Below are 144,179 nucleotides of genomic sequence, written 5' to 3'. Positions count from 1 at the left end.
TACAAGTCGGTCTGTTGGAACTGGAGTGGTGGTGCTTAGACAATGTTGGTTCATCTCTCAGAACTGGAGGTCTGATATTGTGTGTGATGTCTTATGGATGATAAAAGTATATGATAAAAGGCTTAAGTACTGATAAATAGTTCTCACACTTTGTTTATGTCAGAGTTAATTGAACAAAGCTGCTGCCAATTCACTTCTCAAAGATAGTAATGAAACTTGTAAGGAAACTCATCAGTTGAGATCTGCAGCACTGTTGTCAATTTTTGCTATGGGTTTGCTATCTTGAAATACTTCACGTGTATTCTGAGCTCTGAAAAAGGACTTCTCTGCATTTTTTTGTGGAAATGGAAGAAAGGAGTAGATTGTTATTACAAAAATGCAGTCTTTTGTCTGAATGTTACACACATTTTGGATATACATACCTTTATAGTTTTTTTATCCCAGATTTAGCTGTCTGAAGCACTTTCCTCCTGTTCAGTGGTACATCACCTACACAAGAAAGAAGAGGGTGTGGAGAGGAGATGGGAGAATATCAAGCATCTGATACTTGTGTTCTTCCTTTGCACATCAGTCACTTCTTAAAGTACACCACAATTTCTGTATAATTTAGCAGTGGTTTGCTCGTTCTCATATGAATTTTGAAAATATCCTTTGCATTGGTTATTTAACTTACAGACACAGTGAAGTTTTGTTGTTTGAATTTCTGCCTGCCTAATAGCAATGAAAGGAGAAGTACTAGCTATGCAAACAGATTTTATTGAAGTATAAAGTCAGAGCCAGCAATTTACACAATGTACAGAAATGACATGTCATTACCACAGACTAGCTACTACGGGAAGTTACTGTTGAACTGCTTGCCAAATTATATATTAAGACTATTCATACCCCAGTCCATAAAACTAATCAGGGGCAAAATATTCCATGCACCTCAGAGTCCTGTAAACATTTGGGCTGGGGAAAAAAAATGTAATAGACAGCTACAAGCTATTGTATTGGACAGGTATTGAGGTAAAAGCTTCTCAAATTTTCTCAAAGTCTGAAATATAGTGTAAGTTAGGTGTCAGTTTTCATGGGCTCACTTCTTAGTTATGAATGTCTATGAATACAGTATCCATATCTCTTCTTAACCAATATGGTTCTTGTGGAGTACTCTAGTTTAAGGAACAACTGCAATCTTAGGCAAATGATTGGGTATGATGAGGGTAAATAATTTGCTTGATGGCATCACTAATACAAAACAGTAGTTGACTTGCCAAGTTAGTTGCTCGTGGATTGGTAGCAGTCTGACAATGTGATTTCTGAACAGCAATAATAGCTTTTTATAGTTACACTCTAAATACTCAAACTCATTTCTTCATATGTGAAGTTGTGGCACCACTGCTAGATGTTAGGTAATAGTGAATTTTTCAACAATTTGTTGAATTACTGGTTAAATTACTGCTGCTTCTGAAAAGGAGGAAATAATTGACCCTCATCCTCTTCCTTCTTCCTGGCACTGACATTCTTGCAGCCATACTGTAGCCCAGATGAAGATTAATTCAGCTGAAAATGTACAGGATGTAAAAGTTACCTTTTAAAGGTGTACCTAAGAAGATTCTGTTCAAGAGAAGGTGGAAGTAATCAGCTTGGGGAAGGCAAGGCTCTTTCTTCCCGTTGCGTCTTCAGAGGCTCCAGTATCTTCATCATTCAGGTAGGATATCAGGACCAAGCACTGTTCCTCTTGTTCACGCCAATTAAGAAGTGCAAGGAGCCTGAAATCAAGGCAGTTTGGTACTGATACTACTTCCCTGTTGCTGCTTAAAAGGATGATGAAGAGAGTTGGTGGGTCTTCTGATAAATATTTCCTCTAATTTGTAGCTGCGTTGCCACAAATGTTTTGAAAGAAGTGCACCTGGCTGAATAGTCAATTGTGCTTCTATTTCTTTTCTCAGAGCAGGTGGGGCACAACTGTCATTTTGTGGTATTTACAAGGAAGCAGTAATAGAAGACTACTTTCATTATGCATGCAGCATGTCCTTGATGGAATGGAAGTAGATAATACAGAAATTAGTTAGAAAAAAAAGCGTTTTTACTTATCAACACCTTATATTTTCTTTATGTTGTCTGCTTTGGGGCCTTTATGCTGCAGAACATTGTACTGCATCCCAAGACCTAAAATTTGGAGCCTGTTGTCCTTGACACTGGCAGGAAGTGGAGCCTGAATATCCATAAAGAACTATATTTGTTGCTTATTTTAAGGACTGGGAATTGGAAGTAAGTATCACAATTCTTCATGAATGGAAGAATTGTGGAAGAATGGATAGAAACTTTTGAACAGTACAACATCTATATTTAAGTTCTTTATACATATATATGTTTATGTTGTTATATACGTTTTCTATATTTTGCTTTGCATAATATATGTATATATATATACATATGAAATAAATTCCATGCCTAAGGTGGTGCAAATATGGGATATTGCTGGAATGGCTGTGCTTCCCATACATCTTCATGCAGATTTTAATTTCTGTCAAGTCTTGATTGTTTTATCGTTCTTTCCAGCTTCTGCTTTCTATTCCTCCTTTCTGCAACACTTTTTGGTACTGGAGCTGCAGCTCATCAGTCTGGATTCATGAACTCTCCATAAATACAGAAGGAAGAATTAAATGATTCCCAAGTTAGAATTTAATGGTATCTACAGTACAGTTATGATAGTGAAAAGAAAATATTGACTTTAACTATTTGTTTTCAGTTAGGAAAATTCCCTTTTCCCTATCAGTCATACCAAACCTGGGTTGTGTTTTAGAAAAACAAGGGGAGAGGCAGCTCGTTTAATACCTCACAGTGCAAGTATGACTGTTCTCAAGATGGAAGAGGCTTGGGCTGGAGCCCAGGATGATCATAGAATAGAATCATAGAATCATAGAATCACCAAGGTTGGAAAAGACCTAAAAGATCATCCAATCCAACCGTTCACCTATTACCAATAGCTCCCAATAGAATCATAGAATCACCAAGGTTGGAAAAGACCTAAAAGATCATCCAGATGATGCGGCAACATCAGCCTCACCACCTCCACTCTTTTACTTCAGCAGCAGGGGCCCTGGCTTCAGAAGAACAGCACAACTGCTCATAATGTGTTACAGTTCCAGCACAGGTATAGCCTTGAATGGCTTGGAAGCCTTGGGAAGCTCCAAAATGATGAGTCAAATGCCTCAGCATGTGTAGTTAGAAGAGATGCAGATTAGACCTTGGGATAGGTTCAGAGTTCTCCATGTTATCTAAATTCATGTTCTTCTATAACCTTTTTGTCGCAATAGGAAATTACAATTATGTATATGAGCTAGAGCAGAGGATATGGAAAGTTGAGAATTAAAGAGACAGACTAACTTGCTTTTCTCTGTTTTTAAAAACAGTTAATTCAGATTTTAGCTACAAGGTCCATACTCTTCCAGCCCAGCTGTAGTACTTCTGACACGTTAGAGAAACACTGTATAAATAATTTAGTGTTATAAAAGGATTTCTCTTTCACATAACTTCAATTTTCTCTTGAAACAGCTACCAGTCCAACACTCCATGTGAAATCAAGGGTGCCAGGTGCTTCAGAATTGTTGTGACTGAACTGGAAGGGCAGCATCATGTTTTTTTTTTCTCTTAAACATCATTGATGCTTCACACACAAGATTTTTATTTCACTAAATGCTGTAAATCCCTAACTTACCTTTTTTTCCAAATATGTTCTTAGTCTCTATATGCTAGGAAAAAAACCATCAGAAACAGCTAATTATTAAATGTAAAGACACTGCTATATTAAACATGATTGTTTAACCAATACCAAACTCTATTTTCACATATATTTTCCTATCTTAGTGAACCTTCCTATAATATGAAAATGTGTATTAGCTTTATAGCTGTGAAACCTCTATTAACGTTATGAGATCATTCGTGTGTGAATTTCTGCACGAAGATAAACTGAAGAAAAGTACCATAAAAATACAAACAGATTCTCCTGGAGACAATTTGTTATCTGCTGGACATAGAATTCTGATTAAAATATGACGTATTAATGGGGGAATCTGAATGCTACCACAGGAAGTTTCTATTTATTTGTTTGTTTTAACTTATAGTCAAGGTTAGCCATAAAATGAAGTTTTAAGTAAGTTATTGCAACTGGACTTAAATTGGCCAACAAATGTTAAGAGAAAAATTGGAACTGTTATATGGCCCTTCTCATCAGCCTGGCTGTGAGTAGGAATGACCCATACAGACTATATTCCCACTTCTGCAGAACCCAAGTTTGATATCCTTTAACATTCATGATATGGTATTTATTGAAGAGAACAAAGGTTCTATTCAGCACTTGAAGAGCAACCCAGCTTCCTAAGAAATGAGATTTCTAATCTGAAGGAAAATCTGAGTCTTGATGAAGAAATGAACATCAGAACTGCATAGTATCTAACTTGTAGGTGAAGAACTTTAAGCATAGTATCCTGCCCCAAATATTCCTGGAGCTTGGCTATAATACTTGAAAAAGCTTTCTAGTAGTCAGTCAGCAGGAGAATCTGCAGTTTCAAATTAAATGTCAAACCCACCTTGTTAGAAGGACAGAATAATTGCCTTGGAATAGGAACTGCAGGACTCGAGTGAGAGGGGCAGCTTACCCTAGTGAAAGCATCTTGCGCAAAAGAGGATCTTGGAGGTTTTTAAAGCTAGGGCACTTGGTATTGCTGTCAGCAGGTAACCGTTTTACTTGAGATTTATAACCTTGAGTGCTGTCCTGATTAGTGTTTATGTTCTTTCATTTAAAATATGATTCCTCAGGAGGAAGAGTTGTTTTCCTGCTTCTAGAAGTTACAGCCTTCATCAGAGAAAAGCCAGGTTTTATTTTAAGTGATAAAACACATCTGTATTCACCTTTTAGGATATTTGCATGCCCTGCTTCTCAGGATCAGATAATTTTTCCCCATTCTTATAGTCTGTGATGCTGGCAGTGCCCCAGACTGGTTACTCTCAATGGCACTGATGAGATGGAGAATCTTGCTGCAGTGAATTTCTGACAAGTAGTAAGTTGCTTTCTTTTTATTAGATATAAGATGTGTGTGTGTGCCTCTGCAAGTCTTCTCTAAAGACGACTTTTCAGTCAGCATGACTTAGAAAGACTGGCTTCTATCCTCTCCTGTGCAAACATAGAGCCTTAACTGCCTTAGAAAATGATGCATTCCTGATAAATGCTCAATCCATCATTATTTTAGAACAAAAAGAGATCAGAAGCTTGTCAGAAGCTTGTGAAGACATCGTTAAATTCAAAAGTCTGTGGCCACAGTAAATAAGCAGGAGCTGTGCACTGGCAAAAGCCTTAGTCACTGCACCCATTTGAATCCTTTCTTTGAAAAAGTCATACTGTGAAGAAGTTCCTTTAACCCTCACTGTAACAAGACTTCTTGAGCACGTGAGATTACCAAGGAAACTCATTGGAAAATGAAATAGGGCAGAAGGACGTCACCTCCAGCACTGTTTCACCTGATTATTTCTTGCATGGAGAGATTTCAAACATGCTGCCTTTCTCATCTGGTACTCTTCAGCCTTGGAGTACTACGTGTTCCTTGGACACTGATGAGTGGGTAAGATTCAACATAGGACTGTTCTGCTCACTTCCATAACTAGCACCAACAACCTGAGGAGTTCTCCTTAGTCTCCCTTTCTGTTTCCTAACTTTATCAAAGGTGATGAAGATAATACCAAGGCCTGCTGTGGCAGGTGCTACAAATTTCTGCCTTTCTCTAAGTCACAGATTTTGAACCTGAATATAAGATCTGTCTCACCCAGAACCTTGTTGCAAACAAAGGATAACCAAAGACACTTACGTGGCACTGAGAGATGTGGTTTAGTGGGCACTGTGATGATGGGTTGACAGTTGCACCTGATGATGTTGGAGGTCTTTTCCAACCTTTATGACTCTATATCACGTTTCTCCTTGAAGTATGGGTTAAGTGCAAAAAAATCCAATGACAGTTTATTGACAGAAATGGTTGGTGAGCCACCTAGGGGAAGTGCTCTGCTGGACCTTTTACTTGTGAACAAACTGGGGATGTGAAGACTGAGGGAAGCTTTGGCTGTGTTGTATAGTTTAAAATTCTCACAGAAACGAGCACAGCAAACAGTATAATTGGAAGCCTGGAATTCTCGGGAGCAAATTTCAGCTTGTTCAGAGATCTGCTTGGTAGGGAGACTGCCCTGGAGTCAAGCAGTCATGGGACAACTAATTGATCTTTAAGAGCGGTCTCCTCAGAATACAGAAATGATCATTCCAAATCATAAAAAGTTTAAGAAATGTGGTACAAGGCTTATATGAATGAACATGACATTTGAATGACTTCAAACACAAAGGAGGACTATACAGAAGGAAGAAGCAGAACAAAGACTACCCATATAAAATATACAGATATTGCCCCAGTCTGCAAGGTGGGAATTAGGAAAGCCAAAACTCAGCTGGTGTTGCAATAGCAGAGGATGTGAAAGGCAACAGAAGGGGCTTAAGTGGTAGCAAAAAGTAAGCCTAAGGAAAATGTACTCTGTCGGGACTCAGAAACAAAAGGTATTGAGATGGGTAAGATGTTCAATGCCTTTTCTGCCTACTGTTTCATTTTGTTTCACTGGAAAGAATTAAGCATAATTCTGAGGCTAATAGTAGAATCTGTGGGATTGAAGCCATAACCACAGCAGAGAAGGGGTGAGCAATTAAGTCAACTGGACATAAACAAGTCATGTGAACAAATGGGATGCGTCCAAGGGTGCTAAAGAAGCCAGCCCATGCTGCTGTGAGTCTGCTAACCATCGTTTTTGGCAGTTACAGTGACTGAGGTGGTCCCTGATAGACAGAAGAAAGAAGGCCAACATCATACTCATCTTCAAGACAGTTGAGAGAGAAAATCCAAGAAACTGTAGTCTAAGCAGTTTAACCTCAATCTCCTGGAAGATTTCCTCCTGAAAACCATTTCTGAGCTTGTGAAAGCCAAGAACATGATTAGATACAGGCAGCATGGATTTGCAAAAAGGGAGACTGTTCCTGATCAACCTGATTGACTTTCAAGGTAAGGTGAACAAGGGAAGATTATGAATATTGTTTATCTTGACTATAGCAAAGCTTTTCCTATGGACTTTGATAGTATTCTAATAGTCAAAATGATGAGATATGGACAGGAGAAAGGAATTATAAGTTGGATGGAAAACTGTCTGAACTGCCAGGCTAAGTGGTTGTGATCAGCAGTACAAATTCCAGCTGACAGCTGGTTGCTAGTGGCAATCCCCCTCAGGAACTGATTCTAGGCTAATACTGTTTGATGCCTTCACTGTTAATAATCTGGATTACGGAAGAGAGTACACTGTCAGCAAATGTATGGATGATACCATCTCGTAGGGGAGCATTTGATGTGCTGGAGGGTATGGCTATTGTTTGTAGGGATGAAGACAAGCTAGAAGAATGGGTTTCCAGAAGCCTCACCAAGCTTAGCAAAGGCAAAAGTCTCATGTTGGGCATGGAATAACCCCTTGCAGCTGTACTAGCTGGAGGTTAACTGACTTGAGCAGAAAAGGACCTTGTGGACACGGTGAACACAAGTCAGCAGTTGGAGTAAACAAGGTGAAGCATACCCTGCGCAGTGCTAGCAAGATGGATAACAGCAGGTCAGCAGAAGTAATGACTCCCTTACATTTGGTACTTGTGAAACAACTTCAGGATAAATGGTTTGGCTACTCAGTAAAGAGAAGATGTTGACACCCTTGTGTGAATGCTGCACAATGTCACCACGGTCACACAGGCTGGAGCACAAGTATATGAGGAGAGGTGTTAGGGGGGTGATAGAGAAGAGACCCAGACTTTTCTAGGAGTTGTAGGATATTAGGAAAAGAGTCAATGGAGACAAGCTGCAACACCGGAAATTCTGCAGGAAATATATTTTCACCATAAAGACAGTGACATGGTGGTACAGGTTTTCAGTAGATGCAGAGCCTACATCCTTGGAATTATGCAAAACCTAACTGAGCAACTTGTTTTAGTTGGAGGTGCTTTGAATGAGAAACTGGATTGGATGACGTCTTGAGATCACTTCAAACCTGTCCATCAGAGGGACAAGTCAGAGAGCAGATGGCAACTGTTTGCCATTGCAGATCTGCTAGGATCTCTGTGCCATCAGAGAGATTGAGTGTCAAAAGTGAAGCACCTCTGCATTTCAGTGCCAAAAGGTGAAAGCTGAAATTCGATTTTGAAAACTGCGTGTTTCAGTGTAGAACCATAAAACCAGCTGAATCTATTTTTGAATCTGGCTCATAATAATGGAATTTGAAAAACATGGCTCTACATTCAAAGAGTTCATGTTTCTCAACTGAAGACAAAACAACCTAAGAGGATGGTTAATTGGGATTAGTTTGAGGGAAGTTCTTCCTATTGCCTTCAGATGAGATTGAAGATAGTAGAAAGTGGCAGATGGTTTGGAGTAGCCCTGTTGTCTGCAAATTGCTGTTTTCCTTCGTGGATTTCTTATCTATGTAATAGTTAACACATGATTGTTAATAGCTAGTGTGTATGCAACTGCAGGTGACACCTATTTAGAATTAGATCAATTAACTGGTGTTAATTCCTGTGTTCCTAACACTCTACTTAACTTCAGTATTAGCAAAACTATATGAGAATGTGATATTGCTGCACAGAAAATGTTCTGCCGAGGTGTATGGAGCTGTACATTACAAAAATCGCTTAAAGTGAAAAGCTGGCATGTAGCAGTCAGCTTATTATTAACTTGCTGTTAAAAAGTGTGCACATCCTAAACAATGGTTGGAAAAAAATGCCAGCTATCTCCTTATGATTGTGATCAAATAAATTTTATAAGAAACAGTATTAATCTATTTCATTTCCCACTAAAAATTTAATGTAGATGATACATGTTTGAATGGACTATCTGACTTTCCTTTATCCTAGTGTAATCATGGGCAGTTTAGCAAAATAGATACAGATCTCTAATGTGGCAGCAGTTTCCACAGCTATAGATAACAGGATAAATATAAGGGAGCGGATAATTACAACCCTTTCCGTAAAGAAAAATGTCCAGCATATTTTTAACCTTTGATATCTAGAAAGCATAACTTGGATTTTGTCTTAAATTTAGCATTGCATCGTTAGTTTGATTAAAAATAGTTTTGTTTGTGACAACAGAGTATAAACTCTCTCCTCCTTTCCTCAGTAGTATGTTTAACAAATCCACACACTAGCTTATATTTGATTAGAAATATTGGGAAGGGGAAAATGGGATTTTCCAAGTGGGCAAAGAAGAAAATATTTATCAGCTTTCAACACTTGGATTAAATTATATTATGCTTGGTAAGAAAAAATCTGTGGCTGCTCAGTTTTGCTTTGGAAGAGTGTCTATGATCTAAAAAAACCATAACAGTTTCAATGCATCTAGTAAAAGCGTCACTCATATGCTGATTGCAAGAATATGCTTGTGCAAAAGATGTAACTAATGAGTTTCTTTTCTCATAGTTAAGAAAAATAATTTTTGTTTAAATATCTTTGAAAATTCAACATCTGCATGTTTTTTAAGCTATAATTTAAAGCCTGTGATACAATCTGAAAACGTTCAAACAGATGATCTTTCTCATGTGCCAAGACTTTGACTGCATAAAAATACATTGTTGGTTCGTGGTGAATATTCATAAAGGCCAAGTGTAAAAACATCATTGTAAAAAAAAATAGCGATATGCTTACTGGAGATTTAAAAAACCCTAATCTTTCATTTCCAACTTTCCTTCTCTTTTTACTTAATGCCTGTTTTGAGCACACTATCTCCCTATAATTTCTGCCCTAGTGATGTCTCTGTAGGTTCATCAATAGTTCCTCTACAATGAGAACTGGAAGATAGTCTGTGTTTGCTACTAGTTTACTTGATCATGTCCTGGAATATCCCTAGCCTTCAGTCAAACCCATTGAATTTCTCTCCTGTTTTGGAGTGAGTAAAGGCAGCTGATAGGCCTGGAGTCATAGTCAATCAGGATCTATACTGTCCAGAAAATGAGTCAACTAATTTTAAAGCAGGCATCTGCTTTTAGTCAAATGAATCACTCTCTAGACTCCATTGATCCAGATATGTCAAGCTGGATGAGATGGATTCTACCATTACATTCCCTAGATGTTTTTGCTCATTTGTTTCAGAGTGATTTGAAGCAATAAGAATAGGTTGGTGTTACAGTTTGCATTGCAGTTGCAATTGTAATTGTGACCAGTGCAGTCTGGGCCTCATGGAGATAGCTGTAAATTACTGGCTTAGCATTGCCAGCTGCCTGCATGAACTCTTCCTACACAGGAACTCTTCATACTCCATATATGAGCATCTGGTGCTTTCATCATTTAAACGCAACACATTCCTTTGGTGTTATTTTTTCTGAAAAACTGACTTTAATAAAAAGCATATTTACACTTTAGAAGGCTTACTTTCTAAATAGCTCCAGAACTTTTAAATTGTATTGAATGTCTGTTTCTAAAACAAAGAAGCAAACAAACAAACAAACAAACAAAAAAACAATTAGACTGGATATACTTCCAGCTACTTAGGTCTGAATCATTCCATGTCTGATATGACTCTGTAACTAGCATCCGGCTACGCTATTTTAGTTCCATAGGGTTTGGGTACTTTTTGAAGCTTTCCAGAATGCAGTGCTTCTAAATGTTCTAAGAAGTGTGCCATGTATGTATCAGGTAGAAGTTTGGATTCAACATAATTATATAATGCGTGCTAAATTCTGTCTAGGACATGAACTTGTTTGCTGGTAAATGAAAGGAGAGACATCTTACTGTTCTGGACCTCCTACCTCCATGCTTCTCAAGAAGAAAGAGAAACGTCTAACAGTTAGGTTGATGCTGTGAATGTGCTTTAGATAGAGAGAGGAATTTTAAGTCTGATGGATCAACATTAATAGGAAAGGGTGAAGCAATCCTGATCTTTTAAGACCTGTGGCTTATACTCTGTCATTTCTTCCAAACACTGCCCTTTTTATATGCTTGTCCTTCATCTCAATTGGGTTAGTTTTTAATGCCCAATTCCACATCTTCCCTAATGGGCTGCTGGCAGCTGGGGGTAACTGATGAAAGAATAGATGCCCCAGAGCATTGGCTGGTAGTTTGTAGATCTTTATAAGCAACCACCAGTACCACTTTTCATCACAGATGGAGTAATCCTTAAAGGCTTTATTTTCAGATTGACAGAGTGCCATGAGTATGCAGAGGCAGTATGAGCTGATATCCTTTACTGACTATTGTTTACTTTACATAAGTAGAGGAAGAAATTAGCAACAGCATGAAATTTAGGGAATTGGTATTCTGTAGTTTTTTGTTAATCAACTCTGGAGCATGGCATCTGGATGGGAACTTGTATTTCCTTTTTAAGATGTCTCAGGTATCGTGTGGTGAGAGGAATGCTGCTTCTCCCACTTACTCCAAGGATCCTCAAAACCCCAGTTGTTTCTTCCCTTGATCCACATTCCTCTGCGTAATTCTGGGTGCCCTCTGCCTGAAGGAAGATGTGGTCCCACATGAGCTGCTGAGGTTTCCTTAGCGGTGTGGGAAGAGAAGTGGGAGTGAATTTCACAGAAACCTCTGATCAGGAAGCTCCTTGAGCAAGCTGGTGGGGAATGGCTGCATTCCAGGGGAGTTTCCTAATTGCTGTGCCACTGGGGTGTGCGGGGGAGCGTATCCTGGCTAATGCCAAACGCTCCAGCTCCCTTTGCCAAAGCGCTGGCTGAGTGGTTGTTCTTGAGGAATGATTCGCCCCCGCAGATGAGGCGGGGAGGGAACGTCCTGTTGTGGGAATCTCATTCATGCTTAAAGGGTGAGCTATAAGATTTCAAAGCTGTGTCAAAATCATACGGCTAGGATTCCTTGCCTTGTGGCAAAGTTTTAGGTTCACAGAGACACAAGGAATCTAGTGCCAGTAGTTCTCTCAACTGGTGAGCTTATGCAGTGCCTTTGAATGTCCAGGAGCTGATGCCAAATAACAAAAATGTGTGGTATCTCAGCATTGTGCCCAGAATAACAGCCTAAAACAGTTTTTACACTTGCAAGGATTTTTTTTTCCACTGTGTGAATTCTATAATCTGGCTTTGCACCTGTGATGAGACTCTTCCCTGGCTATTAGCTAACTACAATTTGAAAAATGTTGTTCAGTGCCCTTAAGTTGGGTTCCATAATAAGTAAACAATCCATATTGTTTATGCTGCGTCATTCAGTAAAACACAAATATTGATGATTTGTCCCATATTTTCTTGAGCTGTACTGTATATGCACAGTATATTAAGGATTATTTCAGTAAAACAATTTTTTCCCATGATTTAAGCAAAACTGCAGAGATTCTTTGTCCACAATTTTGTCTACATTAGGAATTAGTTCAATTTCCAGAAATAAATATGAAATTTAGATAAAAATGTCGTGGAAGAGAAGATGCATCTTCTTTGCTGACTACTTGTCTATATCCTTAAGGAATTAATTTTATGAAGACAGCAGCTTGCTTACACCAAGTGAATAATGTTATGGGGAAAACTATTATAGAGGAAAAAAAGGCATTGCAAGTGCCAGTGTATAAAAACTGAAGTAAAATTCAAGCAGGAGAGCTGTAATCAATTTTAATTGTGACTACCAATAGCGCATCCATTATCAAATCAAGATGTCAAACAGAAATTATCACAGGTATTACTGAAAAAGATCCTCTAACTCCAGAAGCTTTGACTGCACATTTGAAAAAGAGCTACTGAAAAGAGAGAAATTCTCACAACAAACTAGCTTTTCCTTGCTGTGCTGTCTGTGGCTGCACCACAATCCAGCTAGCTGGACCTAATGGGATAAATAATAACAGCAGGATATTATCTTCACCTGGTGAGCTTCAGTTTTGGTGAGACATGCATTTGCTGACAATGCATAAGTCTTGGGGCTGAGATACCATGTATATACGCTTTTCCACCAACTGTACGTTAACCCGTCCCATCTTTCCCAACTTTTTCCAGTCTATTCTAATAGCTGTCCATGATTCTCTGAGTCACATCCTCCTCAATTAGCCAATCCTATTTTTTTTTTCCCCAGGATATTCATATGGACTCTAATCTCTCTCTTCCTCTCTTTCTGTTTCTCTTTTTTTTTCTCTCTCTTTCTTTCCCTCTTTCTCTCTTTCCATAGTAAATCCTTGTCCTATGAGCTGAAGGCTCCAGTCCTCTTTACAGTCACTTCCATTTCCACCAGTATCATCCCAGTCTTTATCTCTAATCTTCTCTAGCCAAACCAAGCTGACTTCCTCTTTTCTCCTTTACTTATGTCCTTATACCTGCCCCAATTTCCTGCCCTAGCAGCCTTGTTTCAGGTCTTCAGTTAGCAGCCAACTTGTCAGATCAGTCACCACTTGCTCCATAGAAAATCTCTTCATGATATTTTGTCTCCTTTCCTCTATCCTTCACGGATGGAAATATGTACTGTACTTTTAGTATCTAATTCAGCAGTGTGAGAAGGAAGGGGAAGCCGTGTTAGGCACTCTGTGTTGGAGAGTTGTTGGTAGGAATAGCCTCTGAAGTTTCTGTATGATCACTTAAAAAAAGCAGAGTTCTTTGAAGAGGTATACATAATAATGAAGACAAATGCTTGAAGTAGACCACATCAACACCCTTCATATCAAAGCTGTCAGAGGAACTATAAGCAAATAAGACATTTCCTCAATAAACTGAGGCAGATTCTTAAGGCTCTTGTGCTGCTGAACTTATTTGGTATTGTTTCTGAGATCTTCAGTATTCAGCTTAACCTGAATACCAGAGGAATGCATCTACTCGTCATGATTGTATAAAATGGTGTCTGCTAGAGAAGTTTTTCAATGTTAGGCAAATGAAAATACCAGTACCCTCTTATTTATTCATGACTGAAATCTTAGAGTCACATCATAACTCTTTGCAGTGAAATTGGTATCGTCACTAGTGACACAAGCAGTACTCCTCTAGGAATTAATGAACAGAGCAGCCTTGTGTCATGAATATGCTAAGTAGTTCTTGAGTGACTCCACCTAAGTATGATGGAATTTTGTTATTGAATCACTGTAAGAACTAAATAAATGACAATGTGTTGAATGTCAGGATCCAGCTCTCAAAAGCATGTTTTCTCTTGGGAAAAGAATAGAGTAGTTAAATAAAGGAGTACAGAAAAAAAGAAAGAGCGTAGACATGTTTTCACCTGCACATTTCATTTAAAGCTTTAATATGCTTTAATTAAGCGGGAGATCTAAAATCAATATAGTAGTATATAAAAAGATGTTGTTTACACAGCTCATAAGTAGTGAAGAAACTATTTAGTCTGTTCTCTTAAAGAAGTAAAGGCTTGTGAAATCATGCTGTTCATACACCTGTATGTGTCCCACTCTGCCACTCCCCCAAAATAGCATGTGACCAGTTTCAACCATGCACCGCAAGTAAAGCTCTCACAGATGCTAAGTTTCTAGAGACTGTGTAGAGTAGCTGACATGGTGGGCTTATGCTGGGAGCTATTTTCTCAGTTGCAGCAGAACCACCCATAAAATCACAGCGCAACACTGAACCTGCTGTTAAAACCGCACCAGCCTGACTTGGCCCAACCTCTGTCTCCTCCTCTTCCTCCTTAGCTGTCTACTGCAGCTGTCATCCAGAGGCTCTTACACAGGAAGCTTCCCTGCTCTTGTTTTAATGTGTTTGTGTATATACTCTTAGGCACGTAAACCCCACCGAGGGAAAGCCTTTGTATGGTTTTCTCTCTTATTGGACACCAGAAAATCCATGTAAATACTGTGTCCAAATGAAACCTGATTCAGTGTGTGCTTCCTATGATGTTAAATCAGTAAGTCTTAAGACACAATTCCAAAGGAAATCAAATTTCTTTAGATTGATATTCACTGAACTGTGTTTTAATTAATCTAACTCACAACTTTTGTTTCCAGCAGGACAATTAGTATGTGCTGGAATGACAGCTTTTGTATCCTTCTCCTGGGAGATAATCAGCTTCGTTATTCGAATAATCAGATGAAATGTGGGATAAGCAAATCTTAATTTTGTAGTGAATTAGAATACCATGCAGTAAGAAGGAAGTGAATCAGCTGGAGACAGTCCAGAGGACAGTGACAAGTGTAGAAACTATCACCTAAAAGAAAGAAAGAAAAAAAAAAATTATGCTAGTTTAGTTTGACAGAGAGAAGAGAGAGTGAAGACATTATAACACAAGAGGTTGCTGCAAGGAGGAAGAGAACAATCTATTTCTTTTGCCTGTGTTTGATAGAACAAGAAGTAATAGGCTTAAATTACAGCCAGAAAGATTTATTTTAGAAATTTCAAAAAACTTTAATGGCAAGGATAGGGAATAGATAGCTTGGCAAGCTTTTGGAGTTTCTGTCTCCATTGGAGATCTGTAAGATCAGAGTACTTAATAACTGCTTTCTGCAGGAAAAAGGATGGATTAGGTGTCTTACAAGATTCTTCCTCGCTCTACTATATATTCTAGTAGTAGAATTGTAGTTTAAAAGATAGGCTTCCTGTATTCTCTTTATGCTCTTATCGTCTTCAAGCACTGATAAAATCCTTCTGTGGAAAAGAGAGTAAACAATGCTATTAGTTCTGTGATCTTGTAATGAAAAATGGAAATACATCTTGGAATAAAGTACTTTTTGATATACCTTCATTTAGATAATTGTGCAGAAGCACTTGGAAAGTTGGCTATAATAGAGGAAAAAACATATAATGTGATAAAATTCATTTGTTTAAAATTACTTTTTCAGCACCTGTTACTGTTGTACTGAATGATATCACTGTAGATCACTCATGTGGGAACTTCAGAAATCAATTGAATAAAATTGCCCTAATTGTATTCAGAATACTAAATATAGTTTTAGATTTTATATGATCATTTCTTCTGTTTCAAATATTTCACTTAACTGGAAGTATTAGAAGTAGCATTTTAGTTCTCAAAAAAATTGTATGTACCATGTGAAATCCATTAAAAAAAAACGAAAGAGATAAAATCTAGACTTTCAGAGATATTGCTATTACAGCCTTTGTGTCTGAATCATCCAGAATCAAATGGTTGGGCTGCAAAGGTTGGCTCCAGACTTGTAAAAAACTGTTTTCCAACAGGTACTCCTGACACAGAGCTTTGAATCCATTTGTTTAGTTCTGCAACCTTAATTTTTTGCATCTTGCGTTATAATTTGATTGCAATTTGCGTACATTTCTGTAATATGACTGGGGCAGAGCACTTTTACTGCAGGATATCACAGAATTTTGACTCAATTGTTCTAAGGTTGCTCCAAAAGTAATGCCTTGTATTTATTTGCATGGAAACCACAATGGATACAAAGAGCACAATAAGACTATTTGGTAGAGCAAATTGTCATCTATGAAACACTTTTTCTCAATACAGTCATGACAATTAGCTATGCATTTTCACTGGCAGCGTACAAGAGCCTGCATGCTATGCTTGTCAAAATCTGCACTGGTGGAGGTGACCCACTGTTTCTGGGCTGCTATGATGACGTCATTGCTAGGAAAATATTGCCTATTCACTCCATCTTCCACTGGCTTGACAGATGAAAGTCCAAAGGCACCAAATCTGGACTAAACAGTGGGTGTGCTACAACAGTCCAGACAAGATTGGCAGTATACATGACAGTCTTCAAACTGGTATGGGGTCTGGAATTTTAGTGTTGCAAGAAAAGGGCTGTGTTTTTCTCTGACCTGACTCTGGAAACTTGAGCCTCCATCTTAATTGGCTTTGCAGTGTAGAGGTCAGAGTTGATGGTTTGTCCGGGTTCCAGGAAATCCAGAAAGATCACTCTTTTTCCAAACACAGTACACATCACTTTACCAGCTGAGGGCTGCAACCTGTTGGACTTGGAAACCTATGCTTCTGCAGGCATGCATGTCCCATAGACTTCAGTACAGTATAGTTGTCTGAAGTTAATTGTAAATAAGGGTGGTCAGCTTTTGGAAGGATTCTGGCCCCTGTAATAGGGAGCTGTGTTCATTAAATTTATCAGTAAGATGCTCTGGTTTCTCAAAATCGTGCAGCTTCTGCTGTGTGAAACCGATTGCTTAAAGCAAGCTCAATAGCACCTTGTCACTGATATTTTTCAATCTGTGACCTGCAGATTTCTTGGAACATGTTTAAATACTGAGACTTTAACAAGAGAAGAGTTCCTAGATGTCCATAAAAAAGGGTGAACTGTGGCCCTGCGTACTGAGAATATGCACCATTTAGCAACTTGTTGATATAGTTAAATTCATTGCGGATTTAATTCTTAACAACACTCGTTTGTATGAAGAACACTTGAAAATTACAAGTTTAATAAACAGTCAACTTTTTAATTGAGAAGCACAAAATTAAGTAGTTGTAAGAAGCAAGAATCCTGACAGATTTTTGCAGCATTTTTTAAAACTAGCACCTCTATTCTGGGCATTTGTGTTCTCTAATGGAGATCAGGCACATATTCAAAGTGGTTTTATAGGTACATTTCCTTACATTGAATAGGCACAATGGATTTTAAACAGTTTCATAGCAACGGATGGTTCATGATGGCCATTAACCTAGATAAGTGAATTTCAGTTTGTTGCATCCTTACTGGTCTGTGGGTAAAAAAAATCTTTCTCTTCATCAGTTTCTAAGAATTTTATTGTAATTTTTCTTTCACAATTGTATTTTACAGAGCAGGTTCATGTGAATTTTTGCAATCAGGAGAAAAAAAAAAAAGCATTCAAGAAAAGGTAAGAAGAACATTTACAACCAAAGAAATGTATGTTTCTCTGGAATTCAGTAGTGATAGCATAGCCTAACAGGTAATCAAAACTTTTGAAAAGTTGAGTACGCACCTTGACATCAGCTTAAAATGCATTCCTAAATAATAAAGATTTTCAGAAGACTGTTCCTATAGCTGTTGAAACAGAGCCTGCTGGACTTCAGAAATGCGGCCTGATGTTTGGTTTCTGGTACACCATTCCTTCGTGCTGTGGGGACATACCATATCTATCGCTTCTGGAAAAGAACGCCCTGCCCACAACACACTGCTACTGCCGGGGCAGGGGAGGAAAGCCCTGTGACATGTGACGGAGCTACTGCCAAGCCTTGGGAAGGGCAAGGGCCAGGACCTGGGATTTTGGGATTAAGGCCAGGTGCCAGGTAACCTGGCTGTGCGGTGCCAGTGCAGCTGTGCTGGCAGAGCCCTCTAGCAGAGCTGCAGCACTGGCTGCGGGAGGACAGCTGTAAATCTCAGAGAAAGTTGCGCCATCTCTCCTCGTGACAGAGGCTTGGCAGAAGTGCCTCACCCACCCTGCTCACAGAGGCAGAACAGGCAGAGCCGTTGTGTCAACACAGCTTGTGCATGGGGGGCTGTGACTTCCCTGCCCTGCACACAGGTCTGGCACGGTGCAGGCATTTGGGAAGAACCCAGCAGCACATGCGTAGGCCGAGGGACATCCTCAGATTCTCCTAGATTACTAAATGGCAGCATAGAGCTGTGTTTTGAAAGTACTTCAGTATAGTGGGATGCTAAATTCTTCACAGAGAGAGTGGTGAGGTGCTGGAACAGGCTGCCCAGAGAGGCTGTGGATGCCCCATTTCTGGAGGTGTTCAAAGCCAGATTGGATGGGGTCCTGGGCAGCCCGGTCTAGTATTAAATTTGGAGGTTGGTAGACCTGCATGTGGCAGGGGGTTGGAGATTCATGATCCTTGAGGTCCCTTCCAACCCTGGCTATTCTGTGATTCTGTGATTCTGTGATGTTCTACATGGTATCTTGGTCTGTCTGCACATGGTGCATATTTGCATGAACCTTAATGAGACTGACAAAGTAAGAAGCAAGTTTAAAGAAAATTGGATTAAATGACTTAATTCTCCACAGTTGAAGACTTTAAATTTTAATCAAGTCTTGAGTCTAAGACTAATAACTTAGAGTGAATGTTTAAGGTGACTAAAATCTAAAACTAAATATGTATATCTAATGTGCATTAGCACTGATGTGTTTGCATAGCAGCAGTTCCCAAAATGTGCAGTTCCATGCACATTGGAATGACAGATTTCAAAGGGCAGCATAGGCTTTGTCCAAAGCTCTGAATTGGGGTTCACTGTGTTTTGGCTCAACTGTGCCTCAGTCGTTACCCTGTGCTCATGCAAACCCTGAGGCCTGTGTGCTGTGGAGCACCTTAGTGAAACACTTTGGTCATTATGTTCACAAAGACGGGGCACTGCAGTGCCAACTCTAGCCATGCTTAATGTGCAGGACAGACGAAAGGCTGTTAAATTCTCTGCTGTCCACCTGAAATACAATCTTTACAGAAGGAAAAAAAAACAAAAAAAAAAACATGGGACAGATGGTTTAGATTCCAGTCTGTTAGGCCTCTTGCCACAAGGCCCTCTGACCTCTTGAGTATTTGGGACTTGATAGTAACGTAAAGTCTCTGGATTTCAAAGCTTTTTTCATTTGGGGTTTCCTTTCCACGTGGCTCCTATAGGTTGGAGGGACTTTGCATCAGTCCAAAATAAATTGTTGATGGACAGTGGAACTTCTGAACCCCAGATCCCTGCAGCTAGCTCATGCCATACTTAAGATCTTTCTCACACAGGGTTCTTCTCACAGGTATTTCACATGAAATATCTTCTCATACATCCAGTTATCTGCGTGTCTGGGAAAGAATTCATCTTTGAGGGCAGGTGTTAGGCGCTGGTTTTCCAGCTGCCTCCAGAATGAGTGAAAAGCTGAATCACAGATAATTCCCCACATGTGCAGTGGTGTGTGTCTGGGGTTAATTCATTCTCCTGGTCGCTATTCATACCTGTTAACCACACAGCAGGTGCTGGCACCAGCAGCATGTACATGAAAGCGAGCAGGGCTGTTGGGAACTGCCTGTGCTGGACATTTTGTTCGTTGTCGTGAGATAATGAGGGATTGCCTTGGCCCAGCGAAAGGTATTTGCATTTGTTAATTGGAGAAATGGCAATAAAACCTTGTAAACATTATTTTCTTGGATTTGCATATCTAAAAAAGGATCAGGAGAATGCTTTCGTGATAAACAATAAGAAACTTCCAATAGCACATTTTTGAATGCATGCAATTTTGACTGCAACTTTAATAATTTTAGTGAAGTCATCATAATTCTATAAGGATGTTATAGTGCATTTGCAAGTTCATTGTGACCTTCTGACATGACTAATGTAGAACTATGTAAATATAAATTAATAGATGTTTGACTAATAGAATAAAATATTCTAGAAGAGCTGTGAAGTACACAAATATAAAAGCTAAACAGTTTGAATTTTGGTATGCTTAAGAAATCATCTGATATGCTAAAAGAAATAATCACCTTTCCCAAGATGATGCCTTTACTTCGTGTGGGATAACTTGTCCTGTCAGAGCAAAGATGCTGTGTCTTTAACAGGGATGATAAACTTCTAGCAATGTCTTGCTTTCAGTCTACTTTTGGAATTATTTTGGGAATGATCAGTCTGATGTGAGGCTAGCAAAAGTAGCGAATATCCATTAAATTTCATCTACTCTCATCTGAATCTGATGGTCAAAAGTCTTCACTAGCTCCATTTTATCCCTGTGCTATCATCTCCACTGTTCTAAATTTGGTTGAAATTGTCCAACAGGTTGAAAAATCACCAGGGAAAGCGGAGTAATAGCGAGTTGATGTGTTTGCATAAGCCTTATTTCTTTAGGACATTATACAACGAAGTTAAGAGCCTGCTGGATGTTGGCATCTGCAATATTCAACAATACAGATATTTTGTTTCACTGCTAATGTTACTGCCAGTTTGTGTAGAAAAAAAAAAAAGCAGTTTGCTTAACAGCACAATTCTAATTAGTCTTCATCATGTGTGGAATTTTGTTTAGAAAACATGTAAAAGTTAAAACAAATGTAGTCTACCTCATGTTGTCTGTAGTTAGCATTTCGATCAGAACATCCAGTTCTTTCTTCTCTCTTTCCTTTTAAAATTATGTTTTTATTTCAACGGTACTTTCTACCAGCAGGCAAAGCTGCTGTTACACTCTACCCAGCTGTGAAATCAATATGATTTTCATTACAAAGATAACAGAAACTCTCTTAGAAAGACTGTGAATTGCCAAAGGTCAAATAACAGTCAGTGGCAGAGCTTAGAATTTAGATGTCCTAATTAAAAAATCTTGTGGTATAAATATATTAATGAAATGCACCCTGAGAAATGTTTGCATTTAAGATGGCAACACTTTTGCACTATTACATTGTTCCTTTAATTACTGTATGCATGTGAGTCCTATTAAAACGCTATAATTCTTTCTCCACAATATGACCATTTCTTATAAAATAGGTGCTCAGTTCTAGTTTCTTTTTTTAATTCACAGTTATTTCAGCATGATTGGATTAGAAAGTGTAGCAGTTATAGAACAGAGAACGTATCTAGTAAGATTTCTGTTGTATTGGACTCTAAAAATTACACATAAAACAAATGAATGAGTACATCAGTTATTTCTGATAGATTACTTCATTAAAAATGAGAGGAAGTGCACAGTAAAACTGAAAGCAGCACTTGAATCTTTCAGCCAGAGCAGCCACTTCTCTATAAATTAAAATCAGCATTTTAAAACAAACGTTACTAGTCTTCTGAAGACTTCTGTGATCTTTTTCTTATTAAACCTTAGTTCTTCCATCTGAAAATTATATCTCCGTTATTATCAATGAAAATTCCAGGAAAGCAATTATTTTATTGCTTCTGTTTGATATCCTTCCCTCCTATTCTCTCTCTCTTTTTATTTTTTATTTTTCAATTTAAATTCTATCTTTCTACTCTGTATGTTGAATCAGTAAAATCGGATTGCTAAATATTGTGGATTTTAATAGGAAAAGTTCTCCACCTTACAGCTGAAGGGTTTTTATGTTATTGTGCTCCCTCTGCTGGATAGTACCTATTAATTTTTTATTCCCTGAGCTGTACTAATATGTGTTGCATAAACAAAGCAATCATACTGTCTTAATGAAAGAGGTATAAAAAGTGGGAATGCCTCACTTAGGTCTCAGATGACATGGAAAGTGACAGTAGTAGGGTAGGAAAAATCCTGTTTTCTGGCAGCTGGAATAGTCAAGACCCCTACACGGTTATCTGAGGAACAGTTATTTGCTATCTCTTGAACAAAACCAGATGGACACTTCTCTCATTTGTTTAACTTAGAGAGGATGATGTTGATTCTCATGCTCTGCTAAGTACAACAGTGTCCTGAGATGTCCGCGTGATGTTATTAGAATCTCAGTCTTAGTGGGGTGGTTCTCATAACTTGTTTCATCCTTTGTTGAATCTTACAAAGTCACTGCTGTGCCAGCATTTGTTCAGTGGATAAAGCAAGCATGCTCAGACTCAGTGTAAGGCAGGCAGCAGATTGCTGCTTTCCCATCACCACTGCAGTGACCCAAAGAAGAGGAAGAGGAACAGTCCAATTTTGTTCAGAGAAGCGGTGTTGGTCTTTGCTGCCTTTGACCTCACAGGCTGTTTTGGCCTTGTACTCCTGCTTGATTCTTTCCTGCTGCTTTCACACAGTGAGCCTGTCTTCCTTCTGCTGTCCTGCGGTGATCTGGTGGGGCACAGCCCCAGCCCCAGATCCCACCCCATAGCACTCCCTGCAGAGTCACCCGGCTCCACTCCCATGGGCATGACCACCCTGGTCCTGCAGCCACCCTGCTCTCTCCCATCAGATGTATGAAAAGGGGATGGAAACAGAACACACACTTCAGATTTGCCAATCTGAGCTTCTGCCATGGTTTTGCCAGGAAAGTTGGACACTGTGTTCGTTATCTTTGTAGTTTCCTCAAAATTTAATGTGATACAGTAAATGCCACTGCATATTACTGACACTGAACTGGAAGTTGTTTTCAGCTTAGCTTGGCTGACTTACAGATATAACTCCAGTATTTCCATATAGATTGGACTGATAGCGTATTTATTTTATATTTTTATTTCTATATATATATATAAAACAGTATTCAAAGTTTTTCATGATCCCAAACAATCCAACAGTGAAATAATCTGCATAGTTATCTTCTCTATGAATAACTCTTGTAAATACAACCCTTAACATGCATGAATATTTTCATTTTCAAACAAATTGCTTTTAAAAATCTACTTCTTAAAACCCAAACCATTCAAAAGAGTAAATATCCAGTTCCTGAAACTTTCAGTTCCTCTTATTTGAATGAAAAGATAGATGTTCAATGTATTTTACATTCAGTATAATAATAAAAGCGTATTGTGCCATTGCACAAATATCCTACCTTAAACTAGAAGGGCCTAAACAGGACTGGTGTCAATCATGGCAGAGCACACTGGTCTGGGATGCATCCTCCTCAAGGAGGAAAATCGGGGCACCAAAGAATTCTGCAGGAGTAGCCATCTGTGGAGGGGCCTCGTGGTTCAGGTTGAAAACCATTTGCCTCAGTTTTGGGGCCCTGCTGAGTTACAGCCTCTAAAACACTTAGCAGTTCTTGTCTCAGCAACAGCACACACCATATGCTTTGGGAGCATTCTCAAGCGGAATATTATCCTCACTGCACTCCAGCATGCTCGTTAATGCTCCCATTATTTCATTCAGTGGGACTAATCCAAAGGCCCCTGAAGTTGTCAGAGCTGTCTTTAAGGTACTCTGGATAAAACCTTGGATTGCATGATTTAAGTCACACTGATTCTCAAATCATAAGTGATAGTTGGTTTCTTTATTCTGAGTTCTGTTCTCCTCCATCTTTTGAAAAATATTAATGTGAGATGGAAAAAGGAACAGAAGGGTTTGAAATGCTGCTATTTCTCTCTTTTTTTTTTTTTTTTCCAGAGAAGGAATGGATTGAATGTACATTGCATTCTATACAATGCTTGTTCAAATTCAAGTGTATGTATTGATCAAGACCTTTCCCCAAATGTATGATCAGTTCGTGGGAAAGTCCAGAGATTTTGCAGTTGACGTGGATAAAGGAAGTGCTGGATTAAGTTATTGCAGTTCTCAGTCAATCCTGGTCACTCCTTGTTGCTATCCGGTCACAAAACATGTTGAGTAGAAAAAAATATATTTTGCAAAATAACCAATTATATTGAAGAGGAGAAAAATTAGACTTTGCCAGGAAGAAACCCTCCTCAGACTCAGATCCCAACGTTTTATCAGATGATAGTATTTCTTTAAATGCTGGAAATTTTTCTTTTCATTCCCATTCATTTTAACAGCAGATTTTAATTTTTCTTTTGGGAAGAAAAAAAAAAAAAAGAAAAAAGATGGGATGTGTGGGGACTGAGGAAGAATGAAACAACAAACTAAGCTGACAGAAGATACTATTTCAAATGAGTGTGTTTCTGGTAGTGGGAGGGAGACTAAAACCAAATAAGAAAGAATGGCTGGGGAGGATCTACTCGGAATTCCACTGATGTGCTAACAGCTGTTATTACAGTATCTGGCTTTTTGGATTAAATATTGATAGAAATAAATGAAAAAAGAGATTGAGTAAACTGAAATATGTGTTCTGCCTTCCTAAGAGTACCAGAATCAACACCCTTTTATACAATTAATAGTATTAAACACCGACATCAGCTGACAGGAAATAAGAAAGTTCCTATGGCAACTAAAAATAAGCACAGGAGGAAGAATGCATCAAATGCTGTCAGCAGACAGCATAAAAGGCAAATATATGGAGATAACAGCACAAAAGAATATACAGAGACCTGTCTCATAAACAACATACATGCTTGGATGGCTTGTTTTTGTTGTTTTCTTCCAAACTAGAAACACTGCACCTTTCTTACAGAATCTACTTATCAACAGTTAAATCACCTTGCAGAGTGAGGCTCCTGGTTTATGTGCTGTGCAACGTGGGGGCAGGACCCACGAGTTTGAAAGCAGAAGCAAGGTGAGTGCACAGCTGTACCACGTGTAAGCTGTCATCTCAGTTTGGTTTTTTTTTTAAGACCTTTTAACTCCTGAACTTCTTGGATTACCTTTTTCCTTTCTTTTCCTATCTATCTGTTTTTTCCTATCTCCACTTCTCTCACAAGAAGCAAAGCTGAGCCTGCCCCCAGACCTGTGTGGTGTGGAGAAAGCTGCGTTATTTTCCCTTCACTCTCCATGCTCTCAAGTTTCAATTGCTCCTGCAGACCCTTCCAGGCTCTCTCTTCTGGTACATCTTTGCTGTAAAGTACCTCTACAGACATAAAATCATTTTCCTGTGTGAAGATGTTGCTATTTTCACAATAAAATACTCCTGCTGTGCAGTGCTGCACCTCCACACAGGACCTTTGTCACAGTGTCTGTGCCCTTGTGGCTCTGCTTGCCTGACACATCGAAGACAAACCTGCAACTCCCCACATCCTGGCCAGCTCAGGAAACTTGGCTGCTGAGCAGAAGACAGCCCCACATATAACAAAGGTAGGTATCATTTGTCCCCTGTAGCTCTGTCCTGATAAGTGATAAACAGTTCATTAGCATGAACTATGGCATTGTGAGGTGATTGAGAACACCAATGCAGGACCAAAAGCAAGGGCTAGGAGAAATGTGGTCATACCGCTCCAGAGCTGGTAGAGACCCTTATCTTTACTCAGGACTTTTGGTGTGTCTATGCTGAGTGATGCCCTAGCTTTGAATTCACTGCTCGTGTTGGAAAAGATGATTCTATCATTACAGGGAAAACCTCGTTGTCAGTCTTAGGGCTGTATAAAAGCTCCTCCTGTAACCCACTCCTCTGTTCTGGTGGACACGCGTATTATCATTGCTTCCCTATAACTCATCTGGACATGTGTCTGTATTTTTACCCTTCCCATTCCTGTTGTGCCATGCTTATGGTATGGTATCACAGATGCAACCCATCATTATGTGACTCACGCTGCAAGTCAATGCATGTAACCACAGGCATGCAGAGTGTGAATAGATATCAAGCACTGATACTATTATACCTTACTCTGCTGGCTGTTGGGAGCAGTAAATGCCCTATCTCAGTGTGGAATATATTTGCACTGTCTGAAGGGAACCATGTGCACAACTCCGGGTAAGTTTAGGACCTGATCATGAGTTGTCCATAGCAAAGCATCGGAAACCAGGTGATTTCATCAGCCAAAGGGATCCGCTTTCTCAAACTGGCTGACAAGAACAAACAGACACATGTTATGTTTTCCTCTGATATAATAAGCACTGTGAAGATATTAGCTGTTTTCTGATTGAGTAAAGGTGTGTACTACACATAATACTCCAGCAAACAAAATTGTTCTGAAATTATCTAACTAGGATGTCACTGCAAAGGGAAATGACATATTCCATATATTCCAATATATTCCAATATTCCATTCAGAGGATGGCAGTTGAGCTTTTAATCCAATAATGTTCTTATTTGTGCCTTCACTACCTGGAAGCAGAGGGCAGCACACATCTGTGCTTGAGATAGGTCTGGTGCTGTGGGACATTTGGAGTCATACAGATACAGCTGGCACAGCTGGCTCTATCCTTCCAACCTGCCAGCGAGCTCACTGCTCTCTTCATGAGATGAAGGAACTTGTTGACCACTTCCCCAGTGCTGATGCAGAGCTGGATAATTGCAGTGGTTACTGTGGTTAGACTGTAGTGTATTTTTTCATACTTTTCTAGTGAAATGTTGTAGCTCAACCCACCTTTTACTCCTGGCAGATGATAGATGTGCAGGCTGTACAAATGGGTGCAGCAGGAGTCAACTGATGTTTTTTTTCTTCCACAACTAGGTTGTATTCTTCACCTTGTGTGAACCAGCAGGGCAGCAAAATAGGCAGTGGGTCCGATAGAATCCAGTCAGATTTAGCATTTATTTTATCCTCTCATATTCAATAACATTCTCTGATTACTGAGTTGAAATAAACATGAATCAGTGACAAGCAAACAAAGGATCAGTGATCTTGTAATTTTTGTTTTATTTGTTTTGTATTTTGCATTTGATTTGATATTTTTTTTTTGCAATTTGTATTTGATATTTTTATTTGATATGAATCTTAAGGCAAATATTAAGAAAGAAACAGAAGGAACAAAATATATGCTTTGAATGTTGCTACTAAACAACCTTAGGTTTTTTTTTTTAATAACTTTCTTAAAGTAGGCAATTTCAATGTCTCTCTTGGTTAGTTATAGCACAAAATGAACTAAGGCACTATATGTAACATTTAAGTTCTGTCCCAAAGCCTGCTATTAGTGGTTCAGAACATGACTGCTGAAATGCAAACTGTCCAATATGCCGAACTTCAGGGAGATTTAGATTAAAAGAAACAAATCTACAAAGACAGAAATCATTTTTCATTTGAAAAGTGTGCTTTGAACAATGCCAACAATCAAAAGAATTTCAAAAGTCTTGTTTGTAGAAGGGATAAATACATCCCTCTTCTCTCCTTTGTCACCTTTTGCTCTAACAAAGTCCAGTTCCACTGAACCTGGAAAACTTTTTGACAAAATTATTTGGCTTACCTGCTCCAATGCAAAATTTCACTGTAGCATCAGTACCAACTGTTGCTGCAAGTGCCGCTCGCTCAGCATGGTTGATCCAGCCAGTAGTTAGATCCAGAAGCTGTGTCGATTAGCACAATTTCAGCAAGCTCAGCTGTTGGAATTTTCTTTTGTATAGGGCAGAGAAAGTGATGGCACTCACACACTGGGTCTGAAGCTCAGGTAAGTCCTGCTGATGAGGTACTTGAACAAACTCCTAAAAAAAAACACATTTCAGCTGGCATTTGAAAGGGAAACCAGAAGAATGAGAAAACAGGAATGCCTTTGCAATATTGGTATGTAGTGCAATGCTTTTTTTCCTTTATAAGGTGATCAGCATTCTACTAAGGTCTTTATTATAACAGAATCATGGAATTACAGAATCATAGGGGTTGGAAGGGACCCCTATGATTCTGTAATTCCATGATTCTGGACCTATGGGCACCATCTAGCCCAAGGCCCCTGACAGAGCAAGTTCCCTAGAGTAGATTGCACAGATTTCTTTTTCAGCAGATGACTTCGGGATTATGACTAACAATTCTCTGCCTCACGGATAAATCTTTCAACGAATGCTGAGGTTATATTACCAAAGTAAGGTTACATTTGTTGTTTATGGGTAGTGTACTTGGAATGAAGTACTTTACAGTGATTTTGCAAGCACTCAGAACACTTCTGGAATTGTTATTAAGAAATGTGTAAGAAACTTGAGAAACAAAGCAAAACTGGGCAGTGTACAAGCCAGTCTTTCTCTGTATGGGAGATTTCTCCCGTGGAAAAAAATTCTGAAGGCAGTGGGTCGAATGTTCTGTTGTCATTGCTGCACTATTCTGTTGGAAATAACTTTCCTCATTAGAAACAAATGCAAAATTTTGCGTGAAGCTTTTTCTCAGCTAATTTAGAGCAGGCTCTTTCATGTGTTTATTCCTAAGGGATGGAATTTCTACTGCAATGAAAGATGGAGTTGATGAGTACCTTGCAGGACTGGGCCACCACTACTTCAAGGATGATCCCACATTCTGGGGACCTCAGGAAGTGCACCAATGCAGTCTACTCAGTGACTTGCTAAATAAATAAGGTTTAAATAATCTTTATAAATGTAGTCTCACTTGGGAGCTCCTTGCCCATGATTAATCTGAAAATAACCAGAAATATTTCATTGGATTAATAAATCAAAAATTTCAGTTCATTACAACTTCAAAATTGAGGGCACAAAAATTTCTTTTTGTATTGAGAACACAGTTTTGTTCCTTGTTCCGCACGTTTCTATTTCTTCAGTAAGTGTAATCTGAAAGAGGAAGAGAAATATATGACTGATGCATTAAGATCAACCATGATAGGTGATTTAATAGCAAAAGGTTCTTCAGATATTCCGGGGAAGAAAATGTAAGTGAAAAATGCAGTATTATGGCTAGTACTCATTTGCTGTGTTACAGTCAGAAGTACACAGTATCTTAATTTTCCTCATGATTAGAAATGGCTTTTAACTTTACTGGCAAGTCCAAGCTATACCACGGCATTAGTGATAACCAGGTTATCTTGCATGTGCAGCCTAGGAGCACATGGCAGCAGGGTGTGTGATGCACGTAAGTCACTGTCCAGAGCCCAGAACAGTGCATAAATATTGTCTACAGAGCACAAAGCATATTTTTGATTTTATGCTAACATATGACAAGGAAATTTTCAAAATGTCTGGCAAGACAGTATGAAATCTTCCTATTGTAAGTCACAGGATTTGTGGCCTCCAAATCCCTCTTCCACATTAATGTTCTTCAAGCACAGGCAAGCAGAGCTGTGTCATGCCCAGGAACTTCCTGGTTACAAAGGACACAGGATGGAGGGGAAGCTGCCGGAAACTTCCTTTTTGTTGAAGGCTGTGGTGGTAAGGAGGATGAAATCCTTCCAGGTTTGCATCTATAACCCAGCTGTTGATGGTTTGAGCTTCAAGGGTGTTGGTTTGCCAGGTGAGAGGCATGGAGCAGAGGAGAGGAGCCAGGAAGCATTCAGCGGGGCAGGCTGCTCTCTCAGATGGGACCTGCACTTTGGGCTACCTGTCCACGGCTCACAAAGAGGGACCAAAGGGGCTACCCGTGTCCACTTGGTTCACCCTCTTGGTATCCCTGCCTGTTTGCAGTGGCTTTCTAATTCACCAGGCTAGAGAAAACAAAGTGACTGCATAAAGTAAAAGGTTAGCCTGGCTTTTTCTCAATTGTCAGCCTATGTGCACGCAAAAGATGCTGTGAAAGGAGGCTGCTTTGTGAAGATGCATCAAAGAAGGATTTTTACTGTTTGTCATTGGATTTCATTTCAGTGCTAAATCACATCAACCTCTGCAAGAAGTCAGGAAAAAATGGAAAATGTGTCGCTGCTGTCATCCCAAGTTTTGTTTGCATTTATTTACATTAAAGCTCTTGTTTCTGTAGGACATTTGAGGCTGATCTTGTTCTTGTCTCTTCTGGGTTTCAAGAATATATTGTTAGATACTACGTCAAGTCTCAGTGTTGCTTGTATTACATCTACATAATGCAAAATCATGTGGTCTGAATTATGCTCCTAGGAAAGCATATTAGCATCTAAAGCCATAAGTTTATAATTTTCAGTTTAGCCATGATGCATTTTAAAAATTTATATTATTATTATTATTATTATTATTTGCATGTGTTAACATTATCCACTAGAATAAATATTAAAAGGATGCAAAGCTTTGAAAGTCAATCAGTAAAACCCAATTCTAGTATTTTCTGGATAGAATTTGTGCAATTTTTGCTTCCTTTGGGTTTGTGCATTGCAATCAGTCTTTAATTAAGAAAACACATACTTTGTTTTTGTACTTGCTGATAGATCTATTCTCTTGAAATTCTTTAAAGTCAGACACCTGGCATGGAAACATAGTTCATATAGATGGCACATTAATGAGCCCAGTATTTGATTTTATCTTTCTGTTCATTGAGTGTCCAATACCTTCTTAATTTCACATTATGCAAAGTTGGTTTAATTCAGAATTATTTGTTTCCTTATGACCATTTCTTTTATGGTTATCATTAGAGTATCCAGCTGTTTCACAAGCAGTATGAACTTCTGTCATACTACTTTGCTGCAATGAAGAGTATTATTAGTCCAATTTTTTCAGATAATAAACTGAAGCAGAGGAATATAAATAATGACTACAGATATAAATAAATAACTACAGATTTTGGATACTGAGTAGGAAAAAAAAAAACACTATCATCAGATTGTGGTACAGTCTTTTGTTCTCGGTACAGTCCTCACTGATGTAATGTGTGAGGACTCAGTGCTCCTTCACGACAAAGGTAGGGTCAGGTAGATTCAAATGAAGAGAGCAAAAGTGAAGCAAATGAAGTTTTAAGTACCTTGCCTCTCACAGCAACTCTATCAGTCAGTGGCAGATTTCAGGCCTCCAGGGCAGCGTTCAGCTATCTTAACTATGAAATCAATTTTTATTTTACTGCAGTTTGTTCTCTTGAGTGGTACATGCATTCCACCTAGAGTTAGGGTGGAAATTGCTTTCCAGTTCCTTGCACGTTTTCAGGGCTTTGGTATCAACCCAGCTTCACTATGGGATGCTAGTTGAAACCCTTGAAGGACATCCTGGGAGAACCAGAGCCGCTCAGCAGAGCCTGGGGAGGAATCACAGGGTTGCTGGCCTTCTGGAGCTTGACCTCTTCCATTCTGCTGCCTCAGCCAGCCTGCTTGCACTCTGTCTGGCCTAATAGAGCACCCCTGTTTTATGTGAAGAAGAAAGAACTCGTCCAGCTGTGTCAGATCTGTCTCATGTCCCTGCTGTGGGGCGATGAGAAGTGCTCATCAAAGGGGTGCTGCCCTCTGGGTGTCCCCAGTAAAAGGAGGCTGATGCCTTCCTCTCTGCTTTTCTGTTGCAGCCAGGGGTCAGATCCACACAGCCTCAGCCTTGGTTTCATGTCCAGCTCTGGAGTCAGAGCACCTGGGACTAGCAATTGCAGGGAAAGCATTGTTTTAGCCTCCTTTATCCTGGGGTCAGGAAGAATGTTGGCTTGGCATGAACAGAAAATGCTGTTGATCAACTGCTACTAAGCATATGCAATCAGAATTTTTCTCAATTATTAACAACTTGGCTACATTTGAACATTATACCCCTCCACACACATAGACGCACAACACAAGGCTTATCCATCACACAAAGGCTATTTAGTGCAAAATTTTACTTCCTTGCCTCAAGTTGTCGTACTGCCAGAAATTATTGACAGAACCATAGTAAATTTGTAATAAATAGTATGACTGGCAAATAATATATTTTCTGCTGACTTTATTATTGGAAAAAACTGGACAACATGCTGACACCCTTTTGGAAACCGGGCATGAAAAATTCCAGTCTCAACACTTCAATTCTGGAAGAGTTATGACTGAAATGAAGGGTTTGTGTTGGGAAGAGTTTGGCAGCATTAACAACATAGAGCCTTGACCACTTGATTCATAATTGCTTCTCTCAAATTTTGAGCTGTGAATCACCTGTGCCCCTAACTTTCCAAGAGTCAGCGTCCCTGGCAAGTCACCAGGTAGTCTATGGTACTGGTATGAAGACAGCATTGCTGAAAATATGTGGAAGTATATAATGATAAAATGAAAAATAGAAATGCATTTTCTGTGCAATTTCCACAATACCTGTAGTGAAATCTTTCGGTTTGCTCATATCTCTGGAAAGAGCAGTAACAGTGAATCAGATGTGATTTTTCTTAATGAACATATGATGGGGTCACTATATGTTATTTGCAGTTGATAACTTTCAGTTGTAGAATCAATGTATTTACAGATTTGTTTCATTTTAATGATGTTAATTTGAGGTGAGAACCACACAGACTAAAACATCATTAACACTGGTCCTGTCCTCATTTGAGAAAAATCAGTATGTATTTCTTCAGTCAAATAATTTGTGGAGAGAGAATAGAGGGAATATTGTGTTAGTGTGGTACAAGTGCTGTTTCTTTGACTTTGCTCAAAGAAACATCAAGTGAAATGACACTCTAACTTATCTCGCAAGCTTATTATTATGGTAGAATTTGCTTTAAATAGCCAAAGATCCCAGTGATTAGAGGTGGTTCTTCAGCTTCAGGTAAAGACAATAATTGGTAGAATCAGTGCAGGATTATTTTAACAGCATGGGGTTAAAATGTGTGTATTTTTACATCTTTGGGAATTGTCAATCATTTTGTACCTGTTTATTTCACAGTCAGATTCCAATTACAGCCTACTGCTAGGAAACCTGGCAATAAAATTTGGAAAATACAGCTTGAAAGAGGTTATTATGTACTGAGGTATCATCAGAATAGTTGGTGTGTCTTTGGGAGGGGACAGGAGAGACCAACACAAGTAGGTTGTTTTTCATTTCACTTTCTAGGCATGAACCAATGGACTTCTCACAACTGGGAAGATTACACCAATGAATTGCAGAAAGCAGATTTGCACTCTGAGCACATTCATGCCTTGACTGCGGGTGTCGTGGTGAAATAAAAAAAGAAGCCAGATTGTTATGATAATACCAAATTGACAGGACAAGAGGTAACTAGAAGGGCCAACACCCTGAGGCACGTTTCATCAACTTGGAACTCAAAAATTTGATCATAGTAAGGTTCATGTTTCTCTCTTCTTGTTTACAAGCAGAACCCCAAATAGACAAGAAAAAGCATCAGCTGAATCTGAAAGTTAATGAATACCTGGATGTCTTTACGGAGATAGTTTTGAACACAGTGCTGCAGACAAGTGCTTTTCAGAAGTGCCTCGCATCATACGCCTACCAATTTTAGTGGAGACATGGCAGCTGGTCTACTGCAACATCTCTAAAATTCCATACGAATGAACTGTTTTATTAGGCACCAAATACTTTTGGAAATCAGGCCCATGATGACCAGAAGCAATCTGTCAGTTCATTGACAAGAGTTAGTATTTCTTTTGTGTAATATATTAGTTTTAAATACAAAGTATAGTTTAAAAACTTGTGTTGTTTTTTTTTTTTTTTATCTGTAAACAACAGATAAAGGGTCATTGATGTTACCTGCAGAAACTATTTTAACGAGCTCTTCTTGTGCATTCCTAAACTTTTAGTCCTGTCACCTGAGCACTGCTCATAGAAAAATTCAAGATAAAAATTATAACCCAAAAACATGTCTGTTGATGGTGAATGGAGTTAAATCCAGCTGGCAACCAATCACGAGTGGTGTTCTCCATGGGTCGGTAAGTCTGGACTCTGTCCTGTTCATTGTCTTTATTGATGACCTGGACAAGGGAATTAAGTGCAACCTCAGTAGGTTTGCAGATAATACCAAGTTAGCAGGAAGAGTCAGTCTGCCAGGGGGTAGGAAGGCCCTACAGAGGGATCTGGACAGGCTAGATTGCTGGGGTAAGGCAAGTGGGATGAAGTTCAACAAGATCAAGTGCTGGGTCCTGCACTTTGGTCACAGCATCCCCAGGCAATGCAATAGGCTTGGGGCAGAGCGACTGGAAGACTGTGTGGAAGAAATGTACCTGGAGGCATTGGTCAGCGCTCAGCTAAACATGAGCCAGCAGTATGTCCAGGTAGCCAAGAAGGCCAATGGCATCCTGGCTTGTATCAGAAATAGTGCTGCCTTTAGGAGCAGCGAAGCAGTCATCTCTGTGTACTCAGCTCTACTGAGCCTGAACCTTGAGTACTGTGCTCAGTTTTGAGCTTCCTCGCTTGTAGCTCTGAAGCACATTCAGAGAAGAGCAATGGAGCTGCTAAAGGGTCTGGCTGAGGGATCTGGAATTGTTTAGTCTGGAGAAGAGGAGGCTCAAGGGAGACCTTATTGTTCTCTACAACTGCCTGAAAGGAGGTTGTGGTGAGGTAGAGATTGACCTCTTCTGCCACATGAGTAGTGATAGAAAGAGAAGAAATTGCCTCAAGCTGCACCAGGGAAGATTCAGGCTGGATATTAGGAAAAATTTCTTCTCTGAAAGGGTGGGCAGATGCTGGAATGGGAACCTGCCCAGGGAAGTGGTTGAGTCACTGCTCCTGGAGGTGTTCAAGAAACATTTAGATGGTGCACTAAGGGTCATGGTTTAGTGGGAAAATATTGGTGGTGGGTAGATGGTTGGACCAGGTAATCTTAGAGGTCTTTTCCAACCTTGGTGATTCTGTGATTCTTTTACCTCCCATAGCTAAGTCTGCTATTTTATCACTCTCACACCTGGGGCGCCTGCTGATGTGGGTCCAGGAACATTGGAACATACTGGTGGAGCAGACCAAAACCCTGCAGAGCAAACAGAGTGAAACAATTGTGAGGTGGGGAGAAGTGTAGTGAGGTGGGCCCCGAGACGGGAAGGAGCTAATTCCATGACACCGCTGCAGGACTCACAGCCACTGTACACAATGACTTCAAACTTCAAGAGCCTTTTATTTCCCAAATGCTATCTCCAATTTCATCTGTTATCCAGCACCATTTTTTTAAATGAACAGAGTGAAACGGACTGCGTAAAAACCCAAAATGCTGTGAAGCATTGTTCTATGCACCAGGTCATGCCCTGCTTTCACTCAGTAATTTTAAACCAGCCTTTCTCACAATTCTCCTTTATCAATGCTGCTATATCTTGGGGAAAAAGAAAAAAAAGAAAAAAAGAAAAAAAAGATGACTGGATGACTGGTTTCCCTAGCAGAGAAGAGACTTTTCCTACAACACAAATATATTTCCATGAATACAGCATGGTTTGTACATGCACGTCTGTAGTATATATAGACATATTGAATTTCTGGGCAGTGATCACTTTCTATCTTCAAAAGGGGTTTTCTGGGAGGGTTAAATCTCAAGTAATGTCAGTAATTTATTCCTAGATATATCTCTGGGTGGCACAGAAATGCAAATCAGTTTGGTAAAAATCAAGAGACGTTTACTATTTGTACAAATGCTCCCTCTTTATTGCTCATAAGGAGCAATTTCAATGACAAATCACCATTCCATAACTCGGTTATAGACAGACAGCTTACTGGACTCCTTCCAAGATACACTGAGACATGCAACAAAATACCAGAGTGTAATTACTTTCATTATGTATTCCAATTAATCTGGAAACAACTGAGATGGTAAAGATCTCATCCTGCTAATTTTTATGGACATAAAACCCAATATTATTTATAGAGTCGGTGCCCTCTGTTTACCTGATTAAACTATGCACTAATCAGGCACAGCTTTTCTGGAAAAAGAGCTGGAGCATGGTAATTTGCCATCTTCTATAATTTTCTTTACTCAGTCAAAACACAAGTGTATATTTTAAATCATGGCAATATTTTAAACTCGTGTATGTTTTGGAATGAATGACTTTAAAAAAATCCTAAATTAGAAGACCAAATTTAATGTCTGTTTCAGAGGCACAGTCTCAAATCTGGGTTCCACTTCTGATAGGTTTCAGCTGTGTCATTGTTTGACCAGGGCCCTTTTCCAATAAGTATAATCAAATATTTTAAGTTGAGAAGCGTTTTTAAAATGAATTATCTTTAGTTAAGACATCACTTCAGTGGAAGAAAGGGTATCTTTGCACTTGTGGGCATGTGGCCATTTCTGACTGTTGTCCACTAACTTGGACACTTTGTCTCAGAAGGCACTGAGTTCTCTGTCTTCATTATTTCTTCCCAGTGCTTCCTTCTTTCTTTAAAAATCAGATTAATTTTTACCTATCTGGAGTTCCCTGTACAGGGAAAGGAACTAGAATGAATCTAAAAGTGTAATGAGATGTTAATAACAGAGGGCAACTAGTTTTAATGCAGTTAACTAAATACTATTATGTAGCACATCTTAAAAGCCTTTAGTGCTCACAAAGGATGAGCACCAAAGTTAAAGGGAAAATCTCAATTGCAGCCTCCTGTAAGGGCAACCGATGCTGTGAACAGATGGAAGAGAAACCTGTAGCAAAACCTCAGTATGTGAAGCACCCTGGGTGCCTGCCCAGCCTCAGGGCTCTGAGAGCAGTAGGAAGCCTTTGCTGCCTGGGGCCATGAGATACATCTGTGGTGTTAGAAGAGAGACAGCAAGCTGTCCATGAGACATATGGCACGCCGTGCATCCACAGCCTAGGCCTTCCTCCCAGTCCTGCTGCTTTATTGCTCCGGAGGTCCTCCAGCCGTGGTGACAGCTTAGAGAAGACTTGGGGCTCCTGATGTCTTCCTGGGGCAAATCAGATGCCTGGAGAGACTGTGGACTCTGCCTGTCCCTCCAGCAGCTCGGTGGATGCAGGCTTGTGTGGGAGCTGTGCACAGGGCCTGTACAATTCCTGCCAGCCCTCATCTTGCCTCTGTGTTCCTCCCAAACAGCAGCTTATGCACAGAGAGGACCGCTGGAGTTGAGGGCTGCAGTGGGCAACTGCAGCCGACCCCAGATCTCTTTTGTGCAGAGAGGAAGAATATTGCAGTGCCTACTGCTAATCCCTCCGTATTCCAAAACCTACATTAATTATGCCTGTAGTCCCTTCTCACCTCTTTTTTTCACTCCTGGCTCTTTCCTCACTGGCACCATACTCTGTTTACAGAACAATTACTCCACTGCACTTTGTGTTCCTAGTTTGAAAGCACTACTTTTTGTTTTGTCATTTTCTGGTTGTGTGAATTATCTTCTTCCTTTGAAGATATTTATATTTGTGTCTTTTATCCCATGAGCTCTCTCCTTGGCAGTACATGGAAATTGAGTTTGTTCTGTTCAATCTAACTCAATGGATACCTTTTAATGTTGTTTTCTATGTGTGTAATTCTGTGCCTTCACAACACTTCACAGCTGTGCGGAGCTGTGAATCCATACTGAGGTCCCGGTGCACTTCCTCACATAGCATACCCTATGGCCTATATCACCTTTATGAAATAACAACACAGTTGGTCATCCCTCCTGAGCATTTTCTTCAACTCTTAACATGAAGGAAAGTATCAAGAAAATAGGATATCTATTAATGTATCAACAATATGTCATTGTAAAATCAGTGTTCCATCTAAAATCAGTAAGGCTATGATGCAACACCATCCTGAGACCTGATTACTGAGTTGTTTGGGCTCAGCCTTATCTAACCTGCACAGGCTGAAGACATTAATTCTAATCAAGTTATTCATGGCTCACATTGACTGATTTAAAGCTTTTGTCCATCCCGTTGGAAGTGGCTGGGAAGTCTCATGATTGCATGCTATTTGTAGGAGGAAACACCCAGAAGCCCTGCAGACCCCTGATGCCCTGGATCCTACTCTGCAAGGGACTGTGTAATAGAATCGCAGAAACACCAAGGTTGGAAAAGACCTTCAAGATCATCCAGTCCAACCACCCACCTATCCCTCCAATAGTTCTCACTAAACCATATCCCTCAACACAAAATCCAAACGTTCCTTGAACACCTCCAGGGTTGGTGACTCCACCAGTGCCCTGGGCAGCCCATTCCAGTTCCTGACCACTCTTTCAGAGAAGCAGTATTTCCTAATGTCCAGCCTGAGTCTCCCCTGGCGCAGCTTGAAGCCATTCCCTCTAGTCCTATCACCAGTTTTACACAAGAGAAGAGGCTGACCCCCAGCTCACTACAACTGCCCTTCAGGTAGTTATAGAGATCAGTAAGGTCTCCCCTGAGCCTCTTCCAGACAATAATAATAATAATAATTATTATTATTATTATTATCATTATTATTATTCACAGTATGGCTTTATTGAAGATGAGAGGTGATCAGAAAGTGGTGATCAGAAGTTTACAGCAGTTTCAAGCAGCACTAATGCCTCAGCTGGTTTTCCTTTGCCATCTCATTTGTGTTATTTATTTTCACACCCTGGTGATTTCATCAGTGTTAATGTGGGCTGAAGGCTCAGTGGTCGCAGAGCTCAGGTAGGGCTGCAGCTACAGGCTAAGAGCCTGCTGTCAGTGACTGCCTCTCTGCCCTGTGCAGCACTGAGTCTTGGCTGGCTTGGGTAGAAGTTATCTACTACAGGCAAGCATGCCTAAACACTTAATGTTTTAAATCCTTCTTGATTTGGCATGTCTAATATTCACTGGTCATACCTCCAAAATAAATAGATCGATAGATGGATAGATAGGTTGATAGATAGACAGATTGACAGAGAAGGCTGTTGGCATTAGAACAAGCTGCCCAGGGAAGTGGTGAAGTTTCCATCCCTGGAGGTGTTCCAGAACTGTGGGGTTGTGGCTCTTGGGGACATGGTTAGAGGGCATGGTGGGGATGGGTTGGGGTTGGACTTGGGAATCTTGGAGATCTCCTTGAACCTTAATGACTCTATGAATGGGTATGGTGTGATGGTGTGACAGTTGGACTAGATGATCTGAGTAGAGGTCTTTTCCAACCTTAATGATTTTATGACTCTATGGAGGGATGGAGGAATGGATGGATGTGACCTATGCAGAAAAAATGCCTTACGTTATTTAGTATGTACCCTCTGGAAAAAATAAAATTAAAGCAATGTTTATTTCTAAAATCATTGTTTTTCTCAGAGTACAACACCTTCTCTGCTTGAATACAGTAAGTTGTAATTGCACCCCTTGGGTGCTGTTGCCTAAAACACATCTAAAGCTGTTTTCTTCTTATTATGAAAAACTACTTGAAATGAGAGGATACGAGCACTTTCATACCAATGCAAAAAACAAGCCATCAGTCTACCTCCTCTATCATTTTAAAAAGTTAAGTGGTGCTGAGATTATTAAATGTTGCCTATAATTGGATTTTGGTGTCCAAGATGCTGTAGTCCCATTCTTTTGCATTAAAAACAAAGGAGAAAATACAAAAATGATGGGTTTCATACATTCAGAAATCTCATATAGCACAAGTCATAACTCTGGTCTTGACTTAGCAGTACACAGTAGGTGTGCTCTGTGACACAGAAAAAAAAATCCTTATGGAGTTTCCTAGAAAGTTGCTGGTACAAATAATGCTTAAGGGCTTCAGTGGAACTAGAAGTTCTCCCTAAGAAAGTTATTATCTCCTGACATAAGAGTAGTCCAAACCTAATAATAAAATTAAGATTATGTTGTGCTTTCTAGCAAAAATGATTCTATATTTCGTAGACTTCTTGCAAGGCAAGCAGCATAGATCTTGCCTAGTATTAAGATGAGAGAAGCCAGGGATTCCCACCAGGTACAACAAGAGGCCATGGCAAACCACTGGACAAACAGGAAGCCTCAGGAGACAAAAAGGGAAGCACCAACTGGTTGTAGCACAGGGTTTTAGGGGACAAGTGGGGAAAAGGTGCAGGGAATGCATCAGTAAAACCAAAGTGATCATTCTATGGGTCTGGATTTCATTTCAAAAAGCCACATTGCTGCTCAGACTGTCCACAAGCAGAAATATGTTCGGTGTGAGGAAGTTGCGTTAAAGTATAGACAGCAATCATCATCCTCAGTCCTGCCCTTCTGAAATTACAGACATTTCTAATAGAACAGGCTGACAATATTCTTTATACGCTTGTCATAATAAATTCAGATTTACTGTGGAAAAATGTACAGTAGCTTTTCCCTATGTACAAGATCCCCTTGGGTTCCAAGACAATGGCATCAGATTCCACAGCAGTGATCATTTAATTTCAAGACAGCGTTAATTTATTTAAACATCTTGCAATGATCTTCCTTCCCATCCTTCTGGCTCAAGAAGAATCGCACACAACCGAAGTTTGCAGTTAAATATATTTGTTGGCATGACATTTGTTAATGATTTTTCCACTATCCTTCACATTGAAAACAGCTTTCTGTTACACTCTCTGTGCTGCCTGGCTGTGCTCCCTAATGCTCAGCTTTCTGGTGTTCAGAATACTGCCTCACCTGGCACCATGAGAAGGGCAGAGCTGTGGGGTCACAGGGCTGTGGTGGGGGGAGCCTTCTGAGATATGGAGAAATGTTAAGTGACAATATGATTTTGTATCCTTTGAATTCCAGTTCTTAAAAGCAGCCTGAGCAAAATATCTACTGTTAGCTGCCCTATAAAGAAGAATAGGAAATTGGCAGCTGAAACAAATGAAAGGAACAACAGTCAAAAAGCTAATTACTCTTATTTCCATATAATTCAAAAAGATAAAATTGCCTGAGCAAATATGAGAGAAGTAATTAACTTCATGAATAACCTAAGACTTACGTGTTTCTTTACTTGAGAAAGACTTGTGTAGAGAAGTTGAAGCACTGAGCTCATGGATGTGTTCCTCTCCACACTCTTAAAGGTGGCTGCAGCTCTCCAGCCTGAGCAGGGATGGACCTCATCCAGAGAAGCATCCTTCCCTGCTGTCCCAAGCCCTCCTAGAAGGGTGTCTTGGTGCACAGTGCCTGACCATGGAGAAGCCATGCAGGGGACATGGGGTGTCTGAGTGCAGAGGGTTTGTGATGCTCAGCACTGATCCTGCAGCCCGAATTGCAGTGTCTCTGGGCAGTGACCTGCCTTGGCAACAGGCTTCAACAACAGGGAGCTCTGCTGTATCTGGAGAGAGCAGGTAAACATGTTACGGGCCGTGCTACACAGTATGGCTTCACATTTAACAGCTCAAAAGCCAGGGCAGGTAAAGTAATCATTGTTCAGACAAAAGTATGCAACAAAAGATATTTCTTAAAAAAAAAAACCTAAATCAATTAATCTCAAATGACCAGGATAGAAAAAAGTAGTGACATCTGAGTGAAAGAAAGTAGTCTCTCTATTATCACAGTATCATAGGCCCATAGGGTAATTTGGACTGGAAGGAACCTTGTGATCTGAGTACAGGAAAGAAGGCTGTGTAGTGATGGAAGGCTACTTTTGGAAGAAACATCCTCTGGTGCCAAAGGACACCACTTCAGCAGTTTTGGTTTTAGATTGCCAGGGCCGGCAGATTGCACCTAAACTATCCTGGTAATGACTTGATAACCTCATGTTGTATACACCCATCTAATTTCCTAAAGAGTTCGTTTATAACTTTGGCAATGATAAATTACGCAAATAAATTATGCAGTATGTGGGAAAAACACTTCCTTTTGTTGGCCTTAAGCACAGAGTCTAAGCTGTCCCCTAGCTCCTGTGCAACACTGGAAAAAATGGAAGCAATGGAAACAGCACATAGTAATTTCCTATCACCTTCTTTCTACCTTATGCAGTTTTCATAGATATCCATCATAGCAGCTCTCAGGCTTTTCTTTCCCGAATGAACTTTCCTTGAGATGCATTTCATATGTTCATCTGTCTCTTATCCCCTTCCCATGTGTCTCTTCCACAAACACCAGCCTGAGAACTGTTTACAAAATAGTCCACAGATCTCCTGGCAGACTCCGAAGCAAAACACAGCCCCCAGCCAAAGTCTGTGTTTTGGAAACTGTTTCTTTGGTAAGTGGAACTTCATTTTTATTTGATTATCTCCATTTGCTAAATGTGGTTAGCTAGCAATTTACAACAGCTATATTTCATCAGCTGCAAACAGAGGGATTCTAATGCTGCATTTGAAAATGGGAGCAGTAGAAAGATGTCAGGAACAGCCTTCACTGTCATCTTTTGAGTTTTGTATTTTTGTTTTCAGAGGGCTCCCTGCATCCCACGTTAAGGCAACTGCTCTGTGGCTGTCATCCCCACTTTGGGAATGGCTCTCCTGGTCATTCAGTTCAGAACCACGAGTTGTCCTTATGAAACAAACTCCTGCCTCTCAACCTCCAAACAAAGACACGATTCTGTGAATAGCTGGGATAGGACAGTGTCTTTTATAGTGGCCAGTAATGGTGATCGAGATTTAGAGGGAAAGCATAGAATCGTAGAATCATAGAATGGCCTGGGTTGAAAAGGACCTCACAGATCATCTAGTTCAACCCCCCTGCCACAGACAGGGTGACCAATCTCTAGACCAGGCTGGCCAGAGCCACATCCAGCCTGGGTTTATCCATTATTTACTTGTGAAAGTTGGTTTTAGTCTAGGCTTTAGAAGATCTAGGAGGGCTTCCTCATGTCTGTTGTATTTGATGCCTAATTACCTATCTTTGCAGTTTTGAACTTCAGCAGAAACCCATATATGAATATTTTGTGGATGGATGGAACTGATGGGGAGCTGCTTCAGATGCAGCCTCTGAATTCTCAGATTGTTTGTTTTTTTTCTTTTTAAAAATGTCATGCCTCGTTTAATCTTTTTTTCTTAGGAATTTAGTAAAGTAAATCAGCGTTCGCGTTTTCTCTCCCAAGCCTTTAGTTCTCCATCAGCTCTGCCACTAGCACACACCACATGAACAGACCGTTCTTTTTCTATGTTCACACCCAGTAAAAGGACAGCCTGGAGATACTTATTAAAGCTGACGAGCCCTTCATCCAACCATAGTGTTACTATTCTGAAGATTGTTCAATCTCCTTGGTTTAAGTACCCAGCACACTTGCTATAGTGTTATTTAGTACCATACTGCAGTATTTTATCTGCCCAGACTTCTTTGCTAATAGCTGCAAGCCTTAATCGTATAAAATTAGAAGGAGAAAAACATAAAGCATGTTTTGCTGGTGCAGATAACATAGAGGAGATAATAACAGCATTCACCTACAACTTTCTTCAGCACAATCTCTTACAGAGCGTGCTGAAAATATGCAGACAGTCAATCTGTTCATGGCTTGGGTGAGTGCTCTGGACAATATTTTTGACTTGATCTTCAGCTGATCTAAGTTGGCATTAGTGAGCAGCCTACACTTTTAAAGAGTTTCAGCTACGTGCACTGAACTCGTGTTTATCTCAAATTTAAACAAAGTATAAAGATGGCCAAAGATCACAACTCTTCTAACCAAGAGTCCATTTAGACCTGCCTGAGTGACAGAAATGTTAAACCTGCTTATAGTAGTTATGCAGCAGATTGTCTTCACTGGGCAAACCGAATTTCTGGCCCAGGCAATTTTCCAGCATACCTGAAGTTGGTCGATGGCTTTTTTTTTCATGGTACAGAAAAGTTCCAAAGTTCCCAGGACAAGAATCATAGAATGGCTTGGATTGGAAGAGAGCCCAAGAGTATTTTTTCTGTATCTATTCAATGGAACTCATATGGGGGAAAAAAAAAGAAAAAAAAAAAAAAAAAAAAAACAGAAGAAGAAAGAAGCAGAATTTGATTTAAAACAATTTATTTTGTGAAAGAGTAAATTACAAACTTAGCAGATAAAGAAATTTTTAAAATGAGGTTTCTGTATTTCAGATGATGCTACCTCGTTTCAGAACTTATCAGTACAGGTACAGTTCCTACATGTCATCAGCAAGATGCACTGTTACTCCTTAGTACAATTCTGTAGTATAATGAACACTAATAGAATACACCATGTATTCTTGAAATAAAAGTCTTTATAGTGTCTTTTTTTTTCTATGTTTTAGAAAATTAGATCTTCAGTTAAATACTGCTTTAGAACCCTACAGATATTCTTTAGTTTTCATTTATTATTTAAAAATTTAATGGTTTCTGTTTTCAAAATTTTTGTTTCAGGGATAAACCAAGTCTCTGTACCTCAGCTTGTAGTACATCCTCATCTCTAATACTAATTTTATTAATCATTAATGAGATGTAAATAATGTACATTTCTTACATACACTATTTAACTGCAGTTTACATTATCCAAATTGCAAATACTTCTTGTTTGAGATATACAAACCTTTTCATTTTCACTTTGTTTAGTTTTGGTTGGCAATAAGCTATTACAGATATTGATGCTTTGCCCCATGCTTTACTCCAGTGCTGTTCGTGAGGGCGTTTTCCTCTCAAAATTACACTCATGCATTTTTCATGCACAGCTGATGGTGGACCTCTACCTCTGGAGAAATCAGAAAAGCTCCTTCATCAGCCGACTTGGTGCACATACTGTATAGGGCTTGCAGGAGATGTGAGCAAAACTGAATAGGAAACGTTAAGTTTAGGATTCAGATTTCAGTTAAGACCTTGGAAAGAATTTAAGGAAACTAAAGTACTTCATCAAAGTGCTTGAAGGTCTTATTTCCTAAAGCACGAGGAACAAAAACCCAATATTTTATTAAATAAGCTGTTAATCACAAAGGTTGACATCATCCAGCATGAGCTTTTGAAGAAGGGAGAGCCCAGCTAAAAGGGTGCAGTGCTTTGTGCCGCATGTCCCCATGGAGGGCCTGGGCGGGTTCCTGAAAGTGTGCTGAAGGTTTCAGTGCCAGCAGTGGTACTGCAGGACTGGGGGGGCACAAGGGAAGACACATCCACACTCCTTCGTGCATGGAGCTGTGGTATATCCTCTGTGAAGGACGTGAAAGATTTCTAGTTCTTTTTCATTTCTCTTCTGCCATTTTTCATAGTATTATCTCTGCGTTTTGGAAGTTCTCCAAGGCAGAAACTGCTAATTCTCAATTTCTGTGGCACATTAGTGGATCTGCAGTTTTGGCAGTTTTTAAGAATCAATCTTCAAGCAGCAGCTTAGACCTGCATGCAGACTTCAAAAAAATATTATGTAAAGTGTGTTATATATCAAATATAAAGATATATGGATTGGTTTTGTAGGGTTCCACTGAGGTCCCTTGCTGTGGTCCCTAGTCAATCTGCTAGATCCACTTGGGTTTCCACATGTCCTATCCTCTGCCATAGTTCTGCTTCACTGTGCCTTATTGGGACCCTTTTAAACTTTGCTCATTAAAGGAAGCCCTGGCAGATCATTAACTGGCCTTTTGCTAGACATAGGCAACTCTGAATAATCTATCTAAACAAAGGGAACATCTTGTCCCTGATTCATATCAGTCAGTGCAGCAAATATGCAATTTTTCTACTTAGACACTATGCTGCTAGAGGATTAAAAAAGATTTAAGAAGCTACAGGTTTATTTGACTTATCTTCCACTATGCAGAGGGTGCCTCCTGGCTTTCTATTCCTCTGAATTCTTCGCCCTCGCAGCCCCTCAGCAGTCCCCTGACTCCCCGGCTGTGCAGTGTGTGGTGTATGATGTCCTTTCATTTTGCTGTTTGTTCACTCTTCCATCTATGGTTTCCTTTTGTGATTGCCCTTGTAGATCTTGCTTTTGATCTTCCCATCCTACATGGGAGCTTGCTGCAGAAGAATATCATGTCTCAATGTCTGCTTTGCCTTGGGTTCAGACTGATGGCGTTGTCAATATGTCAGTGGCAAATCAGTTCCAAGACTAAATTTTTCCTCCTCCTGTTTATGTCTGTAGAATTACAACAATGCTCTGTTTTTCTTCACACAGCACATGATTTTATTGACCCTATGTGAATCATAGAATCACAGAATCAATTGGGTTGGAAGGGAATCCAGCCTCCGAAATGTCTGTTTCCACTGATTACTAATGAGCTTCAGGTGCCTCAACATCTCTAAAAACTATGTTGAAGATGTCCATGGTTAGGTGTGATTAATTCTGTGTGTAGACTGAAAGCTGTTTCTGTGACACTCTGCAGTCAGCTTTAGTCTATATTGTCCTAAACGATTTGACAATATCAGTAACCTTTGCTATGCTGTTTGTAGATGATGGTGGGACTCCCTTGGAAATCACTCTTTCTGGAAAAATATATATATATATCATTTATTCCTACTCTTTCTTCTTGACTCGCTATGAGATCTTTATTTATCTACCCTTTTGATCTTGTCAAAACCTTTTTGCAAACACAGGCATCCTGTAGCACTAACACCACCACAATTTGTGATCACACTGACTCTTTCAAAGGAGCTCAGTAGACTTATGAAGCAAGATTTTCTCTCCACAGAAGCCACAGTATTTTCTTCCATTTGTATCATGTTCATCCTGTGTCTTTTAATGATACGCTTCATCATAAATTTCCCAGGTAAGTGTTCCCAAATCATCATGGATCTGTTAATCTCTGAACCTCTCCTAATTTTCCTCTCCAAGCTGGGATCACCTTTGCCACCTTTTATTCCCTGAATACCTGTTAAGTGGTAGATTGTGCACTGCAGTTAGCGGGTCTTTTACAGCCCTGGGGAAATACAATACAGTCCTGCTGATTAATTACTGCTTATTTTATTGATCGGTCCTAAATCTTTCTCTACTAAATTTGAGTTACTCCCATTTTCTTCTCACCAGGAAAGCCCATGCTATGGGAATCTCCCTGAAATGCTCTTCAGTATTTAGAGTCCACTTAGCTTTTCCCTTTCTGAAAGCCCCTTGGGCCTTATCAATTATCTATCAGGCCGTTGGGTTCCAGTGTGTTTGGGAAAGGTTTGAGGATTTTTTTTTATTCCTTTCACTAGTCTCTCAAACAGTTTTCTGACCTATCTCCTCATGATTTCACTGTTTCCTCACTAAAACATACTCTTTACAGACCTCCTGGGGCATGAACGTGTTCAACCTTTTGACTTACCTGGGCTGCACAGAGGAAAGAAAAATTGTCTTGGGCGTATATATGTAGGTTGTTCTGAAAGTAATGCCTCCTATTCATTTCTGTGGAAACTACAATAGATACAAAAAGCACAGTAACACTACTTGATAGAGCCAGTTCTCAGCTACAAAACTATTCTTCAACATAGTCACCACCATTAGCTCTGCATTTTTATTAGTGATGAATATTCTCCTGCGTGCCATGCTTGTAAGAATCTGCACTGGTGGAGGTGGCCCACTGTCGCTGTTACCGCTGCTTATATGCACCACTCACTGCCTCACTGGGCTCACATCCCCTGGTTGGTCTCCAGAAACATTCACAAGTGTCGATGAATGTTAATGTGTGCAATTTTTTTCCACATGGAAGAATTCAGTGACACACCTTTGCTTCATATGCACGGCAGGCACCGTTCAGTCAGATTGCCCCTCTGCTGCCATCTGTCACACGGCAACAAAATATAATGGAATACCAGTGGGAAGGTTCAGCCTCTACTGTCAGACCACCAACATCCTCCTCTGACATTGTGGGCCGACATAATAAAGCAGCACAAATAAAATAGAGGAAAAACTACTTTTGGAGCAGCCCTCATAAATCTACTAGGATAGTTAATGTATACATAAGTAACAAAACATTTTATTTTTTTAACATTTTTTATTAAAACATAAAAAGGAGAGCAGCAAAACCGTAAAACTAGCGGGATATTGGATCTTTTTCCTGTGAAACTAATGCATCAGATTGGCAGTAGTTCAGTGGCAGTGGTTGCCATTCTCACTGAGTTCTCAAGGACTCAGGTCAGAGATTTTTGATGAAATTTTATTCTTCCTGTGATTCATCTTTGAAAACAGTTGTTCACAAATGTACGTACTGCCAACAGTGATGACATGAATAAAGAGTGACTGTGAAGTGAGGGATATTTCTCTCTGATAAAAGAGGGCTTATGAAAGTCCAGTAGAGATACATGATAAAGTTTTTCAGTTGAATATATGATTGCAACTCTGGGCATTTCATTTGAAAATCATGTATTTATGTCAACTAAAAAAAGAGTCACAAATAAACCAAAAAATCTGAGATTTTTTTTGCAATCTTGAAACTTGTTCTCAAATTCCTGTATCAAAATGGAAAGCAGGGCTGCATATTTTTTGCTGTTCACAGGACTGTGTTTAGCAAATGTATCAAAATCCATAAACTAAATTGCCATAACTTGAGCTGGCACTGCACTGTGCTCACTTTGTGCCCCAGTTTCAGCCCAGATGGGGTTAATAACACACTGATGTTTGGTCATTGCTGAGTGAGGGGTGTGCGTGGGGCAGGAGGTGGCCACACTGTGAGATGTGCTGGGCCGCATGCGGCCCATGGGCTGCAGGTTGGACATGCCTGTACAGTGATTTGTTTGGTGTGTTGTTTATAACAATCACTTATTTTTCTTTTCTTATGTCATAAAAGTAGAACAATATACTGTTCGCAGTGGATTAGAGGAAGTGAACCAATGGCATAAGTTCAGCATAGAGAGAGTAATTTCCATGAGTCCCAAATGGCTGAGTACAGGCAGTTCAGGCAGCCTTTCTTTCTTTCTATGCCATTTTTAGACTGTTTTCTGCTCCGCTATAAAAAAAAGGAAAAAAGAAAAAGTAAGAAACACCTTTCATTTTTAAATTAATTGAGTTAATTCTGTTCTCTCAAGAGAGGAACTTCCTCGGAGGAAGGTCAATAACATAATTAGCAAAACATAATTAAGAAAGTGCTGCTGAAGAATCAAGTTAGTGGCCACATGCTTCCCCTGCTAGAGGGGTGGGAGCTATGGATGAGGTGGGAGCATCACCGATCCTGTATGCCGAACCTGCTTCTAGTGAGCACAGTGCTGGGGAGTAGCAGGCAGTGTTTGTCCATTGATTTGGCTTGCGGAAAAGCCAGAACTTGGCCAAAAAAGATCTTTAGGCCATATATCTCTGGCATTTGAAATTCAGTGCTTACTATATTTGGGTTTTAACCATTAGATCTTTTGCAGCTTTGTGTGACAAGTGTGCATAAAATCATCGAATATCCCGGGTTGGAAGGGACCCATAAGGGTCATTGAGTCCAGCTGCACAAGACCACTCAAAAAACTGACCATATGTCTGAAAGCGTTGTCCAGAGGCTCTTTGAACTCCGGCAGCTTGGGCTGTGACCTCTGCCCTGGGCAGCCTTCACCTTCTGGTGAAGAATCTTTTCCTCAACCTGATTCTTCCCTGATGCAGCTCCATGCCATCCCTTGGGCCCAGGGTCTGCTGTCACCAGAAAGAGGAGCTTAGCACTGCCCCTTTGTTCCCCTTGTGAGGAGCTGCAGCCACCATGAGGCCTCTCCTCAGCCTCCTCTGCTCTGGCCTGAACAAACCAAGGGACCTCAGCCGCTCCTCATACATCTCGCCCTTCACCATCTGTGTAGCATACATTATGCTCCTTGTTTTAAAAATCCGTTTTTCATTACATATTAATTTGTAATACTCAATGTTTTCAATTTGTACTTTGATATTTATTTGTAGCTATGAGCTCGTCTGAAGTCTGAAACAACATAAAGCCTACTAATTCAGTGCACACTTTCCATTTATTTTATCTTAACAAACCCTCTAATCTCTGGGAGGGTTTTATAGAGGGAATCACAACTAATTTGGAATAATAGCCATATTTGAAAGTTTGGAGCTCTGTGTGTGACAGCTCACAAATACAAAAATCAACAGTTATCTAATCAATTAGTGGTGAATTATTGTGGTTTTTTCTCTATTAAGTACCACAGGAACAGAAGAATTGCCATATTTTAGCAGACCACTAGACAGACAGGCCCATTACTGTTTCTTGCACAGTGGCCAGTACCACATTTCAAAGAAAGGTTCAACAGAATGATGTAGTAACCCACCCACAGGAATAGCTCTTCTAAACTTCCAGCAACTGATACCTGATTTATGCCTTCAGTGGGGGCAATGAAAACCACCAATGGCTTCATACATCTCTTCCCACAACGACTTTTGAGTATTTGACAGCCTGCAGACCAGCTTTGGGATGAACTTGCATCTTGCGGTTTTGGTTTTGATTTTATTGTTTAAAGAAAAGTTAGTGGCATTTCAGGTATTTACTTGGTTGCTTCAGAAGCAGGGCACCTGTATTTATCTCCGTAACAGATACTGGAAGGGTATTTTCCTCACACTAGAGGAAAAATGGAGTTTACCTGAAGGGAAGAGAGATTTTCCTCACATTGTTCTATACGGATAATTTAACCACAGTATTGACAGAGGGAATTAAATTACGTCCATCTCATCTTCTCATTTTGGCTTCTTAAACTCCAGTCCTTATTCAATGAGCCCAGAGCACAACAGGGTTTAATGATACAGCTACATTCTCACTTTTAGTAAATGGGTTAAGACTAATAGCTGATTTTACATGTAGGAATGACATCTGCCAATTGCTAAGCACAATTATCTTTCAGTCACTACTATGCAGAATTGTCTTCATTAGTAAGTAAAAATCTTATGGGATTTTTAATTGCCCATGAATTTTTTTCCTCCTATGATTCAATTTTCACTTGGGTATTTAATACCGGTAAGACTCTAAACTCTATTAATTTGGTCATGAAGAGCATATCTTGAGATGTTTGAGTGCTCTCAGTGAGGTTTTCCTGGTGTTCATTTACACTATTCCAGATTTTATTTAGTGGACCATGATTTTTTTCTATACATTTTTTTAGTATGGATTGAATTCATTTGGCAACACTACTTAAGAATGGATGGCTGATGGACCATTTCAAGTCACTGATTACAGAGAAGGTTGATCAGAGAAATGTTCTCATTTACCTGAATCTGATTCTCCTCTTCATTACTAAAAGCTAGATCATTTTCACTATGAAGGTAAGGAATGAGTTACCTTATTATAATATTTATATATTTAATGTGTATGTTTGTGGTTTCTATGAAAGCTTTATAAAATAAAAAATATATTGTGCAAAAACATTTCATATTGCCCTGGGAACAAAAAACACACTACATATATAGAAAGTTGCTTGTTTCCAGTGCATAAATGCATGAGAACAACTCTCAGAAGTTTCTTTTGTTAGTTGGTGACCTTGATGGCTCTTCTTTTCTACAGTTTTTCTGTTTTCTGTGTTTTTGTGTGGGTTTCCTCTTTTCATTTTTATTTTTTCTTAATTTATTTAATAATTGAATATTTTATGTTGATATTTGATTTTCCTTGAACCAATTCCTTGCTTAAAGCACCTGATTTTCCATTCTCTTCGGTGAAGATCCTCATATTATTTTGTCTACTCAGTTTTTCACAAAACCTCAGTAGACTCATGAATGGTACACTACTGTCTCTTAACAACGTGTTTACGTTTTAAAACAGATCTTCTCATTTTGAACTTTATTTCTCAGACTATCAGAAAAAAAACCTACTTATTTATTTATTTTGGCAAACACATAATGCCAATATTTCATGGTGAGTACTATGTAGATAACGGATCAACTTGCTTCTTGAGTCATTCAAAAATGACATAGTTATTCACCTATTTTTCCAACTATTCATGAAAACGGACTTCACACATGCCTCCATTTATGTGTGTGGGAGAGATCAAGTCTAAAGGAGCCCAGGGTGTCCTCTATTTGCAGCCACTGGACTTTCCTGCAAGATTCGTGCTGTAGAGAGAGCTGAAAGCAGTACTAAGAATTTATCTGGAGAAACCAAGAGCACCACCCAGTTACAGGCAGTTGGCCACATGAAGACCTAGGTTAAAATTACCTTGGCTGGAGAAGCAAGTGGAAGCAAGACTACCACAGCCCCAGATGTGTCCTTCTTGATCCTAGAAAGGAAGGAGAGCAAGAAGGCATCTGCAGCCTCTTGGGGCTGGGAAGGGACTTTCATCTCCAGCCCTTTCGTGTCTGTGAGGTAAGAGGACTCATCTGGTGGCTTTCCTAGATCCCCATCCAGATCATGTGTTCAACAGGAAGCCCAGGTACACAATCCAGGGCTGGGCATTTCAGCAGCTGCCAAGATCGTGGCTTCATCCCATGTGACAGTCAGCTTGACTTGTTCTCCAGAGATCTCCCGTGACTTCAGAGAAGCATAGCGAGGTTATGCTCCTGGTTCCCAAAGTCAGTGGGATGTAGCTGGATAAAAGTGCTAAAAGTTCAAAACTGCAACATTCGCTATTGCAGCATCTAAAGCTTTTTGTGGACTGATCTGCTGGGGAAATTCTAGTTAGGTAAACGCAGTGGTGTTTTACAATTGACTCTAACAGCCCTAGAAGTCATTTAAAGAATTCTGTACAAAAGCTAATGCTGCTACTCTAGGTATTAACTGGCTTTGGTCCGATAATATTGAGAGATCAAAGCCACCCCTAAGTCTTGCTGTAATGAAAGATAGGTTTCAACTGTTCCTTGAAAGCAGTGAATCTTTTCAGTTCTTTTTCTCCAAAAATCGCTATTAGATGTATTTTGATAGAGGTGTATTTCTATTAGATGTATTTCAAAAATAGGAAATGTCCCTATTTTTATTTTATTTTATTTTATTTTTTTACTAAATGCTTCTATCTATATGTTAAAAAATCCTAGCAGGCTTGCAGGTACTGAAGAAAAGAGCCCTCAAGGGGACAGCATTTTGAAATGGAACAGGATTTAAAGTGAGAATTCATGAATATCTCTTTTGCTGGACATGACTGCAAATCTTGCAAAGATCTGTGGTGCACAGGTCAGCACAGCCCAGCTGGGAGCCAGCCATGACTGCACAGCCCTATGCACTCTACCATGGTGGAGAAGGAGGGCAGCATTCAGAGAGGTGACTGCAAGCCCAGCCCAGCTCCAAGGTGAGGAAGATGAGGGTACTCCAGTACAGGTGGTGCAGGTAAAGGTGCAGGGGGCTGGGGCTGGAGAGCAAGCTGTCCACAATGGTTCCTAAACCATGGTCCTGCTCCATGAAACTGGGCCACTCTCAGCTTTTTGGCTTGGTCCTTGATGAAGAAATTCAGGATTGTGGGAATGTCTCTGAGCTCAGCACTAACACACGTATCACTCGCCATCTGTTTTGCCTTTTGCTAGTTAGTTCTTTATTAACGTTGACTCTGCAGTTGTCTTCTGAATACAAATCACTGTACTGCACTGTGTATCCCTAAGACAAAAAGCAATTACAGTCACTGCCAAGTTGAAAACATCTATCCTAAAGAAGGTCTTGCAGGTCCAGGGCATGAAGTGTAGCTGTGAGACAGACCAGTGAAGAGTTATTCCAGTGCTCCCTTGTTATGTAGGTTGGCTCAGTTCACTTTGTCTGACTGTGCTTTCATCTCACTCTTTCTACACAGCATCCTTAAGCCAATGATGACAAAAGTCCCAGGAACTGAGAACTGTCAGCTGCCCTAGGTCCATAGTCCAGCACAGCAAGGACTACAGGATGGTAGGAAGTATGGCATCGCTCAAGATACTGGTCTAAATTTGTCTCTCTGATTGAAAGTCACTAAGGCCCCAGAACATACAAAGAGATAATTGAATGTTCTACTTAGCAAACTTTGGTTGTATTGTAATTGGGTTCCTTTCTGCCACTGAGCAGCTGGACAAAGCAGAGTCCTGCCACACAAACATGGAAATACTTCTGTGTTAAGGTGGAGGGAACACAGCTGCTTGATACAGAAAGCAGATGAAAAAGTAAGCGTATGAATAGAGTTTATATGGAGCGGAGGAGGCACAAAATAATGACTGTCATAGAAAATCAAGGTCTCCTATTTGTTCCTCTGCATAATTCCAAAACAAGACAATTTTAAATTGAAGAGGAAAGCAGCACATCCTGAGTGGTGCGTTATTAATTTACAGTGTTAACTGATGCATCAAAATGAAGGATTTAATAAAAATAAAAGTAAAGAAATGTCGTTGTATGGAGAACAAGAAAAACCTAAACCTTGTTGACAGTACCACGTGACAAAAAAAAAAAAGACCCTAATTAACTGCTAGTGGGTCTCTTGCCTCTTCATTTTAGCAATGATCTGAACAAGAGCTTTAGATGGCCAGATCAATTCTCTAGTCAGGTGTTATAGTTCTGTGCAGATGGCTTTAGGCATTAATTTCCTAAAATGCTCCACGTTTACAGCACAATGACACTGTTTGATAGAGCACAGCACTATTCTTCGTCATAGTCACCACCATTAGATGTGCATTTTTGCCAGCAGTGAACAAGCGCCTGCATGCCGCCCTTGTAAAAAATCTGCACCAGCAGAAGTGCCCCACTGTCTCTGTCACCACTGTCGCTCCACCCACTGCCTCACTGTGCTCACATCTGCTGGCTGGTCTCCATCAAAATTCATCAAGTGTCAACGAATGTCAGTGGGTGCCATTCTTTCCACATGGAGGAATTCAGTGACACACCTTTGCTTCATACACGCTTCCATGTCAGACACCAATGTGTCAGACTGCCCCTCTGCTGCCATCTGTCACACGGCAACAACATGGAATGGAATATTGCTGGGAAGGTTCAGCCTTTCCTGCTGTACCACCAACATCCTCCTCTGACGTCACGGGCCATAATAATAAAATAGGAGGCGTTACTTCTGTAGCAGCCATTGTATGTTTCAGAAGACTTCAGCTGCATGCACTACTGTTGTCAATAACATGCTTTTTTCTGTAGCCTGAGCAACAGCAAGGAAACTGAATTTGGCTAGAAACCAAACTGAAGAGGAGTACATTCATTCCTGGGGTGACTCCACTGACCTCCCTAGAGCTCAGAGAGTTCAGGCCAGCCTTGACCTGTTTTTCTGCAAATTGTGTGGCTGGGGAAATGCTGTTCCATCCATCTTTGTTCAAAGTAATAACAAGAGAATTCAGAAGGGTTCAGGGAGGGGTGACAAACATGACTAGAGCAGAAGAAAGCTTTCATATCAAGGGAGATTGATAAGGCTGAAATTGTTTCTCTTAGAAATGAGACAAATAAAAAGGAGACATAAAAAAAGGAAACAAAATAATAAACAGTCTAGGAGGACTCATCCACACACCCTTTGTGATCTGCTAAAGGGCCTCTAAAGGTCTATGGCAATGTAATCAAATTAAGGCCTTGCTACCTGTCTCCTCTCTCCTCTCTGGCTGGCTGCACTCCTGGGCTCTCTGCTTGAGTCTCTTTTAACTGTTGGGGTACAAAGACTGAAAACCAGTACAGTACTATAGGGAAGGTGAGGCAGCCATTGTTCACATTTCCCACTCATGAAAGGGGTAGTCATAGAAAGTGGAGGCTCACATATTCCAAGCTAGAAGAAAGGCAGATGCTTTTCTGCATGATATCCAAATGCTAATGAGGTCAGACAACAAATAACATTTGAAGAGATCGTGCTTTGCAGCAAGACTTTCACCAGGTTATAAGAGCTGCAGGGGTCTGCTAGCACATTTACAGCAACAGGGACTTAATGTGACACACTAATTATGCCACTCCTGCTTAATGCAGGGGATCTCATGGTACCTAATGGGCTAGGATGGGCAGGATGGGAAGGAGCATGGCCACATCTCTGTCTAGCACTGGTGCCTTGTTGCCATCTTGATCTCTACCCAGTAATTTCTTCTTCATTAGAGCAATAGCTCCTACCTTGAGTTCAAAACCAGCAATGCACTCTCTAGAAGAGAAACTTGTGCAAATAATTTCATTTCAGAGAGTGGACTATGTTTTTAAAAGGAGTCTTCCTGTGCTCTTCTGAACCCCTGTCTTAGTTACATCTCTGCACAAGCAATTCCTATGACTGAGAAGGCCACATGCATTTTATTTTTGCTTTTATTATTTATGGACTAATGTAACACTGAAGACATCAAAGCTTGAAAGACAAAGATAAGTAGGCTATAATACATTACGTCTCGAGCTGTTCTAGCAGTTTGTTGCTCCCACTGAATGAAAAAGCACTTTGCACCCTGCCATTCCTACCACTGGTATTCGCCTTGGGCTCAGCTGAGCTGATGTGGTCACACTGCGGTCAGAAACACAACATGACAGAAAAACAGGAACAGTCAGCTGCTTGGATGGTGACCTGAGCCAACTGACTGTTACTGCAGCAAGCGACAATTGGGTTCCACTTTTAGATACAAGACACTCAGCTCAGGTTCCTTTTCTTTCTTCTTCTTCTTCCTTCCCCCCACCTCTCCGCCCCCAATTTGATGTAATTAAAAATATCATTCATATATCTGTCTTCAACAATAGCTTTGCTAAGCAGGCAGGTAAGAAGACAATGTGAGATGCAGCTTTCCCAACTGAAACAGTCCCATTTCTCTTTTTTGAATATGCATTGGTCCCAAAGGAGTATCAGCAGCCTGGTGCAGGTTGGCTGTACCAGCTGGCTGAGGCACTGGCTACAGTTCCTGTGCCTATGTTTTAGTATTATGCAGGCCACTTCTATTTGGCTAGGAGATTTGATCATAGCTTCACTGATATAGAAGGGAGACAACAGAACAAGGAGAGAGAGCAAGAGTGCATCCCTGGGAAAGGCCAGGATCGGGTACCGTGCTTCAGCCACAGCCAGAGCCAGCTGCACGAGCAGAGCCCTCAGCACGCACCACCTGAACCGAGCACCATGTGTTCCTACCCAGTGGTCAGCGTGAGAAACAGCATCTTGCGAAGTAATGAAAGTGAGTCAGAGCAAACACATTTAATCACGCATTTACTGAAGGTTGGCAACGCACATGCACTATGTGTTACTGCAGTTCAGTTGGTGTTTGGTCACTTTGTGCACGATAGTGAGATATTGTAGTCCCTGCTGGTGGGGACTGAGCCCTGCAGATGAGCATGTGTGCTGGAGGGAGGGGAGTCTTATCTGTGCTTTTCCTTTTTTTTCTTCTTATGAACGCCTTTGAATTTTAGAAGTTTGTTCTTGTCTTTGTATGAAGGGATTTGCCCTGATAAGTCCTGATAAGCTGCTAATGGGAATTTTATTTTTAAATCTCCTGTGTTTTGAAGTACCATTTAGTTTTCAAAGCAAACTTAAACTTGTAAGAAATCAAGGAAGAAAAACTACCAGAGTAGCCTCCACACTGCCTGGCTGATGCAGTATTACTTTCTCTGATGAGCTTTGTAAAATTATTTTTAGCTTACATGTGTAGCATAGCATGGAAACCCAGACACAGAGCTTTCAGTGCTTATCACTTCAAACAAGAAATCAACAACCTCCCCCCAAAAAGAACAGGCTGGAGGTGCGCGATGCACACCCTTCCCTCCTCTTGCAGAGCCTTCAGTTTTCATATCAAAGGGTCTGGCTACAGCCATCCCCTGACTGCTTCCCTGGCCCCAGCGATGCGAGGCTCCCGCAGAAACTGGGACACCCCAAGTTCAAAGGGAAGCAGCTGGATGGGATGCGCTCTGCAAACACGGCTCCTTTCATTGGGTTTTCAATTCCCCTCGCCATACTTTTTGCTATCTTTTTATTCTATTTTTAGTTCTCATGCTTCTCACCCAGTTAATGTCATTTCACTTGAAATGGTTTGTACAGCAGTTGGAGGAGATCTGGAGAGAGAAACCAACTGCAAAGTAGATGCTGGAGTGGTTTTATGGGACGGCCTTCTGCTCCTCATGTTCTCAGAGGTCTGCAGGTACAAACTCACTCAGGTGAGTTCATCTGAGGAGCAGAGGCAGTCGCATACATCTCAGTTTATGGGAGGTTGAGAGCATTTTGGAATGCTCACATGAAAACTGACTATTGTATGCGGACAAAACAGTGAAATAGTAGACATAGTAAAGATGTGTCCAGATCTGGAGTTCTCAGTACAGGGGAGACATAGAGCTGTTGAAGCACGTCCAGAGAAGGGCCACAAAACGACTCATGGAATGGAACACCTCCCATACGAGGCTAAGCTGAAAGAGCTGGGGGTGTTCAGCCTGGAGAAGAGAAGGCTGCGAGGTGACCTGAGAGCGGCCTTTCAATATCTAAAGGGGAGCTATAGGCAAAAAGGGGACAGACTCTTTAACAAGGTCTGTTGTGACAGAATAAGGGGAAAGGGTTTCAAACTCAGGGAGGGTAGATTTAAATTGGATATAAGGAAAAAATCTTTTACAGTGAGAGTGGTGAGGCACTGGAACATGTTGCCCAGTGATGTGGTTGATGCCCCGTCCCTGGAGACTTTCAAGGTGAGGCTGGATAGGCCCTGGGCAACCTGATCTAGCTGTGGATATTGCTATTCATTGCAGGGGAGTTGGACAAAGTGGCCTTCAGAGGTCCCTTCCAACTTTAAGGATTCTATGATTCTAAAGAAATCACCTTTCTAATACATCTATCGATGTCTTCCATATTGTTCTTTCCCATAATAAAAGTAATCTGCTTTTAGACTGTGAAAAATTGTCTCAAGTCAGCTTGAAGGAAGAAGACAGAAACCACCATCTTTCTATCTTAAGAGATTTTCACAACTGGAGACTCATAATCAGCACTTGAGCATATGGATGCAAAAGTTAACCTACAAAGATACCCACACTGCTAAGAGCAAGGAGGGTCAGCCATGCTCCACTCCTGCAGTATCAGCCCACCTCTGGAAATGAGCCTGGCCCAAACAAAGGAAGGAAGACAAGTGTAACAGTATGCATTCATATTCTATTAATATTCATAGAAGTTTGCCTTTTCATGCTAATAGTCTTTTAATGATTTTGCTTAGGAGAATACCCTGTTTAAGGAAAGAGGGGACAACTAAAAAAATATAGGTAAAATAATTTAATGTAACTGTGTAGCATGCCACTGAAATTTATAATGTAACTTGCACTGCCTCAGTTATGAAATGCTCTTATCCTTATTCTGTTCAGTACAGTTTAGCACTCAACTGAAAGACTGCTAATAACTGCTGCTCTTTAACATGCTCACTAACAGCACTGTTTTGCAGCCCATTTTCAGCGCACACCTCAATTTAGAAATGGACTCTGCTGCTGGCTGCCAGCTGATTTCCCTTCAACATACAGGCAGCACTAAGCTCCATTAAGGCTGGCTTTACATGGAGCTGTAGGGATGAAGAGATGTGTATGTGTGTGTCTTGGCTTCACTACAACAGCAGCAAACACGAAACATCAAAAATCAGGAGTGCAACAGATAAATAAATGAATATAGAAGAAAACTATCCAGCTTCTGCTTTGTTCCTGTTTGCCCTGTCTTATGAAAGAACAACGAAACTCTATATTGCACCTTTATGGGGAGAGCAGAGCTATGGGACTTATAAGCTTCACATTACACGAGGAGGAAATGCTCTCCATCAGACAGGTAAATTGTATTGCATTTTACCAGCACAAGTGGGATACTGGAGGAAACAACCCATTAAATTACCATTTACTAGTCCAAGAGAGGTATACCCAGATCACAAAAGTGTGAGGGAACACATTTAACTTTGGAAGGACGACAGCATCACCTGGTTCTGAGTGAGTCACAAAGCTTAGAAAAGTCCCTTTAAAATCTCCTCATTCGTTACTGCACAAGCCGTATGCTGCATTCCAATGGTACTGTGGATGTTGTGGGGAACTTGAAAATGAAGCCTCAAAAACATCTCTTGGCAGGTGTGGTTAGACCCAAAGGGATAGGTTTAGACCCTCCATCCATCCGCTATCTCAGGGCTACCTTCATGGGAAGAACAACCTCAGCCCCAGTGCTGCCAGCTCTGCAAGGGTATCTCATGGTGGCTGTGACCTCCTTGTGTTTCCAGATGGCCATCACAGGGAGTGTTTGTGGGCTGGTGGCACCCATTTTATGAGAAATGCTATTGATGGTATGATTTTTAAGCTGTACCACCAAAAAATTCTTGAAAAGCTACCATTGAAATTGAGCTCTTGCAAACAGCCAGCTTTCCCCAGCATAATTGCAACCGACATAGTAATATATGAGAAAATATGGAACAAAGACAGATCTTGCTGCAATGGTTCTTTCAACACAGGAATGCAGGTGTGACTGGGGAAACCGCAGCATTGAGATTGATGGTGGACCATTGTAGCAGCATTGCCTTCTTATCTAGCTGTAGAAATAACAGATCTAATTTGGATTCTGTGTGTTGGGGTCTCAACCCCAGGCTGTTTCTGCCAGATGAGCTGCACAGATGTGGAGGTAATGGCTATTGCAGGTAAGGATGCTGTTCTGTGAGACTGGGGCTTTCAGTCTCTCTGGACTAGAGCAGAAATTCCACTTTCTCAAAGGAAAATAATCTTTTTTTCTTTGTCTCTCTCATTTTGCTCTCAACAGATTTCTGTTCAAAGTTCTCTTTTTGACAAACTGGCTTTTTTTTTTTTTTTTTTTTTTCCTGAAAAGAATATGCACTGTTGAAAACTTTCAAGTTAGCAGTACCTGGGATAATTTAAAAACTTCCGAAAGAAACAGCTCTGCTGGCAGCACAGCATGGGGTTAGAAAAACCTCAATGACTGGAAGATGCCTTCAGAGGCCGTGTGGTGCTGCAGGGCTCCCACAGTGCCAGGAGCGGGCAGCAATTCCTGCAGTGGGAGCACAGCTCACCTCAGGGTATCCTGAGGCACTGCACAGTTGTGCTAGAGTGATTAAAACTGGTCTGGTTTTACAATCAGGAAAGGAGCTTTGAGAAGAAATTCAAAGCAGTGTGAGTTAGTGCTTTGCTTCATGCAGCACCTTCTGCTCATATCTGTAGTCTAAAATCACCAGTAACAAACATAAAATGTGTATCAGAAAATTTTGCAGACCTTGCAAGTGAGATAAGTATCCAAAGTAAGTATCCAAGTGTAGTCTGTTTGTTTGTGTTTAAGGCAAGATCATTACATATTGTGCTTTTCTCCAATTTACAGTCTTGAAAATCTGTTAGGTCACATTTGATACATACTTAGGAATTAGATCCAAAAGCACATCTATGCTGATCTAAAAATCCCTCTAACCTCAGGTTTTCCTCAAAGCTCCAGAGCAGCAAGGATAAAAACCAAACCCACATTCTTGGCAGATATAAACACCAAAAACCAGCTAAAAGGAACCGAAAATCTTAAAATCAACTCTCTTTGACAGTTAACATTTTTAATGTTCCTGGCTAAACTATTGCATTTCTGCTCCAAGCTGGGAGGAAACAGGAGAAGAAGGGAAAAGACTATTAGATAGGATGACTCTCCTCTTCCTCTTGCAGTGGGTGAATGTCCATTACCCATCCTGGGATGCTGAAGATCTTGATTCAAACCAGACCTTCCTACCTTCAAACTCAGAAAGAGTGCATCCAACTACTGGACAATGGCTGAGAAGGACTCCCCAAATTTCCTCTAATGAAATCATTTTATGTTGTCATTTTAGATAATTATACATTGACATCAGAATCTTACTTTGCTTTTTCTGAGTTTCAGGTGAAAACGTTTTCCTCCAGCTTTTCTCAGGCTTTTAAATCTGCTTGTGGGAAACTTCCCAAGGTCTTGTGTTTCCCTGGTTGTGCAATATCAAACATCTTGGACTCCTAAATTTGGAGAGAGAAAATATTTTCCATTCAGCCTTAGAAATTATTATTATTATTATTATTATTTTGCTCAATTTTAAGGGTAGCTAAGAGAGAGATAATTCATTTCTGAAGGTTGTCTTCTCATGAAGTAATTGTTGCACAAATGTTAGCACATTAAACAAACTGCTGCAGACAGTAGGCCTGTAAATAGACTGGAAAGAAAAAAAAAATGCTGAGAAATGCCTGCCATGAAATTAATTATGTGTTTAAATAAGAGGAACTGATTTCTGTAAAACCATGAGCGCTTTTTAATCTTCCACAGTAGATCAGAGATTCAGTCCTCAAGTGGAAGAAATCCTAGAGGGCAGCTCTAATGAGTCAGTAAGTAAAGCACATAGGCTAGTGAGTAAGAAGGCAGTGTGTGTTTTACAAACATGTAGAGGCAGCTGTATGTCTGTAATACATTCATCATGTGGCAGTATGGCACTCACACAGCAGCACTTTGGCCCCCTGTCTTGAAGAATATTCAAATTTCACTGTTATCGCAGCGTATTGCATGTCCTGCTTTGTATTACTGCACACTCAAAATATCACCCAGGCTTGTAATTGGTGCGTGTCAGGGTATTTCTTTACACTTAAAACAAGCACGGGTCAAATTTTCAAAGTGTGTCAATATGTCAGGCTGGCTGCATATGAGTCAATGGGACCAAGTTCCTTTATACCAGCTAAGGATTGGGTCCTGTGTATTTAAAAATAGACTAATGAAGGAAGGACCCATCCACTTACTGAAAGGTTCTGTGACCTACTTCTGCAGCTCTCCTCTTCCTTGTTCAGGAAAGCTCTGCTGGGTTTTTGCTTCTTAATCTCCTTGGCCTCCCCTAAATCGCACACAAAAGCAAATTCCTCTGGAGAGAGAGACAGCTGTTTCTGCATATATTAATAATACGCAGCTCTATAAATTATTAATAAAAGTTACCAATGACTTTGAGTTATGGTGCAGTAATTCACACTTAGCTGTTTAGATGGCTCTCAGCCTTCATCCTGGTGTTCCATTAAGCACCTGGTATGAATGATTATGTTGGAATTCAAATTGTTGTTTCTAGTTGCTGAAATTTAGCACTGTGCATATTGGACTGGATCACAGAGATGATTATGGCATGCCAGAAAAGCTCTGCACACCACATGGATGGGTGCAATCAAAACAATTGATTTTTCAGATTGGTCTCTGGGAATGTTGGTGGTCGTGTACTGAATGAGCTTAGTCCTCTGCCATGATAGGCACCTAGAGATGGTCCAGAAAGATGTTTAAATTTATTTAAACACATGTACAGACATTCTGGTGGATCCTATGAAGTGTTCAGCACAGTTACACCTGGCAGCTCCTTCTGTGATGGATGTGGTCATTTTATCATTTTCCATGTGCTTGCTCCACTGGGAAGTCACCTTCTTTCTTATGTGTCTCTCCAGTGTTTTGGTGACATTTGTGTTACTGTGAGCTCTATCCATGAAATGTACTTGTGAAAGATGAAGGAAGGAAGGAAGGAAGGAAGGAAGGAAGGAAGGAAGGAAGGAAGGAAGGAAGGAAGGAAGGAAGGAAGGAAGGAAGGAAGAAAGGAAGGAAGGAAGGAAGGAATCACCGAATGGCCAGGGTTGGAAGGGACCTCAAGGATCATGAATCTCCAACCCCCCTGCCACATGCAGGGACACCAACCTCCACATTTAATACTAGACTGGGGCTGCCCAGGGCCCCATCCAATCTGGCCTTGAACCTCCAGAGATGGGGCAGCCTGTTCCAGCACCTCACCACTCTCTCTGTAAACAATTTCCCCCTGACATCCAACCTAAATCTTCCCTCCCTCAATTTAAAACCATTTCCCCTTGTCCTGCAGTTATCAACCCTTTCAAAGAGTTGATTCCCCTCTTGTTTGTAGGCTCCTGCAGCCGCCTTTTCTTCAGGCTGAACAAGCCCAGCTCCCTCAACCTGTCTTCGAGGGGAGGTGCTCCAGTCCCCTGATCATCTTCGTAGTTCTCCTCTGGATCCTCTCCAACAGCTCCCTGCCTTTCTTGTATTGGGAAGAGAGGAAGAGAGGAAGGAAGAATAAGAAAGAAAGAGAGAAAGAAAACTGAGAAGCTGGGGGTTTAGTAAATTGCCCATGTGATAGAGAACTGAAGCAGAAATGCAACCTTGCTTGGTCACCTACAGACAACAGAGTATGTGTTTGTTTACCCCCAGGTGATTCACTGCATACCAACATCAGTCAAAATGGATCAGAAGGATCAGACCTGAAAGATGCCTATTTGTTGATTAGAAAGGGATCCTAGGGTGACTTTCTCATATATTGCTGTTCGTGCTCTAAAGCTCAGGGAGGTGAGGCCTAGCCTTTGACTCCCTCGTTTCTCTGTCCTCTAACACGTGGTGTTGGGGCGACCGTACATAGGAAACATTTTATGTGCTCTATCTTTGAGGCATATGAAAGCCATCGCTAACTTCCACTTCATCTACAAATACTGAGTGTTAAATGCGATCGTCAAAAAGCGGCTCTGCGGTGCTGAGATGTGCGGAGGTGTAAAACCCTCAGAGCAGCCTTGCCCCTGGCGCCAAGGGAAGTGGAGAGCGTTTGGGTTGTCCCAGGTGGAAGCATACGCTCCGATATTAAGATCTGCGCTGCTTCTCTTCGGAGGAGAAAATGAGGCCTCAAGAAGGGCTTGGTGCCTTTGTGCTCGTTTCTGAAAGCCGGAGTGAAACAAACCTTTCAGGGGAAACAATGCTAATAGAGTCATCGCTTTGGCACATGAGTCCGGCTGGAAAGAAAGTCTGCTAATCTCCTCTATAGTCCCTCTATTTATACCCTTAGGCAGCACACAAACTGGCCAAGTACAAGAACAAAAGCTGACTAGAAATATCTCCTGTGACCGTTGTTCTCACGATCTATTATCCCCTTTATTAAGGATCAGGCTAAGAACAACCTCTGTTAAGGACAATGTTCTGCAAAGCAATGTGATTATCATGCTGATTTAGGTGAAACCCAGCCCTGTGGCTCTCCCTCTGCCCCCGCTGCGCCTTCCTCCCGGGGACGAGAAGGCTGCGGGGAGAGCTGAGGGGGGCCTGTCGGTGTCTGAAGGGGCTGTGAGAAAGGAGGGGACTGACTCTTCAGCGGGGTCTATGGTGATAGGACAAGGGGAAATGGTGTCAGACTTAAAGAGGGGAGATTTAGGTTGGATATAAAGAAAAAGTTTTTTTGTGGTAATGATAATGAAGCACTGGAACAGGTTGTCCAGAGATGTGGTGGATGTCCCATCCCTGGAGGCATTCAAGGTCAGGCTGGACCTGATCTAGCAACCTGAGCAACCTGATCTAGCTGTGGTGTCCCTGCTCGTTGCAGAGGAGCTGGACTAGATGACCTTTAAAGGTCCCTTTCAACTCTAAGGATTCTATGATTCTCTGATCTTCCCTATTTCCTCATTGGAAAGATACTTGTCTGCATTGAGAATAGAAGTGAAATACTTCAGGCTCCTGCAGTTAGAACTGGTGAAAGTAATTGATTAGATTTAATTGTAACGGTTTTACAAACTGACCAAGTGTAATGTTTCCATTTTCATATTAGAAGTGTGCTTGCAGATAAATAATAAGGTAGCCTGAATTTAAGATATCTGTGAACTGAATGCTGGAGATTCTTGGCAAATAAATTGCTTTTTCAGATTATATGGTTTCAACTTTCCTGGTGTTTCTGGTATTGGACATTCAAGAAAGTTATCTCCGTGGCACCACTGGGAAGGTGATGGAACAGCTTGTGCTGGATACCATCTCCAGACAACTTGGAGAAAAGGAGGTTATCAGGAGTAGTCAGCATGGGTTCAGCAAGGGGAGGTCGTGCTCGACCAACTTGGTGGCCTTCTATGATGCTGTCACATGCTGGGTGGATGGGGGAAGAGCGGTAGATGTAGTCTAGCTTGATTTTAGAAAGGCATTTGATACTGTCTCCCACGACATCCTTATAACAAAGCTGAGGAAGTGTGGGATAGACGAGTGGACAGTGAGGTGGGTTGAGAACTGGCTGACTGGCAGAGTGCAGAGGGTCGTCGTTGGTGGTGCAGAGTCTGGCTGGAGACCTGTAACCAGTGGTGTCCTCCAGGGGTCTGTGCTGGGTCCGGTCTTGTTCAACATCTTCATCAATGACCTTGATGAGGGGATAGCAGCCACCCTTAGCAAGTTTGCTGATGATACGAAGTTGGGAGGATTGACTGACATGCCTGAAGGCTGTGCTGCCATTCAGCGAGACCTGGACAGGCTGGAGAGCTGGGCAGTAAGAAACCGGATGAGGTTCAACAAAAGCAAGTGTAGGGTCTTACACCTAGGGAGGAATAATTGCATGCACCAATACAGGCTGGGGGATGAGCTGCTGGAGAGGAGCTCTGCAGAGAGGGACCTGGGCGTCCTGGTGGACGACAGGTTGGCCATGAGCCAGCAGTGTGCCCTCGTGGCCAAAAAGGCCAATGGCATTCTGGGGTGCATTAAGAAGAGCGTGTCCAGCAGGTCGAGGGAGGTGATCCTCCCCCTCTACTCTGCCCTGGTAAGGCCTCATCTGGAGTACTGTGTCCAGTTCTGGGCTCCCCAGTTCAAAAAAGACAGGGATCTCTTGGAAAGAGTCCAGTGGAGGGCCACAAAGATGGTGAAGGGCCTGGAGCATCTCCCCTATGAAGAAAGGCTAAGTGAACTGGGTCTGTTTAGCCTTGAGAAAAGAAGACTGAGAGGGGACCTGATCCAGGTTTATAAATATCTGAGGTGTGGCGGCCATAGCGGTGAGGCCAGTCTCTTTTCAGTGGTACGTGGAGACAGGACGAGGGGAAACGGACATAAGCTGCAGCATAGGAAGTTTCGCACAAATGTGCATAAGAACTTCTTTACGGTGAGGGTGACGGAGCACTGGAACAGGCTGCCCAGGGGGGTTGTGGAGTCTCCTTCTCTGGAGATATTCAAGTCTCGCCTGGATGCCTACCTGTGCGACCTGGTGTAGGGAACCTGCTTTGGCAGGGGGGTTGGTCTCGATGATCTCTAGAGGTCCCTTCCAATCCCTACAATTCTGTGATTCTGTGATTCTGTGAATGTCCTGATATTTCTCTCTTTAAAAAAAGTCAACATAAGTATTTATTAACATTTCCCTTCCCTGAGAATTCACCTTTCACTGAAGAGGGATACCTGAAGAGTGGAAATGGTCTTTATGGGCCCCAGTTTCTGCCTGCATTACCATCCCCTGGTCCTGGTGCTGTTGCTGGTGCTGGCTGGGTCTGTAATGAAGCGTTTTGACTCACTGAACCAGAATAAGATTGAATATATGAAAATAGAGGTAATTTCTGGCTGGACTGGTGAGTTGCATCAACTTCAGAACACACCTGACAAAATCAAATGTATACCATGGACTCAATTTAGATAACCGGTTTTGCAAAAATCTCATTTTACCTACAGGATGCTGATAGGAGATTTTAGAGTGAGACACTACCTAAAGAATAAAGGTACATTAGTAAAATGACATTAGTAATTTTAGTAAAATCTTATACAGTAATGAAAAACAAAAACCTCAGTTCAGTTCTCAGAAATATCTGTAGCTGGTCTAATTACTTGGGTGAAGTACAAAATTAGCAAATGATATCTCAGTGAGCTGTGCATATCTTCTTTGTCTCTAGGAGTGCTAAAGGCCACTGATAAAGTAGAACAACCATTGTCTTTCATTCAGTAGCAAAACCTGTTTACTTTACTTGGTCTCAAGTCCTTAGGACAGCCCAAATCCAGCACTGAAGCTTTAATTGAGACATTGTTTGCTCTGCTGTGCTGTCAATAAGATGTCATTACTTCAGCTTCAAGGCAATAAAGGAAGGTAAGAGGAAATGGCTCCTCTTGGGGGTGGTGACATTTTTTTTCCCTTTATAGAGCACTGGGGAAAAAATTGGGAACAGATTGACAAGGAAAGAAATCAGATTTTATTAATTAATTAATTTATTTATTTTTTGTTGAAGGATGAGGTTTTAACAAATGCAAGCCTTTTCTTCTTTATTATTAATTTGTAGTAGGGTATGAAAACAGTGTTATAATATGCAATGTGCTTTACCATACATACCTGTTAAAGAGAATACAATAGGTTGTGAGCTGCAGAAGGTCTGTCTGTTGCTAATCCTGAAGCATGGCACTCCAGGAGAGGCAGACCAGTGTTTGCCATTCCTAGATGTAAACAAGCAGTTACTAATTAACAGCAGATATGGAAAGAATTTCTTAGTTGTTGCTCTGAAGCATTTGACAGCACTGAAATGGGGTCTCTGTGGCTGGGGAAGGAGCTGCCCTTGCCTTGCAGCCTCAGCCTCCCACCACAGCCTCCTGCAGATCCTCCCTCTGACTTTGTCCATGTCCCAGCTGCACGGCAGACATCTGTTGTTGCCACGCGTCCCAGTCTCCTTCCTTTTTTTCAGATGCCAGGTCACAGTTTGCTCTGGCAATCCCATAAGTAACAGTGCCGTATTCTTTTCAAAACCATGCTTAAGACAATAGTGAAGGGCCCGATTCTGCCAGTTCATAGCTGCCTGTATAATGTCCTATGTAGTTAAAGTTATGAACAACAAGAGGGCTTGTCTGAACTTGAATACTCATTTGGATTAAGGTGAAGCAAAAAGTCAAAGCACAATAGCTCTCCCTGAATAGGGATATTCAGAAGGCCAAGACTAGGTGCCAAGACTAGCCCTGCAGTCATACAGAGCACTCTTAAAGACACAGTGTGGCCCGTTCCAGCTAACCTGAAGAGCAGATCTGTCATGAGACAAATAACTTTAACCCCTGGCTCACCTCTTGGTGAGATCAGCCTGACAGACTCTATAAGCCATGGATCCTTGGTGCTGTAGGTGGACATTTGGGCTTGCCCATTGGGTGGGAGGAATCGGTCACCACTTCCCACTCCAGCAGGGAACGGACCAAAAGCAAGGAAGGATCCTGCAGTGTCCTGGTCAAAGAGGCTTAAGTGTAATTCTGCTCGCTCTGAGCTGCCAGACTGGTTTAGAGAATGACTGCATGAATGAGCACAATGCGGCTGTAAGAGGAGACTTCTTACTCGTGTCCAAATGGGATCACACAAGAGCGGGAAGGTAAGATGATAGCTGGCAGGTGCGTGTGACTGGGAGCACAGCTTATTTATCCACTTGTCATGTGTTGTCTGCCCAGGAGCAGAGAAATGGTCTGGGAGGCTTACGTGAACATCAAAAAAATATAAATCCTTGATATTGTGTTGTTAATGCTGTCATAGTTGGATGTGATTTACTTATTCTTGCACAACTTAAGAATTTGACTTTTTCCCTCCCCGCTCTCTCTTCGTGTGCCAGAGGTAGATTTTTGGTGCTCTAGCCTCTGCTTGCTGTAACAATGAACTTGGTGAGATTTTCTCTGTGGTCTGATGATCTGTGTTGTGTGCTTTTTAGTCCCCTTTAGCATTTGGTGTATCTTACATGTTTATAGAGAATGGTCTACCTTCATACTGCTGGATGGAAGACTTTCTTTGTTGTTACTGGAAATGAATGTCTTTCATAATGAGGCAAGTGATGAGTTATGTTCTTCAAAGCTGGCAGAACACCCATCAGTGTGTGCAAGTGTGTGTGTTTTGGAAAGAGGGCAGAAGATATGTGTTCACACATGCACTTCTATAACCCTCCGTAGTTACAGTGCTAGAGCTGCTTGGGATAAGTACAGAATTGATTAATATGTTCTAAAAACAAGAGAAGTGATCTAATTTCTTTGCATCATTGCTGACTGATAAAATGTAAATTTAATCCCAGTTATTAGCATTGCTTATACAGGATAGCTGTATCAGAGGATGTAATAAAGGTGCTAAAAAAAAAAAAAAAAAAAAGAACTTTTAAAGGCTCTTCTTTTGATGCACTTCCAGGTTGTAAATAGAAATGAATTTGCCAGCTTTCCTGGAAAATGTTCATTGTTTTTTCGAGCCTATTAAGACACATTATTTTCTTGTGTCAAAAATATCACCCCAAACCATATGGAGGACTAACTATATCCATATCTTTTCAATGCTTTTTTAATCTATTATTGATGCACAGTAAAAATGGAAATATAACAGAAAAAAAAAGGGGGGCTTGGTGTAGATGGTGAAACCTGCCTTGCTGATACCTTTGCTGAACTCTCCTGTGATGTGCACAGGCAGGGTGTACCAGATGGGGCAGAGCACAGTGCACTTTGATCTGGCATGTACACTTATCCAAAATAAAAGCAGTTCATCCATTCTGGGACAGAAACAACTGAAACTAAGCAGGCAACATCAGAAGTAATATGCTACTTTGGCTATCTGTGTAGCTATCAGCAAAATTCTAGAGCTTGTTCTTTGAAGAGTTTTAAATGTATCTGTCAATAAGGATTTAAAAACACACTGTCCTCATACAGATTTGGCCTGTGATTATATCCTTCTGCCTGTAGAAAAATAACTCTTTATTATCAGTCGTGATGAAGCTGCTTTTGGTTTTGCTCTGACATAAAACCAGATAAGTGCAGGGGTGTCCCTGTGGAACAGCAGAGGAATGTCTCGGATGCTGGCATCACAGAGAGGAAGAACTGGAGTAGAAGCAGAAGAGACATGATGATGATCTAGACAGATGACAAGAAGACACAGAGAGTGAGATTTGGAAGTTGGTTTAGCTGCACTCTGCCGGTCACCTCTGTTTCAGAAAAAATGAAGCAGCTGCCACATTGGAGGCTGTGCTGTGCTATACCACTGCTTGCTGCCTGAGCTGCATAAGGAGCACAGCATCTGGCCTGCCTGGAGGTGGGAGCATCTCACATACTTGATACAGATGAAGAAATAAATGATGACTCTGAAACACAACACAGGGCTTATCATGACAGGAGTGAAAAGGTATAAAGACCTAAACTGTTTGTTTGTATGAGAACATAATGGTCCTTGTCATCGACTTGGGGTTGAAAGGAATGACTTCCATCTAGAGGATGCAGGAAAAACAGGAGATAAATTACAGCAGCAGTAACAGTTTAATGACAAAAGATTGAAAAAGAGGGAGAATATGGAAATTAGACAGTGATGATGTTCTAAGAATTTAAATGTGGCTTTGGCAGCAGCAGTATTGTTTGTACAAAAATAAACAAGGATAATCAATAACAAATGTATTATTATTTTAAAATAGACTTTATTTAATGACAATAAATATAAATTGCAATGTTCAGAATCTAACAGCAAACATTCTTAGAAAAAATACAAAAAAATACATTCTTCCATTCTGAATTTTATCAGCATACACAGAGTAAAACAGTGGCAACAGCCTGCAATTTATGTTGCTCATATCTTACTGTTAGGTAATGAAATGGTGACTGATTCAAATTCATCCTGACTTCTACAGACCTGTACAAAATGTAAAAATAGTAAAACTGATCTAGAGTTTAAAATGAACATTAATTTTTCCTTCAAGCAGATCTTTAAACATTATTTAAGTGACGTAATCCTGAAAAAAACACTGGTATGTCGGCAGTTGCCCCCACCCCACATGCACTTTGTTCCTATGCCGCTGCAGAGCTCACTGTTGGAGGTTTCAGCAGTTGGAGGTAGAGGCTTATTTACATGGCACAGCTTAAGAGGTTTAGGCACTTTGTGCTGTCAGAAGCACCATGCATATAGCAAAATGAACTGAATTTCTGATGCAGTGTTTTCTGATATTAGATGTTGTGGCTACACTAGCAAGTAGCATGGCCCTTGGGAAGCAATAACTGAGCAAAATGTTGATGCTGAGAAGCTGATGCCCACCAGTGCTCACTGCTCTCTGCAGATTAGCTCTGCTTTTAGAACTGTGGACTAAAATGTTTGCCGGAGACAAGTATACCATCATGGGCATACCTCAGATCTATCACCTGGTTTGGCTCAAGACAATAAAAATCCAGTTCATGAGCTCTGAGACCAGATGTGAGCCACCACCCAGAAAGTGGGGGGACAGGTGGAAGACTAGTTTCAAGCACACTGCTGATCTGAACAAAATGGTAATGTAGAAACTCACCCAGCATTCCCCAGGTCGTGGCATCAAGTCCGACAGAGTTCAAGAGGTGTTTGAACCATACTCTCAGATGTAGGGTTTGAATTTTGGGTGGTCCTATGTGGAGCCAGGCGATGGACTTGATGAGTCCCTTCCAACTCAGGATATTCTATGATTTTAGGTGGTTAGGAGTCTACTACAGGAGGAGACTAAGTCATAGATAAATAGACTTTGCTGCTGTAGCATGTTTTTACTTTTTTTTTTGTTTTTTAAATAATGACCTTCAGGGCCATCTCCCCTTCAGACAGTGCTTGTTATAAGGGGCAACTGGGAGGCATAGGAAGAAAAAAAGGGTCAGAATACCAGGCACTCCCGAAAATCTGTCTTAAACTCTGCTACTGTTCACAGTGTATCCTCAGGCAAGGCATTTAGTTCCTTTGTTTCCCTGTCTCTTTACTTGTCAAAGAGGGCAATCAAAATTTCCTTAAGACCAAACAATTAACTGAGATGGCCCATTTCGTGATATTTATTTTTTGCCTTTGTCGCAGGATACCTATTTGCTAGCACCAGCCCTCCAACACGGCACCTGAGAGGGTGTTTAAGGCACTTTGGCACCGTGATCCCCTACAGGGAGATGGAAATGGCACTTCCCAGCTGAACACTGCTGCAGATAGGAAAATACTAGTTCATATATGGGGAAATGCCAACAACTTGAAGCTAAAATCAGAAGCTCTGAGCTTGCATGGAGCTGAGTACTTCACCAAAGGTATTCCATGAAATGGTCTTCTGGACAAAATTCTGTTATAAAGAAAAGCTTGGGATAGCACCCTGTGACAGCCAGGCAACAAGCACTAACTGAAACACAAGAAATTCCATCTGAATATAAGAAAAAATCTTTTTGTATTTGTGAGGGTGATGGAGAACTGGCACAGGCTGCCCAGAGGTTGTGAGGTCCCCTCCTTGGAGACCTTCAGCAGCCGCTGGGATGTGGGCCTGGGCACCCTGCTCTGGGTGTCCCTGCTGAGCAGGACCTGGGGCAGATGGACCCAGAAGTCCCTTCCAACCTTAATCATTCTGTCATTCTGGAAAATGGTTATATCAATATTGGGATGATATATTTCAACAAGAAGTCCTGTCTTGTTTAGAAACTTCTGTTTGTCTATCCTATCTATCTGCCAAATTTATATTTGATTCCTCGTAAATTTAAAGACTTGTTGTGATTTTGACTGGCAACAAAAATAAATGTCAAAGAGTAGAATTTCCTGTGGAAAGAAGCACCAGTTTTATCATGGCTCTGGTCAGTAGTTGTTTATGGTTATGATCTTGTTTTTCTGTCCTGCATCTTTTCATCTTCAGGTAGCGCCTGGCAGCAGGTTTCCTGGGCAGTATATAAAGCAAACTTCAGTTCTTGGTTGTCAGAAATGTGAGTCTTCTCTGGAACCTCTGGGTTTCTGTCTTTCATCTTCCAACCTTTGTTTGATTTTTGAACCAAGCTTGTCTTCCATATTCTTCTATGCAATCATTTTGCAAAGTTGTGCTTAGTTAAAGCTTGTGTGTCACATCTGCTGAAATAATTCCCTTCATGTGTTGCCTCTTCTGGTTCATATGCTGGTATTATAACGGATGGGCTTGAGGTATTTTGAGCAGTATTTTTAAGTTTTTCTACAAAATTCAGATGTTTAACTCCTTCTGATTATTAATGGGATAAAATATAACTTACCAATGCTACTTTGTTTCTGCAAACGAACTTCTTAATATGTAAAAAGCTATGTGAATATCTGCCTAAGTATTGTGCAAATGAATTACATTTATGAGTACAAACCCAGCAGTAATCATCTGGTTTACAGACTGCAGACATATTTTTGCCTTTCTTTTAAGATTTTGGTTTTCACAATTCATAGAGATTGGTGTACTAGAATCATTAAAAAAGAAAGCAAGTTAATAATTAGGAACATCATTGTTGCAGGAGCTCTACATACACGTTTACCCTGTAATTCCTGAACTCCTAGGCTGCAACTGAGGCCAAAACAGCCAAGCATATCCGCAGCATAATGTGAAGATGGTTGATGGCTCTGGCAAGTTCATCCACACTTGTAACATCTTCCTGATTATTTAAAGTTTTGTAACACAGTAAATGCATATTCAGTGGTTTATTCTGATCTGCAGCTTCAATAGATTCATGGTCTTGTCTAAATTTAGTTTGTCAGTGTTGCACCAGAACAAGTCCAGCTGCGCATTCTTTCTGTGTTAAAATCAGGGAAGAGAATGGCTATGGTATAGGCAAAAGATAGCCCTCTAGAATTATTTAATTTATGAAAAGAAGTTTAACACTCATTACTGTTACAGCTGAGAGACCTTAAAAGCTGTGTTCATTCAGAACAGAATGGCCAAGTGAGCTAATGAAGGTACACTGATGAGGGAAAAGATAACTGAGTTTTCCACTTGCTCTAAGTGCAGTGAAGTCAGTTTGTATGCATGGATTTCAATTCTCCTGTTTACACAGAGGCTGGCAAACAGGACGGGCTTACAGTCCCGCTGCTTCTTGTGATCCAAGCCCATGATAAATTGAAATATCTTGTTATCCATTTAAGTCTCAGTATGCACTTCTAAGTCAGCGAAGCACACAACAGTGCTCAGTAAGTCAATTGCAACAGCTTAACAATATGGTTGCAAGTTGCATTTTCCTTCTCTTTCCTCCATTTTGGCTTTTTCTTCTTTTAGTTGGGGTTTGCATCACCAAGTAATCGAAGCTCCTTCAGAGAAAGTGGTGGTGTTCTTACAACAAGTAGTTCTTGTTATTGAAGTTTTATTCAAGTTCAGACCTACTAGCTTATACCTAAATAAAGCGGAAAGCACTCTGTATATTTCAGAGTTAGTCTGCATCGTTTTAAGACGATAATTTTTACCTTCACATGTTAAAATATGTCCTAATAAAGCTGGTTTAAAAAATGGGTAATTGTAAACTGAGTCTCAGTGGTTGCTTTTGCCTAAGGGAAACAGGCAACAGAGCAGGTGACAGCTGCAAGAAACCATGTTCAGTAAGGCAAATTCATCCAAAGCATTTGATTAGCCATTGGTAATGCCTGGGCAGGCACTGGCTAGTTAAAAACTGTTCCTCCATATAAAAAAAAAGTCCTTATTCAGTTTTGGGCCGGAAAGTGCTGTCTACTCCTTCGATAATTTTGTCGGCGATTTTCCCTATGGTTTTTTTCACAACTTTGAGGTCGTTCTCATGCAAGATTTTCTGTGTCAGGTACTTCTCTCGTTTGACCTTGCTCTTGGTCTCTTGTGACACATCCGGGATTATGTAGGAAATAATAAACTTCACAAAGTATATGACATGCTGGGGAAGGTGCAAATGAAAAGAAATGTCAGTTGGGTTGAACAGGATGTTATTATTACTCTGAGAAATATTGAAATGCCACCCTATTTCTTAAGACTGTGAGCGGATTTTGTACCAGTATCTACCACACTGGAACAGTATCCTAAAAGGTAGAGATGAATAGAATAATTGTCTGATAAACAAAACTTTCTGATTTTCTAATCCTGATGCTACTAATGACTTTTCTGCTTGCTCTGAGGGAACCCTGTTGCCCAGTGCTTCCTTTCCCCCCAGACTATGGAAATATTGGTTGCAGATCTTTTTAAATTGTTTCAGGTTTATCCAGATGCCTCCAGGGCTGCAGACATTCCTCTGCTATGGAACTGTGCTCCAGCAAGCTGCACATTTCTGGTGACTTCAGTAGTCTCTGGATCAGGCACTAAGTACATTTTATAATGAAAGAATATTTTTGATCTTGGGCTGGCTCCCATCTTTCCTAACCCCACATTGTTGCTGCACAGGAGAGAGCAACTGCTCTTCAACCAAACAGTCTCATCTACAGACTCTCCTCTTGCAGTGACTGACTTTACACAGGTCACTCAGTGCACATGTGCTGCATTGCATGTATTCATGAGGCAGGGCACAAACCTCTAAAAGCATATAAAAATGTTTGGTGCTACTGTCCCTTCCTTTCCTGATACTAGAAATCGCTTGACAGTTTTCGAGAAGAGAAACTGCAAATACTGGGGCAATCCTCAATGGATGCCACCACTTTAGAGACTTTTTCTAACAGTGCTACACTTAATTTACCTCTCCTGAGCCCATGCCAGCACCACTGCGTACTAAAAGCTCTGACAGCTGTGCCTGAACAGAATGTCTTCCAAGGATTTTCTGCAGGGAGGAAAGAGGAGTCTAAATCACTTATGCTGAAAACCCCTACAGGCTTACCTCCATGACAATGATGAAAGCCAGCTTGGCTGCGATGACGTGCCAGTAGTATATGTTATGCTCATACTGATGCTGGTGCCCAGGAGGGTAGCGGAAGTCACGGTACCTGAAGGCGATGCAGAGACAGGAGCCAGTGTCAGCAATCTGCAGTACGGCTCTGTGGCCAGAGGATGGAGCAAGCCGTGTCCTGGCTTAGTGCAGCCTGAACAGACTGCTGAATGCAACTGCAGCAGTGATAAACCTTCTTAAGTCAATTTTAAAGCATTTGGGGCTTTTTTTTGTTGTTGTTGAGACTGCGTAAGTTATGAGGAAAACAAAATGAAGTAAGTATTACTTATAGGTGGATAGTTCACTCAGTTCTGCCATTCAAAGTATGCTGCTTGCACCGTGTTCTAACATTTCTTACTGCATATTTTTAATGGATCTGGATTATTTATGGATTATTTAGATATTAAAGCAGTGATATTTACCCTTGTCACTGGGAAAAGATGGTTATTTGACACTTGCCTGCATGTTGTGTGGTTCTCAAACCAGGAGGAAAATGGCTTGCTTGCATTCTTGAAGTCTGATATATTGAAGACAGAGAGTGTATTGTTTATGTACCCCTTCATGGTATAACTGCTGTGGCTCCCATAAGGAGGGACTGAAAAGGACCAGTAATAAACCAGACGAGGAATCATGTCAGATGTAAAAGCAATTATCATGGCCTGCATTTTAGGAAGAGGGGACAAAAAAGCAGAGTAGCATTTAAGAAATAAGCCTTACTACACATAGCCTTGCCATATATTTAGTATCTCAAAATTTACAGTACGACCTCAAAACAGAAAGTATGTGCTTTTCCAGTCAGTGGTTCCCTCTGTGAGTGAGGCACTCACAGGCACAAACAATCTCCTTCTGGAATGTGCAGTCCATCTAGTTTTTAAATTATACTGGCTCTGCTGGATGCCTCAAAAAAGTTGTGCTGTGATACACTTTTATCCTCCTGAGCATGGCGGGGAGGTCAGCAACCAAACTCACCTCGCACCATGCTAGGATAACCTCCAGCAAACACAGTTGCTATCAGAGGTACACATGAGATGCTTGAAGAAATCCTACCTGGTGAAACTTATGGAAACCACAGCAGAGTCCTTCAGCAACAGAAAATTATATTTCACCAGGAAGCCTGAAGTTTGCATAAAAGAATTAAATAAATGACATATATAGCTGATCCAGCTCTGACCCTAGAAACATCCCACTCTTCCCGAGGTGACAGCCAGTCCAAATTTGTCCTGGCAGTTGTTGCCTCATGAGTTTCAGTGTCAGTACATGTGGAAACTGCTCTTGATGCCAAGATCACTTTTTTAGTAGCAGCTGCACAGTGCTGCTTTACATATGACGTGACCACTTGTTTTTATCGAGCTCCCAAGAGAGGCCCTGTCCTACTCTGTCCTACTCAGTCTGCTAGTCACAAACTGGGCAGGAAATTGGATCTGTGGGTTTGTCGTAGGAAGTCTTTCCTAAATGCACGAACTTCCCAAAACATCCTATTCTGGAGGACAGGTTTACTATGTTTAATCCAGTATCCTCCTCCACTATTGCAAATTCAAAAGGCTTCCCCGTGAGGAAGACTTTCCACTGCAGCTGCATGCCCAGCACGAGGCTGCCCAGCCAACTCAATATGCCCAGGGCCCAGGAACTAGGGGTTATTTGCATGCCATAGCTGGAGGAGAACTCTTCAGTCCTATGGCAGTGGACAAAAATACCTGATGACATGAATGGCAACAGCCTTTGTGGGGAAGATTCCCAGCTGGGCCCATCCCTGATCTGCTACACCGTAAGACAAAGTTGCAGAAACAGGACTTAAGTATGAGGCTGTAGTTCAAAATCTTTCTCTCATTCTCCAGAACATTGTTGCAATTTAGTTCAATTGGGAGAACGTTAATTTGGCTGATGAGAAAGAAAAGAGAGGCATCCTATCACTAAAAGTGTTTAAAAGTTTCAAGGATCAACACTTCAAAAAGACTTTTTTGTACTGTATTCTGGCTTAAATAAAATGTAGGTGGCATGCACTTTTAAAAACTGTTTTTAAGCAATACGTGCCAGTGAGGAATGAAGTGAAAATTATGTGTTGTTTATATTTACATGCAGTGTAGGTGTTTTTGGCTGACAAGAAATATATATTACTGTGCCCTGCAGTTTCAGGAAGAAGACCTCACACTTAAATTACACTATTTTTAACTGAAGTATAAGCACAGAAAGTTTTAGTTAAATATAATTTCTTACTGCTTATTAGCCCATAAGGTTTGCATCAAGTCAGACATAAAAGAACTAAAAGCAACTGAACAGTAAGGCAAAAAACATCCTTTTCCCTTTGTACCAATTTGGTTTGGTGCTGCTTCTATGTATCATTCAGCAAGATGCTAGAATAGAGTATTTATACAACTTAATGTTTGCTCTTTATGATTTTTTTGCAAGGCCCCAGGTCTCTCATCACCATAAATCTGAGCCCCGTCTCACTCTCCTTCCCCTCCCTGAATGATCTCCAGATGTGCTCCAGAGGGCTACAAGGACAGAAAAACGAAAGCTAATCCTACGGCATCCTCTCAAAGGAAAAGCTTTTCTTCCTTTTGAATTATGGGCTGCATTTTAGAGTATTGTACTGGGGAACTACAAACAAATAGCACACTCTCTACTTCCTAAGCTATACCATGCACAGTTTTCCATTTATACTGTAACTAATTAAAATCAGTCTTTAAATCAACAACAGATGCTTTGATATCATGCTGTAGCAAGTCCAGTGCCTGAATGGCAAGTCTCAAAATGGACATATTTTGGCAAAAGTTGCTTATAAGATACTTGTAGGTGTTACAAAGCCAGCGTGGGAAGGAGAGGAAGATACTCTACCCAAATCAAATCAGCTGTAGGAGTCACATAGAAAAGAAACAGTTTCTATGTTCGAATGAAAAATAGTGATGGCAAAGGGATGACAAAGACAAGATTAATGGCCTACACTAGATCCAGATCCTGGATGTCAAACAAGAAAAATACAAGTTTAAAGATAATGGAAGAAAACTGTTTTCTGTATTTGCTGATCTCTAGTACATGGCTTTATAGACCACACTTCACTAGGAAGAAATATGGATATCTGAACTACTTGCAACACCTGCAACAGAGACTTCTGAACATGGCCTCTACTGTTGTGCCCCTTGCATGCTAACAGCCTGCTTGGTGTCAGTGGCCAGGGCACTATGCTCATACTAAGATTAACTGCATCTGACACATGAGATCTCCAAACAGGGTTATGAAAAGAAACATGCCTGCTGTTAGCAGTCACATAAGCACTGGGATTGAGTGCTTGGCAAGGAGGACAGGGAGCAAAACCAAGCTGTAAATGCACTTGTGCACATTGAGGACTGAGTTTTCAGAGATACCACTTCAGGGATGGAGCACATCAGGAATTTGGAATGGAAACACTGTAAAGCTTGCAGTAGCCTCAGATGGGCTGTGAATGGGTAGTGACAGACACCTAAAACTATCATTGGGTCACTTTTTCTGCAGGAGCTAAAGCAGAGTTGTGTACACACTCCTAACAGAAGCCTGCACATCTGAGTCACCATAAGGTCACCAACTTTAACTCTGCACTGAATATCGTAAGGTCTTCAATTAAGGTACTTGCAGCAATGCTTATAATAATCTTAAGATATATATTCAGTCTTCTATTTCATAGTTAGTTGTATTACAAGTCCTAGGTGGACTGATGAGGAAAGACAGTCAGGTTACCCAATAACATAATATATATATATTATTTTTAAATTTATGTAAAAAGTATATAATATATATTTAATACAATATGTGTAATGTACATAATTAATACATATTATATATCAATCTATGTACCTATTTCTTCCTTTTAGGACACCAGAAGCTTTGTCTTATATTTTACAGGTTTTGTAGCAGCTATAGTTAAAAAGAGGACATTAATGCAGCAGTAATTTTGCCTCTCTGTAACTATAGCTGTGCTACATCTGGGTGTTCGCACAATCTCCCTAATTTGATGGGAAAGCTGTCATTAACAATTTTTTTACACAAACAGTAAAACCAAAAGATCCCAGCAGTATCCCAGGTGTCACTCGACATTTCTAATAATTTGAGCATGTGTTACCAAAGTCACATCACTTTTATTTTAAATTTTAACATCACAGTTGCTGGTAGGCCTTGGATGTTTCACATGCCTATGGAACAGCTGCATTTATGTTTGATGTGCCTCAGTAGATCTGTGTGAAACCACTGGAGCATATGCTCCAGTTCATTGTCTATTTCCTAGATTCTTTTATAAATTTTCCATCCTCGAGATTTTTTTACTTTTGATACTTCTTTGTGTTTATTTCTCTGCTTTTATGTTTTCCTAAGGCTCTTCTCTACATCCTATCTATGTTTACCATGCCTGTTAAATTTCTATCGTTTGAGATAAAATTCTAGAAAGGAATTATAGCCAAATATCTGAAAATACATCTGATAGCTGAAGTTGTCATATAAAATACTCCTAATCATTGAAATCCATCCTACACTCGTATTTCTGCATGGTCACAATTCCCAACTTCAGTAATGTGAAAACAAACTACTGAGAAGGCAGCAGCCCAATAGGCTGTCAGTCCATGGGAGATCATCTTTCCCATTCCTCGAAAATATCCTCTTCCTTTCTGGGCAAAACATTTAATAGTGGAGAAGAAAAGAGAGCAATATGCAGGAGAACTTGTCTGGGTGTGGAGAGGGGAGGTACACGTATCTGTCTCATGATTTCTGAAAAGTAGAACCCTTGGGGTGGAAACCCCACACAGGTGGTTGAGCACCTAGTGACTGTAAAAGATGCCTGAGACACAGGAAAATAAGTTAATATCCTGGTTTAAATGTGAATTGCTCTGTTCATTGAAATAAGTCCCCTATAGTATATATGGTAGAGTGCTCATTTCCATTTCTCTACTCTTACCCAAATTCCACCATCCTCAAAATGGGCAGAGACTCCTACGATAGCTTAAGCTGAGGTGAACTTCAGACTTTACAAGTTTCTCCAGAAACTCCCAGTCAGTGCAACAAGGCACTGTTACTGCGAGGAGGAGGTCCTGGAGGAAGTGGCCATCTCAGAGTATGTCAGAATGAATCCCTACGGACAGCTACTGCTACTGCAGAGGAAAGCTGTGGTCACTGCTCCTTTGAGAAAGGGCGACACTGGAAACTTAGAAACAGAATACATATGAGTTACTGCTTAAGAATAAATCAAACAACTCAGAAAGATAAAGTCCAATGGATTACTTGGAATATTTTTCTTCCCACTGTGCAGCCTATACAAGATCTCGGTAACATAGCAATTCAGAAATTTGAAACATATGAATTTCATTGTTAAAGAGTATATTCATGAGGAAAGGATAAAGTTTTCTAAATACGTTAAATAAATCAATTTCAAAATTAATTTTAACTGCAAGTGAAAAATGGATTCATTTGCATATTCTTAGAAATTCATTCTTATCTCAAGAGATAAGTACTGTAATGTTGAGCACGTACTGTTATTTTTAAATACAGAAAGAAGCTGAATTACTGCTTTAACTGCAAAACTGCTCAAAGCTAAACTCAGGTATGACCATAAGAATTGTAAGTTGGAAACAACAATCAATTAAGCCTTAGCTGAACTCTAACCTATATTTTTTTTCAAAATTAATGCATTTAATTGTAGACTCTCAAAAATATCTCTTTATTATGTGCTACTATCTCAGAAAAGATATGTCTTTATATGTATAACTTTTTATGAAAGCTGTAGTAACTCTATCTAACTACAATTTCTTTTATTTAGACTTAATATTTTAGACTGTAGCCATATTTCTAAACCATCTGAAAAAGAACTGATTCACAGGGGCTAAGGTGACAAGGTACTGGAACTTGTAACTAATTTGGATCATTTGTGTGCTTCATGTAGCCACTCTAGCATGACAAACATTGATACACATGGCACTCCACATTTAGATGCAACACTTGCAGTGAAGGCATTTTACCTTTGGTAGTGGCTGGCACAGTACTTACATTGGTCACCACAGCCAGAATGGCTATGCCTTGCATGATGGGCTGCCACGCACCGATGTCTTGTGCCTTCTGCGGAACCATGCGCCTGAACTGGGTTGTCAGCTTCCACGCATCCAGCCTGATTTCCAACATGTTGTTGATAAGAGCCAGAAGAGGAGCCAGGGGGAATGATGCCACAAACAGGGTGACAAAGCCAAACTGTATAACTGGCAAAGGGAGAGGTCACATGCCTTGATGTGTTCTTTTACTGGGGATAAGCATAGACTTTGTATACTCAAGCTGAGAGAATGAGGGGCAAGGAAGAGTAGCAGAGTTCCTAGAGAATCTTATGTGCATGAAAATATATAACACTACTGGAAATACCCTCTAGGTGGAGGGGACGGGACAATGCATCTCACAACGCATCACAAGGAACTGTTATGGTATTTAAACATTCACTTATCTCTCATTTCTTCTCCACGTAGACTTGGAAATCTAATGATATCCGTCACAGTGCTGTGTTGCAAAGCCTGAGCTAACAATGATGTAATGGGTGCCTGGGTGCTGTGACAAGTATGCTGCAATTCTGTTTCAGAACAGATGGTGGCAAACAAGCCAGAGTTCTGTCAGTGACCAGGAAACTAGCAACATGTAAGTGACTGCAGATCCAGTGACTTCTGAGTATGTTTCTTGGAGGATGGGGTAAAGAAGCAGCAGCACACCCACAACTGCTCACTCTGTTTTTTAGCTAGAAACTGAAGTGAGATGTAAGCTACTTAATAAAAGTTCACAAAGCTATAACGGCTCATCAAAACTTGTACTGCATTTTAAAAAATGTAATATACCTCCTGTTTCTAAACATACTAAGGATTACTTCTATGAAAATTTTCCTTAGAGCATATTTGTATCCAGCACAGACAAGAAATTGGAACTAAATGGCTACTTACCCATCTCAAGATACTCATAAAACAATCCAAGTTTTCCAATGGGCTGCAGATGATAGTCCTGTTCCCAGCGTGGAACAATCTTTTCTGATCTAGCATCTGCACAGTATCTTCCAATTAGATTCTTAACCCAACTGTCAGTCAGAGAGAAAAAGACCACTAACATTGGTAAAATAGCCTACAAAGTTCAGTAAATGCAAGTGAACAAACAAAACATATCCAAAACAAACAAAAATTCTCCTGCTGTTATAATGCAGCAGGTTTTTGTTATCCCCAAATTACTGAAAACTTCCTTCAAACATGAGTATAATTTTCTCTTATCCCGAATGCAGTTATTTAGAACAACAAACAGGATTGTAAAAAGGAAACCAATCAGAATTGCAGTGCTTTACACTTACATTGTACAGGTCAATGACATTTCCAGGTAACAGAAAATTAAGACAAAAGTAGGCCTCTGGACAGACGGATCAATCCCTTCTGATCACAGAATCACAGAATAGTTAAGGTTGACAGGGACCTCTGGGCAGAATCAGAGTAGGTTACCCGAGACCATGTCCAGGCAGTTTCTGAAGATCTCTAAGGAGGAACTCTACAACCTCTCTATAAAGTCTGTGCCAAATGCTCTATCATCTGCACAACACAGAAGTGCTTCCTGGTGTGTAGAGGGAACCTCTTGTCCTGGCACTGGGCATCACTGACAAGAATGTGACTCCAACATCTCTGCAATCCTTCAGGTAATAATGGACATTGGTAAAATCTCTCCTGATCTTTAATGAATAGTCCTAGGTCTTTTAGTCTCTCCTCACAGATGCTTCAGTTTTAATAATTTTGGTAGCCTTTTGCTAGACTTCCAGTAGTTTTGCACTGAGGAACTCAGCACTGTAGATGCAGCATACATGTTAGAAGGATCATCTCTCTTGACCTGCTGGCAATAGTTCACTTAATGCAGTGAAGAATACCATTAACCTTCTTAGATGCAAGGGCACGTTCCTTGCTCATGTTCAGCCTGGTATCCACCAGGACTCCCTTTCTGAAAAGATGATCTCCAACTGCATGGCCCCTAAAATGTCCTGGTGCCTATGTTGTTCATCCCCATGTGCAAGGCTTTGCATTTTCCCTCACTGAACTTTATGAGATTCCTGTCAGCCTACTTCTCCAGCCTAAGAAAGTCCCTTTGGATGGCAGCACAACCCCCTGATGTATCTGCTATTTCTCCCAATTTTCTGAGGGTGTACTCTCCCTCTTCATTCAGCTCATTAATGAAGATGTTAAATAGGACTGGATCTAGTATTGATCCTTGAGGTACATTGCTAATTACTGGCCTCTAACTAGACTTTGTGCTTCAGCTGTCCACTACTCTCTGAACACAGCTGATCCACCTTACTGTCTACTCATCCAGCCCATCAACACTTTGTGGAGGTCTTATGGGGAACAGTGCCAAAGACCTTACTGAAGCCAAGCCAGACAATATAGCTCTCCCCTCATCTACCAAGCCAGTCATTCCTCATAGAATAGTTGGTCAAGTAAGACTTTCCCTAAGTGAATCCATGCCAACTACTCCTGATCACTTTCTTGTGCCTGGATTAGCTGCTACAAGGATTGAGGTGCAGTTGTAATTTGCATCTAAAAGAGCTGCACACAAATTTAAGAAAACTGATGAATCAGTTGTAGACATTTTCAGTGGTCAAAGGGCTACATTCAAAAAAGGAAGGTGGAGGAATGTCCATCAACAGAGAAGAAAAATAAAACACTTCTCTTTTACTCGCAGAAATGAAGAATGAGAGGTCAATTAAAAATCACATCCAGAAATGATACTCAGCATTTCAGGACCTAAAAGTTACTTGTCATCTATGAAAGTGAATTCAAAATTCTGGTTAGGTGAATGTGTTACCTATGTACAAATGGTAGGGATCAATTGCTTATGGCTGTAACTGACATCTGCAGGCATGCTCACTCTAGGGATGCTTTAACCAGCTAAAAGATGCTGAAAAGAGGGATGGGTCTACAGTCCCATCCTGCAACTGGCAGCATTTGGGTCTGGAGAACCCATAACTCAGCAGAGCACACACAGTATTTGTGACATGCTTTGAAATTGCTTTGCTACAAAATTTGTGGGCTTGGAAGAACCACAACCAAATGGAATATGTTGTGGATTGGTGTTTATGACATTCAGGAGGACATAACCAAACTTGGAGTTTCCTACTCCAAGTAGTGTAAGTAGTTATCAATCAGTTTAAAATAAAGAACAAGTTCTGAGAGCTGGAAAGAGTCCTGGATAGTAACTTCATCTAAATTACATGGAGAGTATTCACTGTTAGCACTTTGCTTATTGTTTACATTAGAACACGACCTTCTAGAGATCTACCATGCTAAAAAAGGCATTTTTAGGGTCTCTGAAGGTTACATATAACTACAAAATGAAATGAGTTAAATTAATAAATTATTTATAATTTTTACATGTATAGCAATAAATCACTGAATTCAACATTAAGCAATAATATTTAGTTCAGTATTTTCAGAGCTTCTGCTGCCTCAGTTTTAAGTATCAAACACAATGCACATTAAGCCTAATCTGCAGAGGAGGAAAGCAGTTCTGATTAGAAATAATAGTGGTCAAAATGACAGAGACAGAAGCTCAAAACTACCCAAACCAAAAATAACTATCTAAAAAGTCCCCCAAAGTCCCAAAAGACTAGCCATGTTCTCTTAGAATGCAAAATGCTCCAATCAAATTTAGTGACCAAACGCCTGAACGAATCAAGCAAAAGTAGCATCTTTCAAATGCAAAAGGGCAAATTACTTAATAGTGTGAACTTACGGAAGAAGCACTTCTTGAATGTTATTCCATATTGCTTTACCTCCTACTATGATGGCAAGCTGTGTTGTGAGTTCAAGGAGACATCCACCTGGATCACACTACAGGTTGAGAGAGACATGAAGACTTTTTGAAGTTGAGAAACCTTTCAAGCATGAATAAAGCATTTAAAATAATGACTTCCTGATTTATCATAATAACACTTTTTTAAACTACAGAAGAAGACTGTTTAAGCAAATGTTTACACTAATTTATGCAAAAGTCAACTCCAGGCCAAATATGGTCACATATGATAGGTTTACAGGATACTACTGAAAGGACAAAACACCAGGTGAAGTCTTGCAGCTTTGTACTGTACTGTCATCAGGTGAGGATCACCCAGCAGAAGAGGAAGGCATCTACTCATGTTCATAGAATCACTGAATATCCTTAGTTGGAAGGGACCTGGAAGGATCCTTGAGTCCAACTCCCGGCTCCACACAGGACCGCCCAAAATTCAAACCCTGTGTGTGAGACCATTGTCCAAACACTCCTTGAACTCCAGCAGCTCAGTGTCATTCCCACTGCCCTGGGCAGGCTGTTCCATGCCCACCACCCTCTGGTGCAGATCCTGTCCCTAACCCCCAGCTGCCCCTCTCCTGACGCAACTCCATGCCGTTCCCTCGGGCCCTGTCGCTCAGCGCTGCCCCTTCGCTCCCTGTGAGGAGCTGCATTCGCCATCAGGCCTCCCTTCAGCTCCTCTGCTCTGGGCTGAGCACACCCAGGGACCTGAGCTGCTCCTCATACCCCTTGCCTTCTAGAACCTTCACCATCTTCGCAGTCCTCCTCTGAACTCTCTATAACAGTTTGGTCCTTATACTAGGGTAATGCAAACTGCATACAGTGCTTGAGGTGAGGACGCACCAGTGCAAAGCAGAGGAATGTTCCTACATCTACTTCCCTTCCTGCATGTTGGACCATGGGAAAATGAGCTTTTCTGAGTACATAAAAAGCATTTCTAAGCTCAGCTAGTCTTGTGTCATATTCATTTGTGCAATGGATTAACGAGGAGGCAAGTAGCTTGGGAGGCAGTCACATTCCAAACTCCAAATATATACCACCATGTTGTGCAATACTAATTGCAGCAGAATACCTGGACTAATAGCCCTTGCATTTTAAAAGCAAGCACTATGATATATTCTTACCTCTTCATTGCGATACTTTCCTAGCCAATAAACTGGATTTCCAGGGTAACCTACAAATTTACCCTTGAAGAAAGCTATGTAGAAGCATGAAGAATAGTAGTTGACAAACTGGAACAAGAACATCTTTGTGGTCAAACTGTTTTCGTATTCGGTTTGTGTCCTTGGAAGCTCTGCAATTATAGAAAAAAAGTAAGGAAAAGGCCAACCAGCAAGTACCTAAAAGCTGCTTTGGAGCCTCAGCTGAAAAAGTATGCATACGACTTGTATTCCTTAATGCGATTGAGAGCATTATAAATTAGATTGTACATAATCCCTATGTATACGGTAGCCACTATGCTAATTCTAAATATGTATGGGTAGTAAAAAGGAAGGAATTTGTTTTCTGACAATAAAGAGCAGCCAAAAAATCTAATAACTTGGAAAAAAAATCTCCCAAATCTAGCACACTCAGGAAAGATGCAAATGTAATGCTTTCAACTGATGAAACAGTATTAAATGAAACTATATTAAAACACAACACTACTTCACACATCTAAAGTAAATAGCTACTTTAGAGCTGATGGTCTGGATATAAAGAATAATAATATTTGTGACTGTTTATCTATTTAATAACAAGGGAATGGCATCTAGCTTTGGAACAGTGACCCTATTTCATTTATTTACAAGAAAATAGCTATTCTCCCCATAAACAAAAGCTAATGTAATTGAATGCGTTATGCATTACAGATCTGTTTTCATAAAGCTTGGTTATTATAGTAATTTTCTTTGCTTTGCCTGTTTTACAAGCACAAAATTGTAAACAATTCATCTTTGATGCTGGCTATACAAGGAGTTTCCAGGCAAAGAACTGAATATCACATTCCTCTGTTAGTCAGAAAATCTGTATTTGAAAAATTCTAGATGGTATCATATGATTCGGTGGGAAAATTCTGAAAAGCATGGTAGAGATATTCATTTAGTGGAGTTCTGATTATAAATACAAATGCTATTTTTGCTTGTTGTTGTAGCCCAAGTTTCAATCTGAGGCACAGCGAAGACATACCAAAGTCAGTAATGAGGATCGCTACTTTTTCATAAATGATGTTCAGAACCATAATGATAATAAAGCTGATGATTGAAGCAGTTACTGAGGTGGCTGTCTGTGGAGTCAGGTACTTGCGGATTGTTTGTGTGCCATTAATGTTCCGTGGCAATGTGGCAGAAAACACCAGGAAAACAGAGAGTCTGTAGACAATGATTCCAATAACTGAAGCAATAATCAAAAGAATCTGCCAGGAGAATGTAGGAAATATATTAATGTTGAACTACTGGATTTGGGAAGAAAGTTTGAAATTCATTTTACAATAGGCAAAAAGAAACTGGATGTGTGCCTTTTATTCCATCCCATGAGTACAAGAGGATGCGCAGATGGCATAGAAGGCAATAAATCTAGAGTCCATTAAAGAAGCATTTTTCATGTACCATAGTGAATCTGCAGGAACAAAAAGAGATGGTCTGTTTTATGACTAATAACAAGCCTTGTTGCCATGTGAGATAAGATAATGAGATGTGTAATCAAACCTTACGCCTGAAGGCATGTGATGGTTCCAGGAGGACACTGGGTAACTAGCGGGGTGGCAAATGTGCTAGCAGGTCCATGCTGACCCTGGAGGGGGCTGTCGCTTTCTTACGCATGATGGTATTACAGACACATTTTAAGCCATGTCATGTGATCTGCGGGAGCTGTACTCATGCTCCAGGCACCTCACATTACTTTCCATCTCTTTCTGCTTTCTTACTAGTTCTCTAGCTATTATTCAGACTCAGAGCTGTGCATTTTTTATTTGCTATCTCTGCAAAATGCCATAAATTCTTCTCCCTCCACATTCCCAGCACAGAATTTGAGAGTACAGTAACACAATGGCAAAACTAGATCAAATCTCTTAGATTTCAACCTGAAGCCTTCAACCTGAAGCCTGCCTATTTAAATTCAGCGGCAAGCCAGTCTTCTTTTCGTTGTGTTTCAGCTGTTAAGAGCTTCTGGACTGCCAGCCACCATTCTGTCTCAGCGTTGTCTTGTCTCCTATTATCTAGGATGAGTTCTTGAGTTCTTTCACAGCTGCTGCTCATGCTACACGTGAGGAGAACGTACAGCAGGCTGAAACACCCAGCTTCTCAAGGCAACCTCTCTAGGCATGCTTACCATGTGATACAGTTTCATGGGTGGCTGGATTTCTTTCAAGTTTAAGTTTTAATTAAAGCAGCAGCTCTGGAAGATTAAAGAGCGCTCAGCTTTGCTCTTCTAAGTGAAACAAAAAGCCTGAAAGAAGTCCAGAGCTGTGAGACATTATGTTGAACCAAACAGCTGGAATGAGTAGGGTAGACACTGGCAGGGAGGACAACAAATAAAAAAACCCACAGCTCTCTTCCCTGCTCTCTTCACAAAAGCAAAGACATTTATCTTTAAATAATGAGGGAAAAAACAGTGGATGACATTCACAAAGCTACAGCTGTGGGATATTTCAATGCGTATTTTCTCCTGACTGCATGCTAATGAGTTATCTGCTGGCTACAGTGACCTTGTCTATGTGGATCCATACTTCATGGCCTTGTTTTACGCATCGGATGGAAATTTAACTGAACTTATTCTCTTGATATCTTTTGATCAAGTTAGGGGAATTTTTCTTTAGACACTTAGTGAATAAGTAAATTGATGAGGTGAAAGAATAAAAGGAGAACTTTACCCAGAAGAAGACTGCACTTGTACATAAAGTTATACGCACGCACTTCCCACAGGCAGTGTATGGCACATGTTCTTCTTGCTGTAAAAGATTCAGAAACAGATCAAAGATGAATCCAATCTTTTCTTCATACATTTTTGTACGCCCAGTTAGCCCTTTGTGACAGGACACTGAATGTCTTGCTTTTTTATCCTGGAAACTCACGTTTATTCTTGATTTCAGAAGACTTACTTGATTACAGTTGTCTCTTTTTACTGCCTATTCTAAGACAAAAATGACTTCCACAGAGGCTGCATGTCCTCAGCTCTTACTGACTTCAGCTACAATAGGGTGCATAGTCTTTTTGAATGGACCCATCGTTCTTGGCTGATCATAGAATCCAAGATCACTGCCTTTCAAACCAGTTAATTTGGAATCATTTCAAGTGTCCTCTAATAAGCACTAGTATAATGTGGATGTGATGTGAAAGCAATGCAAGTAATCTGATAAATGCTAGAGCAATATATTGACAGAGAATAATAAAAACTGAAGGTGGGCTAAAGTGAGCTGCAAAAGCAGAAGCTACTCAAAATATACAATGAGTAGAAATCTAAACTAAGATCCTCATAAATATGAATCCTATTTCATTAAAATGAGGATTATCCGTGTCCCTGTGAGTTTGCTGTTATTAATTGTAACTGCATCTACATTCACTTGGCAACAATACCTATTTATACAATTCAAACAGGATAGAAAAAATGCATTGCCATTATGCATCCTTCCCTCTGTTTCAGCTTTTCTTTTCTTTTTTTTTCCTGATATATTTTTAGGCAAAGATAGCAAATGCTCTGTGATCTTGGCCTCTGGCAGCAGCACAGGAGCATTTATTGGGGGATTTAATAAGGCAGACTTAGTCTCTCTCCTAAGCTAGGTACAATGTCTATTTTTGCTCATTAATGACACAGGAGTTTCATAGCTCCTCCAACAGGCAACTAAGAGATGCCTATGGTTAGTAGAACTTCCCTCCTACACATCTGGAATTTATAAGCTCACTATCCTCAGGCCAGCTTATCAGCTCTCCTTGAAGCACTGCCAAGTTATTCTGCTCCATTCCAGATTCATTATTTTCATAGTGCTCCCATAACATGTCTATTGCAGTAGCTCTGACCAGTCACCAAAATAGTCCTTACCTGTGTGATTTCATTCACTACTACATGAGTGCACTGAGCTTCATATTCTGGGCGAATTTGTTCTTCTTGTTCTAAGTACTCCACTGTGTCCCATTCATACTCCAGCTCAGCCTGCCTTCTCTTCCAAAACTCCAAAAACAATGTAACTGTCCAGAAGACAAACGGAAGCAGCAACAGTTGGACACTGAACTGCTGGGCTACATACCACATGGCTCACATTTCCATACAACTTTCCACAGGCTTGGAACAAAACCCTTAATAGCTAGTATGATGGTGTCAAGTGCCCATGAGGAAGAAAATAACTGATCTACTTCTTTATGGAATTACTGCTTTGGACATTTAGGTACTTTAGTAAGAGAAACCTGGGCTAAGTGGTGTTATAAGTTCATCCTAAAGAATACACATACATTTATCTGCTTTCTGCCCAAGGCTGGAATATAATCACTTTGGATTTCATATTATGGACTGCTTTTGAAAAAGTTTACTATGGGATACATAAGGCAGGCGAGTTGTTTAGATAGATGAAGACAAAATGTTGGAGAGTACAGGATTTATCACATAGAAAACCTCAGTAAGCAAAAAATTGCCACAGGGAAAAGGTTGTGTTCATTCAATCTGCAGTTTTTGTGTGGACAAATGATCAGTTTGCAGACTATGTGAACTGGTGATGCTAGCTCAGGCAAAACTGCTTAACCACAGCTGCCTTTCCTCCTCTGCTGGCACAAATCTGAAGTGGCTGCAGATCTTTTTGCATGGCAAGGAGCTTTGAGACCCTCTGGGCTGAGTCAGCAGCTTCCCTGGACTACGCTCCTGCAGCTGGGAACATTAAGGGAAGCCGGCACATAGATGCCTTCGTGCTGTTTGAAAGACACCAGTCTAACCAAGCTCATGATCTTGACCTGAGTGTGATGCAGGTAGGTCTGACAGCACAGGCAGTGAGAGACTCAGCTGGGAAGGCTGGAGGAGCTCAGAACGTGGGTGCAGGGGTGCTGCACTGATGGTGGCTGCATGTTCTTAGGTTCAATGAGTGGCGTTGCTCTGCAGCACTGCTCCCAGGAGGAGTGAGTGTGTGCCTTCACTGTACTTCTCTCATAGCTCCCACTGTCTGGGAGTAATTAACCCTCCCAAAGTTTTTTTTGTTTGTTTGTTTGTTTTTTGTTTTTAATTAGTTTGGCACCTCATCCTGAATGATGAAGCACTGACGGCATGCAGTTCTAAGTCCAAACATTAAAGGTTATTTCCAAATTCAAGTGTGGTCAATAAACCTCATACTAAAGCATTTATAAGTGAATAAACTTCATGGGCTGGGCTGCGAGATGATCTTGGCATCTGCATGCAGGCAGAACCCCTGGAAATCCTCCTCTCTGATGGCTCAAGGTCCTCTTTCAGAGGGATTTCTCCGCTACCTCGTGCTCACAAGCACTAACGCCACTCCAAGCAGTGGGCCAGGGAATCACATCTGCCTCTGCCTGCAGAGCAAAGAGATCAGCCTTCCACGAGCCTCTAACTGCTTGCTGCGGCCCCAGCCCAAATAAGGGAAACTGTAGGCAATCCTGATTAGCTCCAGCTGCAAATCCAGCTGTTGCTGGGGAGGCCAGGAGTGCAGGGCCCATGTCTGTGCTGCCCTCTATGCAAACAGCAAAAGTAGGGCTCATAGCACAGGGCAGCTTTCACAGCCCCAGGGCAAAGAAAATTTCTACTAGTATGTAATCCAGCAGCCAAGTTGCTCTTTCTGAACTGGGAAGGAGCTGGGAAGGTATTGATTTTACCTTTCACCTCCACCCCCCCCCCCGCTTTATTTTATACCAGCATTTTGGAGAACGTGTTTGCTGATCTTGCTCAGAGAGGGTCTCCAGCAATGGCAGCAAGAGAAGTAGAAGCTGCTCCTTTCTCAGGAGCTTTGCCAACCTGCTCGTGCCATCAGGGGAGAACTGGCAAAAGCCCTCATCCAGAGCACTAATGTGCAAGGGGTTAATTCTTGAGGCCAACTTCCCTGATGTTTTAACGTGCTTTGAGATCTTTGAATGGAATAGTTAAAAAAAAAAACAACTATTAAAAAGTATATTGATGATGATGATAGGATAAAGTATGTAAAAACCAAATAGTCTTTTGATTATTTTGGACCCGGAGGTCTACCAAAGTAACAGGGCAAGACAGAAATTACAGCTGAAATTGTACCAAGACCCTGGGTCATTTGGATTCAGTACAATTTTGTCCAAATTGCTGTAATACAATTCACCTCTTTCTGTAGTGGACTTACAATGAGAAGACTAATAGACCTTGCACCATCATTACAACCGTGCAGCTTAACTTTGTAATTATTACTCTTGGAACCCTCCTCAAAACAGGAAGCAGAATTTTTAATTAAAAAGCAAATTACAGGTAAATTAGCTATTCAAATGGTGGAAGATTACATTAGTATCAAACTTCTAATTCTTTTATTTTTATTTTTAATTTCCTGCTGGCATTTTGCATTTAGCAAGTGTTTTGAAGGAAATATTCTTTTTGAAATGACTGTTCATTTTAAAATCCTTTAAAGTAGTTATTCTAAAGCACTTTAGTCTTATTAGGAAAATAAGTATACAGTGTGTTTTACAAAGGAAACAATTTATGCATTCTTGTCAGCCTACATATGAACTGTAAGTGTCAAATGAGTTATTTTCTCTGCAGTACCCTTTATACCTCAACTGTAAATTATTTTGACAGTTTCTGCATAAGGCATTGCAATAAAAGGCAGTTAAGAAAGTTGCTAATATGAACAAATAAAACTGTTTCTGTGAAAATAAACCTTGCCTAATCCATTGAAGCTAAGTGGTTTCACCCGCAGGAAATATCCTGGTTTCAGATATATTTTCTCTGATTAAAAATATGTCTACTGCTTGTAACTACTACATTTTTACAAAAAGCTCTTTCTTAAACGAAGACAGGAGGAAAAAAAGACTGGGAAATACAATAAATGGCTATTTTTCAATTGCTTTGCACAGTCACATGGTTGTTAATAGGCACAGGCAGCTGCAAGGATTTTGGGGAAGAAACAGCTCTTTTGCTGGATGGAATTAAGCATGTGGCTCCTGCTGGATGAACACAAGGCAGCTGTAATCACTTCTTTCAGACTTTTCTCCAAGTTAAAACAAACACTGGTAGAGAAGACCAACATTTAAGTTCTACAACTTTTCGTTCTCCTACACAATAATCTCTTTTTACCTACCTGCCCATCTATCCCTAACAGTGCAGTAAGGGGAAAAACGGATGAACAGACATCTGTCAACCTTTGGACGACCTGACCTAGTGGAAGATGTCCTTGCCCATGGCAAGAGGATTGGAAATAGATGATCTTTAAGGTCCTTTCCAATGCAAACTACTCTATGATTCTATGCTGCTAAAAAGATCTATCATGAATGTGTGTATCTTTTACTGAACTACCTACTGGTGAATTGCCGAGTGCTAGAAAATGAAGCAGTTGTAAATTTATCCACTTTTTTTTGGCTGATGCTGTATGCTTGGCCAAAATTACACGACAAACCACAGCCATCGAAATTGACTTACCCCATATTCCCATAAACACTGCAAACACCAGTGTTCCAAAGCTATCAAATATACAGAGTTTCTGGAAAAAAAAGGAACAGAAAAAAGGCCTTAAAACACAATCAAACAGTAATTTCTTTTACACTGAAACAGAACTGAAGCTGCTCACTGGACAGGTTGATTTTTAGCTTTTGTGTAGTTTAATAAACAATCTTCATTGTTAGAGTTTTCTCAACTTCTGTCAATGTACAACATCCTCCAGTAATCTGAGGAAATTAACTGCAAAGCTTGGCATTAAAAGTATAAATGAAATATGCAGGAAGAGGATAATAGAATGGTGTGTTGTTAAACTTCCTTCCATCTGTTGCACTGGAAGAGGAAAAGCAGTGCTTATTTTTAATACAGTCACAAAAAGGCAATGAACATCTCTGCTTCTCATAAGTGAGATGACAACAAATCAAGGTAGTTAGTAACATGCATTCTGATGAGATACCTCTGTGGTATTTGCCTTTTCTTTCTGTAATATCCTTTTCCCTGTCTTCTTTCTTTTGCCTTTTATGTTAAGTGCACTGAAGCAAGAATATCCATGAAAGTAGGGCAAAACACTTTTAATGAATAGCTAAAAAACTGTAACTTTGGAGTGACTGAATCTATGAAAAGGAATGACAAAAGGCTAACCCTAGCCTAGTGGCAAAAGTTAATGGAGAAAGAAAGATAGATTCTTCTGGACATGGATTGAGTGCAAGAGTGTGGCCATGCCATGCCATGGTTAACAGGACACAATTCACAGCACCTGTCATGGCTAATATTGGCCTCCCCATGTATCCATCACTTCTTGACAGCTCATGTGTCAAATTCAAGGCACAGATTCAGCTAATTTCTTTGGGGAAACAGGGGAGAGTATTTAGAAATGTCAAAACATGCTCTAAACGTTTCCCAAGCAAAACTGACTCAGAGTTACTCAATCAAGTCTTTAGTAATTGAATATTTGTTTTGTTTTGCTTTGTTTACCAAGAAGGAAAGGAATACCCCAAAATGAAACCACAATGTTCCATTTTCAATCGAAAAATCTTTTAGAGACTGGGGGCTATGTAGAACTAAAAAGTCTTATTTTTTTCATTTTTGATCAAAATGGAACATTTTTTAATTGTTAACTTCTCATAGTTCAGTTGCTGTATCAAAAGGCACAACTATTTGCACAGCTCTAGTAATTATGCAGGACATTAGTGGAGAACAACATTGTTTTATACGCAGTATTAGGGAAAGTGCAACTAAGGGTTAATAGCATGTCTACAAGCTGTAAATGTAATTACCTTGGATGATTCACAAGTGATGGTGAGGTTCCAGTAGGTACATACTTTATCACACTGAGGGCACATTATGATATTACCTCCTATGTTGGGATCACATACTTCTTGGCTAAAAACAAAACTAGTCAGTCACTCACCAACACTAAATTCTTCAGTCCTTCTATGCACAAAGACAGTGCAATTATGCCAGGGATATGAGAAATAATTCACCAGTGCCCTTCTCTTGAGAATCTCCCCCCCCCTCCCTCAAAACATCCCTATTGCCATTTTTTTAGCCCTCATCTCTAAACTGGATGACCTAGACAAAAAATACTTTTTTCATCTTTTATGTGTAGCAGCATTTCTCAAAACACAGTAAAAATAAAATCTCTTCAAAGAGATCGCATCCTTCAGTAGGAAATACATACTTGCAAGCTCAGGATGGCTCTCATGGCAAGGCCAAGGGGAGAAGGAGTAGGAACGCTGCCTGCCAGAGCAAGGAGCAGAACTGAAATGGCTAACTGGTCCCTGTGTTATTCCAAAGAGGCTCAGATTGGAGATTGGTCTTCTAAGGGGTAGCAAGAGTCTGGCTTTTTTTTAGTTTGATATAGCAGAGGCTTATTATAATTTAACTAAATGATAATATGGCTAGATGAGTATAAAGTGGCCACTGGAGTGGAGCTCTGGAAGAGCCTTTCAGCATGATTTATAAGGATAAACTTCCTCCCTGACTGAGGCTGTACAGTGTGATGTTTTGTAGGTGTTTTGTAGGCACCCAGGTGTTCTTTCCTTGGTCCTTGTGTCATGGTTCAATCTCACCATGTTCTGATGAGACAATACGTGTCATCGCTTTGCTTCTCTTCCCAATGCATCCTGGGCAGCTGAAGCCCCATGTGCTCTTGCTCTTTCTGTTTTCTTCTCTCAAAATAGAAGAAAGTAACTTCAGGGCTTTTATCAGGGCCTTTGCATACATCCTTTAAAGATTAACATTCTGAAAATGATGTTACAGAAATTTGTACTGACTTCTGATTATTGTTCTTTTTATTTCTACGCAACGTGTGGTGACAGTGCAATGTATGAAGAAAATGCTGTGGTTACAGACTCACATGTCTAGTGCTCTAATGGAACAGGAACATCTATTACTTATCTCATATTTTCTACTGTTTCTTTCAAATTCATAACTTGTGCTCTTTCATTTTGCCTCCTACAATGCTATGTCTTGCAAACTGTGTTCAGTAGAGAACTGATTAAAAAATGCATGTAATATTAAAATAGACCCGATTAGGTACCTCCATGTGCAGCTATCCTTCATGAAGAATCCATACAGAAAGCAGCCAACTCCTACAACTGCAGCCACGACCAGCATATTAGTATAAAAGCCCAGCCATGCAAAATAGATTCCAATTTTCTCTCCGTAGTATTTCCTGTAGAAAGAAATGTATTTTTTTATTTAATTAAATGCAAGTAAATTCAAATTTCTGTTTCAAATATGATAGCTTTCATTGTCAGATTCCTCTAGTTTGAACATTGGGATTGCAAAAGTATTATGGTTAGGTATTTCTGTGTATTTCTGTTACCTCTTTTATGTTCAAATAGGAGGACTGGAAGGGAAAGAAAATGAAAAAAGACAGATTATACCTAATAAAGAAAAATTTTAAGTGGATGTTTGTCATGAATTGATTCATCAGTGTGCCCCCATGCATAAGCTGATAGAGGTATACGTACCTGTCTGTGTCTTGACATCTCAAAACCCAGACATGTTAGATAAATTCCTAGTTACTTCAGCATTAGTCCAGCCATAGTCACACTACCGAATCACTGAATAAATGTCCTGAGTTGGAAAGGACCCATAAGGATCCTGAAGTTCAACTCCCAGCTTCCAACAGGACCCAAAATCCAAACCCCATGTCTGAGACCGCTGTCCAAGTGCTTCTTGAACTCTGGCAGCTTAGGGCAGTGACCACTGTCACAGGGAGTCTGTTCCAGCGCCTGATCACCCTTCTGATGAAGAATCTTCTCCTATACCCAGCCTGACCCTCCCCTGACATAGCTCCATGCTGCTCATTCACATTCACCAACCTGATGAAATCCAGGGGTTGCAGTTTCAAAATGTTTTTAGGGTGAGCCCATTCTCTGTAGAGAAGATAACGTTCACTTGGGCAGTTGGGATCAGTTGACAGGTGCCCAAAACTAGACTGCAAAACAGAAAGTGTGTGAAGAAGATAATTAATGTAACCATTAATGCATGAGTCAACTCTCATATCCACAGATCATGCAGCATGAACCCAGACACTGGAACAGCCTTTTTGCCACTGCAATCCAGGGAAACACCTGGGAAGTAGCTCTGAGATTGCATCAGGATTCATGCTGGAAGGTTGTCAGAAAGACTCTGAATACTAAAGCAAGCACTTTACACATGTGAGCTGAAAGTAACAAACCCTCCCCATGAACGTAAATTCTCAGCCCATGTCAATGTCTTGGCACTTCGTAAAACAAATCAAAAAAGGATCTATTCTAATTTGAGAACAGAACTGCTTTAATATAGATTTTAAGTAGCTTTCTCGTGGTAACATGCTTTGTTCTAAAACAATATTTTTCTGGAATGAAGATTGGAAAGTTCAAGGGATGAATCCAAGGAGGTTAGTCTCTGTTTTGTATTTATATTTAAAAGACAGTTGACTTGGAGGTAATCCTTATGTTTTTTACCAAGTTATTTGAAAACCTATTTCACTAAAACCTGTTTTATTTGATGGAATTTTCCATTCTGTATCTGTAATACGACAAGAAAAATCATTTTTGTAGAAATTAATAGGCGACTTCCGATTTTCAGTGTAACTCTGATATATAATTTTGATTGTATAAAAAGACTGTCATTAATTATTAGGCATGCTGAGCTCAAAATCCCCATGCCATGACAGAATTAGACTGCAAGGCAGGTTTTAAATCTTTAAAAGACAACCTTAAAAATAGATATTCACGAATGATATTAATTCTATCCTGTAAAGCTTTGACTTACTTCCAAGAAACGTGATTTGTCTTGATTCTGACTTAAAAATTTTCTTTAAATCCTCAGAGACCTCACGAATATTTTCAGCAGAGTACAAACATCTCACGTAGTTACCATTCCTGACCTCCCATTTTCTCAATTTCTTTTCAGCAGAATACACCTCAAGCACAAAAGAGTGGTTCTGATGGGGGAGGAGGTGTGTGGGTGTAGATACAATCATATCTTTGTCTTTGCTCACAGATAAGACTTGTGTTCTACATCTTGATTAAAATGTTGACATTTGGCATGGATTTTATACTGGAAGATGAAGTAGTACAAAAACATGAAAACTTATTTAGAAATGATGATAGAGTGCATCATGGGAACCATCACTCTCATGCTCCCAGGTTCCTCTGTTAGCCAGACACTTTACTGACCTATATCTCCCAGAGAATACAAGATTAACATATCCTAAATAAAATATATCATGTTTCAGTCATGGAGCTACATTTTTAATGAAGAGCATTTTGGAGATAATCCTCTTAAGATGGACTGTCATATTCTACCATGTGGATAAAAACATCAGTGAGTAAGGCTTGCATCTTTTACTATGAAAAGCACACTCTTGATCTGCAGACTTCTATTTCTAAATACACTGTTAGTGCAAGTTCTGGACTTACGTCATGAAGGGGAAATGCTGCCTTGTAGATTCCAGTGTCCAGTAACTTGTTAATGCCAAACTTCTTTAAATTCTGTTTGGTCGCGTATTTCACACGGGATAGGATAAAATGAACCTAGAATTTACAAAATATTTTGTGTCTCTTGCAACCTGAAAGTAATCGTAAGTGGCTGTACGTGTTTCAACATACGGATTATGAAAGGGTAAGCAATGCTGACAAATTTAATCATACAGGGCATAGGAACCATTCAACCCCCCCTTTAAATTCTAGTGGAAAAGAAATGAGACGGATGTATGCATATTGTCTTTTGAGATTCCTCAGTTTCTTTCATAAATGACACAAAACTGTTGCATCCCAAATACTTTTCAGTTTTTCAGGATGCTTTTATGAGGGCAATTACACTGTTTTGATTAAAATGTTTTTTGCCTTTTAAGACTAAAGGCTATAAATACTTCCCGGACTTACAATTCGGCTTCTTGTTGCTGGATTGAAAAATGCGTCTTTGTCTTGAATATAAAAGTTGGATAAATGTTCCCTTTTAAAAGGAGCAGTGAAAAACTCTTGCTCGGGTTTGATAATATTTTCATCCACGCTGAAGAGTCTAGTGAACCAGTTGAAAGCTGACTCCCGAGTTTTCAGGTCATTGGGCTGCAGAGGCAATTTGATGTGCATGACCTCAGCATATGTGCATAGCACTTCCCAAGGTGCATGCACTTTCACAAAAATAGTTTTTTCATCCAAAACCTAGCATCCAAGAAGAGGAGAAAAATGTAACAGTCAGTTCGTATATTCAGTTCCTTATCCACAGAAGGGCAGCTTGTGTTCTCAGGCACAGAATGCACACAAAGGAAAGAGCACTTACCGATCGTGTTGCTTCAAGTTGCAAGCCGTTGTTTATCAGGTTTGATTCATATACTTGTCTCTTCCTCTGTTAAAAGGCATTGAAGTTGTAAAGCATCTGTTTCAAAAACGTGTATGCACAAGATAACACAATTGCACCCCAAAATGAAGACTTGTTGGGATCACTATCTCCACAACCCACTTGGCATCTACTGTGGTGGTAGCTGCAGCTTTCCCTACTAATCTAGATCAGGGTTTTTTTGTCTGATGGGCAATATTGCACTCCAATGCAATTGTGGAGAATTCACTCTCTTAGTCTACAGAACATTACAGAGGCAAAAACTTGCCCCAAATTCTGACAGTTAACAGCAATTACCACTGAAACTTGTGACCTCCTCTGCCTTTAGGCATTAAGTGACCTACTGAGGGCAGCCTCCCTTCCCCCATTAATCTGCCTTTTAAACAATATCTTTTCTCTCAAGGATTTTCCATGAAAATCAATAACCACTTTCCTTCTCATTATATCTCTTCTTCCATAGTAATCATGTGTGCTCACAGAGTGGGTCAAACTGTAGGATCTCTCTACATTGTAGTCCATAGATAAGCTCTACATTGTAGTCCATAGATAAGCAGCCCTAAAGGAGGAAACTGATAGCTGTAACACTTTTGGAATCAGTGGTGTTTTCTTATAAGCATTTGATGTCCCCAGAAGGATATGACGTTTCCCTCAGTAAAGTTGAAATACGTAGATCCTTTTAATTTCAGCTCACAGGAGCTGCACTTGGCTGGCAGTTACGAAAAATCTGAAACATACCTGGCTAATATTTCAAATCTGAAATGAATTGGATTATTCACCAGCACAACCCCCCTCCCTCAAAAAACCAAAAACAAACAAACAAAAAAAAAACCAAACAGCCTCTCTACCCCACAATAAAAAATATAGAACTCCATAAGTGATTTAGAAAAAAATCTGAAAATTCATGTATAGCATTCCACTTTGAAGACTATCTACACCAACCAGACAGTTCCCTAGTGAGCTACTTGTTTACAAAGTTGAGGGTGGCCAGCTCTCCTTGGCCTACACACTGCATATCAAAGTATCAGTGTGGGTAAGAGGGTGGGTAAACTGTAGACAGCTGTGAGAGGTGGGAGGCCTCTATGAGTGCTTCAGCAGAAGGTGGTACATTTACAAATTGGGACTCACTGCTTTATTCCTGAACTGAGCAATGCTACTAATACTATATTTTATAAAAAGATATTTCTTTCGTGTTTTAGATTTTTCTGCATTTTTGTTCTTTTCTGTATGGATTAGGAACAGCGAGATCCAAATCTTTCAATCTGCACTTTTCACAAATTATTTCTTCATGTCCTGTTAATTCACTTCTTTATTAATGACATTACAATGATTCTTTATGGTTTTTTCCCATGTATGTAATATTGTATATATACAATGCATGTTTATAGTTTATTACACATATGTAAATATATGAAATAGTGTCAATGTAACTGTACCTTAACGTGTATGCTTCCCATGAAAACTTTTTCTTGAATTGAGTGCTCAGTTAAATGTGAATAGGCTTTTCCTCACAGCAATCTTTCTTTGCATTTGTCAACATCTCACGGGTAATAGCGTTCTCCATTCTTCCTCAAAGCTAAAGGTTCGTGTCATCTTGGCTTCTGAGCAAACTACATAATTATTTCCTCTCAATCCTTTTGCCTGATCACTGAAATATGTACCACACAGGAGTTATTTGTCATTCTATTATTAACTCTTCCACCATGCTGAAAATTATTCATTTAATTCTACCTCTTTGTATCCTCCTTATTCACATTGTTCTTTTTAAGGTGAATAATACCGAATCATGAAAGCATTTCAACCTGAGTTCTGCTTCATTTTTGCTAATAAAGAAGGTATAGGGCCAGATACCTGTTTCATGTCTTCTTAAACAAAGACAGATGCTGAGTGATTTATATTTGTACAAATCTAATTTTTTTTTAATTATTATTATTTATCTTACCATTCAGATTGTTTTAATAATTGATTACGGTGAGGAGTTCCCCAAATTAATTTTGCCCTCAAAATCTTAGAGGAATGTTGACAATATTAAGATTTCTAATAATGCATTAATGCAAGCAGCGGGAAACAAAGCCCCTGGGAACTTCTGCTAATTAGGGGCTTTGCTATTTTATATAAATGATTGAATTATGTGTGTGACGATCTATGGAGAAACTAGACTTTTACCCAAAGGACTCTACAGTGGTTTTGCACTGTCTGGGGAATGCAGTGTAAAGATATAATGTCTTATTTGGCTGTATTGTGGAGACTATTCCAACTTCATTTTGGTATCTGGTATTTTGCTCAGCTACTTGCAAGATTACGTTGTAACAACATAACTATGGTAATGCTGCCAATGTAAAACTGACATGGATTTTCATGACTGAATGGCAAGACAACAGTCTGAGACAATTTAGGATATATAATCAGACATAATTTTAAGAAAGGGAAAGCATAGTGTAAATGCCTATCAGCAATTACAGGCACGTATAAGGGTTAGCTCCTGGGAGCTGCTTTCTCACCATGGTGCTTTCAGTGTCTGACCATTGTCTTGCCAAGCTGAGGAGACTAACGAGAGAGTCTGGAAATTGGTAACAGACCACTAACAGGGTTTTCTGTTTTGTGAATTGTAGGGAGCACTTCCTTTGACTGCAGTGATAGAACATTGCCACCTCATATTTTTCTTGAATTTTTTTTGAGCAAAGTTTCTCATAACAATATCAGTGATCAAAGGTCTTTTTCACCTTTGCTATCAAACTTCCTGGGTAGGCTGGCTGGACAGGTGTATACAGCCTGCCATCTTTCACTGTGTCAAATTACAGCATAAAACAGCATCCAGCTACTGCTCTTTGTGTAACCCCAAGAATTGTTCTTTCTCCATGGGTGTGACACTCTCCAGACAACAGGAAGAAGCGCAATTGGTTTGCTGAAAGTTATTCAAGCTTTTTGTTTCTGGCTATCTAATCCAAACAAATCTAGATGTGGGAACTGCTCATTGTTTGCCTAAGAAGACAAACTTATCCAGCCTTGCCCACATTGTCTACATTCCTACGTAAGTCACTGACAGCTTTTTCATTTATTTCTGCTAGAGGAAAGCAGATGGACTAGAATGTCATTCCACACCAATTTATTTTGAGTTTGTCTGTCTGGCATTGACCTTTTAACTTTCACAATGAATTTCTTCAGGATCCCAACAGATAAAAGTGGTATTTAGGAGCATTCTGGAAGAGATGTTGATATTTAATTTCTCTTCTGATGGCAACCTATCTCAACAAATACAGTACATAAAATTGTGAGGTTTAAAAAACATGCTTTGGGCTGGAATCTCAACTGCTTGCTAGGCAGAGTTTCTGGAATCTATTCCTGATAGTTTGCTTTTGTTGTGCTTACAGAAGTAATTGTAAAATAATTTAAAAGGATTTTGAGTTTAAACTGATTTGCACATATGAACCTTATCTGCTAACCTTCGAATCTGTAAATTATGTTAGAAGCTTACATGAGGACGTGATTTCAGTAGTTCAGTTTTGCCTCCTTTAGGCCAGATTCCAGAAGCACATGAGCAGGAGGGAAGCACAATAACGCTCACCCCAAAAAACAAGCAAGCAAATGATATTGTCAGCAGACACAAGCTATCAAATTGCTTTTATGCCTACATGGGTGAGACCTGTATATATCTTGAGCAACATCATCTCTACAACTTTCTCAGAACTGTCATAGGCCAAAATACTTATTCCCTCATGGGAATACAGCTTCCTCCACTTGCACAGCAACAGACTTCAAGTAGAGGTAAGTACCTCTGTATTTTTGAGGTACTTGCATGCTTGGAGCTGACCTTCACCTGTCCATGCTGAGAATTTAGCAAATCTCTACCTATTTAAGTTTTCTTCAACAGTGGATATTGAAATGCTTTCTAAACTAATTACACCTGTATGTGAAGTGCTGGAGGGTGAGAGGGAGTCAGTATTTCCGATTTGTATTACAAGCATTTAGTCATGACTAGGTGATTCATTTCAATCTTTATAGAGTTAACGAACAAAATCCTTTCTTTACTTCCTCTTTCCTTTAAGTGCCCTCAGGTAGCTGTGTTTGTGTAACATTTTATCTGTTCTATTATAGCTTTGGATTCCTTCATTAGTTCTCCAGCTTGGTGTCATCATACTTGTATCTATTTTTCTAGGAAATACTCTATGATTGCCATGTCTTCATCCCAATCTTCTATGCTTTCTATTGCACTTTCAGCACTGTATGTGTTTCCAGTATCAAAATTCTTGCCCATGCCTTCCTCAGTACCCCTCTGTCTTCAGGTGCTCACTGTTCATGTCTATCCCAGCTGCAAAAATTCCTATCAACTCTGCGTTCATCTTCTGACACATCTTCACCATCCCTTGCAATCTCACAGACTCACAATGGCAGACTTGGTAGGTAACTGAAAATAGTCTTTGGTTTCACCAAAACATAAATAAAAACACAATCAAATGAAGAGTCGTGATACTGAAAGACATGATGAAAATAGACAGCTGCCTTGGTTATGTGTTGGCTTTACCTTAGGATCACAGGATCACACAGAAATTCAGGCTGGAAATGACCTCAGGAAGTCATCAGCCCAACATCCTGCTCTAAGCAGGGTCGATTCTGAGCTCAGACCACATTGCTTAGGAGCATGTGGTCAGGTCTTGAAAAAGGGACAGGGACAGCCTCTTCCACCATCTTCATAGTTCATCTTCAACCACTGTGAACCTCTCTTGCTTCAGTCTATGCTGTCTTTTGTCCTTCTCCTATCTATTCTATCAACATTGTACAGAATTGACTTTGTCTTCCTGGATAGCTTCGCAGATACAGTGTGCTGTTGTTAGATCCTCCTGAAATCCTCTCTTCTCCAAGCTGAATAAGCACAGCTCTTTCAGCCTCTTCTCACAAGACAAGTGCTCCAGCTCCTAACCACTGTGGCAGCCCGCCACTGAACTTGCTCTAGACTTTTGAAAGCAACCTCCTTCTGCATGAACCTAGTGCATTTACACACAATCTTCAGGTCTAATTTTTCACAGCTTACATCTGTCTACAGTTCTAACATTCATGCAGCACTAAAAAGATTTTTCCACTGTTCACTATTTAGAAAATACACTCATGTTTTTGCATACATCTGGGTAATTACAAACAAATTTAAAATGCTAATTGATAAAAATACTTGTTTCCAAGGGGGCAGATTTTGTTGCTAATTACCTCTTTCAATTCATTTTTATCGCTTATCTTGTGAACATGTGTAATTCAACATCCACCCACTGCAGGACTCTCTTGAGCTCTACTAACAACACTTCTTACAGCTGCCCTGACAGTGCCAGTGACAACACCGTGTAAAGAATATCAACCAGTTTAGCTATGGCCTTTTTACTCCTACTCTTCTGTTCTCTAATCATTGTTTGTATATGAGCTGCTTTCATTAGCGTTTCTGTCCTTGCCTGCCTCTACCAGAAGCTGCTGGAACGTGGAGAACTGCTAAATCAGAGAAGACAGTGGTGGGTGGGAGAGTGCAAATTCCAAGGGAACTACCATTCAGTGGGTGCATATTTCTCAGGCAGTTTGCAGTTTAAAAAGCTCAGTCATGTTGTATCTGAAGCCATCTTTATGGCTTCAGATGCCATAATGAGTAAAGTTCTCTGACAGACTTGTGAAAATAATTAAAAAATAACATTAAAAAGTATTTATGGTTGCCGTTCACATTTGCTAGGAAGCATCAAGCAATTATCTGCTTGAGTAAGATCTTTTGGAGGGTCTTTAAAGAGGGTCAAACTGCTGAAGCATCATGGGAAAGAGTGGTACTTGGAGAAATTCTGATGGCAAAGTGACAGGTATTCCTCATAAACAACTCAGGTACTTCACTGGACAAAATGTCAGCAGCTATGTATTTAACTGTCATCTGGAGCATTCAGGCAGCTGGTTCTTCCTTGCTTATCCTGAATACTCTGATTTTAATACCAAAGTCCATTGGGGGCCTAATTCAAGCACTATAGATATAGAAAAAGAAAATTGCCCTAGTCTGAAGATCTTGGTGTCTATCTCTAACTGGGATCCTGATTCCAGTATTTTTCTGCTCACACCACCCGAAGGGTTCCCTCCAAGGAGCATGCTCTGAGGTCGCCCAGCACACACTGCACAGTGCTTGGTTTATGAGCTTGTCTCACAGCTCTCAGGAGTACTCCCACAACAGGGCAATGCAATTGCCATTCTGGTTTAGAGCACCGTCCTTTATGTTCACTGCTCTAGCAGCCAACAGATGCTCAGATTTATAAAAAAAAAAAAACTTACCTTTTGTTTTTTATGATTACTCCTCTTATGAGTCATTTTTGTTTCATCTTCATACACCAAAACAAAGTCAATTCTTCGCTGCCCATCGCTGAAGAACAAGGAGTCAGGCTTATTATCAAAATCAGCCTGGAAGACAGATAGATTAGGTTAATTGGAAGAATTTTAATAATTTCTTCCTTACTTACTTCTTACTTACTTACTGTTACACAGTATTTCAGTGAAAAGAGAAATTTATTATTCATTATTATGTATTAGACACATATAGTAAGAAGTCCAAAGTGAATCACAATTAGCACTGAGTAAATTGGAGAAAAAAAAAATCATCCTGATGAGTTTGGCAGATCTCCTCATGATATAAAGACAGCAGAATTTTAACCTAATTTTCTTCTTTAAAATGGTATATTAGCTTTTGGCAATGGGAGGAGCACTGGGATGTAGCACTACATCTGAATAACGCATCTGTCAAGTGATTTGCATGCTGTCATGATACAATATTCTGTCTACAAGATATGTTGTCTCCTGATGGGAGTCTCAGAATTAGCGTGTTCCCATCTGTCCCTGTACCTGCTGGAAGTTTACGCATCTCTGCAATTAAAAAAAACAAAAAACAACAACAAAAAACAGTCACTTAATGCATGCTAACATTCAAAACAACAATTGCCCAGAGAATAAAGAACATGGTCAGGCTGCAGATGTGCTCTCAAAATGGGCACATCCTATGTGGACTTATTTTTCCCTTTTTATTAACAAAATCTCAGCAAGCAGAACACATTGTTGAATACCACACATCCATCATGTTAAAATATAAGTACAAATTGAAAGGATTAATATATCCATAAGCCATTATCTAGTCCCCAGAGAAAAGTAGAAAAGATTGTCATATCCACTAATAACATCTTAATGTGTTATTTTGTGTGTGTAACGATACAGACACATTGATGATGGCGTAACTTGAATGTTCAAGAATGTTTTTGTAGTAATGGTCTTGTAGTCTGAGTACTCTGTGGGTACTATCACACGTTACAGCCCCTCCTCTCAGTTAATATCTAATTGTAATGTTATCAGTATTGTCACGTTATTCAGTGAGTAGCAAGCTCCAAGATACTTGGCCAGATCCATACATGAATTAATACAGGTAGTGCCACTAATGTCAGTGGATATCAAATGTCTGAAAGAGGACTCAGCATTGCATTAGATATGGTAAAAGCTCAAAAGCCAGCAAGACTCCCATGCAGAACTGCTGAGATGCCCTTCCAGAGGGCTGGACAGGCAGGGTGGCCTTGGGTAGATTCAGACCAGCAAAATGCCCCAAAATAATTTCAAGAATATACTGTGCCTTTGGTTTCACTGAAAAGATTCCCAGATTCTCTCTGAAATCTCCCTGTCAATGAAGACCAAACTACATGAGGGGTGCCAGGCATATCAGCCACCCAGAATACAGTTTTGGGAACTCTGGGATGCCTGGTCTGTAGATAAAAATCAGTGAAATGTGGTTGTGATCTCAGAGACTCCCCACCTGCAGCTTGAATTGTTTTCTTTTCGATGCTGGTAAAATTAACAAGAATGGCAATAGTCTGTTAGGAGCACCCCAGTTCCAAGGGGCAGATGGCATTTTAGCAACAACACAGCAATTTTAACAAATAATTTTCCCCGTGAGTTTTATTCTAGACCTCTCTCTGTAGACTATTTTGTTATTGTTTATTGGCTCAGTCAAAACAGTTGACCAAAATGCATCTCTCCATAATTTAGACAAATAACTTAGACAAATAATTTAGACAAAAAGAACTGAGGGGAGTTTAGACTCAGTACTTTTTGTTGTATATACAAAGACATTCTGTTAACTTATTTGCTTCATCAGTTTGAGCAGATTCTTGGTTAGAACAGTTCCCTTTGAATCCTACATCTGCTAAGAGGTTTGTGACTACATACAGATATGTTACCTATTGGTTTCACAGCCTAGCCTAACACTCAGGAAACATCCAGACACAGCCATCAAATCAACAGACAGATGCACACTGTAATGGTTTAGGAGAAATGGTTTAAACTTTCAGACGGCATCGATGGACCACAACAGCACTGAGCATCTCTGCTGCCCAAAGCAAGTCACAGGTGCAGATTTTTATATTCATGAGAACTAGAGTTGGAGTAGTTCCATTGAGCAAAGAGGCTTGATTCTTGTGAGACTTCTTCCAACTAAGGACCTGCAAAGGTGTAACATTTAGCCTGCTGCTACCATTTTGAGTCTCATTTAAAACACAACCAAGAAGAGAGTGGTTAGGCATTGGAACAGGCTGCGTGGAGAAATGGTGGTGTCAATTCCCTGGAGGTGTTTAAGGTAAGGCTAGATGTAGTAGCTTTGAACATGATTTAGTGGGCAATGTTGGTGGTAGGTGGATGGTTAGACTTGATGATCTTAGAGGTCTTTTGCAACTTTAATAATTCTATGATTCTATGAACTTTATGTTTGTCTGCTAGGGCTGATGAAACAAACAGACCTTGTCCAAAACAGGGCAGATGCCTTTATCAGAAAGTTTGCCTTGAAAACCTCTCTAAGCATTCTCATTTAAAATAAATTACAACTGGAAAATTATAAAACAGTTAACTCAGTACCCAATATCTACAAATAAGTCATAGTAACGGAACAATATAGACTATTATGTTCGATCAGCAGGATTATCCCTTAGACTCTGATGACTATAGGCTAACATAAAGGCAATGTAAAGTAGCACTCCATACCAATACTTAGACACTCTAGATCTCTCTGCAGTGAGAGCTTAAGACATGTAGTTCCCAGGTGGACACTTCTGTATGTCTCCCATCTGGAGTTATCTGCCACTCTTCATATTCTGAGCATGAGCACCACATGCTGTGCTCAGGAGAGATGCAGTCAGGAAAAGCATGGAGTCCTGATGCCCTTGTTACAGAGCTGCTAACTTGCTTGGCTACAGGGCTGATGCTTCTCACTAGCTTCAGGGCTGCAAATGAGGCTGGACAGTGATGAGCCTGAGAAAAACCTATGTGCTGCACTGGAGCACATGGAGCCCAGGTACCACTGTGTCTGAATGTGGTATGAACTGAGGTAAAAAATCACAAGGTAAAAAGGCACAAGGGCCGAGGCCAGCTGGACCCCAAACACATCCCCTGCAGCCCCTGTGCTCTGCTGGGAATCCAGCAGGCTCTGTTCCTGGCTGAAATTGCAACAGAGGTGTTGCAATGCTGGAAATACAGAGCCCAGACTTATGACAGTGAGTAACAAGGGGAAGTGCTACCAGAGTCTATACCAGAAGGATATTAAAAAGAGGAAGAGGTCTGATTAAATTTTAGAAACAGCAGCCTTGTAACTTTCGTCTAAAAAGAAAGAGTCTAGCTGTAAAATTTAAGCACTTCAAAGCACAGAAGTATTAAGAGATTTCAAGTCTTTTGTTACATTTTTAAGTTATTCTTCCTATATGACCTGTGCACAGGATAGAAAAGAACAGAATAGCAAACAGCAAATGTAAGATCAAGTTTTTCCTAATTTGTGATTGTGTAACTTCACTGAGTATTTTTCCTTTAATCCCAGTCACTTTCAAGCATTTACAGTCAGTGTGTAACTCAGCAATAACTGGCTTAACTACAACAGCAATAACCAGCTGCAGAGAATTCCCAGTAATCAGTATCCTGAGCCATGAATTTGCTTACATACAAGTTTTGGGGACATAAGTTTATGCATGTTACTATAAACATACTTTTCTACATATATCAAACTACAGGTATATATTATTGAATATAGCTGAAAGATTGATCAATACTGGACTGTACGAACCCAGACAGACAAGAATTCATACCCATGAAGCTAACTTCTTCAGTGTAATTTCCACTGTCCTATTGATCTATCAAAAAATGTTTTATATAACAACAAAGTAATAAATAATTGACTCGTTAAGCTTGAATAATTAAGAGATAAGATTAAGACCCATACAAATCAATTGTAACATAACATTTAATGTTGTGCAATAAAAAGTAAGAAGTAAAACACAAAAGGGAATGCAATGGTTAAGGTTCTGACAGTTACATTAACTCAGATGTGTGGTATGTTTTATAATCCCTACTGGATAGTTTGTAATGAAAAATCATATATTATTCAACGTGATTACTGGGGGAGAAACAGGGCTGGAGACCAAAAAGATGTGCTATACACTGAAGTTAATAATTCCTTGGAGACAATGGGTTGTTTTTTTTTTTTTTATAATATGTAATATTATTTGACAATATTACAAATGTTATTATCAGGTGAATGCACACAACTTTGTGCACACACACACACAAGTTAATGGAGGCTGAAATTCCAATCCATAATTTTGCTTAAGTATCAGCAGCACATTATCACTGAAAATAATGAACAGGTCCATTGATACTTCTTTGTTCTGGAAGAAGCAAACTTGGGGTCTATTTACAGCACTTTCTAATTTTCTTAGCCTTAGTCTAATCATTTTAAGTACTGAGGGAGACAACTGGTTGTGCACGTTAACATTATAATGATACTCAAGTGGATAGCAGGTTAATATTGATTAACAACATTAATAAATAGGCAAAAAATACCTTTAGCTGTAAAGTAGTGATTATATTTAATACTTTGCAGAGTGCTGTACAATCATTCCCACCAGTGAGACAGGGAGCCACTCTGCTTTATCAGCAGGAAGAATCTGAAACACTTCGGGTACCTCTGTGGGAGCCAGCCTAGAGGCAGTGAGGCCAGCAAAATGAAGGAAGTGCACCTCTGAGCTTCAGGTCACATCAGGATATGGATCAGTGGATAATGGCTCCAAGGGATAAGTTTAGTGGTGGTCTGCAGCAACAAAAAGCCCGGAAATGTGTATAGTGCAGACATTACATACAACATCAAAAGTGCTGTTTCACAGCCGTGGTGCCTTGGTGCTCCCAGCCAGCACAGTGGGACTCAGGGCTGTGAGGCACCACGCTGACAGATGTGCAAGAGCCATGAAGGCCCAAGCCCAGCCCAGCCAGCCTTTCCACACATGTGTACCCGGCACAGAGCTCTTTGCCCCTGGCTCCCAGCAGCTTGGTGCCCCAGACTGAGTGACCAAACCCCGGTGGTGGAACTGGCCCTAAGCCCCTGAGCTTCTCAGGATTCCTCACATGTAACCAGGATGGCTGTGCCTGACTCCTGAGCCTGCTCCTGTAGCCATAGCTACGTGTGATGCTGCAGTAGTCAATAAAGGAGACCTGAACTCTCCTCAGCAGCAACAGTGCTCCATTCCAGGGCAGAAAAAGTAGCATTGCACAGAAACTGTCTTAGCTTCTTCAGCTTCCCCAGGGCATTGCACTGTTAAACAAACAGTGGGGGTAATGGTGGGAAGAGCAGCACAGAGACAGGAATGAAGAAAAATCATAGAATCCTTAGAGCTGGAAGGGACCTCTGAAGGCCATCTAGTCCAACTCCGCTGCAATGAACAGGGACATGCACAGCTAGATCCGGTTGCCCAGAGCCTGATCCGGGCCTTGCCCTGAAAGTCACCAGGGACTGGGCTTCAACCACATAACTAGGCAACTGTTCCAGTGCCTCACCTGTAAAAGACTTTTTCCTTATATCCAACCTAAATCTACTCTCTTTAAGCTTGAAGCCATTTCCCCTTTCTATCATCACAAACTCTGTTAAAGAGTCCATCCCCTTCTTTCTTGTAGCAGCCTTTTAGATACTGAAAAAATAGGTGGAATGGGAACTGCAGATATTTTTTATTACTTACAACATTCTGAACAAGCACAGTATTGTAAATTGTTTATTTGTTCGTTTTTAAATAAAAAAAAGAGTTTCCGCAGGAAAGGCGTAACTAATTGGAAGGATAAAAGAAGTCCTTTATTTAGTCCACAGGAGCCCTTGGTATGATTGTCAGTGGTGGCAAATTAATCATTACTGGAGGGTTAAACCACTTGTCTGCAATATCACATAGTTTTCAGAGAACCTCCAAACAGGTTCTTGCAGCAAGACAGGAGGTAAACCAGTGCTGGGACAGGTGAGCAGAGCATGACCGTGTAATCCAGTCCCAGCACAGAGCCCTCCAGCACACAACCCACTCGGCAGGGCACCACAGGCTGCATGGTAGTAGTGGGTTTGGCCTTGGTGGAAATGTCACAGTGCTGCCCTCCTCTCCGCTGACCTAAGGATACTTCTCTTCCAATCACGTATTTAAAAAGGAAATACATAATATGACCTGGATGTCGTGAAACATCATTATTTGTACAGTGCTTTGAGCTCCTCTGGTGAAAATGCTACAGAAATGTGAAGTCTTAATTATTATCACAGCTATATAATAAGATGTTTAATTACTTTCTATTCTGAGTGACCACTAGAGACATCTGCTCTGACACCAAGACCAATGTAAGCATTTGCTTTTGCAGGTTATAACTTCATTTGCACACCATGAGAAACTAATGTTGGTATGTGCCTCCATAGGGCAATAACTGCTGTGCATTCAGCATTCTCTCTCATGACTCATATTTGCTAATAACAATGAAGGACTGTTTCAGTTCTGTTTTTAGTAACAATGAGATTATTAGCAAGTTCTGAATCAGAAGATGTTTTCCTCAGTACCTTAACATGCAAAGAAATTGGGAAGCCTCACCTCCAGAGCTAACTTTTGATGAGACACCCACTGGACTTTCTGCCTGAGCCCACATACAGCCGCTGGCTGTGGGAAGAATCCCAGTTCCTCCTGCCTACAGACAGACCACGTGCCCTCACTTCTAATGAAGGCAAAGACAGTACTCCCCTGAAAACACATTTTTCAGCACCTCTCCTTTTCTGGATGCAGGAACATCTAGCACTTGATCAGAATTCGTTGAAGCCTTTCTGCTGCAGAAATCATGTCTGAGGAATGGCATTAACACAGCTGGAAAGCAGTTAATGGCAAAGAATTCCCTCTGCAGATGTTGAATCTCAGAACTGTGTTTACTATCAAATCCAAATTCAAGCTATCCATCAGTGGAGCAGCTAAGGCTGCAAAGCAAAACATCTGAGAGCTGGGAGGAGCTTAGATGAAGGCTGTCTGTGTAACTCTGTCTTCCTTATACACTGTGTATGACACATGGTTTGGCTGCAAAGCCACATACTATTACACTCCTTGCTGTCTTCTTTATTCAATGCCTTTTTTGTTACACTTCATCTAAGTAGTCTGAGAACCTAAAATGGAGATTTCCTTCAATTTCCGTGGTATTCTCCTCCTATAATCTCAATATTCTACTCATACAAATGTTAAGACATCAATTTTCACAAGATCTCTCTGGAGAGAAAGCAACAGTATAATCCTAATTTAACAGTGATTGCATGGATCACTGAGGAATCTTAGTCAAAACTGCTGCCAAGCTACCGAATCTGGAATTCCAGTGTGAGACACTGGGTTTTCTAGAGTGCTTGGCACTCTGAAGAGCAGTACCCTCAGGCCCATATATGACCACATTTTGCTAATGCAAACAAACCACGGGCACTCCCCTTTGACACTCTGCAAATAGACAAAAAGCTGGATATACACAATCTCACAACTCTTGCACAAAAGCTCTACAGTACAATCAGGGTAAAATCCAATTACCTGGGACCACATTCAGATTCTCTACATAAGACCTCTAATACTTTTCCTGCAATTTTCTGTACATGTACAACCTTGCTGGATCAATTTCACAAAGTACACCCAGCTAGAAAGCATAATGTAAGTTTAGACAATTGGTAGAGCACTTCCTTTTATGCAGTAGTTTAAGGCTAGGTTTCCTATTTAGTTTCCCTTTCTAGCTACACCTGGGCAGGCTTGGTGGAACTGAATTTTATTCAACTGTTTTGGTCACTGAAACTACCCTGGAGGTTCTAACATGGAATGAGCAGTGTGGAAAAGATTCTGCTAAAACTGAACAGAAATGATAAGTGCTGGTCAACATGAGGAACTAAAAACAAAATTGATTTGGGCAGCTGATTTTTAGTAGAAATAAAAATAAATTCTACCTTGACTGCTCAGTGAAGAATTTTCTAACCACAAGGTACATGGCATTGTTTGTTCTGATGTTATCTCATTTCATATAAAGACATAAAAAAGAATAATCACTGAACCACAATGAAATCCTCAGATGGATTTTTATAACATCCTAGTAAGGGACCTCAGTTAGGAAATGGAAGGTCTTGATTCAATTTCCTCCTTCAGAGAAAGAGTAAATATTTTTTTCCAGAGCCTGGAGCAGCATCAAATGAAGACCCTATAAGAGTGCTCAGAGGCAGGGTTAGCTCACAAAAGGATACTTCATTCCTAGTGGATTTGGTATTTGTTTCCTACATCAGAGACAGGAGAAAAACCACCATGACCCTTGTATTGTATTCTGTTTTAGATACATGAAGAAAACAAAATATATCCTTACATACAGAAACATCAGCAGGACCTGTTTCTCCACACCCATATAATAGCCTTCCTCTGCAAGCTACTGGGATAGCTGGTAGCAGCAGTAGCAGGCTGTCGTTCCTTGAATGCTATTTGGTTGATGATGATGAGAAAAAAGCATAGGTTGTTTCAGTTACTTGTAAATAGGCAATAGTTTACATGTCAATATCTTGGACAGGGCTGACTGATAACCAGCTCTAGATGTCGTTACTTTATGGCATCACTGCAGCAATTTTTTGAATGGATTCCCATATGTGAAAACCATGACCAGCTCTTAGGTGCTCAAAATTAATTAGTCCAGAAAGCAATTCTTGGCAATGTTTAACCTGTTTCTTTAATCTCTGTCCTCCTTTAACACTGATCCACTTGTAAAGGTAGCCTGAATAGATATGACAACCTATGCACACTTAAATCCAATGGCAATGACTTTTGCCATCACAGTAATGAAACACAGAGCTTGTTTCTATGGAGTAACTCCAATAGCTTTATAATAGGTATATGATTTTACAGCTTTTTGAATCCAGGCCTATATCTATATCCCTGTGCAATTGCAAACTGCACTAGTATCACACTAGGGTAAAAAATGAAATTGGATTCATCAGCAAGCCAGATGGGCATCAGGTTGGCAAAGCAGGTGCCATGGCACACCCAGTGGCAGGGCTTGTTAGAGTCAGCAGGCCAGACCTTAAAGATAAATGGGATCTGATGCAGGAGATCTTCAGCTAGGGCCAGAAGCCTGATAGCTGTAGGAAACATTAGGTTTGTTGGGGAAATTGAACTCCGGATACAGGGAACAGAGACCTCCAGTTCTTTTTCCTTTTTTGACATCTCAGTCTCTGCTGCTTCCCAGCTTTCTCTGAAAAAGTTCTGAACTCACATTGGCCAACTAATACCTGGGTGTGTCTGAATTTATAGAGTATGTATGTTTATGTAGGGTGTATTCATATATTTATCCTTGTACAAGCACACAAAAATCCTGTACATGCAAACACAAAACCATATACAGAAAGGAAATGCGTGTGTGTCTATCAGTTTATAGTGAATATAGATTTGTAACTGATCTAGTGACTTGTCACTTCTAATTGTGTTCAGTGACTGTGTCAACATGCACTCTTACACCTGAGCCAAAGACTTCAGGTATCTTTAGGGAAGCAGAGATATAGCACAGTCACACAAATGAACTGGCTGTGCTGCAAATGCAGTGGCGTGCCATTCTGTTGGAATCTGTTGTTGAAGACTTATACAAGAAAAAAAATATTGGTAGCCATAGTTAAAGTAAAGAAGTACCCACCCATTCTGGAGCATGAAGGTTTTGCTGATCTGGCACAGTTCCATAAGTGGGAATAATCACTTGGTTCAATTCCAAGACTGAAAATAATCAAAACAAACAAACAAAAAGATAAGATACTTTAGCATTTTGTGTATTATTATTTCTTTTTCCTCCTCATTTTTTTTAAAATCAATGGTTTCTGGATGAGCCATGCACTTGGTTGTTTCTCAGAAGAATGGTTATCTCTCTCAGTTCAGTAGTAACCAACAGGTGGCAAGAGAGCAAAACAGATTTCACCAGGATGACATGTTAATGCTTGGAGATCCTACCAACCAAGCAACAGTGATGCAAAGCCTACTTTGTTAACATGTGTTATTTAGTTCTCCAGAAAACTCTTCTCTATGTCTTTCTATAGTTAGAAGTATCTTTCCATGATTAAGGGAATCAGAACTGGCTCCACCTGAAGAAATAACCACAGCTCATGATGGCTGTACTTAGGCAATCTCAATTAACAACACCAGACTATTTTTCTGAAATCCTGAAATGAATATAACACAGACAGTGATGCTGTGACATTTACTACATAACAGGTATGATTTTCATATAACCTAATATCACACCTATGGGTTCACTGTGTATTGATGTCCTAATGAATTCTCATCTGTTTCCCCAGTAACAACTGTTAGAAGGAAAAAACACATGCAAACTAACTTGCCTTCTTGAAAATACAGCAAAATTTAGATATGATCCTGTGAAGTATGCTGCTTTGTGATACCATTATCAAGCACACTGGGAAAGCTGGCCACTAGATAACCCACTGCAAAACCCACAAATTCATCCTAAAATAGCTCTCGGAAATAAATTACGAGAATGTCTACAATATTTTTGTTTCAGTTTAAGTATTTTGGGAGTGTCTTAAGAAGAACTCAGCTAACATTCTGAAGCTGAAGATAAAATAAAGCACTGATGGAGAAGGCTGCTTTCTGCCTTAATATAATGAAGCATTTTAGCAAAGTCTGCCCTACACTGAGGTCATGGATGTAAATGGTACCATGATGACAGTAATACCTGGAAAGGATAACCTCCACTTATCAAGAACAGTCCAAAACTCTAAAACATAAATAAATAAAAAATACTCTAAAAAAATCAAATCTACACTATGTTTAGAAAGATAATTAAATGCTCATTAGATACAATGCTAGGACCAACAAAACTGATCTGGCTGATTTTTTTTTTTTTTTTTTTTTGGCTTAAAAACTTCATTGATATGTATCCAAATTCTCTAGAATTTTTAAAAATCTTTTTTTCATTGATGATGCTTACTTAAATCAGCTGAAGATATGTCAAAACACTTAAAAATAGAGCATTGAGAGATTATTGTTGTTGTTGAGCTCTACAAGCCAACAGAACTCTCATGGTTTCTAAGTGGCTAAATGTGGTTTAAACACAGTTTCCTAGAATTTGGTAGGGATATTCTTCCAGATGTTGAACTGTTTCCAGATCTCTATGTGGTGATAATGTACTCTAAGGTAGAGACCCACGTTTTTTTCCACCAACATAGCTTCACAAACCTCATAGTCATAACCTCAAGGCTGGCCCAGGTGAATATCCAAACACCGGGAGCTCTTAAAAGCATTAACATCTTTATAAACATTTGCCAGCTTTTAAAAAGAGAGCAGGAAAATGTGGACTTTTGGACATGCTGAGACTGCAACATGAGAACTCAGAAAACACGGGCATATTTCAGCTGTAAAATTGCTGTAAATGCACATTACCACAATTTAATGAGTTCAACTCAGTCGTATGTGAGAAAGACAAATATGTACCCTTAATGTCAGTGTAAAGGGCATGACCCTATTTTCCTTTGGTATTGGTTTTCTGACATGAAGATATGCAGATACAAAGTGCTTCAGAAAACCCACAGAAGAGGGAATGCTTCTTCTCATATATAATGGGCATGGTGAAGGAGTAAGATAAGCATGCTCTTCTGAAATGCAAGCATGTGTTCTGAAACCCTATGTTATTATACAAGGCAAACAGATGTGGACACTGGTATATCCAGATATGAAGATTTATGGCAGCCACTGAACTACAGTGACAAGAATTGTGCATTGAAAAGCCCTATTTCTGACATCTGCATGGTGTGTAGCCACACATCCTTCAAAAATGCTGTCTAAGAATCCCTTCAGCCAGAGCTGGAAAGAAGAAGGAAACATGGCATTCACAGTAGGAAGTGTAACTCCAGATCCCCTAAATCCTGATGGATCTGGACCTGGCCAGGAATATCCTCTTGAGAAATTTATACGTGAGTACAATTTACTTCTGCCTCATTGTCTGTGGCCAGTAATGTCATGCACGCTTTATCATTTTACCAATATTTACCATATGAACACATATTTACTTGAAATATCACCCGGTAAATTCCTAGGCCATTGGTACAATAAAAGGAGTCCAGCAAAAGGAATCTGCCACTCTCACTTCTTCTGGTACATTAACCCAGAACTTCTCCCAGATCAAATGCAGGTCAATGTCTGTGTGGAGCAAAGAATGCATTACATGAGTGTGTGCTTAGTGTGTGCTTAGGTCAGATATGTTCTGATGGTGTTTTGTTACGACAGCTATATCAAGACACTTGTGCTTTTGGCTGGAAGAGATGATTCCAGTCTCTCAGACTGAAGTGGTACCTGCAGAAACTCAGCATTGCCAGAAGAGCCATATACGTATAAAGTGCTTTTTTTTACCACCCAAATAACTTCATTTATTTCTTCTACCTTCTCTCTTATAATAGAACCAGTTTGAAGAAGAGAGGACGTGAAAAAAAAAATTGTACCAAGAAAGTCCGGGACTTTCTAGCTGTGAAAACAGAGGAACAGACTGCCTGGGGAGGCTGATGAGGTCATGTGAGGTCTACAACATCAGAGATTCTTCATCACAGATTAATTAAATATGCTGGCACAATGTAAGCCAAGTTGAATCTGGCATGCATTTTAGGAGGATGGCCTGGATCAGCTTTTTAGGTCCTTTCCAGACCCCATGGTGTTCTCAGTCATGGTCAACAAAGACAACTCTCTTGAGATTTTATATTAAAATAGTATTTCTGCTGATCTTTTTCTTCTTCAGAAGCATTGTCACTTCTGTTAATGTTTGGGTCAAAGCACATCAAGTGCAGATGCTTATGAAGTACAATCACGTAGTCAAATAAACCACAGTTGGCCAACATTTGTGACTGGATTGAATAAAGATCCTAAAATTCTTTGAGGGGCAAAATAAAAAGTATCATTAATTAGTTAACTGATTTTGACTGTGAATTGTTCAGGAAGTTCAGCGACCTTCCTGTTTAATGATTTAATTTCAAAAGCTTTCACAAACTTTACTACTAGCAATTTCTACCCATTGCTCTGGCAGAGGTGAGAGTCCATAGCATACTGATAGGCATGGAAGCTGCTCTCCCTTTGAAATAAATATAAAGAATTAAATCTTTCCTTAGAGTCTGAATAGTGAAGTAATAGGAGCAACCCAAGGTATAATGGATGAAACAATTTTATGGAATTATAAATTAAGAGGCCTGAAAATGGGGAAAAAGCAATATCCAGAGGGAAAAGAAAGATGCTGTCAGAAAAACAAAAACAAACAAAAAATCCCAAAACACAACAATGACAAGAAAACTGCAAAGATATTGGATAAGCTGGTGTTTGATAATACTGCTGGGCTTAGCTTTGTAAGCAAAGACATTACCAAACATGCCTAAGGCTGCCAAACTGTCAAAAAAAATATTGGCTATCATAGATTTCTTATTTAATGAAAATAATCCAAGGTGGGAAAGGGCAACAACAGCTTTTATGCTTGCAAATCACTTACATGAGACAAACTAATAGGAGAGGGTTGTTCAAAGAAGCCAGAATGGTTTTACAACACCAAACTCATAGCACCTGGCACTTCACTTCCTTTAACAAACCTGTGTGACGTTGCAAAATACAAGATCTTAGCCTTGGCACCGAATATGGTACCTCATGAGCAACCACACCTGCAAAGTCAGGAAGCGATGTCAGATCGCTAGAGCTGCGCAGTGCAGCTCCTCAGGAACTGAGGCACACTGTGGTGATGCCTCCTCATCTCAGCACTCTGCAGCTGTGTTAGCAGAAAAATGCTTTTGTGGTCCTATCACAAGTAGGAACCTGAGAGGCAGCCAGCAGGAAACCCCACTTCACAGATTCTGTCTCAGAAGCCATGGGAAAGTACGAAGGATATGAAGTATGACAAGATATGAACTGAGCTCTGAAGTGAATGAAAACTACTCTGAGCCCCTCTCTCTAATCAAGCCAAATTACTTTCACCTTATTTCTCTAGAAAGATGAAACTACTTCTGTCTTGAATAAAACTAATGTTTTGGAGATAATGATCTAAAAAAGATGGGTACTGATGTATCCAAGACAATACCGTGCAAGGAAATAGCAATTCTATTTCTGTAACAGAATTGTGGAAATAGTAACGAGAGGCAAGCAGGTGGTTGAGTCTAAAGAACCAGAGAAGTACCTGACTCCCAAGCGGGGACTTAAGTCAAGCCACCACACTTCAGGGGACATGATGTGGATGTCAGCTTTCTTAAGGAGAACATCCAGCTCTCTATCTCTTGGTCCTGACATTATAAAACGATGATATTGAAGTAAAACGTTCTGCCCTAGATTTTGAGGGGAGAAAGGGAAGAAAGGGGGAGAAGAATTTATGCCATGCTGTTTTAAATTCCCTGGAAGATCAAAAAGAGGAGAATTAACACCACTACCAAGGATTTTCCCCTCTGAAGAAAGATTTTGCTTTTCCAAATGTTAACGTTTACTCAGATAGTGAAGGTATCATTCTGTGACGTGACTATGAGCTCCTAGGCTATGGACAAAACAAGGTCTGATTTGTGCTGTTTAAACTAGAGAAAAACCTGCCTTCCCTCCTCTTAATTTATATCAGATTTTATATCTCTCCCCACATAAATTAATCTGTTATTATTAAAAAAAAGCTAGCTTCCTTGAATCAAAGAAAGGAAGGGACAGTGAGATATCAAGTTCTAAAGCAGAATTAATCAAGGAAAATAGCTGCTTTGATCTACTTGTTTAAAAGTCAGTTTTAAGCTATTCTTGACGGTCTTGATCCTTAATGCCAACCCACGTATATAGTTTAATCACCTAGACAATTTTAAACAAAAAATTTCCCGATCATCAAGTCCTCCTGAGCTAATCTCATTTCCTTCATCTCATAGCTTAACTGGGTAAATATAAATAATAAACAAAATTATTTCCTAGGTTATCCTTCCAAAATGTAGATCTGATCTTTGCACAATACTTCTTGCCAGGAGGAGACCTTACTGCCAGGATCTTGTTGATGGTCAGAGCTGTGTCTGGGTTAAAGTGACTGCTGCAGACGGGCTGTTCTCTGGGACACAGCCTTTCCTCCTCATGCAGAGCTGTCATCACAGATTATAAATGGTTTCACTTCATTCCACTCTTGACTTGCAATCAGTAGTATCTATTCTTTAAACTTCAGTTATTTAACTGGAATATGTTTAAATCAGTTTTATTTCATATCCGTAGGCCTTACTTGAAGAAAACATGCTACTGAACTCATGTTCTTCACTTTAGAAAAAGGTATGTTTTTAAAGTAAAACTGAATTATTTTTATCACAAACTGTACTTAATAACCTATTGTTTAGAGATGATAAGAGATCTACACAGCTGCCTTCAGTGTGAAATTCTTGTTCTCCTCCTACGGTTGCCTACAGAAAACTTATGACAATTAGTAACACCAAAATGGCTTTTCAAGCTGTCACTAAATTACATTTTTGTGCAGTCACACAGAGCAGATCTGCAGGTATTGTCAAAGTGAAATCTATTCTATGCTGCATAATAAGAAAAACATTGATTTTAATTTCTGACATACAAGCATGTCCAATGTGAACTTACACCCACACTGCTGTGCTACAAAGGAAGTGAAATGGCCGTCTTGGAAGACAATTCTTTTTTGTTTGAGAGACTATTCTTCCCATTAAGTTATCTTTTCTTACAGCTGTGCAAACAAAGCATTAGGAACATGTGGTACAACTTTCAAAAGTAAATACTCTTCCATGAGTAGCCCTAAACAGAGCATGTTCACTTCCTAATAGGAAGAGAATTGCAAATGGAACAGCCTGCTTCCTGAAACTGCTAGCACAGAGCTGAGGTATCTCACCAAAAATCTGTGTAATTAGCAAGCACTTACAGAACCAGAAATTGAACTCTGGGGAAATGATTCTGCTGACAGCAATGCCTAAACATTTAGGAGGCACCAAGTTGGAAGGTTTAGGGGCTCAGTATTCAAATTTTAGAACAGTTCATAAAAATCCTACTTTATTTCCACAAGACCTGGATGGGCCCCAGCTTCAGTTTAGAAAGCAGACGCTTGGGCTGACGTCTCTTTAGTTACAATTCTTGGAGTCCAGAGGAATCCACTTAGATGCAAATGCTGGCGCTTGGTCCTCAGTGCCGCAGCACACAGCAGAGCCCAGCGGGCCGCGTGTTCCTCTGTCGCCTGCACAGCAGACAGCAGCTGACTGTAAATCAGCACCGAAGTGTTGCTTATAAGAATATTCTAAATGCTTTTGTCTGAGGCTGAGCAATTTCCATTCATCCACTCTCAGCTGAAATGTCTGTCAGTAAGAATTATTTTGGCTTTCATCTATCTGTACAGATGAAGAAATTCTTTGTGCTTTTAGCATGCGCTAACACCTCTTGCCTGCTATAATTTTAAATATTTGCTTTACGTTCTCTGTGTACTGGACGTAGATGTCACACAGCAGGCTAACATTGTCACGGTATAAAGTAATGGTCAGATGGCTGCACAGTGATAATCTTTTCAGGAATTACTCTCAGGTTGGAACATGGGCTTGGATCATCTTCTCCACTTCTTTCTTCTATTAACTTAAGTATATTAAAATGATGCAATAAATTATTCTTCCTTTTTTTTTTTTTTTTTTTTCAGTTAGCAGCTGCTTTGTTTTAATAATATAGGGAATTGGGTAGGAAGCTATTGTGATGTTGACTGTCAACTGAGCCCATTTCATGCTGGATTCCTGCTATGTCATGTTGTTCCATACCAAGACACCCATACGCACAAACTTTATTTCCTTTATTTTCTTAATAACAGTGTGAATGCTGTGACTCTAGCTGTCAAAACTGCAAACTCTTCCAGTCTCTAGGGTTAAGAAAAATGACAACCTCAGCTCCATTAGGAACACAGCACACAAGGGATCACCGGCTCACAGAGACACCAGCACAACCCTACAGACGTCTCTGGTTTTCAGTTGCATTCGTAACTTCTGAGAGAATTTTTTCTTTACTTGGAAAAACCTCTTTAAGGCTGAAAAAGTGAATGGAGTCTAGTTGGTGGACATTAAGATCTGCTAATTCAAACAATGCAAAGGGTATTAGGAGAGATCTGCAGTAGGTGCTGGCGTGTAAAGCTACAGATAAATTCCTGGTGAGAGATTTAAGAGTGTCCAAGTGCAATGGCAGGCTTTATGCCTCATTACATTAATCACATACAGAACACTACGTGTAGCTCTCAGAGAACAGAAACAATCAATCAATTTCATTAATTAATCCTTCAATTCAATTAGCCACTGTTAGTATTTCTCTTGCTTAATAAGTTACTTAAAATGCAACATGTTTTGCAGATGCACCTTCTTTTTGTGTACACAGCATATTTAGGACAATGAATAAACATGTTTCAATGTTACTTTTCCCCATGGCTTATTAGCTCTCCTTGCCAACAAAACATATCTTAATGAATACTGTGATTACAGTAATTATCTAACAGATAAGGAAAAAGTCACTTAACAATAAATTAAAAAAAAAGTGTTCACTAAACTATATACCTGCTGAAATGAACATTGGCTTTGGCATTAAAAAAAGGATGTAGGTGCCTAAAACAGGATTTGGGAAAACCAAGCTTCCCATTTCATGTCTGTTTCTTACTATGTAAAAGGTACATTCTACCACTTGATCATCACAGGAGGTGGATTTTAAATTTAAATTTTCAAGCAAGGGATTTTTTTTTTTTTCCTATAAATTCTGAATTATTCTTTTCTCTTTAAGACCATACCTCCCTTAGTATACAAGATGGGGCTGCAATGAGGATGAGTCCAGGTTTGGTCAAGGAGGAAGACTAGTTAATAATAAAAAAATAATCATCAAATTATTTTTGCAAAAGTTGAATGGTGTATACAGACTGTAGGAAGGCAGAAAGATTATCAAATTGACAAAGAATTTGAGTGCATTCTGTGCTCTGGCTTCAGCATGCTGAGCAAGCTACTGGAGCCAAGGTTTGTCTGCTTTTCCCAGCAAAATGTTCAAACTAACTGGCCAGGCTGCTACAACACCTCAGCACCTTTACAAAGCTCAGCATCTTTACAGCAGAGCTGAGCATTTGTGCCTAAGGAACTAAGGACACTAGAGGTCTGGAGCAGGAGTACTTGGAATAGTAACCCTGGCAAATGCTGTTCATAAAAATCAGTGATTTAACAAGTGATTGACAGCTTCGTATGAAAAAGCATACACAGCCATCAAACAACTTTGTATGCTCGACAGCCACAGACACAGAATGATGATGCTATTAGGTAGTACTGAAGTGCCTGCTTGAGAATGAATTCTTTTCTTTGGACCTCCATGGATGTGTTTTAGAGAGGCCTGCTGATGGTACAACAAGCATTTCAGTCCAGTACTTCCTTTACAAATTCAGTTTAAAAATGCTTAGCATTCCTCAATTCTTATCACTTAAGTAGCCTGCATTCTTATCACAGGAGTCTGGATTGCTAAACTCCAGCCCTGCCTAAATGGGAAGTTAGGCAAGGTGTCACTCACACACACCCCTTTTCAATATAGTGCTCAGACACAGCATCATAGAAACAGAGGAAGAGATGAATAAAAATGTATGCTATGTAAGGCCGGAATAATCTGAATTAAATAAGGCTCAGAGGCATGCTCCTAATGAGGAAGATAAAAAGAAATCTTTGCTTTTTACTGGTTTACTGACTGAGGCAGTGGACTTAAGAAGAAAAAAAGAACAGCATGAATGTGCAATTAAAAAGTGTAACATGCATGCAAGCAAATGGATGGAAAATGGAAGTTGCCTGGGCAACATTCATTCTGACGTTGCCCAACTTGTAAGCGCTTGAGTTTGCAACCATAATGTTAACATTCTTTAGACATAATACATAATTAGCCACAGCCAATTATTCTGTGGCTCCTGTTGGTAACTGGTAACATTTACATTTAAATTTGAGGAAAGATTACTGCTGGCTATACTGTATTATTTAATTATACAGTCAGTTTAGAAATGAAATTATATCTGAAGCAGTTGAGAGATTCCTTGAGCAGAAGTGATGGAAAAATTATTATTGCAAATTGGCATGAGGAAACTGCTGAATGACTAGAATTTCACCTAATCAGACAATTTGATTAGTGGTCCTCATGTAGGAGCACTCTGCACTGCTGATGAGTAATTTCAAAGTGTACTGTAAGAAAAGTAATCATAATAACTACGAACACTTTTCCTTAGCAACTCATATATCAAATTTATTGAGTTTTAAAAGTCAGTTCAGAATAATGTAATTAATGTGAATTCCATGCCATAATGGAAAAACAAAACAGTGTGTGTTTTAGCTTATTGCAATCACTATCAATACAAAATTCTGGATTTTGCTGACAATTCTGTGCATGATGCCCACCCTCACAGCCAGATGAGTGCTGACAGCTCTGTGCTGAACAGCTGCAGCTTCCAAGACATAGAGGTTTATAAATTACTTTCTGAGAAAAGAGGCATTAACAGGAAGGATGCCTGATGGTGGCATAACCTTGAAAGGCTGGTAACATCATTAGCCCTTATTGGGACTGTTTGTGAGCCTGATCAGCGTTCTCTACATAAAAAGGGAATGTGCCACTTGTCGGTGGTTGTTCAGCTGCAGGTCTTAGCCTGAGCCTGTTCGTATTCTTTTGTTGCATTTTGCCTATAAGGCTGTCCATCAGCTTTGTGCAGTGCCTTTTAAGAAACAATATGTATGTGCAACCAAAAGATATCAAGAGTACAAAGGAACACAAGAAGGTACTTACTGATCAACTTAAAGGTCTGTCTAGTCCCCAAGACTGGCCAGAGGGTCTCTGGGTCAAAACAGCCATCCTATGTGCCAAAGCATAAGATATGGGTGCTGAGGTAGTCAAACTCCAGAGGACATGATCAGAGAGAAGAAGTGTACTTTTGTTTTAAATTATCTTGTGGCTTTTTGACTCGTGTATTTCCCTCTGTACTTGTTAAACCTGCAACTGCTTCTTACACTTGCTGGCAATGGGAAAAGTGAGGACAAGTAACTTTTGATTCCTCCCCAGTCTATAAGGTGGCACAGCAATGTTCTCACATATATTACCTACTGCTATACCCTCTGAAGCATATGCCATAGATCCTCAAGGAAATCCCAATGCTTGGCAAGCACTTTTTAAGGGTGTGATGTGCAATGATGTTGTTCATGTATGGAGTATATACACATAAGAATCATAGAATCACCACCGTTGGAACAGACCTCTAAAGTCATCCACTCCAACTATTCACTTGTCACCACTATTTCCCACTAAGCCATGTCTCACAGTACAACGTCTAAATATTTCTTGAATACCTCCAGGGATGGTTACTTCACCAGCTCCTTGAGCAGCCCGTTCCAGCTTCTCTCCTGGAGAAGTAATATTTCCTAATGTCCAACCTGAATCTCTCCTGGTGCATCTTGAGGCAATTCCCCCTAGTTCTATCACTAGTTACATGGGAGCAGAGGCTGACTCCCACCTCACCACAACCTCCCTTCAAGTAGCTGTAGAGATTTTACATTTACAAGTATAATAAATACATATAATATGATCATTTCCTGGGTAGTGTCATATATCAGATTTCAGCACAGGCCATCATGAGAAGGCCTTTCAGATCTGGAACAGTGGAGGCAGCTTTAGACCAACCAAAGTAAGCATGTGATATTATGTGATGTAAAGTGCTTTTTGTATACTTTTTCTAACAATTGTTGCACCTTCCCAGAAGACCAACCATCAAAAGTGATTAAATTCAATTTTAGTACTCACCAGGAAAGAAAGCAGATGAATTTAAAAGCACAAATTTCCTTTAGATTGGCAGGTAGCATAAAAACATGGAAAGCATGTATTTTGATAACTTATCTCAGGAGGAAGCAAAAAGAAGTCACACTATGCACTAATGACAATGATGAAAAATGAATGGCTTTGAATCTTACATGCCATTCAGCTATAACAAAGCCAAGAAGGAATAACAAGGAATATAATGCCAAAGAGAAATTCTTTGTTTTTTTACTAGCTCACCTTTACCACTGTGTAATTTCACAAAATCTTAAAAAAAAAATGAGGGGGAGGGAAGGGATGAAACCTTTGCTTTGCAATTTATGGAAAGACATTTTACTTCAGTGTCTACAAAGCGTGTGGTCTGGGAACCGTTGGCTTGCTCTTTTCATATGGCATTAGAGACTTTCATGAACGTACAACCAGTGCTGAGAGATCCAGCCATGCCTTTCTTAACAAATGCATTTCTACAGAGACTCTTATCCACTTATTTAGAACTGTGGAAGTTAGAGGATTAAAAAAAAAAAAAAAAAAAGCAAAAACAAAGCATCCTCCTACAGAGCTACCTTTCATTTACACTTAGGTTGGCTATGTATTGCAGCATAGCAGCAGGCTTAAAGTGAGTGTGGTGGGCTGTGAAGAGGCTGGTCATAAACCCTCTATAGTGGCTATGCTAAGTTTTGTTTTAAGAAGAAACCACGGTGGTTTTACAGCAGATTGTACTTTTTGTATGGAGAGAAATACAAACGACCTTTTGAAGTGCATGAATGCAGCTCATAGACAAGCAGGCAGCGAGGCAGTAGGAAGGTCATCCAGCCTGACCCCTACAACACAAACCAGAGTATTGCATCTCCTATCTCTTGTGTCAACTTCAAATTCTGGCTGAAGGAGAATAAACTTCCCTGTTAGAGGAATTTAATGAATTGCAGTCTGATATCAGGAAGGAGATCTCTAGAAACTGACAGCAAATTAGGATCCGATAAATTAGCCCTCCTGCCTGTTTGCTGCAGGCTGGCACTTTGTAGGCTGGATGCTGGGAGCATCTCCTGTCACTTCTGACCTATGGCTGAGTGACATTTCTCTTTTGCTGGAGCTGCTCTTGTGGAGTCAGGCTTGGCACTCCAAAGGCTGAGAGAATCACTGATGCTAAGCTGCCAGAAGATAAAGGTGAAAAAAATAGTGAAAGGGATGAAAGGGAACTGTGAGACTTCCTGAAAGGAAAAAGGATTTCTCTGGAGTTTATTTCTGTATGCAGGAAGTTGCTCAAGAAAATCTAATTGAGCAGAAGGGTCACTGGGTTTGTTCAGTGACGCCCAGTGACAGATATGGAAACACCTCTGATGGACACATTCTGTCCTGTCTAGAAGGATAAACATCTATCCCTAAAACATTTAATTAAATTCTCCATTCAGAGGAAATGAGCCCCCCCAGATCCACCAAACACAACTAAAACATGGAGTACCATTGTTTAGACAAATATTTATCCTTCTATCATGAATAGCTGTGGAAAAACTGAAAACAAAACCAAACCCCCACCACTCTGAACAGCAGTGCACAGTCTCTGAGGGCTGAGACTGCAGCATTTACATACTTAAATAACGTTATGGATGTTGACAGTGCCACTTAACTCAAAAGTGTTTTTCTCATGTTGTGTAACCAGCTACACAGGTGGACACGCAGGCATAGCAGCAGCCCACTGCTCCAGAACTTCTTGCTGCTGTATGAGTGAACTGCAGGTAATCCTGTAAAAATCAAGATTCCTTCCATGGACCAAGCAAGTTAAATTTTGGCAATGTAACAGCTATCAGTAGCATTGCTTGGCTCCAAACACCATAAAACACCACATCAGTGGTCACATGTGTTTTCTTTCCCTGAGAAATTTCAGATTGGCTGTTTGTGAGATCTAATTTAATTCAGCTATGTTAAACAAAAATATTGGTATTCATACCAAAACAATCATAGAATCACAGAATCATAGAAATGCTCAGGTCGGAAAAGATCTTAAAGATCATCGAGTCCAACCACAACCTAACCATACTACCCTAACTAATAACCCTCTGCTAAATCATGTCCCTGAGCACCACATCCAAATGGTTTTTAAACACATCCAGGGATGGTGACTCAACCACCTCCCTGGGGAGCCTATTCCAGTGCTTAACAACCTTTTCTGTAAAGAAGTGTTTCCTGATATCCAACCTAAACATACACTGGTGCAACTTAAGGCCATTTCCCCTCATTCTGTCACCTGTCACCAGTGTGAAGAGACCAACCCCACTCTCGCTGTAAGCACCTTTCAGGTATTGGAAGTGAGCGATAAGGTCTCCCCCTCAGCCTCCTTTTCCCCAGACTAAACAGCCCCAGATCCTTCAGTTCCTTCAGTTGCTCCTGATAGGATTAAATAGGCAAACATAAAATATAACAGTTTTAAGAAGTACAAAGAATAAAAACAGGAAGTGAAAGCCATTCACCATTTTAATGTGAGCATGCTACCTTCCCTCTCTAGACCACATGCGTGTCCAGGACCTGGCCTAAGAAACCTGTATATTTCTGAATGCTGATTTGCTGAAGGACTGTGATTTGATACTTCAACAGTAACCATATATTTAACTCTCTGGACAACAATAAGATAAACTGTTTTGCATCTGCTCCAGTGCTGAAGTACATTACTCCACAAATGCACCAGCATTTCTGTCAGCATGCCTTCTTCAGCTGAAGGCCTTTTCTTCATTGCCTAAAATAATGTGAATCCTTTCTTATTCTTTTATCCCAGAGCAACCAAACCAGCTGTCCTTAGGCAGGAAACATAAAGACAAGCCACTTTTGCCATCCAACAGGTTTGCTGAGATCAATCTCAAGCTTACTATCAAAGCAACAGCAGAATTACATGGAAAAGTATGTCGCCTTCAGCATGTTTTACAGGAGATGCCCCAAGCTACAAATACAGCTGTTTTTAGCAGCAGAGATGATCCCATAGTGCTCATCAGGAATGCTAAGCCTCCAGGCAGCTGTGGGACATCTTCAGGAGGAACAGAGATGATTAACCAAATTGTAATTGCAACTGGCTGTTTGGTTAAAGTTCAGTGCCTGTGGACCAATGAGTTGCTTAATGTGAAATTTGAAGTTTGAGGAGTGTTTATAAAATCACACCTCTCGCTCTCAAATTTACATGCCTCAAAAGAGATATAATTGAATTTCTATAACGAGTTTCTCAGAACGTTAGCTTTAAAATTTTTCTTACAGTTAGCTGTTATACACTATGAGGGTCCCCAAAAGATACTTTTAGTGACTTTGACTATGAAAATAGTAAGTTTAAAGTCTGAACCTATGTGAATTTTTGAGCTTTGCATGTGTAGGTGCATAGACTCATGTCTGTAAGCATTCTCAGTGGTGGAAATGGAGCTTAGAAAGAAACTGCATACTTTGGGTTCCTAATCAGGAAATACTTTGTAGTTTCAGCAGTTGAGGGACTCTTCTGATTTTATTTCTAACCAGCTGCTGCATGCTAAATAACCATCTTCTATCCAAAACTTTCTACTTCTGTGAAGGAGAGGTCTAATGGAGCTTCATTTGGCTGGACCATGCTACCATTGAAGCTTATATATTAAAACTCCTTTACTCCTTCTTCCAATCATACTGATTTTGCTTTTATTTTTAAATACATTGCATGTTTAAGTAATCCAATCTTTGCTTGGCTTTTTTTCTTAAATGTGGACATCAGTTCTTAAACTTGTCCTTTGTGTAAATTCCTACTTGTCTTTTATAACAGATAACTGGATGAATTTAATTATTTTCCCTAGAATGGATCGGTATATGCTGAAATGATGAAATATTTAATAAGGATAACTCCTTCACTGGGGACTAGTTCTGCATTCTCTACTAAGAACAACATTTACAAAAATGATGCTATTCTCACTCTCATCAAAGAGGCAGTTCACAAGGGTAAAGTGTGTGTTGTTTGACCTGACCTTTGTTCATTAATTCCTGTAAAAACTCCATTAGACAGTTTAAGAAAAAACATACAGATAGAGAGATCAAATAAAGTTAGTAATATTACATGCAAATTAATACAACTCTCTGGAAACAATAGAGCCCTCTGGATCATCATCTCATCCTTATTTTGTTAAATGTTATTATCTCTAACTGCAGTGCTAAACCTACAGCAGTGGTTTTTCTTTTTCTTTTTTTTTTCAAATAATTAATTGTATAAACATAGTATTTTCACTGATGGGTAAATTACCTACGGACACATTATTAATTTTAGTATATATTAAAAAAATTCATGAAAATGCCACAGATGAATTGTTTTAATTCACAGTTATATTACCTTAGCCCCATGCTTATTTTCCTGATGAACTGACCTGGAACAATCTTTATGCCATTGCTTACATATATATACGTGAACAGTAGCATTGGTAGTTTTACTCTTATTAATACTCTGTTTTTCCTCTCCCACTTTTCTTTTCTTTTCTTTTCTTTTCTTTTCTTTTCTTTTCTTTTCTTTTCTTTTCTTTTCTTTTCTTTTCTTTTCTTTTCTTTTCTTTTCTTTTCTTTTCTTTTCTTTTCTTTTTTCTTTTCGTCAGTCTCACCCTACCCAGGTCTCAGTGGATGCCGTGCCTTTACTTCCACCTCCCTAGTCAGAGCTACTTTTTTTCCATCCCTTTGAAGAGTTATTTTATCAAAGTCTTCAGCCAAGAACCTGGCTGTGCTCCAGTATTCTTACCACTGATATCAATCCTGGTATTTGGTGCTTTGTGGAGTCCATTGACACAACACACCTCAACTTCTCTGTGGGCAGGACACTTTCTTCACTTCTGCTAAAGACTCACACGAGCTACGAGCCCACAGGACACTGCACTTCTCAGTCACGTAACCTGCTGCAGAAGCAGCTCTCAGACCGCACCTGGATTGAAGAGAGGTGCTGGCTGTTTGCTGTAGAAGAGCACTGGCATAGCAGTTCATTCTGACTACAGTGAACACTCTCCTATGCAAATATTTAATGACCTATGAGAAACCACATTGAAAAAATGCTGAAGGACCTGACCGACCAGATTAAGGGGTTCAGGGGGAATCCACCAACAAAAATCTGGAAGGAAGGGTAACTCTGAAAGAAAAGCAAAACTGGTAGAAGCTACCACAAAATGTTGATTTTTGGCTATGTCTAAAGAATACTGACGATTAGTGGCTTAGTTGGAAGTTATTTAATGTAAACTCTGAATCGAAGGGTTCAGTCTTCTTTAGCTTCTATCCAACACTTTGCAACTAAGCTGCAATTTCTACCACATGAGGCATGAAATCAATTAAGGAAAGATGTTTATGCTCCAGCAGACTTAAAATGGCACTGCTTAAAGTTCAGACGCTTTCTGTTTTAGTATGTCTTTGTTAATTTTCCAATCTGAATTTTGTATTAATTAAAGATATTGAAATGTGTCTCTTTCCAAAATCCAATGGTCTTCCTGCTTCTTTCTGTGAGCAGCGCCTGTACTGGTCTGAATCTTATCATTTTACAAACACAGCATTTATTAATAAAACAAACACACAATTTATGAGTATGGCTATTTTCACTGACAGAGCTAACAAGACTCTGGCTATTTTATATTAAGTAATATTATGATCTTCAACAGGTCAATCACTGCATAGGAAATGGGCCATCTATTTTGAGACAGCTTAGAACTGGAAGGCTTTTGAAGAGAAAGCTGCTCTGACAAAGCAGGTTATGAAGGTTGGATATAAGGAAAAATTTCCTCTCAGAAATTGTGGTCATGCTGCCCAGGGAAGTGGTGGAATCATTGTCCCTGGAAATGTTCAAGAAACATGGAGATATTGCTCCGAAGGACATGGTTAGTGGGTGCAGTGGAGATGGGTTGGTGATTGGACTAGATGATCTTAGTGGTCTTCTCCAACCTGTATGATTCTATGATTCTATTAATAAGTAAAAGGGACTAAACCCCCATTGGATTGTACTATGCAATGGAAGAATATGTACCAGGCTGCTTGATGCTAGTGGAAGAAGTAAGTCTTCTCCTTTCCCTGCCCTTTGCCACTCAGCAGTCCATCCCTGCCAACCAACAGTCACTGTAGGTGAGAAATCTGGTAGACAGCATAGGTGAGCAATAGGAAGCTAAAGGGTACTGTGTAGCTCTCTGCAGTCCCCTATTTCCTCTGTGCTGCCAATAATGTACCCCGATGAAGAAGAAGGCCAAAAGGTCACAAACACTGAAGCTGTTACTTTGAGGTGCCTGGGAAGGAAACTCCTTTTGGTAGCCAAGCCAGTGTATGCTAGCTTGACATGTTTATGATGTTAAATCCTAAGGTTTTAATTTCAACTTCCAGACTAACGAACCCAAAATTCTAACACAAAATGTTAACCATGCCCTTGTGGGCTTTGATCTTAGCTTGTTCGGTGGATGGAAACATACTCCATTCAATGGCAAAACAGCTCTACCCATGTTCACAGCAAGGCCTGGATTTGAATCAAAATACCAATAAAAAGTCACAAGTGATATAAGACCCATGAATTGCAGTGTGGATTTTTTTTTTCTTCTAATTCTAAATTAAAAATATAAATCAAATAACAGTTAAATAACATAAATTCTGTAGAGCGATTTCTAGGGAGGACTATGCCAGAGGCATGCACTAGAACCATATGGCAGATCAGCAGTAGAAATATGTTTTTTTTTCTATTCAGTAGGATACAGAGCTCAGTATTTGCATTATATTTCTGTCCCCACCTTTGTTTTCTGAATATAAAAACTACAAATAGTCCAAATCTACGGCCCCATTCTTTTCTACCTCTCCACGTTGATATTTACACTCTATTGAATACTCGTTACATGCACACCTCCAGGAGCTCTACACATTTCATGTCTGCAACACCTTTTTCAAAGCTATTCTCATAACAAGCAGAGGATATTCTGTCACACTAACTGGCACCTATTGTAAAAAAAAAAAAAAAAAAAGAGTAACTGTTTTTCCTGATTTTTCATAGTTAAACTCAAGGCTACTGCTTTTTCATTTGATTTTTAATTTTTTATTTATAGTTGGGTACAAGAACATATAATCTCAAACTGAAAACAAACAAAATGAAAAAAAAAGGAAAACATCTCTATAGAGGGTGAACTGGAGAGCATTACAAGACTATTTAATTTACAGCAGGTAATTTTTCTCAGACAAAATCACCCTTGTGTTTTTTTTCTTTCCCTACCATGGCAGAAAACATCACTTCTAGCATTAGTTCCCCTTGGGGTTTGCCACACATCTCATGGCAAAGCAGACCTCAATCCCACAGCATGCAAGCTATCATTTCCCAGGAAGTGACAGGTAGCAAGAAATACTAAGATGAAATGATCTAAATGATAAAAATCATGTTGAAATTTCCATGCATATAATAGCAGATCAACTTCATAATCCATGTTTAATCACATTCAAAATGCCTATCTATGTGACCCATAGACTGACATGACGTCTGTTACACCACAGATAGATCACCCCTTCATGTCTCTGGACTCCTGAAACTCAAGATCTCTACCTGGAATCTGATATATTGCACAAGTTGCAAATCTTGTGACACATGGACATTCCTTATGAGTATTGGATTGCATTGCTTCCAATAACTGTACCTCTATGGAACTGCTAGGCACAATCCTGTACCATGTAACACAAGCTCTATATATTATCAACACAAACACTGTATTTTATCAGTTTAATAAGCTGTAATAAGTTTATTTATTTATTTGCATAAACAATAATGCTTGAAAAAATTAAAATTAAAAATCTAATGTGTTTAGAATAACTACGCAGAGGTCGATTTTACTTTTAAAAAGCTCATAAACAGCTGTGTAAATAAAAGTTTGTATCCCCTGTGATACACATCTGGCAAAGTTAATGACTTAATAAGCAGGAAAGCATAACTGTTACTATCCAAGTTGTGCAAATGGCCCAAGCTGGCTCAATGGCAGATAGCGTTTGTCCTAGTTCCTGACTGCAAACTTATCTGTAAGCTGCACTCATATATTCCACTCAAATATGAAAAATGGGATCTCTCAAAAATACTCTCAACATACAGAAAGTTTCTAATGAACAATTGGGAATTCTGTTATGGTAGAAAAACTTAAAAAAGAGTGTATCTGGTGAATCTTATCAGACTCCTAATTTCCTGTCTTTTTCTCAAAATATTCTAATCTCCTCCAGAGTTTATAAATTATAAATAGCTACAAAACAGTAATTATATTGTAGTTAAATATTTATACTCTTGCTGTGTTTTTTCAGTAGTTTTGTAGAAAAATCATTACATCAAAATTAAAAAGTGAATGGTACCCTCAGTGCACAGCTCAAAATCTTGGTGACCCATCTGTTCCTTCCACACAGTCAGGATTCAGCAAAATGGAGTGAGTGGAAAGGCAGAAAATTGAAGCATGAAGAGAGGATGAAATGTGTGTAAATCACTGGGTAACAGATAGATGAGAGAGGAAAGGGAGGCATGAAAAGCAGTTTACATTGTGGCCAGTATTACAGATCAGTTTCTCCTTCATGGTAGAACTGTGTCCCAGGTCATGATGAAGATCCTCTTGCTGCCTCAGTACCTTAAGTCACAGCAATTGAGGTCAAATGTTTATAAGCTTACACCCCACGGGGATGCTTACTCATGTTCTTCACCTGCTGGATGCACATGTACAAGAAAGGAAAAGTGAAATCAAACTTGTGCACACAGAGTTGCTCATCTTCGCATTTCTACCAGAGTAGTGCCATGAGCAGAGCACAGAACCGGGGAGCAGAAATCCCAGATCCTCAGCTCATCAGACATAACTTTTCCACAGCCTTCTTCAGGAGAGTGGAAGACTGAAAGATGCCCCAATAACTCTTAGTTTCGTTACAAAACAGAGAAGAAAGGCAAGTGTGAAAGGGTAGAGAGGGGTAGCCCTACTTAAAGTAGTAAATAGAATGAAAGGGAGAATACTGCTCATTTATTTTTAAAAGAAATCTACTTAAAAACCTTTGCATGTTGTTATCAGATCTAATCCCTGCACCTACTCCTGAGTACAAAATTTTTAATTTCCCACTGTGTGAAGATTACAATCAATAAATTTCACGATGAAGCTGTTGTCGAAAAATCCAACTATTCCGACTTTCTGTTGCCTTTAGGACAGTTCAGTACATAATTGATCACTTTTCAGAAAAGGAAGGGAAAGATTGAAGTTATTCATTAGTATGGAGTATGTTCATTTTGGAGTATCAATAATATTTGCAAAATGGAAATCAGAAGCAGGTCAAATTAATGAAACTATTGAGTAAAAAAATTTGGAGGGTCTAAGCAGGCAATATGGATTTGATTAGTAGACTGATTAGTGGATGAGGAACTGGCTGTGGGATCATGCCCAGAGAGTGGTGATCAGTGGCTCAATGTCCAAATGATCAGTAACACATTGTGTCCATCAGGGCTCAGTACTGGAATTACTGTTATTTAATTTCTTCATCTATTACATCGATGATGAGATTGAGTGACCCTCAATTTTGGATGACACCAAGAGCTGTATGGTGTTGTGAAAAGCCCAAGGGATGGGATGCCATCTTGGGAGATCTAGACAGATTTAAGCAGTGGGCCCAGGAGAACCTCATGAGGTTCATTAGGTGCAAGGTCTTGCACCTGGGTCATGGCAACACTCACTATCAATACAAGCTGGGGGATGTTAGGATAGAGCACAGCCCTGCCAAAAAAGACTTGGGGGTAAAGGTGGATGACAAGCTGGACATGAGCAGCAATGTGCCCTCTGCCCAGAAAGCCAACTATATCCTGGGCTGCATCAAAAGAAGTGTGGCCAGCAGAGTGAGAGAGGTGATCCTGCCCCTCTACTCTGCGGTGTGAGATCTCACCTGGAAAACTGCATCCAGATGTGGAGTTCTCAGTACAGGAGAGACATGGTCCATAGAAGGGCCACAAAAAATGATTCAAAGGATGAAACAGCTCTCCCATGAGGATAGGATGAGAGAGCTGGGGCTGTTCAGCCTGGAGAAGAAGAGAAGGCTCTGGGGATACCTGATAGCGGCCTTTCAGTACATAAAGGGAGGCTAAAAGAAAGAAGGGGACAGACTTTTAGTAGGATCTGTTATGATGGGAGGAGTGGAAATCATTTCAAACTAAAAGAGGGGCATTTAGATTGGATATAAGAAAGCAGTTTTTTACAAGGATGGTAATGAAACACTGGAACAGGTCATCCAAGGATGTGTTAGACGCCCCATCTCTGGAAGCATTCAGAATCAGGCTGGACCAGGCTCTGAGCAACCTGATCTACCAGCAGATGCTCCTGTTCGTTTCAGAGGTGTTGGACTAAATGACCTTTAAGAGTCCTTTTCAGCCCAAAGGACTCTACGATAAAATTCAGTATACACCATGAGGAACCAAGCTGAGAACAGAACAGTGAGCAGAAGCAATGGGGTAAAGAGTAGCTGTGTCTGCTCTTCACTGTTTGTGTTAAACATCACCCATTAGGACGGGATTTCCATTGTACAGCAGCTGCACAAATCTGGAAGGAAACAGGCTGCAGAAGAATGCCTCCTCGCAGACAATTCGAAGATGTAATTCCACAAATAACTCTCCTTGGATCAGCCAAATGCTGTACATTTCTATTGTAGCTGGTAAAAACTTATGCTGAACATTGGCATGAAATATTTTTCATAAAGAACTGGAATTCTCATCAGCATTGTATCTAGGCTGAGTGACAAGGAAAAGGTTAACAAAAACTCCCATTTCTTGGCCAGCTATAAAATGGGTCTTGAGTACTGCAGCAGCTTCAAAAGGCAGGAATAGACGTACACACAAGGTTCAAGGAACTGTTAGAAATTATTTGAGAGCAAAAACAAGACAAAAAAGAGTAAGGAAGAGCTCACGTAACCCAGTAGAGAGGAAAGTATTTGGCACAGAATGGTCGGATGGAGTGAATACCCTTGGTATTGTCCTCAGAAGATGGCTTTTCTGGAAAGCACACTCAGATATTCTATAAATCCCCAAACACAAAGAAACTAATTTAGACATTACATGAGGTTTGGCACCAGGGTAAGAAAAACTTTACAGTTTATGAAACTGTCTGGCAGTTTCTAGGCAGAAAATAATGGGCTTGGGAAGCTTCAGTTCTGTGGCGACCACAGCTTCGTGTCCTTCCCACCATTCCTGCCTGGTGAGAGGAGATCTCAGAAACAAAGGGATGTCACCGACGTAACACTCCCCTTGAAAAAAATCTGCCTCCAAAACAAAAAGTTTAAGCACTGGGGAAAAAAAACCTTTTCAGCTTGTCAAAAAAGCCCACTTTTGGGAAGAGGCTTCCTTCCCTAAACAAAAAGCCACCTGAACAATGGCTTCCAATGCTACATGTGCAGACAGCATGGTTACAGTGCTCTGCAGTGGATTCGGGCTCTTGAGTCCTGGTCTTCCTCTGGGCTCCTGCCCACATCTGCTCTGGCAGGAGTGCTCTGCTTGTCATCAGCACACAGAACCTAAACCAGCTGCGTGCCACCACCAGGCAGAGTGCTCCCTGATGTGTCAGGACTTCGTAATGCTCACCTGATGAGCTATGCATGCTTTGGGCTGATCATGAATGAACAGGAAAAGACTCAGAAGTCCTGCCTCCTTTGCAAGGCAAGCCTGGCTTCCTTGGTAAAGATGCAGACAGTACCATAAAACTGGAGACCAAGGGGTGATCACCGAGCTTCTCAGCCTTATAAGCCAGCTCTCCTCTGATTATACCTAACATAAAAACCTCGGGACCGTTACCCACACATTTTGCAAGGAAGAATAACAACTGAGCTGTGCACTGGAATTTCTTTGCATAGCAACTGATGAAATCGTCCCACTCCATTTTTATTTAATTTTACCACACACTGCATTGCTCCAAACTGCCACATCCTGCAAGCAGAGTGAGCAGCTCACACTTGCTGGCTCTGGGAGCTGAACTAACCCCACGCTTGAGTCATGAGTAGGAAACAATTTTGTTGTTCTCTGGGGTGAAGAATGGAAAGGAAAAGGCACGCGTTGATTCATGCGCTGTGGTGCTGATCCACCCTTTCTAGAGCAATGGAGTCAAACAATCCCTCTGCTGCACTTCACATGGAAAACTTCATCTGTCTTTGGACTGTTACTATACAGCAAAGGATACTCCTCCCACAGCATCTGGAGCAGAAGCAAACAGTGCTGAACAGACGTGCCCTGATTTCCAGAGATCCCGGGTGAGGCTCCAGCTCTGTGCACTGTTGGCCCAAGCTGACTGAATCACTGAGGCAAATGGCATTGGCCATTGCTGAAGATCAGTACGTGAAGGCAGCACAAGCATCAGAGTTGGCATCAGTAGAGCTTTGTACAAATGCAGAAACTCAGTTCGGTAGTCAAACATTATCAACATTGGGCACTTGTCAGAAAAAAAGTAACCACAGCAGTTTGAAGAATAGCACGAAGGAACCCTTCTTATGTGATAAAATTTCTATATACAAATCTATCATCTGTGTGCTCATCTGACATTTGCCCGCATTCCTTGTCTGCTGGACGTATTTCAACCAGCAGAAAGAAAACACTTCAGAATACATCGGGTACTGCAGCTGAGAACAGCTTTTGAACTGAGGTCAGTCAGCACGAAACAAACAGACCCCGCCGGTCTGAACTGCTGAGATTCTGCCCTTTGGGGGCTGTTCGCTGCAACTGCTTTAATAGAATTCATTCCCACAGCAATTACAAAAGTAATTGTCCTGGGCTGCCGCTGTCAGGGCCGGACTAACACCCAGCCTTTGAGTGTAAAACTGCGCGGTCATTTTATTGCCTGCATCCCTCAGCGAAATGACCGTCTTTCCTCGCTTTGCCACTTTGGCCCCGTCATTATCCCCTTTTTTTTCCCCGTCGCTGCAGCGGAGCCGCGCTGCTCGGGAGCCGCATCCAGCAGCGGGCTCGGGGGATGCCGAGCTCCGGGGGAGGCAGCGAGGGCGGCATTCCTCCCGCTGCCCGAAGGAGAGGGGCACCGTGCGCCGGCAGCGCTTCTGCATCCAGAAAGCTTCGCCGCCGCGCCCTCCCCCGCGGGAGAGAAGCCGACAGGTTCACCGTCAGCGCCTCGCCGGCCGCCGCGTGCCGATGCCGTGCGTCGAGACGGAACGGCAAGGACCCCCCGTCCGCCCCGCCTCGCCACGGGGATGGCCGAAGCGGCGGCGGCACGAGGAACGCTCCCCGAGGCTCCCACCCTCGCCCCGCAACTTTTCCCTTATCGCGCCCCGGGGAGAGCCCCGTACTCACCGCTCTCCCCATCCTCCTCGTCCACCTCTTCGTCCCCCTCCTCCTCCTCCTCTTCTTCCAGATCCAGCAGCACGTCGGGGTTTTCCGCCTGCATCGCGCCGTTCCCTCTCCCTCCGCCGCCCCGAGCGCTCCCCTTCTGCCCCGGGCGCCCCGCGCGGATCCCGGCAGCGGCGCGGCCCCGGCTGTGGGGCGGGGCGGGGCGGCGGGGGCGGCTCGGCACCTTCCCGGCGGCGCTGGGCGGGATCGGCCCTTCAGTGCCCGGCGCCCGAAGCCGCTCCGTTGCGGGAAGGCGTTGTGTGACACGGCTGCGCTCCCGCAGTCAGTGCCTGGCTGACACCTGTCAGCGTGCGACATCCCGGGCACGGGGAAGGCACCGCCTTGCTCGGCTTGTTTGGGCGTCAGAGAATCAGCGAATAGCCCAGGTCGAAAATATCCTCAGGTCCAACCTTTGATGGGAAAAAGGAACCCAGATGAGGTTATCTAGCAGCGGAGCACCACCAAAATCAGTGTTAGGTAGAGAAGGAGTAGTCTTAAGTTGCCCCAACTGAGATTTGGGTTTGGTATTAACAAAATTTCTACTCAGAAAGATTGATAATGCTTTGGAATGGGCTGCCCAGGGAAGTGGTGGAGTCAGCGTCTCTGGAGGTGTTCCAGAACTGCACAGACGTGGCACTGAGTGGCACGTCGTGGATAGTGGGCATGGTGGTAGCGGGTTGGGGTTGGACTGGATGATCTTAGTGATGCTTTCCAGCCTTAATGATTGCATGATTTTACTTTAAATAAGCATATTTACCTCCTGCATTAACAGCATCCAGAAGGATTAAAAGGAGTACAGGAAAAGCACTGAATTAATCACTGTGTTTTTTATTTATTTACTTAATTACTTCACTTATTTTGCAGCTGTCTGTATCATACAAGTCATACTCATGATTGTATCATTTCGTAAGCTGATCAAATGCTGTCTCAAAACTAAAAAGGTGAAGAGGATCCTAATGGGATGCAGAGGAAAGATTTCACAAAGCTTTCTCTGCACTCATCCGTAAACTTGTCCATTCAAAATTGGGTCAGGAGTGAAACCTTTAGGTCTGAGAGTGTATCACGCAGTCATTGAAGAACTCAACTGAGGCCCGTGCATGTAAAAAAATGAAATATGAATCAGTGTGTTTTAGCAGAGTTACTTGGAGAAAGTTGTGGAAGTTGGAAGAGAAGGCTCAAGGACTGCGCAGGATGAAATGCCAACCTCTCGATGGTTATGGACATATTCATCCTTCAGACACGAGGTTGTCCTCATCCCCATCATGGTCTGCAGGTACAACATAGAATTCTTCAGTATGCCCCGCACGTTTTGGTCACTGTCAGGCAAAGAGAAGACAAACATCTTCCTATACCTGCACTGTGCAATATGAAGCTGTTCTCCTTCCCTATGGGTCCTTCCCAGGTGGTCGGTCTCTGTTGTAGGATCTTCTTTCATAAGTGATGGGAGGAGAGCAGGGACTGTGACATAAGATGTAGCTTGTCGTAGAACTGATGTGGGATTTAGCTTTCAGGTACACAGTAAAGACACCACCGTTGTCTTAATTACATTATTTTCATGTTTCATGGATGGAAATGCAATTTAAGGCTGCAAGGTGCATGAAGACATGCAGAAAAGAGGAGCATTTCAAAACCAGGCTACAAGATGAGTTTTTAACTCGACCCCGCTAAACGTACAGGTAGACTGCAAAGCATCTCCCAGCAGCAACGGAACATAAAGATGGAGCAGATTTCACTCAGCTCTCAAACCCTGATGCTGGATTTCATAGACGACTCCAAGGCAGAGCATTGCTGTTATTGGAAAAGACAATGGGAGCACTGTGCCTGAAATTCCCATACAACTTTTTGAAAACACATAGCTGTTTGTTTCTCTTTTTAAACTCCATAACTGATGCAAATATTTCCATGTGTACTTCTGGCAAAGTACCAGTGCTTCAGAAGCCTGGTTTTGATACTCCTGAAAAATAGGGATTTAAAAAAAAAAAAAAAAGGGAAAGAAAGCAAGTGAAGATGAAAAAGCAACAGCACCACCCTGCTGCCACCTCTTTGCCAGTCACGTAACAACCAAAGATTGCTCAAAGAGATGCACTTACATAACCTCCAGCCAACAAATAGGTTTGTTCCAAAAGTCAGCAGAAATGGAAAAGAAATAGGGTAAAGCTTGTTCTTCTTTTGCCTTCAGTTCAAGGATGGCTCTTTTCAGTTTTGTTGAAAAAGAATTAGGAGAACAATAAGAATGCTTTAACATTCCTGATAGTGAGATACAGAACAGGAGTCTGTAGAGCCAGTGGAAAAATCGCTTCCATGAGCGATGGTTTGTTTCGTGGCAACCATCCAACTGAGGTCAGGAGGGACTCTGAGAGATTGTTCAGCCCAGTGATGACATAACCTTGGCACAGGCACCAGGCCTGTAACTGACATAGATTTGGGCTGGCACCGGGACCTCTGAGTCACAACGACAATAAATTTGGCACTAAGCACCAAAAATACATCCTCAGTCCCTGAGCCAGCCTGGCCCAGGTCTGAATGCATGCAAACATCTGGTGACAAATACTTGCCATCACGCTCTGCACAATCCTGGTGAGGATCCCGTGACAGCCCCAGATGAGCTGTTACCAGGGTTTCACTCCTGTCCATACTCTGCCAAAATCATTTTGCTGCAGTTGAAGCTCTTCTTTCCTTCTCCCAGCATCCATCGAGAACAGCTGGTTGTTTTACTCCTCGTGATAACATATTCCATATGGGGAACTATCACCTTAATTCCCCTGGAGATCATCTAGGTTACAAAACCTCATTCTTTCAGCCTTTCAACAGAGATCTCTGATGCATGTGCTTTACTTTCTGTAAGAAATTGGTGTAAATGTCTCATATGAGACTTTATGAAAGGAGAAGGTGACGTTATTTTACAAAATCTCTGTGTACATTGGCTTTACCCCTCACAATCACTTTCTCTGTGATTTCATTCCCTTACACTCCCATACACTCACAGGAGCCAAGATGTGTTCAGGCAGTCTGTTTGCAGTCACCTATGTGTAACAGAGGACAGAGTGATTGTGGAGTCCCCTCCTTGGAGATCTTCAGCAGCTGCCTGGGCATGGGCCTGGGCATCCTGCTCTGGTTGTCTCTGCTGAGCAGAGTTTTGGCTTGGTGGACCCAGGAGTCTCATCTCAACCATTCTGCAAAAGGTGTGCCAGGTATCAAGCCCTTGTCACACCCCTTAGACAATGAGAAATGGGTTTTTGGACAGGTCTCATACTCTTGAAATGCCAAAGATTAGCATGGCATGATAATATTGCATCTGAAGTTTGCTGACTTGCATCTCCACAGTTTCTGCCTAATGGCCACAGGCTGTATTCTGGTTGGGCTGTAAGGAACAGGAATGGCATACATCATGTGTTGGAATCTTGTTTCTATCTTCCTGTTGTCAGAGTGCAGGGTGTCATGCTGAGAAGTGCCCTATGCTTTGATTTTACAGGAGTGCAGGCCTCCTGGGCTTAACACAGAGAGCATTCCTCAATTTTACTGCTGTGGACTATGCCCTTCTTTATGAACATAGCCCTTTTTTTCACATTGTTCTTCCATTCTTTGTTGTGCTCATGCAGCTGTACCCACTCACATTTCTAACATCTTAATATTCCTGTTACAAGCTTGTATCTCTGTACATCATCCATTGCCTAGCCCTTTCCCATAAGGTGCAGTGCCCAGCAGCAATTGCAGAATTCCAGGTAAGAACTCACCTGCAGCGAATACAATCCTACCATTTCCAGAAGGGTGCTCCTTCTAATATATCCCAGAGTGACAATGGCTTTTTTTTTTTTTTTCCCAGCTGTATCACTTCATCAACTCATCTTTATATTGCACTCCTCATGAAGTTTTAAACTAATTTCTACAGTGCAGTTGTCAGGTTATTTCCCTTTTTATACTTTGGCATTTGATTTGCTCCTGAGTTGACACTTGTTGCCCTTACTTTTGTTGTATTTCCTTCTTTGATCATCTCTTTCTCATCTGTCAGGACTGCATGGAATTCAAATGTTGCCTTTCACTGTGCTTGCAAAATGCCAAGGGACAAA

The 144,179-nt window shown here is 40.4% G+C and overlaps 2 protein-coding genes across 14 annotated transcripts in view; one reads left to right on the top strand and one right to left on the bottom strand.

Moving 5' to 3' along the window:
- The window catches only part of LOC116216652 (uncharacterized), a 48,682-nt gene extending 9,731 nt beyond the window's left edge, over positions 1–38,951 (top strand). For 2 of the 10 annotated variants that reach the window (XR_014882208.1, XM_085219932.1), the window contains 5 exons: positions 17,721–17,778; positions 24,821–25,437; positions 27,644–27,687; positions 32,894–33,054; positions 33,157–38,951. Coding sequence is in view for 3 of the 10 variants with exons in the window: in XM_085219932.1 (XP_085076058.1) it covers positions 17,721–17,735 (15 nt within the window). In the remaining 7 variants the exon portion in view is untranslated. The other 8 variants (XM_085219940.1, XM_085219938.1, XR_014882209.1 and 5 more) reach the window with 7 other exon arrangements.
- Positions 38,952–70,317: 31,366 nt separating this feature from the next.
- ANO6 (anoctamin 6) lies at positions 70,318–140,454 on the bottom strand. 4 transcript variants are annotated; one of them, XM_085219891.1, is made up of 21 exons: positions 140,077–140,454; positions 125,799–125,865; positions 115,690–115,766; positions 105,982–106,107; positions 99,646–99,711; positions 99,249–99,527; positions 98,784–98,897; positions 97,197–97,312; positions 96,407–96,541; positions 95,142–95,247; positions 93,850–93,910; positions 90,304–90,449; positions 89,138–89,215; positions 87,457–87,682; positions 86,415–86,584; positions 85,234–85,331; positions 82,419–82,549; positions 81,493–81,698; positions 75,949–76,148; positions 75,442–75,547; positions 70,318–74,514 (listed from the first exon to the last, which is right to left on the bottom strand). In XM_085219891.1, the coding sequence occupies exons 1-21, from the start codon at positions 140,428–140,430 to the stop codon at positions 74,308–74,310; spliced, it is 3,069 nt and encodes a 1,022-aa protein (XP_085076017.1). In that variant the 5' UTR covers positions 140,431–140,454; the 3' UTR covers positions 70,318–74,307. The 4 variants fall into 4 exon arrangements, with proteins under 4 accessions (XP_085076017.1, XP_085076028.1, XP_085076021.1 ...); XM_085219902.1 differs by lacking the exon at positions 125,799–125,865 and having other exon boundaries at positions 140,077–140,286; XM_085219895.1 differs by lacking the exons at positions 90,304–90,449; positions 95,142–95,247.
- Between the last annotated feature and the right edge of the window lie 3,725 nt (positions 140,455–144,179).

This window comes from Meleagris gallopavo, chromosome 1 (assembly GCF_905368555.1).
Source record: "Meleagris gallopavo chromosome 1, MGAL_WU_HG_1.1, whole genome shotgun sequence".
In the NCBI taxonomy this organism is placed as follows: Eukaryota; Metazoa; Chordata; class Aves; order Galliformes; family Phasianidae; genus Meleagris; species Meleagris gallopavo.
This window is presented reverse-complemented; position numbering and strand designations above follow the sequence as displayed.

Bases quoted from the DNA above. Each gene is read 5' to 3' on its own strand.
- ANO6 (XM_085219891.1), bottom strand. From the start codon at position 140,430: ATGTCGCACGCTGACAGGTGTCAGCCAGGCACTGACTGCGGGAGCGCA. The intron at 87,683-89,137 runs GTAAAGTTCTCC...TTCTCCTGGCAG, and splicing joins CAAGTGCAGTCTTCTTCTGG to ATTCTTTTGATTATTGCTTC. The intron at 86,585-87,456 runs GTATGTCTTCGC...CTATAATTGCAG, and splicing joins GATCCTCATTACTGACTTTG to AGCTTCCAAGGACACAAACC.